Source organism: Magnolia sinica, chromosome 4, assembly GCF_029962835.1.
Source record: "Magnolia sinica isolate HGM2019 chromosome 4, MsV1, whole genome shotgun sequence".
Taxonomy (NCBI): Eukaryota; Viridiplantae; Streptophyta; class Magnoliopsida; order Magnoliales; family Magnoliaceae; genus Magnolia; species Magnolia sinica.
In genome coordinates this window covers 111669573-111779383 of record NC_080576.1, presented here as the reverse complement: position 1 = coordinate 111779383, position 109811 = coordinate 111669573, and the positions used below count along the sequence as shown (strand labels likewise).

The window sequence follows — 109811 nt, the reverse complement described above, 5'->3', positions numbered from 1 at the left end:
GTACCTCAATTCCAAAAAGCTGAAATAGTGGGACTGAGATTCACTGTAGATGGACTGCAGGACGCGGATTTCCTGCGAAAGCCTTTCGCAGGAAGTTCCTGCGCTGGGAACGCACGTGGGGCCCACTGGGATGTTTGTGAGAAATCCTCACCGTCCATCCGTTTTGTGAGTTCATTTTAGGACATGAGGCCAAAGATGAATCGTATCCAATGCTCAAGTGCTCCAAAAACGTGATAATTAAACTTCCACAGTTGAAATATTCGTGGGGTCACAGAAGTTTTGAATCATGATAATATTTGTGTTTTCAGTTCATCCCAGTAGGAATGACGTTATTAACGGTGTGGATGGAATGTAAACATCACTGTCGAACCCAGGGAGGTTTCAACGGTAGGAATTTCCCTAAATATATTTTTCTTTTAGTACGGACCACTTGAGTATTGGATCCTGTTCAATTTTGGTCTAATCTCCTAAAATTATCTTGCAAAACGGATGGACGGAGTGGATTCCTGACAAACATTACGGTCGGCCCCACCTGCGTTCCCAACACAGGAACTTCCTGCGAAAGCCTTTCGCAGGAAATCCGCGTCCTGGACTGCAAAACCCAAAAAGTAGTAAACGGTCCAATTTCCACGTAAAAATGTTTATTAGTCAGACGTAAGGATTGTCCAATTAATCTGATTTTGTGCACAAAACCAATCTAAGTCAGTTCTACCAATTGTACGGTTGGATCTAGCTGAAATTTGTGTTTTCGCTTCATCAATGCCCGTGTGACCTTATGAACAGGTTGGATGGCAAATAAACATAATGTGGGCCCTAGGAAGGCTTCAACGATGGATTTCATTATCCGCACTGTTTCCTCTGGTGTGGTCCACTTGAGCTATGGATATGTGTAAATTTTAGGCTCAATACGAAAAATAATCTGGAAAAATAGATAAACGGCGTGGATAAGAGCCATACATCCACAATGGGCCCCACAAAGTTTACTCAGTACGCAATCCCTATACATCCTAGGGTGCCTCTTTCGTAATCGACCGCGTTCTATCAAAACCGAACGCGCCCCATCTCACAATTTCACACGTACTCAATTCTCTAGAGTCTCAAAACTCATGTGGGCCACATTCCAGCTCTCTTCTCTCCCTCCAAAACCCAATACCCGCCGTTTTTCAAACGCATCGCAGCAATCCAAACAACTCTGCCTCCCATCATCTTCTCTCAAACCCCTCTCGAAAAACACGAACCCCCAAATCCAATCTCTGTCCAAACAGGGCCACCTGAAACAAGCTCTCTATCTCCTTTCCCACGAGCCCAACCCCACGCAGCTCACCTACGAGCTTCTCATCCTCGCCTGCTCCCGTTGTGGGTCCCACTCTGATGCCGCAACCCTTCGCCGCCACCTCATTGATGACGGCCTCGATCAGGACCCCTTCCTCGCCACCAAGCTCATCAACATGTACTCTCATTTTGGGTCGCTCGAGGATGCCCGCCGCGTGTTCGATGAAACGCGTGAGAAGACTATCTTCGTTTGGAACGCGCTCGTCCGTGCGCTCGCCTTGGCGGGCCGAGGTGAGGAGGCGATGGCTCTTTATAAGGAGATGAGTCGAGCTGGGGTCGCTTTCGATCGCTTCACTTTCCCTCACGTGCTCAAGGCCTGTGTCGCTCCGTCATCAGGTTCCATTTCCCTTCTGATGGAAGGGATGGGGATTCATGGCCACATTCTGCGACGTGGGTTTGAATCGCAGGTTCATGTTGCAACTACTTTGGTTGATTTGTATGCGAAATTCGGATGTGTTTCGTATGCGCGATGTGTTTTTGATAGAATGCCTCAAAGAAATGTGGTTTCTTGGAGCGCCATGATTGCCTGTTATGCAAAGAATAACAGACCCTATGAAGCATTGGAGCTCTTCCATGAGATGATGACCGGAAACCATGATAGTGATCCAACTTCAGTCACGATGGTTAGTGTGCTTCAAGCCTGTTCGGCCTTGGCTGCTTTGGGGCAAGGGAAAGTGATACATGCTTATATCCTTAGAAGGGGACTCGATTCTATCATTTCGGTGACCAATGCGCTAATAACAATGTATGTGAAATGTGGTAGTTTGGAACTTGGGCGTTGTATTTTTTATCAAATGAGTGAAAGGGATGTTGTGTCTTGGAATTCCATGATATCTGGTTATGGAATTCATGGGTTTGGCAGGGAAGCGATTCACGTTTTCGAAAAGATGATAGACGCAAACATTTCACCGAGCCCAGTAACATTTGTTAGTGTTTTGGGGGCTTGTAGTCATGTGGGGCTTGTTGAAGAAGGGAAGAAATTGTTTGAATCTATGCTTCCTAAATACAGCACTGTTCCTCATGCTGAGCACTATTCTTGTATGGTTGACCTTCTAGGCCGTGCTGGCCAACTTGATGAAGCAGCCAAGATTGTAGAAATGATGCGGATTGAGCCGGGTCCAACTGTCTGGGGCTCACTTCTCGGTGCATGTAGGATTCATGGCAATATCAAGCTTGCAGAGAGAGCATGTCAACGTCTTTTCGAGCTCGAGCCCATGAATGCTGGGAACTACGTGCTGTTAGCGGATATCTATGCAGGGGCTAAGATGTGGGATGATGTGAGTAGAGTGAGGAAGCTATTGGAAGCTCAGGGACTTCGGAAGGTACCTGGTTGCAGTTGGATAGAAGTAAAGAAGAAGGTCCATTCATTTGTTTCTGTTGATGAACCAAATCCACAGATGGAACAGCTCCATGCTTTGTTGGTTCAGCTGTCTACGGAGATGAAAGATAAGGGTTATGTCCCTGAAACCAAAGTTGTGCTCTATGATCTCGATATGAATGAGAAGGAGCAGATTCTGCTGGGCCACAGTGAGAAATTGGCAGTCGCCTTTGGTCTCATCAATACCAATCATGGGGAGACCATCCGGATCATGAAAAACCTAAGACTATGCGAAGATTGCCATTCCGTTACAAAGTTCATTTCAAAGTTTGCGAATAGAGAGATTCTTGTCCGGGATGTGAATCGATTCCACCATTTTAGAGATGGGATGTGTTCGTGTGCAGATTATTGGTGAAGTCGTTAGTTGGGAGCATAAAGGAATCAGATTTGATTGTTGTGATCGAGAAGTTCATCGCAGTTTCTTTGTTGAAGCATGGGGAGATACTTTGATGATGTATTGTTCTCCAAACCACCATCAAATAGAACTCGACAGTTCAAAATCAAAGATCATGGAGTGGCAGTTCTGATGTATATCCATCTGTTTTTTATGATTTCAACTGTAAGTCAGCATTTCTTTTGAAAAAAAAAATTGTACAAATACAATTTATTCAGTTGAGCATACACATATATTTCAATTTAACTCTAGCACAAGTGACTTTGCAGTTAGTACTTGTATAGACCATAGTTCGAAAACCCGGAAAATCGATTCAACTAGATGTACAGCCGGGTTGGGTTGACTCAAAGACTTTACCGACTCGACTTGATATTTAGTTATTATAAATTGAAAATATTAGGTTTGTTACTGGATATTTAACATAGTTAAATCTTATATAAGCAATATATGACGCAACTCAAGGCAACAACAATAATGTTACCTCACTGTTTAAGGTCATCGACAACCTTAGGTAACGTTTGTGGTTCAATTCTTGCTCCCAGCGCACACACACGCACACAATAATAATAATAATAATAATAATATCCTGCCATTTGAGGTGAGTGACTCGATTCAAATCATGCCAAGTCGTGTTGACTGAGCCATCAGGTTGACTCAACGAGTCTCTCTGAGTCCAAGCCAAGTCTCAAGCCCAGTACCGTTCCCAGTGACTCGGCTTGAAATCTCACAGGGGTTGAAACAGATTATCGAATCACAAATCATAATATTTTTTACACTTTTCTTAAAACATTGAAAAAAATATGAAACTAAAAAAAAAAAAATCAGATTTTTTTTAAAACTCATCAATCTTCCTTTTGCCATCAATGTGCACAAGGTAATACCAGCCCAGGTCATGATAGTGTTAAAGGAATCTTATTCCTTTATTTTTTATTTGTCTTTCAAGAAATTTCCCTTAAAAAAGATATACAAGGGTCCTTTAATAATTTATGTTCTTGTTACCTTTCTTGAATGTAGAATCACAGTGGAAAAACAGGCTTTGATACTATGGACCAACGAAAAAAGAAATTTTGATGTCAAAACATCATTCATAATATTTATAAGTCGGCCTGATTGTAACCCTCCATTGAAAAACATTATAAGCAAGTCATACATCAACTTGGTGTTTTGACTAGTTAAGAAGTAAGAAATCACAAAAAAAGCTACATGATTTAACGTTGAAGAGAATACATATCATTTAATCTCTTACAAAGAACAAATAAAATAATTTACCTTTTCTAAACAATGCTTAAAGCCCCCTCCATTAAAAACATAAAATGAAAGTCAAGTGAAGCTTAAAATGAAAGACAACAAGTATAATTTGAATTGTAAATCGTAGGATTCAAATCATGGAATTGTAGGATTCATATAAAAAAGGGATTCAAGGTTGGGATTCAAATCATTATCCTTACGATTTGACAAAAATCTTATATTGTAAATCATAAATCATAGGATTTTAATAACATTGGTAGTGCCCATGGTTTGGAAGGAAAAGGTACACGGCAAGCGAAAATTTAGATTGGACATTTAGTTTCAAATAGTTTGCTCTAATACCATATTTTCACAATTCAAGAAAATAGAGAAAGATACCAAACTAGGGAAAAACAAGCGATTGGTTTACATTACAGGTTATCTAGTCAAAGATGTACATATACTGCCCTACACCTATTCAATTGATTACAAGATAACACCCATGCTTCCCAACAAGTTTCGAAATATGATTGTTTATGAATGGCTTACATCTTTGGTTCTTCATGGCATTCTATGAGAGTTTGGACAATCATATCCATGGTGGGCCTTCTGCACCTATCCTCCTCCACGCAGGATATGCCAATCTCGACCATCGTTGTCACCTTCTTCCTGTTGAATTCCCCATTCAATCTAAAATCGACAAATTCCTCAATCGATGATTTGTTTCCGCTCTCCAACCTCTCTTTCACTGCACTAACAAAGCTTCTTAGGCCCACCTTCTCTTCACCATCCACCACCCAATTTGAGAACCGACTCCCCTTCACAATCTCTAGAAGTACAACCCCATAGCTATAAACATCAACCTTAGCAGTGATAGGAAGATTCAAAGTCCATGCTGGAGCAATGTACCCCTTCGTCCCTCGAATCGTAGAGAAATTTGAACCGGGCCTCCCTCTCTGGGACAACTTCACGAGTCCAAAATCCGCGATCTTGGGCTCGAAATTACTATCCAACAGTATGTTTTCAGGCTTTACATCACAATGGATGACCCACTCAAGACACTCATTGTGAAGATAGGCCAGACCCTTAGCTGTCCCCCCCACCGTGATTTTAAACCGTTCCTTCCACCCCAGTAAACGGCCTGGATTGGTCCCACTGCTCTGGTTGGTGAATAGATGCTTGTCAAGTGACCCATTTTCCACGTGCTCAGTGACAAGGAGCCGATGTGCACCTTCCAAACAGTATCCCCAGATTCTCACTAAATTCATGTGGTTAATCCGGCCCACCGTGCTTAGTTCTGCCCGAAACTCGTGCTCTCCTTGAATCACATCTTCCAATTTCTTCACCCCCACCACTCTCTTGTCATCCAAAACTCCTTTATAAACTGCCCCGGAGCCTCCCCTCCCTATCTCCTCCTTGAACTTCTTTGTTGCTTTCTCTAGCTCCGTGTATGTAAACCTCCTGAACTGATTCGTTATCGATCGGAGCCCTTCTCCCACCGACATCAGCATCCCATCTTTTCTTGAAAGATACCACCAGCCCGTTGCAATAAACAGAACATCGATCACTCCCACGACCCCAACAAACCAATAGAACTGAACATATTTCATACTCCTGCTCTTCTTATACATACCAGGGGATGTAACGATGGTTTCTTCTTTGGTTGATTCACAGATGAGATTGGATTCTTTGAAAACAGAGGGTTTGGAAATTGCTACGCTTTTGGGCTGTTTTACATACATGATGCCATGGAAGTGTGGAGAGCTGTACCCATTGAAAAGCTTGCCTTTCGGGTAACACTCCCCTGAGCTGGTTAATCGATACTGGAAAGCCTCGCAAGAGCAATCTTCTAAACAGATTTTCTTGCATTTGTCCAGCGACAATCCACGGCTGTGATTGAGATCGAATCCATAGTACTCCGTATGGTAAAGCTCTAGAAATGTTATGTTCTGGGTGTCACAGCTCAATTCAAACTTGGCCTTGCAACCTCGGCTCCAATCTCTTGGGTCCTGCATTTCGAATCCTGGAGGACATGAACATTTCGGAGTTGGTGTATAAACACAAATCCCGTATCTACCACAGCCCATGAACAGTGCAGTCCTGTCTGAGAGCTGCCCAAGAAATTGCCCACAAACCTGTTGACTCATTCAAGCTGTAGAGCCTCAGATTACCGTCGTAATCCAGTGTCAATCTCCGTCTGATCCCAAAACCCATATCGGAAGCATTGAACTGCAGCTTGTCGCTTGAAAAGAACCTGCCCATTTCATCAAGAACTGCATATCGGGTGGTGTTGAAGTTTGATCTGCCGTTGGTGCGCAGACTATAATCACGACTGGGCCAGTATTCGCTAGATATGTCTGGTCCATCATGCATCAATCTCAGAACATTATCGTTATCGAAATAGAAAGTGAAGTAGCCCAACGAATCATCTCCTTTGCTTCTTGCAGATATCAGCTTCTTGCCTCTGGTCATGGGCTGCAATGGGAGAAATGTATCAGTGGGAGAATCGAAGCTCTGCCACAAGATATTGCCACTTGGGCCCTTGATCACAAGGTTCCCACTGTTCAAAAGCTCGGCTCTATCGACATTGGTGGAACTTGTGTTGGTATTCCAAACATCCAATCCATTCGCATCAGTTAGTGCTAAGCTTCCATCCTGAAGCAATGAAATTCTTGAATGCCTCCCATTCACAGGCTGTTCTCGATTTGCCATCCAAACGACGGTTTTGTTTATTGAATTTGTGAACCAGATCGAAAAGTAGTAGGCATTTGGGCCCACCTTGTAAAACCCAGTTGTGAAGGACTTGTCTGGAGAGATCAGGACATCTGATTCATCCTCTACTGAGAGAGAAGATCCTCTTTTCAAAGAGCTTTGGGTTGCTGAACACAGATGGGAAAAGAGAGAAGAGATGGTAAAGGAGAGAAGAATGCTGGCAAGGATTGGAAAGGAAGGAAATGGGATTCGCATGTTTACAAAAACTTGAATTTTTTGGATTGGTTTTGGTCTCTTTGCTGATTATGATATAAACGAAGAGATCTTTTGCTAATTTTATCCACACGAAGACATTGCCATGTTATATATTTGAAGATCTCAGGCACTTGGGACTTTTTGGATTTAAAACTTGGAGGAATAATACCATACTCTGACAGAGTATGGTTGGCTGTAAATGTGCACCCATCTACATCAATCCATACCATTCAAACCATGGGCCTCATATGGATCATGCATAATACAGAAAATGACATGGATCCAACGTCTCTAATCATTTGATTTCGCCCATTGAACTTGACCCGTTGACCATTTTATTTTCTACTGTCATTTGATGGCCATCAATCATATGACTAGGATCATCAAAACAATGTCATTTTTGGGCGTAGTCGGATAACAAAGTGCAACCATAAAGAAACACTGGGTTGATCTACAGGTTCTCCTCCTGGATGGTGAATAGGGCTGTTGATGGGTACCTGGACCCGGCCCAATTTTAATGGGTCTGGTCCTTTATTTTGGATCCGTTAGGGTCTAGCATTGATGATTCTAGCAACAAAATGAGGTTCCCTAAGCCACACATGCTAGAGAGCCTGTTTACACTCCATGCAAGTGTCGAAGTCACACATAGGTGTGTGATCTAATCCATCCATCAGGTGGGTCCAACCATTTAAGTGCTTTTATTTGTTCCCAACTAAACTCAAAACATAAATCGAAAGACCTAATGGGTGCCCAAAACCAATCAAATTCGTGCCCGATTCTTGAAGAACTAGAACCACACCCAAAAAGACCCATCCAATGCTCTAAGAAAGTATGGTAGATATTCCCCCTTGAGCAAGTTACTGCTTTGTCTTTGAACTAATTTTATAAAGATGGTGCTTGATATTCTTGAAGATTTCTGCACTTATTTTAAACTAGTATTCTTTTATCAAGTCTAACCAACGGTCAATCCACTGACGTGTACTAAAGACTGGCATTTCATAGAAGTTTCACGTTTTGATTACTGAATAATCTAATATGGTTTTGGTCACTTAAGACCAATATTTTAGGGCATTTTCTGTTCCATGACTGTCGATGAATTTCTGGATGGGTGCGGTCAAACCGTGTGGTCCACCGGTTAGGACTTACGGCACCACAAGGAGGTTATGGGTCCATACCTAAGTCCTACCTTACACGCCAAGCAATTGAAATTTGAGGATCATTATCATCACCTTTGAACGAACGGATTGCTATTAGTGATATTTTAGGGATGGCTAATAGGGAAGTTTTTGTACTGTGGGCCATCCATGATAGGTCACATCAGTTTGATGGTGCAGATTCACATGAGAGTATGGCCATTAATTTGAAAACTTGAGTCTGCTCGACCATAAACGTAATTTGGTCCAGCATTGAACAAGATGCGGGTCAACTCGGTCACGACTCGGCTGAGTCTTATCTAGATTTTCTCTTAATCACTTCTATGATGCTTCACCTTAGTATTGAAACTCTTATGAGTCTACCACTAAGCCATGGTTAGGGACCCTCGTAGTAGTTTGGAGGACAAGATGTTAGTAGGAAGGGCTCAGTGATCCCACATGTATATAGAAGCCCATCCAAATGGGCCTGCATGTAAGACCACTATCTAAGCCACCCAGCAGTTGGGACCCACCGTGTAATAGAACTGGCCAGAAATTCAAGCCAGTCGAGTCAGTGAGTGGTAGTGCACATTGAACGTGCGCCACTAAGGACAGTACCTTATCTAAGCTGATATTGGTTTTGGCAAATTGCAATCCACCTGATGGATGGACTGGCCTTCTTTCCAGGACAAGCCATCCATAGGGTGGGAAGCAATGTAGCATGAATAGCTTAGATACCCACTAATACATAATTCTTGTGCAATGAACTCATTTTTAACATACTTCTAAAACCCGCTGCCTTGACTCGAAACTTGGCTGAGTCAACTCGACTGGATGAAATTTAGAGCCAAGTCAATTGGAAAATCCAAACTGACAATGACTCGTCAAGTCAACTCACTAATCAAAACTGACCATGACTCATCAAGTCAACTCGCTATCTCAGCCAACTCGATGTGATCTGAGTCACCTTCTCAGGCTAAAAAGATTGTGGGAAGATCTGAACCCGAAGTTCTTTGAGACATGTCACCTGTGTGAGTTCATACTCATGCCTGGTGGTACACTCCATGAGTTTGAACACTGAGGACATGAGTTCAAGTGCCCTTATGGCGCGCATGTGTGGGTGTGAGTGTGTGAAAAATAAAGAAAAAAAAAACTTCTTTAAGAGGTGCTTAGTACCAAACCATCAAGCCATGGAACCACCCTTATTTTATAATGCAAATGCCAAAGATAACTAATTTAAACGTTTACGACCATTCCAGCCATTTTTAGTCTAGGTCTTTGAGTTAACCCAACCTGACTGAATAACGAGTCAAGCTTTTGGGTTTTTAAACTACCTAACAGGGCCTTAAGATTGCTCAAACATCAATGCGGAAGGTCAGCAAACTCAATACAAAATATATTTACTTTTTGTTCTTTGACCGTTTGCTTTGGCCGTGAAGCAAAGCAAAGTCAAGCCCAGGATTTTCTTCAGATATGGTATGATAGATAAGGGGCAATGGAGGACTTGCATCACCTCTTCTAGAATTGAGAATTCCCAAATGACCATCTCTGTCCAGGACCAAAAATTAAAAAATATTTTTTAAAAATAAAAAATGATAAGCATGCCTCCCATCCCAAGTGTTTGGATGCATCTTGACTATTTGGGCTCCCACATTGCAATCACCTTCTTGTTCCGGCTCGGAAAGGTATTTCACTACAATCCATGATGCTGTGAAACTGAACATTTCCAAATTGATTCGGCTGTGCATCCAAACGAGGCCTAAGTGAGTGGATGGCATGCTCCTGCACAACCCAATAACTACACAACTCTTTCCCACCAAATGACAGGGGCCTTACAAGCTTGCAACACACTAATTGCATAATGCTAACACAACATAGTACATAAAGGGCTATGCAGTGATTTTCACGACCCACAGCTGAAATTCTTCTGCAATCTCTGATTTCTTCTGTATCATTGGACTGTTACAAAGCTGTCCTGCTTCATTTTCATTAGGCTGCTCTCGATGTTACGGAGAATTGGTTTGTAGCTGCAACACATGCATTAAAAAACTTAAGCTCATGAATAGAAAATCTGGCAGAAGGAACAACAATCTTGCCAAACCTGCAGGTACCTCCACATGCTGCAGCAAAACAGGCATATTGACTATGGTTAGAGCTGGGCATCGAGTCGAGTCGGACTGAGTTAGGGCTGACTCGACTCGATCCGGTTTTGAAATAGGCCTGATCCGAACTCGATCTGACTCGATACCGAGTCCAGCATGCCTGACTCGATCCGAGTTCAGTCTGGCCTGGACTGATCCGGACCGAGTCCGATCCGATCAGAAGTACCGAGTCGGGTCGAGTTGGCACTGAGTCGGATTGAGAGATGAGGGAGGGAGGGAGTGGAGAGGAGAGAGGAGGAGGAGGGTGATGGTGGTGGGTGGTTGCCGGGCTTGGAAGAGGAGGATGAGAGAGGGAGGGAGGGAGTGGAGAGGAGAGAGAGGAGGGTGATGGTGGTGGGTGGTTGCCAGGCTTGGAAGAGGAGGATGAGGGAGGGAGAGAGAAATGCCGGGATCGGGTCGGGGTAGGGTTAGAGAGTCGGATCGAGTCGAGTCTAACCGGATCGAGTTTCAGGTCGAGTCTGGTCGAGTTACTGGGTAACTCAAACTCAACTCGTTTTGAGTTTGGATTGGGCGAAGCTTACTCGGTTTGGACCGACTCACCCATTCGGTTCGGGTTGAGTCAGATAGGACCGAATCAAACGAGTAGTTAGCCGGATCGGGTTGTCCCATGCCCACCTCTAACTATGGTGGGATCCACCCAAAAAAATTGCACTTATCAGGTGCCCAGTGTGCACACCGACATTTGGCAATTTTTAAAAGCTGAACATCCATTCCATATTATGGCATGGTGGGGGTCCGTGCATCCAACTGGCATGTACAAAAGCTGTGCATCAGGTGGGACCCAATCTAGATGACATGGCCCAAAAAACTGGCTAGTCCGCTCGTCAGGCAGTCCAAACGTGTATGTTCAAGAGCTGAACTCCTATTATGGTTCACCATTTTGAGTGGTGGTGACTCTCCGGTCTCATGAGGCATGGTTTTACGGCAATCCAGACTGTCCAAATTGTTGAACCGATTGCAGGAGCAACCCGAAAAGATATATTGAGCAGATGATTGGAACCATTTGATTTTGCTCATTGAAATTGGATCACCATCTTACTCTTAAACATCTTACCATCCACTTGACAGCCACCAATTGCGGGGGGGGAGGGGGGGGGGTGGTGGGGGTTTAGGATTTGCTCAATCACTAAGATTTTTTAGCCACGCTCCATCCATAGGCTGACACACTTTGGATGATGAGGACTAGGCAGCACCATGTTGAAAATGGGGGTGAACTACCATCAGTCTTGTCTAAACCTTGATCACAGATGGTTATCAACTGGTAATTTTCTAAAACTGCCCACTGTTTTCCATAGGCATGTAGTTGGAGTGAAGTGTTGAACACCCTGATTTGTTCACCAGATCATCAAAATGTGGAGCCCACCAGATTCACAGCTTGAATTTCCAACATGACCCAAGCTTTGTGGGCATGAAGTGCAGTGGACTTGGCAAAGATAGAGAAACAAAGAGAATTTGGAAAGGAGGGGGATAATACAGGCATGCGAGGTTGTTGTATGCTTGGACTGCATGTTTGAGTTCAGCGGAAAGCTGCATGACCTGTGCAGAAAGAGCCTCTGCTCTGCTCTGTTCTTTGGCTAGTTGGCCCTGCATAGATCCCGACACAGAGAAGAGTAAGGAAGAGTTAGAACAGAATCCGCATGATTGTATCAAGTAGGTTTTCGTTACATGTTATGAAGTCGGAACAGCTGTAATAAAATCCAAAGGATAGAAGTTAATGGTGTGTTCATTTATTTTTGAAAGGTAACACTACCAGGGATTAACGGTGTGTTTATTTACACAATATCATGAAATTTCATGATATCCCAGGATATCAGTCTAATTTAGCACAAAATATCGTGAAATTTCATGATGTCTCAGGATATCAGTCTAATTTAGCACAAAATATCATGAAATTTCACGATATTTGGTACAATCAAAAACGCCCTAAACAATATCATGATTACAAATTTTCTGATTATTTAGGAAATTAATTTGTGCTTCTCTAAGTTTTCATTCCCTTCCCAATCCTTGTTGATGTCAGTGCAGCGCTATGGTAAAAGATTCCCTCAACACATGGAAGAATGTTCTCAAGAATGCTGGGCTGCAGGAAACTGCACTTTTCCACATCATGATATCTTGATTTAATAACGAATGAGCAAAACACCACCATTTTCTGGAAAACAAACAGGCTGCACTTCGATGTGTAGAGAATGTGAAGAAAACATCCACCTTTTGTTTATGCACTTACAAATTCAGGCTACCTGGAGGATATGGCTATCTTTGTTATCATTAGAGAGAGAAAAGAAGAAGAAGAAGAAGAAGAAGAAGAAGCCCATCTTCGTTTTCTATTTTACCACAAAATATCACAGTAGGTGGTTCCTCCAAGCAGATAGTGAGCTTGCCAACAGGGGCAGTGCAGAAATGGAACTCATACTATGGATACTCTGGTTTTCTAACTTCCTCCAAAGCAAATCACATCTGTGATGAGAACAGGAAGATCCCATCCTGTTCTTGCCTCACTTGTGATTTGAGAGCGGGTACTCAAAATTACATCACAAGTGTTGGATGGGACCTTATTGCTTCATATTCTTACCTCACTAGTGATTTGGGGTGTGGGAAAAGCATGAAAACCGAGAATGCATAATGTGATTTGAGAACGGGAAGATCCCATCCTGTTCTTGCCTCACTTGTGATTAGAGAGCAGGTACTCAAAATTACATGACCTTCTTGCTTCATATTCTTACCTCACTAGTGATTTGGGGTGTGGGAAAAGCATGAAAACCGAGAATGCATAATGTGGAATTCCATCCCCATACAGGCCCAAATGCCAAGAGTACTCCGTCCACTATGGACACCCCGCGTAAGTGTGATTTCATGGTACATCCAAACACATTCTAAGAGCAAATTCAAAAAAATGGTCTCATTTTATTTTTCAAAATTATGGGAAGCTTGAATTTATAGATGTCAAAGCAAAAAAGAAGTGGAGTTTTTGCTGTTTCTGTGCCAAGATGAAAGGATGGAATATAAATATCCCATCTGACTCGGGAAGCTGGAACACCCTAACAAACTCTAAAGATCTTACCTTGAGCGATAGATTTTCAGATGAATATGCTTGAGCACCAGATGCATTTTTGCCATCATTTTCAGGTTCCACTCCTAAACGAACCTCCCTGTCTCTTACATGCAACATATTAGCTTGGTCTGCTCGCAGTTTATCCAGCAGGCTGCGGAGCTCTTCATTCTGCTTCAGGCAGTCTTTCACCTGCAAGTTCCATTGGTGGTCAATAATACATAAAAGGGACAGAAGAATCTATGCAGATACACCAAGTTGACATCAGACATGAGGTCCCTTTGTCATTGGAGTACAAGCAGCTGTGCTCATTCCGAGTAACAACGAAAATCGAGTTTAGAGATCTAAACAAAGAACTTCGCACGGCCACTCACACTTTGAGCCTAGGAGATCTGATATGGCATCACAACAGCACATGGCCAATCCACTTAATACTGGAGTGCTGGAAACAGATACGGTATGAATATGTTCTAAAAAACATTTTTATGACCCTCAACCTGAGGATATGCACAGTATCCTCAGTTTTCAATATGTATTGGCACCCAATGACTTAGTGATCCAGACTGTTGGTTTGATGGGGCACAAAGTGGGTAGACCACACCCCCAAAATCTCCAAGATAATACCATTTTAACTTTCAATATGTGGCCTAAAGTAGATAAGATAAGAGCAGAAATACAGCAAGTGTCCACTCTCAACTGGAAAACACCAAAGATTGGATGGTACGTTTTGGAAAATGTACACTGCGTGGTCTATCTACAACAGGGCCAATCAGACAGACAGTTTGGCTCACTGAACCACCAGTCTCCACAAGAACAAATTGAAAGACTGAGGTGGTGAGAACACTGCAAATCCTCGGGTTGATGATCACACAAATCTTTATAAATTAGAGAGGTAGTCAACTAGTTGTGATGATTTTGAACTTGGTTCTACATGTAGACTACTTCCCTACGGTTGAAATCTTTGCTTTTACCCCTTCGAAATGTTTCTGTTGATATTGGATTCTGGGAGGTTCTTCACCTTCATGTGAAGATTCAAGGCATGACATCTAAAATTCAATTTATGCATTTCAAGGCATGACATCAAAAATTCTATTTATGCATTTAATTACACTGTTGGTTTTCAATTTTCGGTCACTCGAGTTTTTGCAGGTTACCATACAAAAATATGATAAAGTCAGGGTTTAGAATGGTAGATTTAACGATGTGCAATATGGACAGATGGCTTGATGCCTGGCTCGGTTCATAATGATTCCCCATGCCTGAGAAGTAAGTGATTACATTATATTCTGTTGTTTTGCCCTCAGCTCTTCACTTATATCTAATAAATTCCTAAGGTTGTCTGACATTGATCTGATGCAGACACACGTCATTCTAATGGTAAAGAGATGTTAAATCACTTTCAAACACCTTCCACTTCCGAAGTTCGAAATGATGGGGTTAGGGTGTAAAGCTGTAGGCTAATGAACAATGCTTGGTAATATCTCCCATTTTCTCAAGCCTGCTTTAATCGATATGATTGAAATGATATTTTCAGTTAATGGAATGCAGGTTTGAAAGAATAAATCTGTTCCGGACCTGACACGGACTCCTTCAAGATAACCCAGATGCGCATGTTCCATTTTACTCATATTTGTTCTTTTCAAGAACAACTCACCTGTATTTTCTTCATCTCACGTCCTTACTAACAGACCTCGACATTGCCCCAATACCCAAATGTGCATGCACACAGACCACATAATCAGACAGTATATGAGTGGAACCAACTAAAAGCACATCATAGGCATGCATCTGCTCGAAAATTGTCAGAAACGAATCAAGGCAACAAATGATAAAATGTATATCCATGAATAACAGAACAAACAGATATGATATGCAAGCAAACACTGTCTGTCTTGAAATCTCTAGCCTTTACGCATACCTGGTTCTCCCACTGTACCACCACCCCTTTGGCATCTTCATAGGAGGCAGACAGATTAGAGTTTTCCTCGAAGAGCCTCTCTATCTCAGACGATTGTGAGTCAATCTGTCAGCAAGTTATGTAATAACTTGACCATCAGAATTAATGGGGACCTCCAAAATCCTGCCTTGGTAATTGAGGGGGAAAAAATGATTACCTCCATAAGAAGTTTTTGTCTACTACTTTCCAATTTCTCAACCATCATTGCCATATCATGCAATTGCTTCTCAAGTTTCTCCCTGTCTTGCTGCTCAAAATAATGAAAAGACCACAGTTAAGAAAACAAACAAAACGGTAATGTACACATTACAAGAATACTATTGATGACAGAACTTCTTTTTCCTTTTCTTTCTTCCTTTCTTTCTTTTTTCTCCTTTTCATTTTTGAAAAGTAATATACCAATTAACAATAGGGGGCCTTGTCGAGCAATGCTGCCCGGACCAGGCGGGTGATCGCCATGTAGGGCCAGGGTCTGGGACCCCAAACTTCACCCTAAGGGCTGGGTCCAGGCTGCAAGGTTGGGCCTGAGAAAATGATGAATGGCCCAGTCCACTAAACAAGAGGGACACCATCGTGGAAAAAGAGTAAGACGATTTAAAGACACTTGTGAGCAGTTCCATTCACCATTCATGGGTAGTTTGAAGACACTTGTTGGATACGGGTCATGTTTCAATCGTCCAAACAATTTATATGACGAGGATCGTTGAAGATGGGAATACCCAAAATATATAAATAAATAAACTTAAAGTGGACTATTTCAAACCTTTGATCATTTAACTATTTTCTAGTGCTAAGGGAACTAGGACCAGACAAGGGCCAACCTCGGCTCGGCCCTAGTCAGATCCATTGCTGCCCCTAATTAATAAGTTACGAGAAGGTCACAGATTGCCTGATTCAAACAGTAATTTAAAAACTCCTACTTTACTAGGAAGAAAATAGCCCCAAGTAAGATGAAAGTGATGGAGAATTGTGGAAGAAAATCTTAGGCATATGGTCCCATGTGAGTCAGAGAATTGTAGGACTAGCTACATATATTTAACCTGAGAAGACAATAAAGTGCTTATAGGCATGTCATCACCTGAAAAGGACTATAGCAGCGCACCGAACTGAATATTAAAACCTACTGATGTAATGTACAGACTCTTAAAGTGGAATGAGTGCAACCAATGTGAAAGGTAAATACAGAACTTGACATCCAATGGGGTAACCAACTAATATAGATGGGAACCTTACCAATATGATAGACATTATATGAAATGATGGTATCACCAAAGACTGAGTTAAGCACATGAAAAAGCAGGTCTCCAAAAAGTAGTGACGGTGAGCATTGTGATGTGACATATCTTCTATTGCAGCATACATATCAAGTGATGATGATGATGACAAATAATAATAATAATCTAAGCCTTTCCCAATTAATTAGCGTCGGTTCCATGAATCCTATTCCGCCATTCCATTATCAAGGGCCAGGCCTTCAGTTAGACCTAGGCCATCAAGTCATTTTTTTAAGAGGTAAAGAGCCTTCAACTTGTACCAACTCACTCCTAACCGGCATGGTTCTTAGTCTCTGTTGCACATGATCAAACCATCTAATTCTACTTCCCCTCATCTTATTACCTATTGGTACGCCTTGCAAGTTCCCTTGAATGCACTTATTCCAAATTCTATCCTTCCTCGTATCTTTTTTTTTGTTTGAAACGGTGATAATTTACTGAATACGGGCCGAAGCCGAAAAATATTATAAGAAAAAGTAAAAGGAAAAAACAAAAACCATTTACAATGGAGACCATAATCAGAGAAATGGATGATATCTTTGGAAGATGCTCTTGCCCACTCCAAAACATACGATTTTGCGATATTAATCTTTGATACTTGCAATTCCTGAAATATCGATTGTTCCTCTCTAACCAAATGGACCATATCCCAACTAATAAGCAAAGATGCCAAGCTCTCTTCCCACTTTTCCCAATGCTCCCACCACGCCAAGGATAGAAAAATTGATCAACCGACCTTGGGGAGACCCACTCTATTACAAACAAGATGAAGAAACTCTCTCATTTTTTCCTGGCAAAAGAACAGTGAATGAAAAGATGGTCCACAGATTTGTCATCCTCATAGCACATCAAGCACGTATTCGGAAGAGCCATGTTTTTCTTAGACAAATTACCTTAAGAACCTTGTTCCTACCAACTAACCAAGCTAACGCTGCCACCTGGGGAGGAGCATTGTAACTTCACAAGTGAGTTGTATAGCAAACTTCATGCACTGAAGATTCTCCATTGAGCATCATGTTGAAGGATTTACCTGACTTTTCTTTTAACCATACCAACAAATTTGTCGCTTGACTTGATGGATGCACCTTGCTCAACATATCTAATAGCCGAATCAATTCTTCAATCTCTTCATCATTCAAATTCCTTCTACAAGGAGGAGCCCAAATAGTTTCACCTCCACAAGAAGAAAAACATCGAGCAACTAATATATTTGCCTCTGCCGAGATTCCTGCTAATGAGGGAAACATTTTACTCAACTTTTGATAATCCAAATATACATCCTCTCAAAACCTAATATTCGTTCCATCTCCTAACGAGAGTCCCACCCTTTCCCAAAGCTTGCTTTTTAGCAAGGCCATAGATTTCCAAAGAGAGGAAGCCCTATACATTGATGAAGATTTTGTCCATCCCCCTTTCCTCTACACCATATTCCTATTCATCACTCCCCTCCACAAACTACCCTCTTCCACTCCAAACCTCCATATCCACTTTCCTAACTAAGCCGAGTTCAAAATCTCCAAACTTCTCAAACCAGCATCCCCTTGATCCTTGGGTTTACATACATCCTCCCATTTCATCAGGTGAAAAAAAAAATATCTTCTGCTCACTTCCACAAAAAATCCAGCCTAATCTGCTCCAATCTCACCAATTCTAACTTTGGGCACTTAAATATAGACAGAAAATAGATGGGGAGATTGGACATTGCGGCCTTAAAGATATCCTTCCCCATCTTGCCACTCATATATCTCAACATCCTCATTTCAACTACACTCATCCTATGTACATGTTCTTTAATTGCCGAACATTGCAGCCTTAAAGACACCCTTCCCCATCTTGCGGTGCAAATCTGCGAGTGATAAGAAATGGAAAAGTCTCCATGAGTCAGGGTATGAAACGCATTAAATTATTCACAATGGAGGTGACAAGGTTAGGGGAGGTGACGTCTGGTGATAGGCCAAAAGACTACGTGGCATTGTTCGATGTTGTGGAAGAAAATGGAAGGCAAATAACTCAACAGGAGGTACAAGATCAGATTGCAGTTCAAGATACACAAGAACAGAACAGCGGCAGTAACAGAGGGGTGCACCGACTGGTAGCTGGAAATGAAAATAAGAAGCAGGTAGAAACAGGTCATACAGATGGAGGGGGAAAGGGATTAGAATATGTCCAATGAAGATTATAAGCTGGAACGTCAGGGGTCTAGGATGCTCTCAAAAAAGAGCACATGTGAAGGATATGTGTAAAAGGTACAAGGTTCATATGGCAGCGTTTCAAGAAACCAAATTGCAGGTAATCAATCAGGGTATTGTAAATTCATTATGGTGGGGCAGACATAAAGAATGGAAAGCTTTAGACGCAGTTGGATTGGCGAGGGGAATTGTGGTAATATGGAACTCAAATATTTGGCACGAAGAGGAATGTTGGAAGGGCAAATTTTCCGTCTCTTTATTGCTGAAAGAAGTTTCCCTTTTAAAAAAAGAGAGGGGGATTGCCCTCAATAAAATCAGTTGCCTTTCAAAAAAAAAAAAAAGAGGATTGGGGCCCCCACGATTTTCTCTTCGAATTGGCTTGGTTAGAGATAGAGGGTTTCTCTGACAAAGTGGTAAACTGGTGGTCTTCATTCTCTATTCAGGGGGGAGCAGGTTTCGCATTATTTCAGAAATTAAAAATGCTAAAAAAAACTGCACTCCGTGTCCTCTGTTTTAGTCCAGCTAATTTTAAATCCTCTAGATTCTAAAGCATCTTTCCATAAATCTAGCTTTGTGTTTATGCCCTCCCTTGTCTTGTCAATCAAAACATTTTTTTAAGAGAGAGAGATTGTCAATCAAAACTATGTTATTGGGAAATAACATCCGCCATGAGATCTCTTCTTGCAAATGCCTTGTTAACTAATCTATAACCAATGTGAAAAAGTACAAACTCAATGTTGACCCTTGGTGTAAGACAAGGGTAATTGGGAACTCACTTATCTCTCCACTAGTGATCCTCACATTTTTTTACCACTCCCTCATGCATACCCTTGATCATGTCAACATATCCTCTTGAGATTCTTTCTTCCCAACATCCACCAGATTAACTCTCTAGGGACCCTATTATATGCTTTCCCTAAGTCAATAAAGACCAGATGGAGATCCTTCCTCTTCTCTCTATATTTCTCCATCAATTGTCCAAGTAGGAAAATAGCTTCAGTGGTAATCCTCCCAGGCATTAAACAAAACTAATTTTCTGATACATTTGTTTCATGCCTTAGTCTCTGCTCGATCATTCACACCCAAAGCCTTATACTATGGCTCATAAGTTTAATCCCATGATAGTTGGTGCAACTAATAATAATAATAATTATTATTATTATTATTATTGTTAACAACAAGAATAACAACAACTGAATAGTAGAAGCATTCATAACTGAATAATAAAAGGATTCATATCACATAATGTTATTAACTGTTTATCATCACACAAAAACATCGGTATTATATGTAGAGATGATTAGAAATACTTGGGCCAAAAAGGTTGTACAGTACCATGTATGTTTTAAGTTTTGTATGCATTGGGTCCATGTTCCGATTACCAAACCATTGATATAAACTATAAAGTGCCTTGTAATGGACAGTCATGCACGAAAAGTCCCCTAGATTATAAGATCCTAGCTGTACAATATTTGGCCTCTTCTTGGTTGAATGGGAACCTTTGCTGTATTTCGTGACTTTCATCTCTTCAAGCTTCTATTTGTTGAAAACCCATTGAAAGGTTAGAATTCTTCCAGTCTAGGTGACTTTTGGTGCATAGACCATCCACAGTGGGGCTCGTAAATCATAATATCGATGGTTTGGATCACTGAACCATGGATCCACTTGTCCAAACTAAAAAACCAAACATTGTTGCACAATTTTTTGGCCCGAGCGTTGTATGACGATATTATCCAAGCACAAGAAAAAATGAGCCATTAAAAATACAACTATATATCTAAATCTAAAATCAACATAGAGATACTCTCCAGAAATTAAATATCATCCAGACATATATAGACAAAGAACGAGACATTAAATATCACTATCCAGAGTTTATGTCGTTGCATACAGTGAAAACCAGACAAGGGATAAAAGATAAATTATTTACATAGAACTTTGATTATTACCATTGAAAGTGCATTGCGAGCAGCTTCTTCTGCTTCTTCTGCCAATAAATAAATAAAATAAAATAAAAAAGCAGCTCATGAAAACCAGTCATTTAAACAAAAGGAAAAGATTCCTCTGAACTATCTGTGAGATAATTTCTTTCTTTTGTTTTATAAAATATCTATAGGAACTATCTATAAACAAAAGAAAAGGATTTCTCAGAACTACCTATGGGGTTTGTTTGAATAGTGAGAATACCTTGGAATCCTGTGGAAATGAAAACAGGGTTCCTTTTGATGGGAAGTTTTCTTCTGCTTGCAGAATGAGGGTAAGGAAAAAAGTTTTATATTCCACACAATTCTTCAAAAACTGCGACATTCAATTTCTTTTGCAAAAGTGGACCTTCGAGTTTTCTTCTTTCTAAGGGAAATCTTGCGACCATTGAGCTAGCATCATAAAGTTTACCTACTTGGAAAGTGACGTAATAACCCACGCCCATATACACCCTCTATCATAGAAACCACAATGGTCTTCCACATGAAGCTCAACCCTCTTCCCCAACAAGCCCTCTCAATGGAGGCCTGAAATCTGACTGCCGGATAGTTGGTTCGAACGCTGTGCCTGCAACCCTCATCCTTATCATCTTAGGTAAGAAGTCTTCCAGTTTAAAATAAAATTGGCAGGTACCATAAAATTGGCAGGTACCATGACAGATTGTACATTTTTTTTTATAGAGAGATGATAGATTGTACAAATGAGTGTGAAACCAAACCCTCTAAAATGAGTCTGTGTTTCTTGCATTTCGTTGCAATCACAAGATTTCACAGGGAATCCCTTTTTTCACCTATTTTATGAATGAGTCTTGTGGCTGTCGATACGTATGAAGGTTGCTTCGGCTTTTGCCAATGGTCATTTGAATAGAGCTGTGAAGACCACATTAAATTGACGAGTTCATCTCCACAATTCGTTGGCATTCTGTCATACTGGCCCTGAACAGTAATGGTAATGAATAACCTTATCAGACCTTCCACCTCCACTAGTGCAAGGTGCACACGATTTCATTACATCTCACGTGACAGCTTGCTTGATTTTGGGGCGATTTTCTGAACATGAAAATGATGAGTAGCGATGAATGGGGAGGGAATGTTCACATGCATCCCACATGTAAGAAATCTGACATGCATTTCTGTATAATAAACCATTTTCACATGCGTTGAACATCCGAGTGGTCCAAAAAAGTGGTCCCAAGTATGAGGCCCATTGGGCTCAATAATTCACCGGACCACTTATTAGAGTCCATGTCAATCTGATTACCAATATGTGTGTGGCCTACATGTAGAGTTGCATCAGCCTGATTTTCATAATCCAATCATCTTCATAGTAGGGCACTTCTACAAATGCCAAGCATGATAACTTTGCTTCATTCACAATTGTGTTGTTCATCATTTATTGCGAAATCAAATCGCAAACAAGCAATGGACAGCCGAAATAGATCACTATCTCCCAGAGTTTATCAGCCAACAAAGAGAGAATGGCTACAAAATGGAGAAAACGGTGATCATCATCATTGGTTGGAAATGAGGGACTTCATGATTCAACGCTTTGACAATCAACTTAACAAAAACCAACTAAAAAACCGTGTGAGGTCAATAAGACGACAATGGATGCCTATTAAGGAGATTTTTGTTGAACCTGGTTTCCAGTGAGTTCCAAAGATGTGGATGATAATTGCGAAGGAGTGTTTGGACTTCTCATATTCAGGCAAACCCAACAGGAACAACTTATAGAGCATATATGTTCAACCAAAATGGGACGCTTGCCACACCATTTTTTCGTATCGTGAGTAAGAATGTGCAACTAATTTGCTGGTTGATTGTAATAACTAAAGTGATTTCAGGATTTTTTATTTATTTATTTATTTATTTTTATTTATTTATTTTTATTTTTTATTTTGGGGGTTATAAATTGAATTTTTATGTAGCTTATATGAATATTTCATATTTTTAGAGAAAAAAATCCCATATGACCCTACAAATCAAATTCCACTAATTTTAGCATCTAAACATGTCATTATATCAAATTCACCGTAGGTTTAGTCAATCAAACCTAGATCTAGCTTATGGACAGCGCACTTTTCAAATCAGATTGCCCGATCATGATCGTTTAAACTGAAATCCCCTCATCTGGCCACCTATCCGACGAACTAACCCGACCATTTCTTTCTACACCAAAAATTAACCACACATCAATTTTCGAGCCAATCTAACATTGCCTCATTAAGATATACAGCGCCCAAGTTATGAATGGCAGGTTAGGCCGTGAAATCCCAACATGCCCGGATAACCCCTAAATATCAATCATTTTGGAATTTCGACCATACGTTAGACTTGGCAACCACTTAGAGATGCCTAGAGACTTTGTCTCCACCCCCATATCATCATAATCCAACTGTTAAACCTCACGTCCCATCCCCATATCCATCAATTAGGCCACCCCGAAACCAAACCGTCAAAGAGACCTCAAGTAACCTTGATTTTTTTAATGGTTTACCTCATGAGGAATGTTGACCGTTATAGCACTTTGAGAGTGGCACCCTGGTGAGGGGGGTTTAGACTTTTTAAAGCATCCAGGGAACTGTCCCACATGTAAAAGAGAGGGGAAATGAGGAGCCCATTAGCTTATTTAAAGGGGAGAGGGGCTTAGGAAAATGGGGTGCTACTAGCTTGAGTTCTAGTGGTGTTGGGTTAGCCACATTTGTGGACTGATCTAACGATTTTAGCCAGCCTAACTTGTGTCAGGTTAGCCACGTATATGGCCGGACTTGATAAGTCTAGCTAGTCCAGTCATGATAAGTTAGCCATGCAAGCATGCAGACTGGACCTTGTAGCCGTGATATAGAGAGAGAGAGTGAGAGAACTAGAGAGAGGAGGACTGTGCTTCGCAAGCCATTAGATCATGGCCGTCAGATCTCAGTTGTCGGCTTCTTAGATCGAAGTGAGTGGTTCCCGATTTGTGTTTTACATATTATTTATGCTTTGTAGCAAAGTAAGATCATACTTTTATGTACGTCAGATTGCTATTGATTGTTAATATGTGATGATTATGTGTTGATTTCTTAAGATCTCTCTTAATCAATGTAAGTCTAGTTGTGTTTCAATAGATCTAAGGCATTGGCACCTGGATCTAGAATCTTTAATACACGACCACACCGCTAGATCCAAATATGACTCGTTTGAACCAAAGTTATCTAGACCATTATTATGTTAAATCCCGGACCTGCACTGCACCACTTTGGTAAATCGGCCATATCTCCTTCATTAAGGGTTGGATGGGGACAATTTAATACCCGTTGTAAAGGTAATTCAATGACCGGCAATCAAAACTTGGAATCACGTCAATCAAAGGTCATTTGGTCCACCGAATGTTGCCCACACAGTTAATCACAATCCTGCCAATCAATACTTCAAGTGGCACAAAAGTAATAGAATAAGCACAACTTAATCACAATTGTCATGAATGCACCGTATCATGCTCATGCGTGTTTTACAAAGCTTCTTTTGAGGCAAGGGTTCAATGTTTGTAGCATCAACCAAACTAGCAGGCCCATAAAAAGGCATTAATGGACCCCTCTTGCACTGCATCTACCCTAATTTCCACAACAAGCGCCAACAATGTGTGATGCAGAAATTTGATTTTACAAACTCCAGTGTCATTTGAATCAACAAAGAATCAAATGGGATCAATAATGAGGTGTATTGGTGTAATGTTTGATTTCTTAGGTTATATGGTTGATAACTACAAAGCTCATGTCATTGCAACTCAAGGTGAAGTTCTTTAGCTTCTCAAAAACTTTTTTCTTTATTTCAAAAGTCAAAACTTATATCAAGCATCCCAACTGAATGACTGAAATTTGAGACTAACATAATGTGGATTCTTCAATAGCATTATATATTTTCTCCTTTCTAAGTTTTCATATTATCCTCAATGGCTAAAGAAACCTAACATATCTTGCAAATTGCAATGCAATTTTACAATACAATTTCATACAGCCTATCACAATTTCATAAGCTGATTCTGTATTTATAACCACAATTCAAGTTGCCCATTATTAATAATCATCCAACTCTGCACCTCGGGAACAGCTCAAGTAATTCTGTGAAGCATACAGTTTAGGCAGACAACTTAAAACGTAAAAGGTGACTAAAATATGATAGAAAAGTGAGTTGAGAGAATCAATAATTTGTCATCAAGATTTGGACCTTTGGGGATTTTAACTTCACAAGAGAACCTTCTTGACGTTGTCTAATTGATGTCATCAATAAAATGACCTTCTTTATGGAATAGTACCTGAAGCCTTTTTGGACAATGCCTCTAATCTTTCTTCCAGCACATTCTTTTCAGCCATGAGGGTGGAAGTGCGGATTTGCTCCTCTGCTAGTCTTTGTTGGTCCTGTTGTCTTAACAAGGACTCTTGCTATGGATTGGTAGACATTCACCATGGAAAATCCATCAACAAAGCATTCATAAAGACCCATTAACATTGGAAAAGGACAATAAACAAATTATACCTGTAACTCGGTCTTTAAATCAGATATTTCCTTCTCCATGGCTTGGAAGTTATCTAGTGAATTACCAATAGAGGGAATGCCAACAAATGGATTTTCCATTCCTTGTTGCTGCAGAGAGTTCATTTCTGCTCTCAAAGCCGCTGCATCTTCTTCGGCCTAAAGCAATATTATCCATCAGCACAAAAACTTATTTTGAAGTCATTTTAGAAACTCAAGGCCAAAATATAAGATACATACTCTGTATTGTTCCTCTTCAGCCTCCTTTAAACGCTTCTTAACTGTTCTAAGTTGAGCCAAAAGATCCTCCTATACTAAAGATCAAAGTGACTTAATGAACTAAAGCAAAAGAATGTGCCAATCTTAGGTAATTCTAATAATGAAAAAGAAATAAATAAAAAGGATAGAAAGAAAAAATAACATGTACCCGTGCAACGACTGCTGCATCCTTTTCCATTGAAACATCCCTGAGAGCTTTCCTCAGAGAAGGTATACTGTTCTCCTCCTTCAATTTATCATAGAAAATAAAAAATAAAGGAAACAAAAGCATATTTCCATTAGCAAGTATTTGAAAATTTTGCATTCAAATGTTGTAACGCAAATCCATGCCCACCCATTTACCAGATCAGCTAAGCGCTTTTGTAATGCATCATTCTCTACTTTCCTTACCTCCAACTGAAAGAGTGAGACAGAATTTTTAGAACCAAACAATCAGCACTTACAACTCCCTTCTGCATAATTATTGATAAAATTACTTCAAGTCCGATTGCATACCTTTGAAGATAATATTTTGTTCTCATTTTCCAATTCAGCATTCTTTTTCTCAAGGTCTTTGAGTTGAGATAATAAATCATGAATCTCCTTCTGCCATTCAAAACATAAAGAATATCATTAATGGCTTATACATCCCTGAATTACAAGAAATATATTCTCTGGAAATTCGAATGATATTGAATTTTCTATTCCTGAATGCTGTATCCCCTCACAAGGGCTAAACACTTTTCTGGCATTCTGTATATTCTGGTGCTGCGTAAAGGTTGGGTGTAGGGCTGGCAATGGATATCTGTTTAGCCAATTATCTGACCCTAGAAAACCAGATCCCACATGGGATTTTTACCCGATTTACCCAATTATACAATTACCAGACTACTGAGCAGATCGCATACTGATATAACCATATCCATATCTGCTTACTCGATTACTTGAGGGCATTCATAATTTACTCCACTAATAATATTTTTGAATAAAATATTAAATACTAATATATGATATTTAAATTCCTCAGTGTTGCCTAACGTTGACACAGATGATGAGGTTGATATGGTGATTGTTGCTATTATTGGCTTATCTTTTTCATAGTAAGTTTTTCGTTTAGATGCTTTAGGATTTGGAGCTTGATATGATTGTTGCTATTATTGACTAATCATTTTCAAAGTAAGTTTTTGTTTAGATGCATTAGGATTTGGAGCTTGATATTAGCTAATTACATTATGGAATTGTTTTCCTAATTTTTAGGTATTTTGTTATTTTTATTAAGTGTTTAACTTGTTTTTTAATTAAAGATTAATCGGATATTGGATTGCCCAACTATCCAACTTCTTTGGATAATATCCGTATCCGACTCATACCTGACTTCTTTGGACAATATCCAAATATGTTTCCGTATCCAATGTCCAAGTCGGATATCAGATGTAGATATTGCAATGTCCGACCCATTTACAGCCCTAGTTGAGTGCAAGGTTTTAGGTAGGTTATCTGTTGACCTGATCATTACATAGTTCCCTGTTCCCACCTTTTATTTTAAACTAGGATAAAAAGGTTGGAAACATATGAGTGTGGATCCCCTCAAAGTGGTTTGCAACTTTTATGAATCACACACGCACACGCACACATCCACCCCATCAATCAGATGCACCCTTCCGTGGTGGGCCACATGCCTAAATCAGGTCAATCCATGACTTAGGTGGGCCACACCATAGAAACAGTTGAGAGTGGATATCCACCCATTGAAATCTTCATGATCACTTATAGGGCCCACTGAGATGTAGTTTAGTAATCTAGCCCATCCATTGTGCGTCTGAGGGGAAACACCAAGTTTCAGCTACATCCAAAACTCAGGTGGGACCTAACAAGTGCTTTTAGATGTTTTAGGCATGATTTCACACTATTTAAGATGGTGTGGTCCGCTTGAGTTCTGGATACAACTGATTTTTGGGATAACCCATAACCCAGAGGAGACCTACCAAATGCACAGTGTGGATGTCCGATGCACATCACAGTGGGGCACAGACAGCTCGATTCCCATGAGGTCGACCTCATAGTACCATTTGTGAAAGATACTGAATTTATTGAAGCCAAAGGCCAAAAAAAGCAACAGAAGAACAAAAGCAAAATAAAGATAAAATAGCCAAAAGGCAACCCATGCCCGAGAGGGAACGTCAACACAACCAATCCCTCATATGAGAGACCACACCTTACTAGAGACCCCAGACATAGAGTTGCTTTTATTTCTAAAACAGCAATCATTTCTTTCCACCCAAATGCTCCAAAGGAGGTCTATATGCAACAGGTCCCATTTGGAATTCTTCTTGCCCTTGTGACCATTCGACCACCACTATCTGAATAAATCTTTGATCTCATCCAGCATAACCCAAAGAACGTTGAACGATTGCAAAACATTGGATAATAATTTATTCTAATCGTTTATCTTCTTTTTTTTTTCAAAGAACAAAGTGCAGAATGGCTCACACCCTCTTTAGCCAGCTCATTGATGATGAAAGGCTCTCTACCAACATGAGTACACGAACTGCTTATCCTAGAGGTGATCTACCTAATTTTGTTGAAAATATAACTAAAATCCCTTGGTTCAGATCCTGCTTCTTTTGCCCACTAAATTACATTGGACAAGTCTCCTTTGAAAAAAATTTGAAAAAGCTAGTGGTATGATAATAGACTGGTGGAAAGCAGACAAAAGGCCCAACGGTCTGACCAAGCAAACAATTAGTTTGAAATTGATAAAGGTAGCAAACTGCAAGTGGAGAGAATTGAAGCCTAATATAGTTCGGAATCTCCCTCTAGAAGGTGTATAAACCAAACTTCGATGGAAGTTCGTTCGGTAGCCCCAGCCAGCTGGTATTGAGGTAATCTTCAAGATCATAGGGTGGTGCCGATCTTAGAATTCTCTCGACCTACAGGCATTTGTAGTTCTGATGTTGCTGAAGCTTCAGCTATGCTCCAAGTGATCAAGCTGGTGTAAATAACCAACTTTCCCCTGTAATCATTGAAGGTGATTCAACTATTACTCTCAATTGGGTAGATCTGGTCACAGCGCTTGAGGATGCGAACTGGATGGACAAAGTATATGATCACAGTGCAAATGTCAATATCCTTCCAAAAAAAAACAGTGCAAATGTCTATGTCTAACTCTCCCACATCCCGAGGGAGGCTAACTTTGAAGCAGACGATTTGGCTAAATAGGCACTTTATTAAGATCTTACAATTTTGGTGCATTTGTATGATCATGCAAAAGTGTGTAGCTAGTAGATTGTGTTGGGTGGGAGATACAATTCTGTTTGGTGTTTAGGAGCGTATTGTGCTTCTCTTATCGTTGTTTTCTTGTTTTTATCTTTTATGTGAAAAAAGAAGAAGAAGAAGAAGAAGAAGACAAAATTGAACTCACCAAAAAAATGCAGAGAGCATCTCTAAGCAACAAGGCTTCAGCCACATGAGTGATTCCATGGGGAATGGAACCTGAGTAAGCCATGAGACTACTGCGATACTTAGTTGCACGAACCTTCTAATCAGGTGCTGCTCCTGCTTTGAAACGCGGTTCAGAATCACACACCCGCTCCCACGTCCTAGCTGTTTATACTTGCTAGCATTATGAAACCAACACTTCCCCACCCTCACACCCGAATCTGTTGCCATTTTACTTTATGCTTCATTCAACTATAATGCAATCTTCTCATCCCTGGGTAGAAGAGAATGACTTCGAGAAAGAAGTGGGGAACTAATGAGAGTATTATTTAGCACGAGTGCACGACTTCAAAAGACAACTCTTCAGAGAAATTGCTCAACAAGTTCCGCTTCCATACTCTGGAGTCCTCTTCAGTTTCTGATAGGTAGACAGGTTGCAACTTGACCTCTATTCAGCTGTGAGGTCCCTTCTAAAAAGGGCATTGTGGAGTCTTACTCCATACGCTATCTGTTGGGAATTTAGGAAAGAGAGGATCAATAGAATATTCAAGGTCAATCAGATTTCCACAGCTATGCTCATTGACAAAGGCGCCATTTTGAAATGGGCAATTCTGTCATCAGCTTTCAGCAGAGCAAGCCAGGGCACATTCTTTGGAAGAAGAGGTGTGGGTAGGGTTAGGATTATTTTTATTATTATTTGGAGCAAGCAAGTGATCTATTTTTTTTATTTTTTATTTTAAAAAAAAGCAAAGAGAAGGGAAGTAGACCTCAATAAAAAAGGAAGAGCGCAATGCGCCCTTGCTTGCTAAATTACAAGCTGGACTCCTTGCTAATAAGAGAAAATGGGATGTTTAAGCCCTCCATGTCACTAAAGGTTCAGATTTAGAGGCCAACCATTGCTGAATGAATGGCATCTGACCTTCAATGATAAACAGGCCAAACTGTGCTGCTCCCAAGGTGCAAAGTGCCTACCTAATTACTAAGGCAGGCCTCCGCTTGGTGCTTGCAGTGAAGGGCATGGGATAGCTGGTCCTGAGAATGAGAGAATTGACCTCCCCTCAGAATCCTCAACAACCCCCAAATACCAGCTTTCACCATACTCGCATTGGAGACTCCGCATGCATTGAATTTCCAAGCCGCCATAAGCAGCGCAACCCATCCAGATGAAAGATTGAAATCACCCAGCGATAAAGAGCAGCCTAATAGCACATCTATTCGCCTCTTGGAAGAGAAAGCTTTGGAGATAGAAGTCCAATCAAACAAAGAACTTTTTAACATTGCTGATGAGATCTTCAACTAACAATTGAGAATAGTTAAAAATGCAATCATTCCTTATTAGGGAGGGTTAGGATCCAGAAGTGCTTTTGTGTTTCGGTTAAACAATTCATTTTCCCAATGACTTCTCATCTAACCATTTATCCTCCCATAAGCACAGGCTGTCACCTTTATTTCCGTTGAATCTTGACCCTCTTTCAAAGTTCTTCCACAAATATTAGAGGCATCTCATATATAATTTCCCTTTTATGCTTTGGAGCCATAAGCACAATTCGCTACACCTGGATCCTATACCTCATTGGGTGTTCTATGCATTTCACTTTTTTTTTTGAAAGACGATGCATATTATTAGGGCCAAAGGCTACAAAAAATAAAAACTATACAACGAACAGCAAAATGCCGAGGCCAAAAGGAAAATCTAAATTACAAGGGGAAAGACAACAGCTACAGAAAAGTTAAAAATACAAAGCACCAAATCCAAACACAAGTGAATCAATAAGTCCACTCATTCAAAGACTCCAAAACCTTATTGATGAACCCACCTAGAGAGCTGCGAAGATTCCGACAAATGTGGTTGTTCCTCTCCAACCACATAGACGAAAGAAATGCCAACAGGGCCAGCCTCCATTTCCGAGAAGTGAAGCTACCAACCGAATCACGGTGCCAAGAAAAGAAAAAAAAAAAAAAAGGGGAGTCGATCGAAGCAGGCATAACCCAGGAGATTCCTATAGATCGAAGAATGTCTAACCAAACAATCTTAGAGAATGAATAGTGAATAAAAAGATGATTTATTGATTCCTCCATGTCAAGGCAAAGAATACAAAGCATTAAGAAGCACCATGCCCCTCTTTTGAAGATCATCAACCATAAAAATCATCTTTCTGCCTATTAACCAAATGAAGGCAGCAACTTTTGACGAAGCACCAAGGGCCCAAACAAGAGGAGCAATAACTTTCACCAAGGGACCAAAAACTTCCAAATTGTCCAAACCAGTGAATCCTTAGCACCCAATAGGATAGATAAACCCTCCAGGCAAGAAAGAAGGATTGGCAAGCTATCAAATTCAAAGTCGGGGAGATTCCTATGACAAGGAGGAGCCTAGAGTCTAGAGCTATTCTCTAAAAAGAAGCAATCCGCAACGAAGATATTTATCGAGGGCGAGAGGGTTGCCCGGTTAGGGAAAACAGAACGGAGCGGCAAATCCTCCCAGAACCTGACCTTAAAACCATCCCTATTTGAAAACCTAACCTCATTAAAGACATTAGGGGCAATCTGAGAAATTGCTTTCCAAACAAAAGAAGCACGGTCGAGAGAGGAATCTTTAATCCATCATCCCATTGGGGACAACCCATATTTAGCAGCAATAATGATACTCCATAGACTAGACTTTGCAATGCCAAATCTCCACACCCATTTACCCAAAAGGGAAAAATTAACAAGGTCAAGCCTTTTGATCCTAGCATCCCCTTCCTTAAACAGACGGCGGACATCTCTTCTATGCATTTCACTTTTACCACTCTTTTCCATGAAGCTTGAATTTCCTTTCCAAGCCTCCACCACCATTTGCTTAAGAGACTTCAGTTTCTCTCTCTAATCCACTCCAAACCAAGGCCCCCTTCCCTTTTTGTTTTTAGAACCCTGTCCTGCCTATTTAAGTGGAATGTTCACTTTTCACTTTTATCTTGCCATAGAAAATCCCCTTTGAATCTTCTCAAACTTTATAGTCACCAACATTGGAATCTCGAAGAGGGACAAGTAATACACCAGCAAGTTTGATAAGGCCACTTTTATAGGGGTTATGCAGTCTCCAAGAGATGGGAAGCTTTTTCATCATGCAATTCTGTTGTGAAACTTCACTACTAGATCCCATATTATAATAGAAGTAACCAATGAAGGCCCTCTCAAGCTGGTCCTATATATGTACGTACACATACGTACATACCTACATACAAAATTGTGTATTGGGTTCTTTACATATCTGCATTCGATGTTAAAAAGATAAAAGAAATATATACTGATATCTAAACCTTGCATGCATATAGAGTAGGGCAGACTGCGCTCAACCCCCATCTCCCGAATGCCCCATACGAATGGTGTGCATGTACAGAACTAAAGCTTGTCATCATGGGCCCTGTTTCCAATGGAGGATATCCCAAAAATCACCCTGATCGAGTGGTTTTAAACATCTGATTTCAATTGTTGAATTTTAAGCTCCAACCAATTTATTTTACCATCCATTTGATGGTCACAAATTGGATGGTTAGGATTGTTCAATCCGTGTGATTTTCAGGATGCACCAACTATAGTGGGGCCTGCCAGGATCGACATGTACACATAGCATGTACAGCGGAGAGTAAATGGTGGCTGTGTTAGTAAACTGTAGCCATAACCTTCAAGTATCAGAGTATTTATGCAAAAGATATAACTACTCATCAATTTATGGTCAATGCAAAAGAAAATCAATGTTTGCAGCCGTCCATTCACAGGCCACAGATCAGATGGTTAGGATTGTCTTATCAACTGATGTTTGGGACCCAAGCCAATCAGTGGTGGAGCCCACCAGGCCAATGGTGCAGATCATGCTAAATAAGTAACGACAGATTGCCAAGGACAGATTTAACAACAATTCAAAATGGGCGATGGTTCAGATCATGCTAGACGAGTAACAAAAGATAGCTAAAGACTGATTTAACAACAATTCAAAATGATCGAAAAGAAAATTTACGGAAATCAACAATGTCCATCAATACTGTACCTCGGAAATTCGATTCCCACTATCCGATTTATGCATCCCTGCAATTATTTAAAAAAGAAAAGGAAAAAACAAAAGAGGAAATAAAATTCAAATTTACAAGAGAATTCAAAATTATATATATATATATAGAGAGAGAGAGAGAGAGAGAGAGAGAGAGAAAGCATACCGTGCGGACTCGGCGTTGGAAGATCCGAGCCGGCAGAAGGTTTGCCTATCCTTTCTGCCGCTCTCTTTTGACGGATTTCTTCCAGCTGAGGATGTATTCATGTATGTGGGGGAAATAAGGAAAAATAGGATAATGGAAAAGCAAGCCCTAGATCGTACGGATTGGTGAGAGAGAGAGAGAGAAAGAGGGAATATATGAGGAGAGATCTGTACCGTTCGACGACCTAGAGATGCGTGATGCGCCTCCATGACTAGAAAAAGATGCAGGGGAGATTTTCGCCTCCGAGAGAAGGAGAAGAGGCGTTTCCCCTGCGAGAGAGCGAGAGGAGAGAGACGACGGATCTGAAATTAACGGTGCCTTCGTTCGGTTAGGAATATGCTACGGGCCGACCCCGCACGAGGAACGCGGATTGCGTCCTATCCCCGCCCGTCTCCAGCTGAGAACGGGCAGGGGCTCCGAGTGGCCACCGTGATGTATGCGTTTTATCCACACCGTTCATCCATTTCTACATGGAACTTTACAGAATACAATTAAATTTTAGGAAGATCCAAATCTCAAGTGAACCACACCACAGGAATCATCGGTTACAAGGATTTTTACCGTTGAAACTCTTCTAGGGCCCACTGTGATGCTTATTTGCCATCCAAACTATTCATAATGTTTCATAGACCTAAATGAAGGAAAAACAAAAATATCAGCTCGATCCATAACTTCTGTGGCCCACAAGAAGTTTTCAACGGTAAAATTTTAATTCTCATTGTGTGATCCACCAGGATCTTGAATCTACCTCCGTTTTGAATCAAATTCCTGAAATGATACGGAAAAATGGATGAACAGTGTGGATAAAATCTATACATCACGGTGGCCACTCGGAGCCACTGCCCGTTTCCCAGCCGGATACGGGCGGGGATAAGACGCAATCCTCGTCCCCGCATGAGACAACATTGCACACGTGTGAGGTCCCACGCCTGCCAGCATTGCACACATGTGGGGTACCGATCCTTCATCAGGATGGAGCTCTCTTTCCAGGCAATGTGTCATGTGTGCACCACAAGATCACGTGGCATCAAAATCAGGTCCATCGGCTCATTTGGTGGGCCACACCTGTCTGTTTTTCTAGCATCGGCTGTCCTCCGTTGATTTTTGACGTTCTGCACCGCTTGATACGCGAGTTATGAGGATCAGCGTTTTAATAAATCCCTTGTATGTAAGGGCACTAGGCCTGAATCCACTTGAGCTATTTGATTTTATTTATTTGGATGCTTTTTATTTGCTTCCTAATTAATGCCGTATTTTCTATTATCAATTCTATAGGCGTCAATTGGGGCATGCATTTGGTGGTAATTGATGATGGTAGATTTACATTTTGGGGACCCCATTGCCAAAGTTCCTGGGTTGGGAAATGTGGGGCTACGGTCATGTTTTTGTGAAATCCATTCCATTCATTCATTTTGCGAGCTCATTTTAGGACATTCGACCAAAAATGAGCCAAATCCAAGACTCATGTGGGCCACATGAGAAGAAACAGTGAGGATTGAACAATCACCATCAAAACATTTGTATAGACAAAAAAGTTTTATATCACATTCAAGTGGAAATTACCATTTATAAATGATTTGGATGACATGTGAACATCAAGGTGGAGCTTGAGGATATTTTAATGGTAGGAATTTATTTCCCCAGCTTTTCCTCTGGCGTGGCTCAAGTGAGTTGGGGATCAATTTCTTTTACCATCGCATGTCTTAAAATGCACTCTAAAAACATATGGACCATGGGATTTCGCACAAACATCACATTGAGCCCCACCTAACTTCCCAGTGCAGAAAGTTCCTGCAATATCCATGTCACATTTTCCGTAACTTTTCTTATCCTGTAATTAGGAAAGTCTTTTTTCTTTTCTTTTTTTCTTTTTTTTTAATGTGTTTTTGCAGTCCCTTTATTTTGTTATTAACCTATTTGATTTTCATGAACTACTTTCAAAATAATGTAGTATCACAAGTAACAAAGGTATTACAAAGCCGTTAAACTTGAAAATAATTCAATTATTGACTACATTAATAAAATCATGCCAATAAAATGATTCCAAATGTTGGATAGTTAAAAAGTGTTTGTGAATCATATTGTTTTGGATATTTACATTTGTGGCCCAGTTGAGGCTTGAAATGTCCTCATTTTTCACTTAAGTAATATTTCAAAGGGCTTATTATATCATTATGTTAAATGTCACACATATACATTAATTTAAGATATTAAAGCTGATTTAGTTGATCAAAATCAGATTTCTAATGTATTTTAATTAGGATATGCTAAACACAAATGTTGAATTATAATGGATTCCTTTTACAACTGTCAAATACTAATTGTGATTTACTTCGATTATGATAATTGTGATTTAGATTTTAATTCATATCAAATACAAGCCATGAGATGAGCCTGTAACTTAATGCATTGGAGGTAAAAGATGTTTTTTACCTGATATCTCTATCAAGTGCTTGCATAGGATAGAGGCCATGGTGGATTGTACCTATTTTTAGATAATTGATCTGCTAGGCTCTCTGTGATTATACCAAGGCAGTGTGGCCCACTTTATGGATTAAGTAGTACCCCGCTGGTCACGAGCTCAGCACATGTAGGGGCTCCCAAAGACCACCCTGATGTATGGATTTATCTACACTGTCCATCAATTTTGCCCTATCATTTTAGGGTATAAGCCCACTACAGGAGGCAGCCATGAAAATGGTGCCCACCGTTGAAACCTTACTGGGGCCCACTGTGACGTCTTAAAGGTCACAAAGACCTGGATGAAGGGGAAACACAAATATCAGCTTGATCCAAAACTTCTTAGGCCACCAAGAAGTTTTCAATGATAGACATTTAATCCCCCTGTGTGGTCCACTTGAGCCTTTGTTCTACCTCAATTTCGGGCTTATATGCTAAAATGATAGGGCGAAATGGATGAATGGTGTGGATAAAACCCATACATCATGACAGGTCTAAACATTGCAGCCCACCTCATGAGCGACTGGCCTGATCATTGGGCCAGGGTCAGTGTTCCCCACCTGATGGACGGCATAGATCTTGCACCTGTATCCCATGTTGGCATGCATGGTGGCATGTGGAAGGCTGCCCTATATATGCATTGGATTAGTACACTCTCAACCCAAATTCATATCTTGAATCAATTGCCTGAAAAAATATAATGCTACATAGGCCACATGGGAGTAAGCTTGGCGACAGTAGATCTTGCTCTTCCCTGGTTCTGGGCCCACCAGAACCGACCACTGATAGCTTTTGAATCTGAAAAGCTCAAGAGGCTCAGATCTCTGACCTAATCACAACCTTCACTTCCTGATTAATCTCAACAAGTCCCCGATGAGGTGCAACGAACCAGTCACAAGAACCTGGTAAAGCATCAGATACAGATTGAATGTAAGTTATCATGCCATGGAAATTAAAATTCAAGATTGCCAGATAGAAGCAAAGAGTTTAGCCATGATCGAGTAAGATGACCAAGACAGAACAAACAGAATGAGTTTTGCAGTTGCAACAACTAAACATTGCATTGATGGGATCCTTTCAGCTAGACCTGTCATGTCAACCGCCTTCATCGGTTTTTATTTCTATCCGCAATCAAAGGCCAAAATGTGGTTATTATTGGGCAATGTCAAATGCTTTCCTTCCAGGAATTGCTTCAACCTGTCTGGTGCAATAATCAATAGCAATGAGAATCCAAACATTTCCTTTTGATGACAGTGAATTAATTGCGCCAACTGAAAGTCCAGTCTGAGCGAGCAAGTTATGGAACTGATCTGACCAATCACAGATGGAAGGGCCAGTGGTGAATCAATGCAATAGCAAAGGCACCTTTTACCTGAGCACGTCATGGGCCTCACTATTCAGATGACCAGACAAAAAAAAGAGGCTGGTCCACTCAGCTAGCGATGTACATTGAACACAGTGTTGGCAAGTTCTTTTTAACCATCCATTGTTTTCATACATGTGACGTACTGTATGAGCTGACCGGCCTAACTTTGGGGACAGGTCATCCATGCTATGGGCACATTTGGATGCACAAACGAATTGAGCTGCAATATTATTCTAACAAAATGGAAATAAACCAAATGCACATTTGAACTTCAAATTATTTTTTTTTTATATTCAACTTCCAGTTTGGACTTGAAAAGAATGTAACTGCAATATGAGTGCGAATACTACGGAACTTTGTAAACTTTGGCAATTTCCTTGAGACTAAATTAAATTTTCCCGATTCAATTCATTCATGCATCCAAACACAGCCCACGGCTCCCACCTGATATACATGGGTCTAATGTCCTACACACATGCCAGGTTAGCGCATGTCCTGGTTTCAGGTTTGTTTCGAGAGGGCACCTGCGGGGCTAGCAAACTTTCTAGGAAAGAGATGAGAGAAAGAACACAAACAACAAGGCAGTTACTACAGCTGTCAATGAGTACGTGGACCAGCTACCTGACCCGATTTTAACAGGTCCGGATCCCTTTTTTTGGACCCATAAAGAAATTGGGTCTCACCTTTTGGACCCATTTAAAACCTGGCCTAATCAGGTCAGGTCCACGTGATGGGCCCAATTAAAGTCGGGTAGGGTCCAGTTAGTTTAAATAGGACAATGTGTGTGTGTGTGTGTGTGTTCAATATATAGTGATGATTTTAGCAACAAAATGAGGTTTCCTAAGCCACATCACATACATGAGCCTGCTTATGCACCATGCACATGTCAAAGTAGCACATGTGTGCGATCTATCATCTAATCCATCCATCCAGTGGGCCCAATAATTTAAATTCTCTTATTTGTCCTTATGCAAGTTGAAACCTAGATCCAAGGACCCGATGGGTACCTGAACCTGATCGGATCCGGGTCTGAGTCTTCAAGAACTAGACCCATACTCGGCAAGACCCGAACCTGGTTAGCCTGGATATAGATACTAATGGACCCAACCAACCTGACCCGGACCTGTCGACAGCCCTAGCAGTTACTTTGGAAATGACAGGCAGCTTTTGGACACTCAAATGGTAGAGCATTTTAGGCCATTAAGAGCTTTCAGGTGGTACTAGGGTTATATCTAGATCATTTTGATTAGCAGCTGAAAAAATAAAATCACCTCATCAAATTAACCTTATTCAATGTGAGAAATTTTCTGGTTTTAATGCTTCAATTTGAAAGCTAGAATATACCTGAAAACGAATTGATCGGTTCTCTTGAACACTGTCCCTGAGCCATTTAATAGCTAGTGGAAGTGAAGGAAAAACAGTACTGCTATCACAGCCCTTGATATTAGAAGGCTCTGTATCTTTTCCACCTACTGATGCAGAAACCTCAGTCTTCACATCACTGCCTCCTATAAAGAGAATGAATGCAAGGAGTAACAAAAATGCATCAATAACAAGACCTAGTAAGGCTACTCATGAGAATCCTACACTTGCTGATGAATGTGAGATCCTGGAAGTTCATCAAGCTGGGTCCACTGTGTATGTGCCATGGCCAGACAGATAAGGCTCTTCCTGTCATAGGGTGGGTGATATGGCCGCACATGAATGTCAAATGTGGACCACTTGTCAATCTTCTATAGCCATATTGTCATACAAGAGCAGCACATCTGTAGATTGGATTGGCCTGATTTTCATGCCATGGTAAACAAATGGTGGTGCACACCTGATGAAAGTCTAGGATATAGCACACGTGCCACATCGCATGCAAGTAGCTTGAGCATTTCTACAAAAAAAGAACTCCATCTGATTCTCAGAATAGGCATTCAAAATATTGTACCCAATGATAAACCTTTGTCGCCATGGACAATGTTTTCCCAAACTCTTTGAAGCATCTGCTGCCACGAAATATCAACTTCCAGATCGCTTGATGGTAAAGCATGGGTGCCAACCTTGTTAAACACTGACTGGTTAGGAACGAAAAGGGCCTTGTGGAAATGGACTCCTGAAATATCACCAAATGAACCTTCCATAAAGCCCATGACGTGACCACCTTACAAAAGCAATTCATATAGGAACAAACACTAAACATAAACTCATGGACTGCATTTTCGTACACCACTTGTCAAATGGTTATGATCGGCTGAAGATTGTGCTACAATTTATTTTTATTTTTTTTAATCTATGACCCATTCATGGTTGTCTCCAATGAATGAACAGTTTGGATTATCATACATGTCCAAGTGCCAGATTCATCCCATCTGACAAACTGGTGGTGAATGATGAATGGCATCTGCCAGCATAACATGACTGAAATGGAAATTTTTAAAGAACCAAATTGATATTCCCATAAAAACATCAGCGACATGTCCTTGACAGAAATTACCATGGTGAGCACAAGCATTTACTAGGCAAGGAAGAAGACGCTGAGGATCCCGCACTGGCATGCAATTGAACAGCAATATCTGAAGCATATTATCAAACAATGTTACTATTGTAGCTCATAGTGTAATAAGGAATAGAAAAAAATGAACTAATCGAAAATCAACATAAGTAAATTAGCGCATCTCCAAAGTGGAAAACATAATGATCTTACCTGCCTTGAGTTTCTCCCCGAGGACTTTGTGTTATTTCCATCATTTGGCCAGTTTTGTATCAACCCATCTGCATCGCTTTGACTATCATGTGGTGGCTTCTCTAAGGAATCCTGTTGCTGAATATCTTCTTTGATAGCATGACAAAACCATCTCGCACACACTTCCATGCTTTCAGGACTATGTGCTCCATCCAAAAAGAAAACAAGGCCTGAAAGGTTCGGATCATCCTTGTTTTGAGTATTAGTATGTGGATCGGAGACAATCTGTGCTCGCCCTTGCATACTGGTAGTCGTAAGCCCTTTGACAAACTGCTCTGGCAGAGATCCCTATTTGTTTTTAATGCAGAACAAGACACAACTATTTAGAAATGTTGCATACTAAGTAATGGAAATTACATCACCTCAAAACATAAAACTTACAGTCTGATCCCAATACATGCCTTCCATATGCCCAGTCTTTTGGAGCCAAGTATAACACAAGGCAACTGCAAGGCCGGCATTCAGATATTGGTGCTCACCATCAAGCCCAAGTTTTTTACCATCTAATGAGCGGGGGTCCAAAGGGGGTACCACTTGTAGAGGTATCTGTTACCGGCATGAAGAATGTATGTGTTAGAGCTCTAAGATACAACTCTTTGGTTTTGTTACTTCAACATGGCAGGCACTGCAACACTTTTATTGGCCAGAACTGCATGTGCACTGTAAAATTGCTCATTGATAAACTACTTACACCCAATTGAGAAGCCCTGCTCTCTAGTGCAGACATTGCTTCTGGCAGTTGAGGAACAGTGAAAGCTGGAACTCCATGCTAAATCAATTAAAAAGAGAATGTGTAAATGATACAACTAGAAGAAGAATGTGTAGAATAGATTGTTGAAGCATTTTCTGTTTGCATATGATACAAAACTTTACAGATGCATAGTTTTACAGGAAGAACACCTTGAAGATACCAGCCTTCTCCCCAGCGATTTCTCCGAGGGTATTTCCTGTTTAGAGGTGTTCTTATTAGATATCCTGGCTCTACCGAGAATATCATTTTTCATGATAAGAATTCTAAAGCATCAACCTTAGAAAGTGGATGTGTAAAGCAATGCAGGTTTGAACTTGCACGTCAACTTCAGGTGAAATGAAGAAGGCCTCTTAGTTTTGTTTTTTTTTTTTTTTGAAGACATAGGTTGTCCCCACCTCTTTTTTGAAGTGAAACTAATCCCAGCGGATACATGCAATCACCCACAACCTTGAGTTTTATATTTTAACAATCTTACAATACCAGTGAGTTATATTTCAATGTTAACTTATGCTTTTTAAGCCAGAGGCCAGAGTGCGTGTACTGACATGGGTGTGTACTAACAAGCTAACCCAAAAAAAAAAAAATCATAATGAGGTTGAATTTAGTAATGGTATATCTTGTAATGCTGTATACATATATCTGATCAAATATTGGACTTCCGTGTTATATAATTTACAGTTGCAGAAAATAAGAGTGTCACTGTATCTCATATGTTAAATTGTAAATGCATTATATATAGAGAAATGCTCACATCGAACCATTTGATTGATAAGTTGCTGTCCACCAAGTGGGTGACTTCCAAAATGTCACATGCCACACCCAACCTGTCCAATAGGCTTGTCCCACCATGAGAATCACCATTTTATAAAAATCAGCTCCATCCAGTCACCGGGCAGACCAAACTTTTTGATGTCTAGCAGCATCTATACATTATTTATTATTGCGTGCCCACCTGATGAGTGGATGGTTATGGTTTTTGAATACAATGATCATCACTGTGGGGCCATCCTATTAGATGGCGTGGATGATGGATGCACATAATAGGCTTGAAGTTATCTGACAGGTGGATGGTGATGTATGGTCAATCAAACCAGTTGGATGTAAGCATCTCTCATATGCATATGTACATGCATACAAACCAGTTAGGCCACAAGTTATGGTCCACCAAGTGAATAACTTCCAACCTATTGAGTGAATATGGCATTCAACCCTTCCAATTTTTTTGCCCCACAATAAGGATCCTAGTGAAAAAATCAGCTCCATCAAATCATCATGCAGGCCACACCATAGAAAACAATAACTAGCCATTGATAAATAGAAAAATACAAGTCTCGTCTAGTCAATGGGTAGATGTGATTATTTTTGCATAAGGCAATCCCCGTGGAGGGGCCAACCTATTGAACCAATTGGATGTCTCATGCAAATGAAAAGTTGGAAGCTATATTTTAATATGTGCACAAGCATAAAGTGCAGTCAATTTAAACGAAAAGCATATTTTTATGCAACTTAAATAGTCATATTTTAATATGTGCACAAGCATATTAAAATATGCTATTCAAGTTGCATATAAAATTTATAATAATAATAAAAATAAAATAAAATAAAAGGTTTCCATTTTATTGTCAGGAAAAAGACAGCATCATATATTCATGCCTAATGACAATAAAATGTGGCATGTCCTATGATACCCAGCTACTTCATGAGTGTCATGTCACTGTTGTACGCTCAACATGCTTGGTACTTCAATGTTAAGGTAAAGGAGCCACAGCCAAGAAATGTAAGGATACTGTGGGTTTAATGCTATCTGACAATAACAATTTAGTAGTTGCAAACATATGTAATATGCTAGTCTAAATACTTCCTTAACATATCCTTACCAAGGCTACTTGACTGTCCAGAGTAAAAACAGAGGATTTTTTATTTTTTTTTTATAACATTGGATGAATTTTATTAACAAATGCCAAAGCCAATATATATATATATATATATATATATAAAACCAGAATGTTGATGATAGAAAAAACAAATCAGATGCTTAAATAACAGCTTGAGCCCCAAACGGCATCAAGTGGAATAGCATTCTAGCCTGAAGAAGCATGGTGGTACATTGGCATTTGATGTGACTTTATTTATTTAGGGCCTCTTTGGATTCGTGGAAATAAAAAAGTAGCTGGGAAAAGGAAAATGTCACATCTGAGGACAACTGTGGAAAAGGAAAAGGTTTCCTTTTGTTTAGGTCTGAGTGAGGAAAAGGAAATGGCCCTTTCCTGAGGAAATCTGAGGAAGAGGAAATCAACTTCCTCAGTCCTCATGTCTTTCCCAAGGGAGGGAAACCATTACTTTGAGGAAATCGATTTTTTTTTCCATCAGTTCAGAACTTGCACTAGCTAAAGATTTAGAAGTTAGAATAGAATCGAGCCATGCAGTTAGATGTCAGTTCATGTCAGTGCGCATGTAACATAAAAAGATCCTAGGGCAGATCACTAACCAAGAATTTCCATATGGTCATACCCTAGGGAAGATACTCCACAAACGATAGGTGTCTGCACCTGAAAAGTAGTGGCAAATTTCGCAAGTCATGCTCAATTTATTCTGATTGAATTAATTCACTTAGCTTGATAGTTAACGAGAATACTTATACTAAGGGCAGAAAATATTTTCATTTTGCATTCAGGATCAACTAGGGAATTTCCAAAAGCTTCTTCCAAATAAACTTGGTTTCAAAACATACCACATTTGTTGCATCAAATTTCCCACCCAAACCAACCTCCAAAATAGTGACATCAACCTGCTCCAGAGAAATAATATCATCAGCACAAAGATGATGGTCCTAGTTTCCTCTGTACGCACTGAAAGTACATGTATGAGATAGCAGAATGCAATAGTATTGTAAACAGAGTTTATTTCAATATCAGCACAGTCAAGAAATCTTGAAGACAGTTCACCAAAAAACATTATAAGGAAATCTTCCTGACTTTATTGGAAAACAGTCAAACAACTTCAGAGATCAACGCTTGCACAACAATCATTTGAGACAGCATGCATGGACCACTACCTCTTTGATATGGTCTTAAATTCCATCAATTTTTTAGCTTTCCGTTCACATTATTGTATAAAGAGGTGCGCTCCAGTGGCAACAGTACCACCGTAAGCTTATGGTGGTACAGAGCAGGATGTGGGGCCCACGTGGTCTATGTATCACATCCAACCCATGCATCAGATGTGCCATCCCTGGGGCCTAAAAATCAGCTCAATCCAAAACTCTGCTGGGCCACATCACAGGAAACAAAGTGGGAGGAGGGGACTCCCACATTTGATTTTCACCAGGGCTGACCTGAATTGCAGAACTGCCTATTTTTGTATGACCCTTCATCCATGGCAGTTTAAGGGTATGGACCACCTGGATTCCGTATACATAACATGGTGAAACGACCATGCAGCATTGCCTCTCAACTTGTCCCCCCACGCTGTGGCCCACCTGAGTTTCCATTTGGGCTGATTTTTGGACCCTTGGGGTAGTGAGAGGGAATACATCTTATGGACGGGTCTGATTTCGTGAATACATCACATGGACTCCACGCCTGCTAGACAACACCATAGCTTACAGTGGTACCACTGGTGCACATCCGTTGTATAAATTGCATGAGGAACCGTTCACTATTACTGGTGCCCCCACCACAAAAACCTAGGGTGGGCATTGCCTCTCAATTTGTCCCCCTATGTTGTGGCCCACCTGAGCTTCAATTTGGGCTGATTTTTTAACCCTAGGGGTAATTTAAGGTGAAGCATCTTATGGACGGATCTGATTTAATGAATAAATCACATGGGCTCCACATCTGCCACATACCACCATAGCTTACGGTGGTACTGGTACCACTGGAGCACATCCGTTGTATAGATTGCATACAGAACAATACACTATTCCAAAGTTGATCTGATAATGCACTATAAAATCAATTGAAACTGAGATGGCACATGAAGAATCTGCAAGATGATGATGAGTCAATCATATATCCTGAAAAGAGACAACTGGGAAAAAGATTCAATTTTAGTTGACGCCATATATGTTTTAGTGAATGAAATGACAGATCATAATATAATATCATTGGAGTTGGACCCCAAGCTTGCCCACCAGAAAAAAAAAATTCAAAAAAATTCATTCAGGAAGCAATGGAATGGCTCCATTCCAGAAAGAATTAAATCAGACACAGACATAAGATACTCACATGACACAAGTCACACAACTAGCACTTGATGCATGTGATCATGTTAATTGCAGCTACACACTATAAACTGTCCTTTTATCCAGCACGACACAGTAAAATGCCATAAGTGTTGTACATTGTATATGGGAAAAAATGCATCCATATAGATATTACCTGTTCTTCTGTGAATATCTTGAAGCCAAGCAAAGCAAGGAAGCGGAAATAGATCGGCATTGGCACATCCTCACTACATTTCTCCTGCAAACCAACAGAACAGGAATATCACCAGAGCCAAAGAAAGTTACATGCACCAATTATTCCCCAATAATAGGTCAGAGTTCAAAGGGCAATGGGTCACAGTGCGAACAGGACGCAACAGAAAAACAAAATACAAAATTTATTTCTTTAGAGAAGAATGCATATGCAGGCATACAAAATGTATTATGATTCAATGTTCCACATCATTTTCTGCAGAGAAGAATCAAGTGTTACAGGTATTATCATCTCAATATTGCAGTATTCCAGTTCCTCAAGAGAAATAATGCCAAAAGAAGATTAGTCAGCAAAAATGATGCCAAAAGAACTGCAATAAACCTTAGATTTGCTGATCAAGAATGCATGTGCTATGTCATAAACGCATATGCGGTATTACTACCTTCAATCTATCCCAACACCACCAGAAATACATCAAAAACTTCTCTTCAGATATTTCTACACTACAAAAACCAAAACATCAAATGTGAGAACAAAATAATAGGCCCTTCTAAAATAAAGATGCAAAAATTCCTTAATTGCAGAATCTTATATAAACAAATAAATGTTGCAAAAATCATATTCAAAAAACAAAGAACTGTTCCCGAGAAAACAAAGAACATAATAAATATAAATTTTGATGTGATGGAAGAAGTTCCATTTATAAGAGGCTGATTAATGTTTTACATGGCAGTAGGGTAGTATTCATGAATCCAAATAATATGACATTCCAAAACCATGATAGAGTGTTCCCTATAAGCAATGGGCTGCATCGGGACCAGGTGTAGTGAGCAATGGGCAAGGGTTGGCTAGGGCGTTCCCCAGAAGTGACACATTGCAACAACACCCAGTTGCCATGAGAAGTATGCAAGAGTTCCTGCGCATTCTAGATAAGTGCAGGTATAGAAACTAGTCCATGATTCTCTTGCCACATGGAATATAGGAACATTGACAGGTAAGAGTGTGGAGTTAGTAGATACGATGAAACGAACAGGAGTAAACATAGCTTACATTCAGGAGACCCAGTGGAAATGAGCCAAAACCTAGAAATTGGTGAATATAAATCTGGTATATAGGAAAGGACAATAATAGAACTGGGGTAGGCATAGTGCTAGATAAAGATTTAAAGGATAAAGTTGTAGATGTTAGGAGAGTAAGCAATAGGATTTTATTAATAAAACTTGTGTTTGGAGAGGAGATAATCAATGTTATTAGTGCGCATGCACTGCAGGTAGGGTCAGAGGATAGAATCAAAGGACATTTTGGGAGGATATGGATGGACTGATATAAGGACTCCAAATGGAGAGAGGATATTTATAGGGAACTTAAATGATCAAGTATGAAAAGAAAGTGGAGGATATGAGAGCATACATGGAGTATATGGTTTTGGGAGAATAAATGAGATGGGGAATGACATCCTTGATTTTGCTATGGCATACAATCTAGCTCTAGCAAACATATACTTCAAAAATCAAGATGAACAGTTAATAACTCTCAAAAGTAGAGCCTATGCATGCTAAATAGACTTCTTACTGCTTAGAAAAAGAACATGATCAATATGTCAAGATCAAGAGCGAGTCTAATCGTACAACCTAGGTTAATAGTTATGAATATTTACATTAATAGATAGAAGAAAGGGAGTGAATTTAATAGGTGCCCAAAAACTAGGTGGTGGAATTTAAAAGGAGAGAAAATAATGTTATTTAGAAATAAATTGATGGAAGAAGGAAAGTGGAATGTTGAGAAAGAAGTAAACATCATGTGGAATGCGATGGCTGAGGCCTAAGTGCATTAGGAAAATGGCAAAAAAATGTTTTAGGAATATCTAACTCTTCAAAAAAAAAAAGTTTTAGGAATATCTAAAAAAGTCAATCATGTAAGGAAACTAGGTGATCAAATGACAATGTATAAAAATCTATTCACGAGAAACGTTCATGTTTCAAGGCTTGGTAAGGGACTAGAAATGATGAAGACTTTAAACAGTAAGTGCCAAAAAGATTGCTAAGAAAGTATTAAGTGAAGCTACATGTAATGCTTATAATGATCTTTACAATAGACTGGGTACAAAAGAAGGTGAGAAAGATATCTTCAAACATGCAAAAATGAGAGAAAGGAAGGCTAGAGACCTAATTCACGTTAAGAGCATTTAAAGTGAAAATCAAGGGATGCTAATAAAAGATAATGAGATCAATGAAAGGTAGAGAAGCTATTTTTAGAATTGGTTAAATGACCACCACTCTGAGAGCATAGAGATGGAAGGAACAAAACTCAAATGATGTCAAATACCATAGATACTTTCACAGGATTAAACTCAAATGATGTCAAATACCATAGATACTTTCACAAGATTAGGATATTTGAAGTGAAAGAAGTTTTGAGAAATCTGCAAATCGGAAAGGCCCTTAGACCAAATGGTATACCAATAGAGGTTTGGCAATGTATGGGAGATACAAAGTTGTCTTGGTTAACAAAGTTGCTCAACCAAATTGTAAGATCAAAAGAAATGCCAAATGAATGGAGGAAAAGTATCATGGTACCTATTTATGAGAACAAAGGAGATATACAAAGCTGCACTAGTTATCATGGGATTAAACTTATGAGTCATACTATAAAACTTTGGAAAAAAATTGATTGAGCAAAGACTAAGGCATGAGACAAAGGCATCAGAAATCAATTTGGTTTCATGGCTGGGAGGTGTATCATTGAACCTATTTTCCTACTTAGACAATTGATGGAGAAATATAGAGAGAGGAGGGAGGATCTCTAGATGGTCTTTATTGACTTAGATAAAGCATACGATAAGGTCTTCATAGAGTTAATATGGTGCGTGTTGGGAAAGAAAGGAGTCTAAAGATATATTGACATGATTAAGGATATATATATATATATATGAGGGAGTGGTAACAAATGTGAGAACCACTAGTGGAGCAACAAGCGAGTTCCTAATTATTGTAGGCTTACGCTAGGGGTCAACATTGAGCCCGTACCTTATGGACAGCTTAATGAGGTATTTGTAGGAAGAGATCCCATGGAGTTTGTTGCTTGTAGATGACATAGTTTTGATTGATGAGACAAGGGGGGCATAAACACAAAGCAAGATGGACGAATGCTTTGGAATCTAAAGGACTTCAAATTAGTTGAACTAAAAAAAGGCAAACGGAGTGTAATTTTAGTAACAATAGGAGTGAAAATGAGGAATTAGTTAAGATGGATGACCAAGTAGTTCCCCAAAGTGACCACTTTCAATACCTTAGGTCAATAATTCATAAGAGGGGAGAATATAAGAAGGATTTTGCCCACAGAACTCAAGCTGGGTGGAATAAATGGAGATAAACCTATGGACTTTTATGTAATTGCCGTGCACCACTGAAACTGAAAGGGACATTTTATAGGATAGCTATAAGAGACCATCCATGCTTTATAAGACAGAGATGGATGAGTGTAGCTAAAATAAGGATGTTGAGATGGATGAGTGGCAAGACGAGGAAGGACTAAAATAGAAATGAATGCATTCAAGGGAACCTAGGAGTATTACCAATAGGTAATAGGATGAGGGAAAGTAAACTTAGATGGTTTGCTCATGTGCAACAGGGACCAAGAACATGGTGTGCCATAATGGCCGTTACGTAACGGTAACGGTGCCAACCGTCATGCATTACAGGGTCGTAACAGGCTTAACAACCATTACGAAAAAAATTAAAAATTTGCCCATTACGGCCTCATAATGGCCATTACGGTCCCCGTACCGGACCGATACGAGGCAAATACAGTTTTCTTAGAGAGAGAGAGAGAGACCATAATGGCCGTTACAGCCCGTGTTGTAACAGTAACAGTTGTGGCCGTTACGACACACTAAGAACCTTGCCAATTAGGAGTAAGTTGGTACAAGTTGAAGGCTCTAAAAGGAGGAGGGGAAGAGGCCTAAAAGGACGTGGATTGAGGTAGTAAGAAAAGACTTGAAGACCCATGGAGTAACAAAAGGTTCAGCCCTTGATAGAGCGGAATGACAAAACATGGTTCATGTAGCCAGCCCCAATTAATTGGGATAAAGCTTAGATGACAACGACGACAACAATGAAGACGCAATAGGGCAGTATTGCATAGAGTGAAGTTGTGTTCCACACTCAAAAAGTCATGGCACATCGATACACGCTTCCATATTTATTTCCTAATATAGCAAATCAACTTCAGGGAGCACCACTAAAAAATAAATTGAAAGATTCCTACAACAGCGTTTTCCTTGGCCATCGTGGAACAATGTGTTTGGATGAACCAATTGTTGAGGGATAGCACATATTTGGACGTTGAGCCAATGAAAAAAAATATCGAAGAATTAAAAGAGGGAGCACACACTAGAGTATGCTTTGCCTTTTCTTTTCTTCTCCTCTGTTTTCTATTTTCTTTTAGCTTTTGCCTAATAAAATTGCACCTTTCAAAAAAAAAAAAAAAAAGAGGGAGCAAAAGGCTAATAAAGATTTTATAATGGAAATGAGGGAAAACAAACATTCAAAAATAACTTCAAAACGCATTCAATTGTGAATGATTTCAGCACATGGCTTCTTATTGATCACAAAGAATGGCTGGTACGACAAAACTAGGAAGAGAAAGCAATAAAAAATTGAATGCCTCGACATCATAGTCATGATCCTGAATTGTATATTTTATTTTTTTTGGCAACAATAATTTTTTTAGAGAGCAAAAAAGGGCAAGATTCTATCTATTAAGAAAGTGGATAAAAGTCATCATCACGCAAAGCGAGCCCTGCCACACCATATTTAGCTAGATCATCCGCCATAAAATTACCATGAACAAGGCTCAAATAAGGAGAATTGCGAACAATAAGATTTACAATTTTGACAACACAAGAATGCCACTTACAAGAAGACCCACTGGAACCGGCAACCCAAGAAATGGCACTTTTGAAGTCCAATTCGACAATAAGATTGTCAAGGGAATCGAGGGTTGATGTGAACTGTACAATTATGCTCAGACCAACCCATGCAATTTCAAAATCAATCATCCTTTCATTGATTACTACCAGTATCTGGGTGGAAGTTCTAGTTTAGTTTTAATTGTCACCAACCAATTGCAACAATGTATAAAAATCTTGTGTCGGAACGATTGCCGGACGATTCCTAAAACAGTATCTGCAAGTACATGTTGGATGATACCCTTAACACATTGTTTGTGCCAGTGTGAATTTGAAACCACTTACCCGCAATACAAAAATATATCATATCATAACTTCAGGGACGAAATCCAAAACACATCATGATATGTATTGTGTCGACGTATCTGTCAGGACATGAATGCAAGATAAGCCATTCCTTTGAATTTCAAGTATAGAACTTGAAGAAGAGAAACCAAAAAGATGGGTCCAATTGAAAGACAATATAAACTAACACTAACGCCAACCTCAGCAACAGTCCTGAAACCTCACCCATCCAATCGAAATCTTTCCCGCACGTCAATGAGGTGAGGAGATGTGAAAAGTCCAGTGCGGAAGCCACAATTACGTAAAATAGATTCCGCATATGTGCATGTTGACCCCTGTAACACAAGGGTAAGATCAGATTAAACATATCAAAGTTTAGTATTTTCCCACATTTTCTAGAGAACAGGAAATGTGATGGCTACGTGCAAGAGTTGTGGATCAAATCCTACTACTCCAATCAATGTATGCAAGATGTTCAGCTAGTGGGCCCCAGAACATATGTCCTTTGTTCCAAAAATCAGGTCGTTTGGTTCAACAGGTGAGCCATATGTCTTGAAAGAAAAGAATAGTTAAAAAGAATTGACCAACAATCCACATTCAATGTACACGAATGACCCACCTGATGCCCAGGACAGTGCACCTATACAGTGGGGCCCTGCTAATGAACATCCTGGATCTTACACATGCCAGCCACACTGCCAGGTCTGGTGACAGCAGTATTCAAAATCCCACTCTCTCGAGAAACCATAGCAGGGCAGACAGAGAACTCCATCAATGTTAGCAGGGCAGACAGAACTCCATAAATGTCAGAGAGTCTACACTCTATGTGTGTGCGAGAGAGAGAGAGAGAGGGAAGAGAACTCCATCAATGTCAGAGAGACTATTTTGTACGTGCGTGCGTGCATGTGTGTGGATTTTGCTCACGTCCCCACCTTCGTGGGGACATGAGCAACATCCCCAAACCTTTTAAATGGCACATGGGGCAACCTATTTTCGATCGGAACCATTCATTCATTCATACCACCAGGAGCAAGTCAGGGTGAAAAAATCATGCCAATCGGGTGATCCTAAGCTTCTGATCAATAGCATGAAAATGGACAGTCAAGATTGACCAAAGAAACAAAACAGGTCAAATCATCATGTTGAAACATCTACTAGATAAATCCCACTTTGTTTCTTATCATTCTAAATTAACACTTTCATTTGATGATTCTAACGATGTGATTTACAGATCATAAACAACAGACAGTTGCAACAAATTGGCCCCATTCAAAGGGTTATGATCATCCAATCAGCTTGCTCCTAGTTGAATGAATGAATGAAAGAATGGATGAGATCGTCACCCCATGTGCCAGTTAAAATGTTTGGGGATGTTGCCAGATGAGAACGTCACCCCATGTGCCAGTTAAAATGTTTGGGGATGTTGCCAACATCCCCATCAGTGTGGGGATGTTAGCAATAAATATCCTACCTTTCCTTTAGTGCCGGCGACATGGATAACCTTCAACTTCGAAACGGGATCTTCCAAATCCAGCATCTACATGGAAAAATCATCAAAAACTTATAGGGAAAATAAAAAATAAAAAATCCAACAACATACTTAGAAAAGGGATTCCAATTGAGAAGAACGGAAAATAATAGTTAGATTCTAACAAATCCTATACCTTTAAATAATCAACCATGATATCCAACCGAACGCCCTTATTTGACGCATCGGCCCGAGTGCGCCCAAGAATCAAAGACGATAACGCATTCAACGCCTCCTCGTATGGAGATACCGACGATTGTTGATCTGATGGTCCCATCTCACCTAAAAAATGCCATAGACCTTATAAATCCAAACGGAACGAATCCATTTCGAGAATTCAATAAGGCGTATAGGGTTTCTGTGTGTGAGAGAGATAGACCTCAGACGAATCGAATCTATTTCGAGAACTCAATAAGCTATCTAGGATTTTTGTGTGAGACAGAGAGTTCAAATGGATCGAATCCGTTTCGAGAATTCAATAAGCTATCTACGATTTTTGAGAGAGAGTACCTCCAGACATGTTGCTGAGAATGCGGGAAGAATCAAACAACAGAAAGAAGGAAATGAAATAGAAGCAGCAAATGGTATATGAAAAGGGTGAGAGGTTAGAGCGCACCGTGCGTTAGAGAAGATAGGGGCCGTTTGGATGCCTGTAACTTGTGTAAAATGTAAGAAAGTTACAGGTGACTTTCTTACAGTTTGTGTTTGGGGGAGAAATGTTACAGGTAACAAAGTCTCAACCTGTAACTTTCTATCAGGTAAGATTGCAAGAAATGTAACAGAGGAATTAGGTGTTTTTCAAGTCACAGGTTACTTTGTTACAGGCAACGGCTATCCATTTCGAATTTGGGAGAGGGTGGTGGAAACGCAGCTGCATTGAAAGTGCACCTACCTGCTCTGACCCAACGTCTCCTTCTCCCTCTCTCAGCGTCTCCTTCCCTCTCTCTGCACTGGCAAGGGAAGCCCTAACCCTTATTGGTTTTTCTTTTGTATTTTTACTCTCCTTTATTTTTTTTTTTCTTTTGCGCGTGTGCGGAACGGGCCGGTTTGGCAGGGCGGTTTTGGATGGGTAACTGTGGGGCCCACAGTGACGTACTTTCCTTACATCCACACCGTCCATCCGTATTGAAAGCTCATTTTAAGATATAATCCAAAAAATGAAGCTGATCGAAATCTCAAGTGAGCCACACCACAAGAAACAATCTTAACTAAATTCCTACTATTGAAAACATCTTGGATCCACTAAAATATTTGTTTTCCATCCAACGGAAGCGATTTGCCTAGTGTGTAACTCACCATGCCAGTAAACTCTACGATGGTCAACATAATTCATGTATTTAATCAGCTCTGTCCATCCATTTTCCCACATAATTTTAGGGCTTAAGCCCAAAAATGAAGTATGTATAACTTTCAAATGGACCACACCACAGGAAACAGTTGACTTGAATTTCTACCACTGAAATTTTCTTAGGTCCACATAAGTTTTGGATCAAGTTTATATTTTTCTTTTCCGTTCATCCACGTCTATATAATCTTATAAGCAGGTTGGATGACAAATAAACATTACTATGGGGCCTAGAAAGATTATAAACAAGTTGTATGACAAACAAACATTACTAACGGCCTATAAAGGTTTCACATGTGGAAATCATTATCCTAATTATCCTGTGATATGATTCATTTCATCTTTATCTATGCTTCATTTTTGGGCTTAAACCCTTAAATCAGATAGAAAAATGGATGGACGACATGGATAGACCACGTACGTTCAAGGTGGGCCTAACTGAGTTTACTCATACGATAAGAGTGTACTGAGTAATTTAGTACGCAATCTGATTTACCAACGAACCTATTAACAATGAAATCAGATCTTTTATCATACTGAGTAAACTCAGTAGGGCCCACGATGAATGTATATGATTTATCCATACCGTTCATCCATTTTTCTAGCTTATTTATGGGGTTGAGATCAAAATTGAAGCAAATCCATAGCTCAAGTAGATCATACCACGTGAAACAATGGGAATAATGATTTCCACCATTGAAACCTTACTAGGCCCCACAGTAATGTTTATTTGTCATCCAACATGTTCATAAGATCATACAAACATGGATAGAAGGAAAAATCAAATATAAGCTTGATCCAAAACTTTTATGGCCCCCAAGAAATTTTCAACGGTAGAAGTTCAAATCATATTATTTCCTGTTGTGCGGTTCATTTGATATTTGGATATTTTTCAATTTTGAGATCAAGATTTAAATTTATATGGTAAAATGGATAGATGGATTGGATATAATACATAAATTATAATGAGCCATAAAAAGTTACTCAGCACGCAATCCGCTTCCATTGATAAGGGTCATGACTACTATAAGATAAACTAACATACATGGTTTTATATATATGTGTGTGTGTGTAGGGAAAAGGTACTATACGCTTGAACATATTGTACCTTCCATAAGGTCGAGTGGTGGCGGCACATTATTCGTGCGAATGGTAGAAAATTTTATAAGAAACTAAATAAACAAAATCGCAAGAAATTTATCTGCGAGCCTTTCGTTGTTGGAAGATCATGTGCTAGAATTCTGTGTGGGGCCCACTATGATGATTGTGATAAATCTGACCCGTCCATCTGTTTTTTAAAATCATCTTACGACATGTGACCAAAAATGAGCAGGATCCAGAAATAAAATGGGACACATGAAAGGAAACAATGGGGATTTAGTTACCACTGTTAAAACATTCATATGGCTACAAAAGTTTTGTATTAGTTTATGTTCATGGTGTTTTCATTTCATATCAGTGAAAATGACCTTAAAAACGGTTTGGATGGAATATAAACACCAAGGTGAAGCCTAGGAAGGTTTCAACGGTAAACATTCTTTTCTGCCGTGTTTCATCTCGTATGGCTTACTTGAATTTTGGATCCTCCTCATTTTCAGTATAATGTCCTAAAATGATATCTAAAAACGATTGGACGGGTTGGATTTCACACAAAGATCACAGTGGGCTCCACATAGAATCCTCTTGCAAATATTCGCAGGAAAGGCTTTAGTAGGAAAACTGCTTCTGTTGGAGTATTGGCTACTCCCCTGCCACTGGCAAATGGCAGGTGGTTGGTGCTATATGGGCCCCACCATGCTGTATGTGTTTCATCTATGCCGTCTATATGTTTTTCTATATCATTTTGTGGTAATGAGACAAAAAATGGGGTATATCCCAATCTCAAGGGAACCACATTATAGGAAACAGTGTTGAATAGGTGTCTACCGTTAAATTTTTTGGGGGGCCATAAAAGTTTTGGATCAAGTTGATCTTTGTTTTTTTCATTCACATGGGTCCGCATGACCTAATCAATAGTTTGGATGTCAAATAAACAGTGCAATGGGCCTTAGGATGATTTTAAGCGTGAGCATCACTCTCCACACTTTTTCTGTGGTGGGTTCCACTAAAGCTTTTGATTTGCCTCATTCTTTGGATAATGTCATAATATGATCTCTTAAAGTGGATGAACAGTGTGGATATAATACAAATATCATGCTGGGACCCACAGAACTTGGTGACGTGACTTCAGCTACTCGAAGAATCTAGGAGTGAAGTGCGCACGTATTACAGCAAGTTTCCTGACGAGACGCGAATTAGCTGGTGACAAGTTAAGTAGCCAAACTCGCCACAGAAGTCACGTCACCAAATTTTGTGGGCCCACCATAATATATGTGTTGTATCCACACCGTCCATCCATTTGGAGAGATCATTTTAGGGCATGATCCAAAGAATGAGGAAGATCCAAAGCTCGAGTGGACCCACCATAGAAAACAACAGGCATAGTGACGACCACCGTTGAAACCTTCCTAAGGTCCATCATGATGTTTATTTGAGATCCAACCTGTACATGTGTTAACGCAGACATGAAATACAGAAAGTTCAAATATTAGCTTGATCTAAAACTTTTGTAACGCTTAGAAGTTTTTAATGGTGGGCGTCACTCTCTCCACTATTATCTGTGGTGGTCCACTTAAGCTTTAGATCTGACTCATTCTTTGGATCATGCCGTAATATGATCCCTCCAAATGGATGGATGGAGTGGATACATAATATACATCATGATGAGGCCCACAAAACTTGGTTACGTAACTTCAGTAGCAAGTCCCGCTACCCGACCTGTCAGTAGCTAATCTGTGTCCGTTTCCTACCAAATTTCTCACGGTTTTGTTTATTTAATTTCCTTATAAAATTTCCTCACCATTCGATGAATAACGTGACGCCACCACTCGACCTTATGAAAGGTCCAATACGGTCGAGCGTATAGTACATTTTCCCGTGTATATATATGTATATGTGTATATATATATATATATATATATATATATATATATATATATATATGCGCACACGCACACACAAACACACATATATGTATGTATATGTATATGTTTGCATATATATGTGTGTGTGTGTGTGTGTGTGTGTGTGTGTGTGTGCATATGTAGGGGTGTACATCGGGCCGAACTGAGTCGAACTGGGCTCAACCCGGCCCAGCCCTGTCACCAACAAACCCAACTCGAACTCGGCCCGGCCCAGTCACCGAGCCAACATGTCCAGCCCGAACTCGGCTCAGTCAGCAATCGGGTGAGTTCGGGCCGAGTTCAGGCCAGTTTCGTACCTTACAACAAGTTCATGGGAATGGCTTTAGTAGATAATTTGTGTCCCAGTTTCGGGCCGATTTAGGATTTTTTTTTAAACATATTATATATATATATATATATATATATGTATACACACACACACACACACACACACACACACACACCATAAAGGTTGAGTCGGGCCGAGTTGAGTTAGGTTTCGGACCGAGTCAGGCTAAACTGAGACTTGTCTGAACTCGGCCCGAACTCAGTTTCGAGCTGAAGAAAATGGTCTGTCCCGGACCGAACTCAGTTCCAGGTCGTGTCGAGTCGAGCGAGTTAACCAGGCTAGCCCCGTTTATGTACAGCCCTATGCATATGTATATGTGTGTACATGTATGAGTGTATATGTATACATACATATATACGCACATACACACACATATACATGTATACATATATATATACATGTATAAGTTTATATATATACATATACACACGTATACAGACATACACATACACATATATATACATATACATGCATACATATATACGTATATACATGTATACATACATAGATATACAGATACACGAATACATATACATACACATATATACACACATAAACATATATACATAGGTATACATATACATATACATATACGTATATGCATATACATATATATACATATATGTGTATATACAAACACATATACATATATATACATACACACATATACATATAAACATATATACATACATATACATATACATATATAAATATACATATACATATAAATACATACACACACATATACATATACATACATATACACATTCATGTACATATATACGTATACATACACATATATACATATACAAATATACCTATATACATATACATACATATACACATATATACATATACATATTTATACACACACATATACGTATATATATATATACATATACACACACATATACCCGCTTGCAGGAAAACTAAAATCCTCTAGGTATAGTATAAAATACCTAAGTATATAAGACCTAGCATGTGTGGAAGATTTTATTCAGACTTATATTATATAATAAAAATAATGTTTCTCACATAATCATTAGTTTAGCTTTAGAATCAGTCCAACTAGTCATTTAAATGGGCTCAATAAAATTACACTCTTATCCAAACTTTTCTATGTGACAATTTAATTTTTTAACAATTTCTTAATCTAAACTCCGATTTGTGTGAATATAAAACATCTTGCCTGTAACTAACTTACATATTATCCAAACAAAAAAACTAAGTTACATATAAGTTAGTTACAACTTATATCCAAAATGGATTACCTGTAACTTTCTTTCACGTGTAAACTTACAACTTAAAAAACTTACAGGCATCCAAACGTAGCTATGGACGGTCGATCCAAATCATTGAAATTTTTAAAGAGCACTTATGATGAGCTCACAGTCAAGAGTTATGGACAGTCGATCCAAACCGTCAATTTTTTTAAAGTCAGACTCGATTACTTCGGGTGGTTGATTATGTGATGGGTCGTGATTGGGGGTAAAGTCTAATCTCGTTAAGGGTTTCTCTATAATTAGAATGAGAGAAACAGATGATTACCTGAATGGAGGAGACAAAGGTCACTTGAGAAAGTGGAATTTTGGAGGGCAGTCTGACGATTTTCGGCAAAAATCTGACAATTCTAATGAAACGACACGATGGGCACTGTATAAAGATGGTGACCATGGCCGGAGTGGAGGATAGATAGGTTTCATGGCTGCGATGGTTGAGTTTCGACATTAAGATAGGTTTTGAAGGAAAGCGGATTGCATTGTGCCCCCGCCTGGACGATAATTCGTTTAGGCAAGCTCTGTGGGGCCCATCGTGATGTGTGAGTTTTCTCTACACCGTCCATCCATTTTTTTCAGATCATTTTTTAATATAAGCCAGGAATGAGGTGAACCCAAGGCTCAAGTGGACTATACAGTAGGGATTGAACTCCGACCTTAAAAAAAACTTTTTTTGAGCGACTGAAGTTTTGGATCAATATAATATTCGTGTTTTACCTCGTCCAACTCCATGTGAACTTATTAACGGGTTGGATGGCAAATAAACATCACCACGGCTTTTGAAAGGTTTGAGGTAAGGGTGAGTTTCATTATCCCCTTCAGGCTGCTTGACCTGCATTATTATTACATTTGTTTACCACGTGGGTATGCTAACATACATGGTTATATATATGAATATATATATTATATGTATGTATATGTGTATATATATGTGTGTGTGTGTACACACATACACATATATACATATTGACATATACATGTATATGTTTATGTATATACATATACACATACATATACATATGTGTGTATGTGTATACATATACACATACACATGTATATATACATACACATACACATACATACACATATGCATATACACACACATATACAGATACATATGTATGTGTATATGTATACATACATATACATACACATACACTCACATATACATATACACACACATATACATTTGCATACACATACATATATACACACATACATATACATATACATGTATACATACATATATATACAGATACACAAATACATACACACACACATATATGTATGTATATATGTATATATACATATACAAATATACCTATACACATATACATATACATACTTATACACACACATATACATATATATATATATATACATATACATATACATACACACACACATATATACTCGCTTGCAAGGAAACTAAAATCCTCCGGGTATGGCATAAAACACCCGAGTATATAAGACCCAGCATGTATGAAAGATTTTATTCAGACTTATATTATATAATAAAAATACTGTTTCTCATATAATGATTAGTTTAGCTTTAAAATCAGTCTAACTAGTCATCTAAATGGGCTCAATGAAATTACATACTTTTATCCAAAAAATTTTATGTGACAATTTAATTTTTTAATAATTTCATACTCTAAATTCCGGTGTGCGTGAATATAAAATATCTTACCTGTAACTAACTTACATGTTATCCAAATACAAAAACTAAGTTACCTGTAGGTTAGTTACAACTTACATCCAAACAGGATTACCTGTAACTTTCTTTCACATGCTTGTAACTTACTTACAACTTAAAAAAATTATAAGCATCCAAACGCAGCTTGTTCCTAGTTGAATGAATGAATGAATGAATGGATGAGATCATCACCCCATGTGCCAGTTAAAATGTTTGGGGACATTGCCAACATCCCCATCAGTGCGGAGATGTTAACAATAAATATCCTACCTTTCTTTTAATGTCGGCGATATGGATAACCTTCAACTTCGAAACGGGATCTTCCAAATCTAGCATCTACCCGAAAAAATCATCAAAAACTCATAGGAAAAAAAATAATCCAACAACATACTTGGAAAAGGGATTCCAATTGAGAAGAACGGAAAATAATAGTTAGATTCTAAAAAATCCTATACATTTAAATAGTTAACTATGATATCCAACCGATCGCCCTTATTTGAAGCATCGGCCTGAGTGCGCCCAACGTCTCCTTGTATGGAGATACCGACGATTGTTGATCTGATGGTCCCATCTCACCTAAAAAAGGCCGGTTTCAATAATCTTAGACCTTATAAATCCAAACGGAACGAATCCATTTCGAGAATTCAATAAGACGTATTGGGTTTCTGTGTGTGAGAGAGATAGACTTTAGATGAATTAAATCTATTTTGAGAACTTAATAAGCTATCTAGGATTTTTGTGTAAGACAGAGAGTTCAAACGGATCAAATCCGTTCCGAGAATTCAATAAGCTATTTAGGATTTTTGAGAGAAAGTACCTCCAAACATGTTGCTAAGAATGGGAGAAGAATCAAACAACAGAAATAAGGAAATGAAATAGCAGCAACAAATGGTATATGAAAAGGGCGAGATATTAGAGCGCACTGTGCGTTAGAGAATATATACAATGGATGTTTGGATGCCTATAAATTCCTAAGGATATAGGGGGGCTGTTTGGATGTATGTATTTGCCTGTAAATGCTTTATAAGTCAGTAAACAAATTAGAGCTTTTAGCTCTAATTTAAAACACGTAAAAAGTCGTGTCCTAGACTATGGATAAAGCTTTTACACATGAAGTTTTTAGCTCTAATACATATTAATACAATGGTTAATATACACTCATAATATATGGGCCCACCGTAACGTGGATAGTACATAAGATCTATCTATCACATACTTCCCTTGATACTTTCCGATGGCCTTAAAAAACTAGCTTGTTCATTATCAAATCGACCATAGGAGGGAAGGATGGGACATCCACCATTAAAACCTTATAGGTTACATCTGGGGCCACTATGATTAGTGGAAGACATTCAATTCATTCAATGTGTGCATGATTTTAGAAAGTTCACTGTCAAATGCTATGGTCGAATATTTTATTCATTGTAAACACCTTGCAGGCTAGCTAAATATACAATTTATCTACTTGTAAATAAATTATCACTTAAAAGCTAAATGAAATAACATGTAAATTGATTAAACTTGAAAGTTTTTTAAATTGCATTGTGTTTACAAGTAAAAAAAATTTACAAGCATGAAAAGTCCTCAATTTGTAAAGGGATTACATATAAATTGATTACTGGATTGTTTGGATGCATGTATTTGCCCATATAGACTTTACATGTTGTAAATAGCTATAATACGAAATTTGGCAAAAAATTATGTTTCATATTATAGGTAAAAGTATTTATAGTTATAAAGGCATTTTATATGTTAGAACACAATGGTTAATATAAACTCATGAAGGGAAGGACGAGATGTCCACTATTAAAATCTTTTAGATTGTATTTGGGGCCCACTGTAATAAGTGAAAGATATTCAATTTGTTTAGCGTGTGCATGCTTGAATGCTCACTTAAAGCCCTAAAAAATCAAGTCCTCGTGTGATTTGTAGATTTTGAAAGGCCATTGCCCAAGCTCTATGACATGAATACCTACTTTATTTATTGTAAACACTTAATCAGCTAGCCAAACATACAATCTATCTAACTGTAAATAGATTACAACTTAAAAAGCCAAGTGGAATAGCATGTAAACTAATTACATTTGGAACTCTTTTAGGATGTAACGTGTCTACATCAAAAAAATTACAGCCATTTAAACAACCCCTTTGTAGATTCAGACAGTAAAGGAGCGTCGGGCTGTGAAACAAAGATAGGAAGATGGGATGGATGTCACACCCTGAACTCGGAAATCGGGCTCACAAAATTTTCAATCGTCGAATCCAGCGCCAACAGCCTCCATAGTACCCCATTCTCGATTCCTAGCACCCATATACCAGGTTCCGATCCTGGGATCCTATAAGGAGGATTTTAAACATGATTTAATTCGTAACGAGGATAACCATAAGCATAACTCATGAACAACAACCACAAGAACACCATCACAAAATCCACTATGATAAAAAACTTTGAGTATAATGCGTATAAAAGGGAAATACAAGATAATGAAAATAACAGAAACTCCAGAAGCTCGACTGCACACTCCAATTGCGGCGAGGTTATGGCTGCATCCTAGCGTCACTTGCACGCATTAATCGTGCATAAGCCTATAGAAAGCTTAGAGGGTGGTGTAAGTGTGTGCGTAGTATGAACGTGCTCAGAATGCAATGCCAGAGTAATGCGGAATCATGCTGATGGGTACATGAATGCAATCAGCCATACCAAGAATATGCGGTGCAAGATATGAATGCTATCGGTCATATCAAGACCATGCGATACGAGATACAACTCAAGCATGTCAATCCTCATTCAAATCCTTATACAGCCCATCAAATATCAATACAGTTCTCATTTTGGATAATTATCGGGGTCTAATACATTCTATGCTAGCTTGCCGCCTCTATCCGAACGCACAACTAAGTGAGTGGAAGAGACCTCACTATCCGCCTGCCAATATCAGGCCCGACTCGTCGATAGCGGATCTATTCCTCAAGCTGGTCAAACTCAACCTAGAAATTACCCCCTCACTCAGTTGTGTAAGGTCACACTCCTTTCCAACCGACCACAACACAGTGGGAGTCGCAGCCTATTAGTATACGGCCCTCGCACGCTCATGTATCCACTCGGTCTCGAAGTTGGAGTCATTCTTGGGTACTATCGAGTTTAGGGATTTTCACCTAGGGACATGTATGATGCCCCGATGCTAGAAACAGTATTTTCGATATCTAATCCGGCCATCCACGATGTGCCTGTGGAGGCTACGACCTTGATGTCGCTAGGGCATACAGTAATCACAATCACACAAATGTAAAGTGCATGTATCACACAGCCCAATCATGCATCAATCCTGCGCATATAGTGCGCTCATGTGGGATAGCTCCGCCTATCAAGGAGTCCCTCAAACCACCTGCACTATGGCATATGAAATGGCTAACCACACCTCATAACAAACATATAAATGATGCTTATGGGCATGTATCATAATGTTATACTGTCGCAAACTCATAATCGGCAACGGTAGCCGGTATCGGCAATCGGCACCGATAATCAACCTCGACACAAGGCGGGGTCCATAGATGGATGGCCGATGATGGTCCAATTAAAATCAATGGGGCCCAGACATTTGAGTTAACCCGTGAGAGAATGATAAGGAAGGGTCTAACCACGCCTAAGGGAAGGTCACAATGTGGATGTCCAACCATCATTGCCCATCAATGTGGACCTTTAACCAACATTGCTTCCAAGGAATGACGCTCATCGGGCCAATCGGATAGGGGCCCACAACCTAGCACAAGGGCCTAATATACATCATCATGGGCCTCAATTACATCAAACGGGCCGAATCAAGTGGGCCGATCAAATGAACCGATATAAATGGGTCGAATCAAATAGACCGAATCAGATGAGCCGAATCAATGGGCCGAATCGAACGAGCCAAATCAAATGGGCCGAATCAATGGGCCGAGTTAAACGGGCCGGTTCAGATGGGCCAAATCGATGGGCTGAGTTGAATAGGTCGAATTCAATAAGTCGAGTCGAATGGACTGAGTCGAATGGGCCGAATCAAATATGCCGAGTCGAATGGGCCGAGTTGAATAGGCCGGGTCGAATGAGCTAAGTCGAATGGGCCGAATCAAATATGCCGAGTCGAATGGGCTGAGTTGAATAGGCCGGGTCGAATGGGCCGAATCAAATGGGCCGAACCAGTTGGGCCTATAAAATGGGCCGAACTAAGTGGGCCTCACCACTACACCAATCATATGTTATTAGGGATCATTTTAGAATTTTACACACACACATATATATAAAATGATTCATGTCAAAAGATCAACTGGACCGTACCACAAATGGCAGTGGAGGTAATGTTTTCCACTGTTTAAACCAGACAGGGCCACCACAACATTTATTTTTCACCTAATCTGTTCATAAGGTCACAAGACCTGGTTAAAGAGGAAAAATAAATATCATTTGATCCAGACCCACTGCTGCTATGGTGTGGTCCACCTGATAACTCGATCTGTCTTATTTTTAGTCTCAAGTCTTGAGACGAGTTCGTCAAATGGATGGACGGCTGGATGCAGCAAATCCATCAGTGGTGGCTCATGTTGCCACCGTCCAGATGGACGGATGGATAAAACGCATACATCTATTGTGGGTCCCACCCGTCCAGCGTACTGGACGGTGTGGTAAAACCCACACATTACGGTGGCCCTACGTCCATGCACCGATGGATGGTAGGGATGCAACACAGTATCATGGTGGGGCCGTACTTGGCATCCCAGACCACCATGATATTTATAATATAAAATATTATATTATATTATAATAATATAAAATGTTATATTATATAATAATATATATCATCATATATAATATACATATATACATACGTGTGCATGTGTGAAGGGGAGTGAGGACTGCCAACGTCCAGCGATCTAGTGTCCAGATGGACGGCTAGATTAGAATACATCTAGCAGGGTGGGCCCACTCCACATGTGCAGGGGGGGTCCCTCAAATACCATAAAACGATCTCTTCAAGTGGCTAGATGGTATGGATTCAACGCATGCCTCGTGTACGCCCACAGGACCGTTTATACGTCCTAAGCAGTCCTTAATCCAGCAGCTAAATAGCTGCTGGATGGCGTGGATTTTATGGGGTTGGTCTTACACGTGTGGGACCCACCATGGCATCAAGCTGATATTTGAATTTTCCCTTCATCTAGACCTGGCCAGGTGGTCAGGTCAGCGAGCCTACCGCTGGACAGTCCAGCAGGTGGTTCTAACATATGGACGACATGGATATAATACATACCTCATGATAGGGTCCATCCAGGTGGGCCACACGACCACTACATCATCATAAAAGGAGGGAGAGAGAGAGTGGGCCTGCATCTTCTAGCCTGGGTATCGGAGGTGCGCGAGTCGTAGCGTTGGAACCGCGGTGACGGCGCGGTCGCTAAGATGCAAGTTTCGGGTCGAGCCGACTTTGGTATGTAGGTCTCGGCTTAGGATCGCGCGCAAACACCAGATATAGGTTGAGGGTTGCCTAAATTCGACTGGAAGGACCGCGGAAGCCCACAGAACGATACGGTCTAGGATACGGGCGTTACAATGGAGGGATGCGAATTACATGTCCCCTCAAGCGCGGATTAGGTGAGTTTGGAATGTTAGCTAAATGGGTGAGCCCCTGATCATGGGGCCCCACTTCGATGTATGTGTTGTATATCCACACCGTCCATCCATTTTCCTAGCTCATTTTAGCTTATGGTCCCAAGATTGAAGCAGAAATAAATTCCAGGTAGACCACACCACAAGAAATAATGGTCATCGAACTCTCATCATTAAAAACTTCCTAGGGTCCTGATGTGTTTATTTCCATCCAACCTGTTGATGAAGTCACACCAACCTAGATGAAGGTAAAACACAAATATCAACTTGATCCAAAACTTTTGTGGCCCACAAAAAACATTTAATAGTCAATCACACTGATTCTCTTGGTGTGGTCTACTTAAGATTTGTATCTATGTCATATTTTGGACCACGCCTAAAAATGAGCCAGAAAAACATATGGACGGCGTGGATATACAATGCATATATTGAGATGGGCCTCACGTCAAGGACTCACTCACTTAATCTGCGTTACTTTGTTAAGAAGTTATGCGTTGCCTGCATAGATGACCTTAAGAAAACTGCTCCATCAGTCTACCAATCTTACAATAAGACAGTCCAAAAATCAGGCAATTTTAAGACTAAGTGGACCACACTACGGGAAAAGGTCTGGATTGAACACCCATCATTGAAAACTTTGTGGACTGAAGAAATTTTGGGTCTTAATGATATTTGTACCTACCTTATGAACAATTTGAATGACCTTTAAACATCATCTTTAGATCTAGGAAGGTTTCGATAGTGAATGCGTTTGTTGGATCTACCTTAATTTTTGAACCTTGCTCTCATGGGGTTGAGAGATTGATGGACAGAATAAATTTCTCAAGGGTGCCCCACAACTAGCATCTTTGTGTGCCCCACAACCATGATAAGAGCTTCCCAATGGAGGCAGAGATACGGGTACGAACACAGATGATCTAATGTGGACTACACCACAAAAATTGTAATGATTGAATATCAATCTTTAAAACTTCTTTAGGGTTATCGGAATGTTTACTTGCCATCCAACCTGTAGGTAAGGTCACAAAGACCTGGATGAAGGGACAACACGAATATCAGCTTGATCGAAAAATTTTGCTGCCCATAATAAGTTTGTAATGGTCAATCACATCTATTTGCTGTGGTGTGGTCCACCTAAGATTGGATTTGCTGCATTTTTTTTTTTTTTTGGATCATGCCCTAAAATGAGTTGTCTAAATGGATGGATATTGTAGATGTAAGTTACATGTATCATGATCGGCCCCACAATTAGGGATCCACCCACCTCGATACCCAAGTTGTGCCTGTTGTCAGACAGAATGTCTTAAATCTGTTGGGCGTTGCTCGACCAGTCGAGTGGCTGGCTTGACTGGTCGAGGGTCCACTCGACCGCTTGAGGCTCGCTCGACTCGAAGTCTAACGATTGTATTTTTTGCTATTCCGCGCTGCTCGACCAGTTGAGGGATTTGCTCGACCGGTCGAGGCCCCCTCCTTCGACTAGTCAAGGGTTACGCAGATTGTGCGCGGATTTTGTGCGGACTATGTAAATTTGAGACGGTTTCGCAGAGGTGCGGAAAGGGGAGTTTCCTAAACTATAAATATGGGTCCTTAGGGCTATTCTAGAGCATTATAAGGCTTTCTAAAGGAGTTCCAAAGGTTTTTAAAAGGGTTTTAGGGTTTATAGAGGGTGTAGCAAGGATGAGATTCGAGGTTGTTCGAATCGGGTAAATAATTTCTCTTTGTAATTTTTATTTTTCATAGTGGAATTCTGTCGCTTTGTGCCGTGGTTTTTTCCCACAAGGGTTTTCTACGTTAAATCAATGTGTTCTCTTGTGTCTGCTTGGTGCCATTAGATTGCTATCCTAGATCTAGATTTGTGTGATCTATAGCACAAATCCCCAACAGTGCCCAGATGCAAAATAGGCAGTGAGGCCCTCAACTGCCCTGGTGGTGCCATGACATGGTGAGATTTAATTGGTGGGTCATACACTATCAGAGATGGGTAAAATACATGCTCAACAGAAAATTTGGACTCACAGATGTGAGTAGGTTGTGTTACTGGAAAACCTTTGTGAATCCCACCATGGTGCATGTGTTTTATCCATGTTGTCCATCTATTTTGTCAATTCATTCGAGGGCTTGATCATAAGAGTGATGTATATTCAAATCTCAAGTGGACCACACTCAAGAAATAATGTTGATTGAACACCCACCGATAAAAACTTCATAGAGCTAGTGAGCCTTGATGAAGATGATGAGGGGTGTACATGGACAAAGGTGAAGAGGGGAAAACAAATGTATTAGTTTGATCTAAAAGTTCAATCATCACTATTTTCCCATAGTGTAGTCTACTTGAGGTTTGGATCTACCTTATTTTTGAGCTCATACCTAAAATGAGCTGGCAAAATTAGAGCTGTACACGAGTCGAGTCGAGTTTGTGCTAAGCTCGACTCGGCTCAGCCACTAGTTGACCCTAACTCGAACTCGGCTCAGCTCCATCCTCAAGCCTGACTAGTTAGCTCAACTCGATTCAGTCAGCAGCTCAGGGCAGTTTGAGCCGAGTTCAAGCTGAGTTCGTCTATGCAGCATTTTCACAAACACATGGACTACACATTCAAAATCTCATTGTATGTAAAACAATAGTAGCAATTTTACAAGTATTTCATCAAACGCCTTGTAGGCAAGGTCAAAATCAAGAAAAAAATGGTATTTCTTTCATATACATACCTTCCTTGCACCAGCCGACACTTCGTTGAGTCATTTCATCAAACACTCGGTGAGCAACATCAATATCAAAGTAACTGAGTCACCGAATTGGTTCGATCTGAGTTCGATTCAAGTTGGGGTTCGATCCGAGTCGAGTCAAGCTCGGCCAAGCTCCAACTAGGTTCGAAATTTTTTGAGCTCAAAAAACCAACTTGATTCGGCTCGAACTTAGTTTCGAATCGAGCTTTTTCAAGTCGAGTCGAGCGAGCTAACCGAGCTAACTCGGTTCGTGTACGGCTCTAGGCAAAATGGATGGATAAAATGGATGAAACACATACATCATGGCGAGGCTCACAAAGCTTTTAGAGGCAATTAATATCACTTTGATACTTGATATATTAAGTGATTCGTGTCCTAAAATACAGATGTTTGTTAAGGGTGTCAATGGGATACGCTCAGGCCTACCAAAAGCGGAATTTTGAATAGACCCGACTAATACCCTAACCAAAAATAGTTCAAAATCCAGACTGGGAACAACCTAAGCCTGGTCCATTGACAGCCTTAATGTTTGTTTTTCTGCTTTACCATGATAAGGTACAGTACCATTGTAATGATTAGAGATTAGACGTAGTTACTTAAAGGTATGGGTTGCTTAACCAACTGAAATGGGTGTTTGGAATTGTTGGTAAGTTTTACAAAATACAAATGAAATGATGGAGCTCATGTTTGGACATCGGCGGTAAACAGTAACAAACTCATTGTCCTACGTTCGAGAACATGGCCCACCTTTTCATTGCTACTGACATTACGAAAAAATTGAATTGCATGTAAACAGCATGTTGGGCTCCATGAAAATTTCAATAGTTAATTGTTTGATGCTATATGGCCCATGTGGGTTTGGGATTTGCATGTGCTATTGGGAGGTCCATAAAGTAATGGACGCAGTGGATTTATCATAGGCATGCAAAGTGTGGCCCACATAAAATTAAGTGAATGTGTAGATACCAAATCTAATGGGTCCTACATCAGAGTGCATGGCATGCGGATGCAGTTTGGCTATTGACGCTGCCGCCAGCCAGGGGGCTAGTGGTCGGTGCTATGTGGACCCCACCATGATGTATTTGTTTTATTCACGCAGTCCATCTATTTTGAAAGATCCCAAAAATGAGGTAGATCTAAATCTAAGGTGGACCACGCCATCGGAAAATAGTAGTGATTGAATGTCCACCATTAAAAATCTCCTAAGGCCTAATGTAATGGTTATTTGACATCTAACATGTTGATTAGGTCATGCAGAGTTGGATGGATATATATATATATATATATATATATATATATATATATATATATATATATATATATATATATATAGCTTGTTTCAGCTTGATTCAAAACTTTTGTGCCCCCAAGAGGTTTTTAATAGTGGGCATTCAATCAACATTGTGCAGTCCACTTGAGATTTAGATCACTTCATTTTTGCGCCCAAACCATAAAATGATATGGAAGAATGGGTGGGCGGATGAAACACATACATCATGGTGGGTCCCATAGAGCATCGATTGCTAGACATTCGCTCGTGGCATGCTCACAACCAATCGGTTTCCATAGCAACACCATCATTAGAGTTGTACATGAGTTGAACCGAATCGAGTTTGGCACAACTTGAACTCGGCTTCGCTACTAGTTGACCCCAGCTCAAACTCGGCTAGGCTCGGTCCTCAGGTTTGACTGGTTAGCTTGGCTCGGTTCAGTCAACAACTTGGGCCAATTCAAGCCAAGTTCGAGTCTTTGGGGCATTTTCTCAAACACATAGAATGCTCCTATAATTTAGCACAATATGCAAAACCCCAGCAACAAGTTACAGGTATTACAACAAGCACTTAGTAAACACTGAAATCAAGATACAATTATGGTTTTATCATATAATGTTTGTTTTTTATTATAATGATTTGTTTCATATTCATACCTTCTTTGCCACTAGCCAATTATGTGGATAATGTATGTACTCGAAACAATATTTTGTTGGGTCATTTTCGAACACTTAGTGAGCAACATTAATATCAAATTAACCAGGTCATCAAACTGGTTCAATTTGAGTTTAGGTTTGATCTGAGTTTGGACAAGCTCGAACTTAAATTGAAATATTTTTGAGCTCCAAAAATCAGCTTGACTCGGCTCAATCTCAGTTACTGACCAAGTTGACTTAAGCTTTTTCAAGTTGACTTGGAGCTTTTTCAAGTGGCATGGAGCAAGTTAACCGAGCTAACTGGGTTCATGTACAACTCTAGCGGGAAGAGCGTGAATTCCTCACAAAAGTGCACCCGACATGAATTTAAGCGAATGTGGAGAGACCCAATCTAATCGGTCCTGCATCCAAGGTCAGGGAAAGTACATGTCCGATCATTTATAGCCCACCAATCTAATCTGGGCGCATCGCCGCACCACTGTAGATGGTGGTCAACTCCCCGCCCCCTAATTCAACCCCATGAATACAACCAACCACCAACGGAAACGGATTGGCTAGCGTACCTCACGGTAACTATATAGCTGCTGTATTTACATCAGCAAGTTCTGTGGTTCTGATAACGAGGTATGTGTTATATCCAAACCGTCCATACATTTGGGGAGCTCTGCCTTAAGGCTTCAGATGAGAACTAAGACAGATCTAACTATCAAGTGGACCACACTGCAAAAAGCGGTACGGGATTGAACGTCTACCATTGAAACCCTTTTTGGGGTTATAGAAGTTTTGGATCGGCATGTAATTTGTTTGTCCTCTTCATTCAGGTCTTTGTGACCTTATGAGCAGATTGGATGGAAAATAAACCTTATGGTGGGCTTAAGAATTTTTTTAATGGTGAAAATCTTTATCTCTGCCGCTATTTGTGGTGTGGTCCAGATGATCTTTGAGTATGATTCGTTTTTTTGGATAATGCTCTAAAATGATTTCTAAAAATAGGTGAATGGTGTAGATATAAAATAAATACATCACCATGAGGCCTATGTAACTTTGATCTCCTTCGTTCGTACAACTCGAGCTCAAGGAGCGTAAGTGCTCGTCTTCGCACTACAGGTACCTACAGCAGCTAGCTGGCGTGTGGTACACTAGCCAATCCGCTTCCCCACCGACCGCGCATGGAGGGACGGGTATTGGATACTGACAATGTCAGTAGCCAAATTGCTACTGACGTAACGTCACCAACCGCTGGGACCCCACCATGATGTATGTGTTGCATTCATAACATCCATCCATTTAGTGAGATCGTCTTATGGCATGAACAAAATAATGACGTAGATCTAAATTTCAAGTGTGCCCCACCACAGCAAACAGTAGGACAGTGGCACTCACCGTTGAGAATTTTCAAAGGCCCAACATGATGTATTTTTTAGATCCAAGCTATTAATAAGTTAACATAGAGGGAGATTAAGTGAAAAAACAAAAATCAGCTTGATCAAAAACTTCCGTGGCCCCTAAGAAGTTTTGAATGGTGGATGTTACTGTCCCCACTGTTTTCTATGGTGAGATCCACTTGAGCTTCGGATCTGTCTCGTTCTTTGGCTCCTTCCCTAAAATGATCTCTGATCTCTTCAAATAGATGGACGGTGTAGATATCATGCATACATTATGGTAGGCCCACAGGGCTTGGCGACGTGACTTCATGAGTCATTTGGCTACTGACATTGTCATCTAATCCGCGTCTCATGTAGAGACGAGTAGTTCCACCGGATGCGGGATGCAATGCATACCGTATACTTTTATTAGATGTGCCCGACGGGAGCCCACCATGATGTATCTTCTTATCAATGTGATTCATCCATCTTCTCATATCATTTTAAGATATTAACCGAGAAACAAGACAAATTCAACTTTCAAGTGGACCATGATAAATAGTAAGCTTGGTTGTATTAAATGCACTGAGCATTAAAATGTAAGAGCCATTAATGGTGTGGACCTCTTGCGTTAAAATGATCCAATAAAATGGATGAACATATACATCACGGTGGGCCCTATAGGAGCTTTGGTCCTATGTAGGACTATACAAAAATCGGGCTAGCCCGGTTAACTTGCTCGACTCAGCTCGAAAAAGCTCGACTTGCCCAACTCGGAATTGACTTTGGGCTGGGACGGGTCATTTTCTTTAGCCTGAAACTGAGTTAGGGCCGAGTTCAATTCGGCCCCACTCGATCCGAAACCCGACTCAACCTGGCTCGACTTGGCGGTGTGTGTGTGTCTATAATATATATATATATATATATATATATATATATATATATATATATATATATATATATATATATATATATATATATATATATATATATATATATATGTATATGTTGATGCGAATATCTGGTTCGCCCTCTTAGACCTTCGTGTACCTGCACAAAAAGAGGACAAAGGAGACCCTGGCTTAAGCAGGGGACCCTCCGATGCCAAAGTCAGGCCTGGATTCTGGGTCTAAGCGTATTGAGGGGTTTTGAGATAGAATTTTTTGCCTTACCCTACAAGACGAGGGAGGTCTTTCTTTTATAGCTGCTGGAGCATTTATTTGTATGAGGATTCTTCTCCTGATATCGTGTGCGGGATCCTCTCCTGGTATCACGGAGAAAGGATCGTGCCTATCTCCAGTCTTCGTCCGATCCCGTGAGCTTTGGGGTCGGGGATCTTGTCCCAAGATATTCGGGATGAGGCTTTATCTTGCGCTGGCCGATCCGATAAGAAGATCGGCCCGATGCATGCCCGGATTGCTGATGTGTAGTCCGAGCCGACTCAACTTCTGTCTCGGTTCAGTAAACCATGCCTCGGATCTGACACATCCTTTGGCGACCCGAGGTATAGAGTCCGAGTCTCCGAACTCCGTATCTTTTGTGCCCAACAGTAAGCCCCCTTACTCCGTGTGTTTCATATGACACTTAGGAGTAGCGAGTTTTGAGTCGGTTCATAGCTCAGTTCGAGACAATAAGTAGTCATTTAATGCATTCTATGTCGCCTTTGACGGGAGACGGTTCAGTTTCTGACATCGCATGTGTCGTCAGCCGTCAAATCGCTCACCCCGCCAATGAGGGTTGGACACGTAGCAAGGGCATTATTGTCGTCAGTAGACGTGCGCCAAGTGTCGAGTGGGGGAGTCGATGCAGGCGTCGAATCATTTCTCCATTAATTACTTCCGCTACATGGCAATCTTATAAAATGGTGGGGGTCCCGCATTTCGAACTTCTACTGTCATTCCTGCTTTGCTTTTCCTTTGGAGCTTTTTTGGTCTTGCGTCTTCTTCCTTTCCTCTCTTTTAACTGCCAGCGCCTCCTTTCGCCATTTCCGTTTTCCTTTCTTCCTCCGGTGAGTCTCTCCTTCCTCTTTATTTAGTGATAATAGCGGCTAGAGGTCCTCGAAGTCCCTAGGAGGGAGTTTCCGGAGATGAAGGCGAAGCGCAACGTTTTTGGAATGTTGCGGAATCACCTTCCTTACTGACAGAGATAGCAGTTGATGCGAACGCTGCTTTTCTTTCTGAGAGGGTTACTGAAGCTCCGGCGGAGCGCCCTGCTTCCGTTGATCCTTCTCATGGTGGGTCGTCTTTATTAACCCGCCCGGGAAGGCCTAATTTTCCAAGGGGCATGGAGGAAGAAGAGAAGGAAGAAGAGGAAATGTTGATTGCCGAGGGAACCTCTGGGTCGGTTCCTGTTGATGAGTCGGTACACGCCGAGTCTGAAGGAGAAGGATCGGAGGATGATCTAAGCGGCCCGGTTCCTTCAGTTTTGACTGAGGCGGATTTAGACAGAATCCGAATCGGGTATCACATCCCCGAATCGGTTATCACTTATCTCCCCCGTCCGAATGACTTGCCGGATCATCCTCCTGCTGGGGCGGTCGCGATCTACCAAGTCTCAATGCAATACGGCTTGCGTCTGCCCCTTCAGGCCATTGTCCGGGGAGTTTTATCTCGTATTCAGATTGCCCCGGGGCAAATAGTTCCGAATGGGTGGAGGGACTTATTCGGGTGTGCGGTGTTGTGGGCTGAGATGGAACAGCCACTGCTAACAGTCGACGAGTTTCTCCACTTGTACCAAGTGCGTATGAACCCGAACTACCCCGGCTTTTATATCTTCGCTGCTTGGCGGGGCGGAGGTGACTCCCTAATAACTGACCCTCCCACTTCCAACAAACATTAGAGAGAACGTTGGTTTTGGGCCTGTGGTCTCTGGGAGACGGCTGAGTCCGGGTCCTGCGAGGCTCGTGTTCCTCGGGCGTTCCAGAGAGCAGGTGACTTGGGTCTTCTCTCTTGCCCTTTTTTATTTTCGTAATATTCTGAGTCTGACGGGCTTGTGTCTGGCAGATATTCCGAAGAAGCGGCCAAAGCTCGGCTCCAGTGCTTCAGCTCGGATCAAAGAGTTGAGGGCGTTGGATCCAGCTGATAGGTCCTGGAAGGTGCTTTTACAGCCGGGCCGTCACAGGTAATTGAAAATGTATCTTCATGCATCTTCTGAATTTTTCCTGACTTACTTCGTTTTTTATTATTATTATTTTTAGATTTGCCCGAAGCTCGACCCAATCTCAGGATTGCTCCCGAACCGGCTCCCTCGGAAATGACTGGAGCTCGTCCTCCTCTTAGGGCGGTTACGAAGTTAAAGGCTCCTCCGCGATCAGTTCTTCTGTCGGAGCCTCGGCCGCCGAAGAGGCAAAGAGTGGTGCGGAAGGAGAAGGAGCCTGCGAGTTCTTCCGCCCATTCTGTCGTCGTAATTTCTGACCCGTAAGAAAGGGTGGAAGCGACGGTGGCCGCAGCCTCGGAACCTCAGACGGCACCCGACTCGGGACACGTTGCGACGGATGTTCCGAGACAGGAGGAAGAGGCTAGGGCTGCGTCTTCCAGAGGGGAAGAAGAGACGAGGACTGCATCCTCCAGGGGGGAGGAAACGAACCAAGAAGGGCCGTCCGTCCTGCAGAAGGTGGTGTAGGGGATGGTTCCCTGGGCCTTAGCCCATGGGGGCGAAAAAGAGTTCATCAGCCTCTATAACGCTCCTTCATCGCAAACCGTCGGCCATGCAGCAAGGGTGCTTTTTGAACTCGCTCCCTACTTTATTAAGGCCAGCAAAGAGTTATTTTCGACTCATCGGCTGCAGGCTCTTCTGTCGGAGGCCGAAGGGCGACGCGAGGAAGCCGAAACTCGGGTCGGCGTTCTGATAGGCGAGGCGGCCCTTGCCCGAAAAGCTGCCGAAGACGCGAAAGCAGAGGCGGCTTTCTCCAAGAGAGCCCTTGATGAAGCGCAGGCCGAGGTCGCTCGGGTGTCGGCTCTCCTTTCCAGAGCTGAAGAAGAGAACCGACGAGTTCTCGCAGCCCATGCTTCTTGTGCAGATGACTTGGCTCGGGCTAAGCTTGAGGCGGCGGGGCATATTCAGCAGGCCAACGAGAAGATTCGGGAGGCCGAGAAGGCTAGGGACCAAGCCGTCCAAGCTTTCCTTGAGTCAGCGGAGTTCGAGGATGAGAGGGATCGCTTGTTCCAAAGCGGATTTCTGGAATGTGTCAAAGACATAAAGAAATCTTTTCCTGACCTTGATCTCTCGGAAATCGAGGGTGGAGGAGCCTCGGAATCCGAGAGTCCGGACGCCGCTGCTGAAGTCACTGCTGGGGATGAGGCCGGTATAGGCGGGAATGCTTCGGGTACCGTTCCTACCGGAGGGCAGTAACCAGGGCCCTTTGTGTTTTTTTTTTTTGACATGTTGTACTCGCACGTGGTTCGATGAATGAAAGAAAACGTTTAGTTTTATTCATTTGATTTGGCTTTAATCTTTCTTAGTTCAGAGTCTTTAAACGTTGGGTACCGAGCTAAGGATAGTAAATCTTGAGGTGCTCAGCGTTCCAAGGATGAGGCAATGGTTGTCCGTTTAGATCTTCTAGCCGATACGTTCCTGGTCGGATGGTGCTCGAGACGATATAGGGTCCTTCCCAATTGGGTCCCAACGTACCCGACCCAAATTCCTTGGTATTGGAAAATACTTTTCGGAGAACCATATCTCCCATTCGAAACCTCCTGTTCTTAACTCGGGTATTGCAGAACCGAGCCACTTGTCGTTGCCGTGCCTCCGTGCGCAGCCGCGCCACTTCCCTTTGTTCGTCCAGAAGGTCGAGCCCAAGTGCAAGGAGTTCTTCATTTTCTTCCGTATTGAACGAAGTGACTCGAGCCGAAGGTAATCCGATTTCAACGGGAGTGACGACTTCCGAGCCATACGCGAGTGAAAATGGAGTTTCTCCTGTGGCGGTTCGAGCTGTAGTTCGGTAAGCCCAGAGAATTTTTGGGAGCTCTTCGACCCATGCTCCTTTGGCCCGGTCAAGCTTGGTCCGTAAATGTTGCTTGATAATCTTGTTAACCGCTTCTACTTGTCCGTTAGTTTGAGGATGATGAGGCGAAGAATAGACGTTTCTGATTCCGAGATTGTCGCACATCTCGCGAAAGCTTCTATTATCGAATTGCCTTCCATTGTCTGTAATAATGGTACGGGGTACTCCGAATCGGTAGATAATGTTTTTCCACACAAACTCGGTGATCTTCTGCTCGATTATTTTAGCTAATGGCTCTGCCTCGGCCCATTTCGTAAAATAATCCACTGCTACCACAGCAAACTTGGTCTGACCTTTTCCCATAGGGAGTGGACCTATGATGTCGACACCCCACTGTGCGAAGGGCCAGGGACCAGTCATCGGCGTCAGTACCTCGGGGGCTTGCCTCGAAATTGCCGCGAACCGTTGACATTTGTCACATTTTTGGACGAGCTTGCGAGCGTCGTGTTGGATAGTGGGCCAGTAATATCCCTGTCGTAGGACCTTGTGGGCGAGAGATCGCCCTCCAGAGTGGTTTCCGCAGATTCCTTCATGGATTTCACGTAATACATAGTTCGCCTCACTGGGTTTGAGGCACCGCAGCAACGGGACGTAGTACCCTTTCTTATAAAGGGTTCCGTTGAGTATGGTGTAACGGGAGGCCCGGATCTTAACTCGTCGAGCCTCGGCACGATCTTCAGGCAGCTTTCCCTTGTCAAGGTATTGACGGATTGGATCGGTCCAGGATGGTTCCGAGTCGATTGTATTGATAGCCTCGCTAATTGGTTCATTTATACTCGGATTATCGATGTATTCGACAGGGACGGACCTGGGTATATCATCTTCATCGGCGGAGGCGAGCTTTGCTAATAAATCGGCTTTGCCGTTTTCTGTTCGAGGGATCCGAGTGACACGACAGAGTTGAAATCCATTGATAAGTTCTTTCGCTTTCTTCATGTATGCTCTTAACTGTTCTTTCCGTGTCTGGTATACACCGGTAACTTGATTAACAACCAACTGAGAATCGCTGAAAACACTTAGGTGCGTGACTTCCATGCTAGCGGCGAGTCGAAGGCCGAGTAACAATGCTTCATATTCTGCTGTATTGTTCGACGTTGGAATCCAAGTCGTAAGGCATACTGTATATAGGTATGATCGGGGGTCTCCAGCACAACCCCGGCCCCACTTGCCTTCGAGTTGGAAGAACCGTCGACAAACAGTTTCCAGGGAATAGGGCAGGTAAGGGTCGGGGGAGTGGTCGTTGCTGGAACTGCAACATCCTTTGGCATATCGTTGACCGGGAGTTCGGTTGGTGGTGTTCCTTCGGCAATGAAATCAGCTACGGCTTGCCCTTTGACTGCTACCTTCGGTCTGTATTGAATGTCAAACTCACTCAGTTCGATAGCCCACTTCGTGAGTCGGCCGGAAGCTTCTGGTTTTTGCAATACCTGGCGAAGCGGAAGATCGGTCATTACGATGATGGTATGGGCATGGAAATACGGCCTGAGTCGGTGAGAGGAAGTTATTAAAGCTAAGGCCATTTTTTCCAAGCTTGGGTATCTCGTTTCTGCTGGTAATAACGCTTTGCTGACGTAATAGACCGGCAGTTGCTTTCCTTCGGATTCTCTTATCAAAGCCGAACTAACCGCTGCCTCGGATACTGCCAGGTAAAGGAGCAGGGACTCCCCTGATTCGGGTTTTGATAAGAGAGGTGGAGAACCGAGACATGACTTTAATTGTTGGAATGCCGCTTCACATTCTTCCGTCCAACCCATTGTTTGTCTTCCTTTCAACTGTTTGAAGAAAGGGAGACATTTATCCGTGGCTCTGGACAGGAACCGATTAAGTGCTGCGACTCGTCCAGTCAACCTTTGGATGTCCTTAATGGTTTTAGGGGATTCCATATCAATCAAAGCTTTTATCTTCTCAGGGTTTGCCTCTATTCCTCGCTGACTAACCAAGAAACCGAGGAATTTTCCAGAGCTCACCCAAAAAGCACATTTACTCGGATTCAGCTTCATCCGAAACTTCCGTAGGATGAGAAACATTTCTTCCAAATCATTCACACGATCTGCCACGTGTATACTTTTAACTAGCATGTCGTCAATGTATACTTCCATGGTTCGGCCAATAAGCCGAGCAAAGATTTTGTTAACTAATCTTTGATAAGTTGCGCCGGCATTCTTCAGACCAAATGGCATCACTCGGTAACAATAAAGGCCTTTGTCGGTGACAAAGGTAGTTTTTGATTTATCTGTTTTATGCATTGCAATTTGATTATACCCTGAATAAGCATCCATGAAGCTAAGGAGCTCATGTCCGGCGGTACTATCTACCAGCTGGTCTATCCTCGGAAGCGGAAAGCTATCCTTCGGGCAGGCTTTATTTAAGTCAGTATAGTCAATACAGACTCGCCACTTCCCGTTGGATTTCTTTACAAGCACGACATTCGCGACCCATTCTGGATAGTGTATTTCTTCTATGAAATTAGCCTGGAGGAGTTTATTGACTTCTTCTTCAATGATGGCGTATCGTTCAGGGCCGAGCGGTCGTCGCTTCTGTCAGATCGGTCGATACGACGGATCGATGTTGAGTCGCTGAGTCATCACAGAGGGGTCGATCCCGGGCATATCTTCATGACACCAGGCAAATACGTCGGCGTACCTACGGAGCAGGGCTATCAGTTTTTCTTTCAAAGGGGACTGTAAGGACGAGCCAATTCGTACCGTCTTGGATCCATTTGTTTCGACCAATGGGACCGAGATAAGATCTTCGGCCGGTTGCCCTCGTTCATGATTCTCGCCCCGGGGGTCCAATGATTCGATCGTTGATATGTTGATCGGACTTTTGTCGGCGGTTCCCTTTACAGCTATCATGTAACAACGCCTCGCATCTTGCTAGTCTCCTTTGACAATTCCTACTCCCGACTCAGTCGGAAATTTCAGTGAAAGATGGTATGTGGATACCACGGCCTGGAGGAGACTCAATGAAGGTCGGCCGAGTATTGCGTTGTATACTGAGGGTTGATCGACGACCAAGAACTCAACCATCATTGTCGTCTGATGTGGGGCACTACCAGTAGTGAGTGGTAACGAGACAATCCCTTCGGGCAGTACTTGTCCTCCGGAAAAACCGATTAACGGGGTCCGAACCGGGCGTAGCATGGATCGTTCGATCCCCATTTTGTCGAACACCTGAGTAAACAACACGTCTGCAGATGACCCCGTATCGACGAGTATCCGGAACACTTTTCGGTTAGCGATAGTCAGGGTGACAATCAATGCGTCATCGTGGGGGTGATAGATACCTCGGGCATCTTCCTCTGTAAACGAGATGCAATATCTTTCCCTTTTCTTCTCCTTTGGTGGCCGATCTATAATCATAAGCTCGGACTTAGACTGACTGAGCTTCCTCGCGTGATTCCTTCGAGCATTGTTTGAGTCGCCTCCACCTCGCGGGCCGCCGATAATTGTCCGGATTTCTTCCATAGGCTGACTCTCGGTCGGATGTCCCTCAGCTACCCCAGCTTTAACCACATGCTCTTTGAGTCGGTCGTCCCTTATGAGTCGTTCGATCTCTTCCTTTAGGTGTCGGCAATCACTTGTGTTATGCCCGTGATCACGGTGATAATGGCAGTATTTATCATTGTCCCGCCGATTAGGATTACTCCTGAGCTTACTGGGCCAGTTGACAAAGCCTTCGCTTTTGATTTCCATCAATACCTGTTCCTGAGTCTTGTTCAGGGGAGTATATGTGGAAAATCTTCGATCTGGTCGTTTGCCTGACCTTCGCTCATCATGCGCTTGATCATCCTTGCGTTTCCTTCCTCCGGCCGAGTCGGCTTCCTTTTTGGCCGACTCTTTGACCAAAGTTTTGGTTTCACGCAGAATTCGCGTTTCTTCGGCGTTTGCATACTTATCTGACCGTGCCATAAATTCTGCCAGAGTATCAGGCGGAGTTTTGTCTAGAGATGCCAGGAATGGCTTATCTCTAACTCCTTGCATGAGCGCATTGAGAGCCGTTTCTTCTGAATGTTTTCGAACCTGAAGGGATTCGAAATTGAAACGCTTGATATAATCTTTCAATAGCTCTCCCTGCTTTTGAACTATGTTGTTCAGATGTGCAGGGGGCTTCAATTTCTTTTTTCCGCCGATGAAGTTTGTGAGGAAGGCGTCGCTCAGCTCAACGAATGAGCTGATGGACTTTGGTTTCAACTGTTTGAACCACAGTCGAGCTACATCGGTTAATGTAAGAGAAAAGGCCCGACACATCACTGCATCCGAGGCATCGTGGAGCTCCATATAGGTTCTGAAGCATTCGATGTGCTCCGTCGGGTCGGTCTTGCCGGTGAAAGGAGTGATTTGAGGTAAGCGAAACCTCTCGGGCAACCGAGCCTTCATTACCGAGTCCACAAAGGGGGACGCCTTTGCTTCGGATCTGGCCGAGTACATATTCCGGCCATGCTTTATGTCTGCCATCTCTTTCGCCATTTCTTCCCGCACTTCTCTTTTAAAATTTTGAATATCGGCCTTCCAAGGTTCACTGCTCTCCGCTGTGCCTTCCATGGAAGGGCGGTTGCGCCTTCTTCGCTCTATCTCGTGTCGAAGATCGGTCGGGGGCAGGGAAGCGTTGGCCGACTGCGCTGGAGATGGTTCTGATTCGCCTTGGGGTTGGCTCGGCCGGAAAGATTGCGGCGCGGAAGGTTGAGGATCAACCGCCACAGTCGGTACGTGCGCTGTCTCCCCTTGAGGATGCGGGAGTGGCTGCATTTGCTGCTGATACATTCGTTCCAGCATCTGCTTCATCATATTCATATCAGACCGGATTTCTTGAACCTCCTTGTCCAACCGCCCATCGTCGCGACCCCGCTGATTGTTGCTTGTTCTGGTCGCTCCTCGTTGGCGGTTGTTAGGTGGGTTCTGGGCTGCGGGGACCGCGACTGGACCCGCTGGCCCTGTAATCGCAATCTCATTCAAATCTTCTTCTGGGACCGTCCTTCTAGTCATCACCATGGAATTCAATATAGAAGTATGAGATGACTTTTTTGTACGGATCCCACAGACGGCGCCAAACTGTTGATGCGAATATCTGGTTCGCCCTCTTAGACCTTCGTGTACCTGGACAAAAAGAGGACAAAGGAGACCCTGGCTTAAGCAGGGGACCCTCCGATGCCAAAGTCAGGCCTGGATTCTGGGTCTAAGCGTATTGAGGGGTTTTGAGATAGAATTTTTTGCCTTACCCTACAAGACGAGGGAGGTCCTTCTTTTATAGCTGCTGGAGCATTTATTTGTACGAGGATTCTTCTCCTGATATCGTGTGCGGGATCCTCTCCTGGTATCACGGAGAAATGATCGTGCCTATCTCCAGTCTTCGTCCGATCCCGTGAGCTTCGGGGTCGGGGATCTTGTCCCAAGATATTCGGGATGAGGCTTTATCTTGCGCTGGCCGATCCGATAAGAAGATCGGCCCGATGCATGCCCGGATTGCTGATGTGTAGTCCGAGCCGACTCAACTTCTGTCTCGGTTCAGTAAACCATGCCTCGGATCTGACACATCCTTTGGCGACCCGAGGCATAGAGTCCGAGTCTCCGAACTCCGTATCTTTTGTCCCCAACAATATATATATATATATATATATATATATATATATATATATATATATATATATATATATATCCTAATTTTTAAGTATCTCTAACCTGATACACCGCACCCGACCCGATCCCAAACCCAATTGCTGACTAGGCCAAATTTAGGCTGGACATGTTGGCCCAGTGACTGGGCCGGGGCGGACCGGGTTGAGCCAAGTTCGACTCGGATCGACTCGTGTACACCCCTAGTCCTATGGCTTATTCTTGGTCGGGTCTGTATGCAATCCCCTTGAAAAAGGGACACGGATTGGCTACTCCCCTTGCCGCCAACCAATGACCGGTGGTCATGCTCTATCAGCCCACCATGATTTATGTGTTTCATCCATGTCGTCCATCTTTTTTTTCATATCATTTTGTGGTATGAGACCAAAGCTGAGTTATATATCAACCACGAGTAGACCACATTACTGGAAACAGTATTGAATGAGCATCTAATATTAAAAACCTTCTTTGGGGGGCTTCATCTGGGCCTATATGACCTAATTAACAGATTGGATGTCAAATAAACAGTACAATGGACCTTATGAGGATTTTAATGGTGCATATCCAATCACTATTGTTTTCCTGTGGTGTGGTCCACCTGATATTTATATCCCTCTCAATTTTGGGATCGGGCCTAAAATGATCTTTGAAAATGGATGAATGGAAAGGATGAAACACATACATCATGGTGGGGCCCACAGAGCACCGACCACCAGCCACCGGGCTGGTGGCAGGGGGAATAGCCAATCCTTTCCCAGCCAAAAAGTACGATAACTAAGGTGTGCCATTGCACATGAGTTCAGGGGGGAGTAAATCGTGTACCGAGTAAACTCTGCAAGGTCCACATGTGATGTATGCGTCTCATCCACGCCGTCCATACCCAAAGCTCAAGTGGACCACATCACAGAAACAGTGAGAATAATAACATTCACCAATGGAACCTTTCCATATGTCATACAACCTGGTCATAGGGTAACACACAAATATCAGCTTACGTGGTCCCAAAAAATTTCCATCGGCAGGCATTCAAGTCCCACTCTTTCCTCTAGTGTGGTCCACTTGAGCTTTGAATATACAGCATACTTCAATTTTGTGCTCATGCTTAGGAAAAACGGTGGTCCCTATTGAGTTTACTCAGTACGCCGGTTCTGCAATCGGCTCTCAAATTTAGGATAATTCTACGGGGTGGCCCACCTGAGTATTTTATCAGCCTGATTTGTGGGATCAAGGCCAAACGAGGGTATTGTAGCTGATGGACGGGGTGGATTTCGTGGAGGTAACTAAGCTAGGTACGCAAACGTTTTCCTTTTACGAATACCGAAGAAATGTTACTATGTCAAGAAAAGGCGTACAAAAGATTCCATCCACACCGTACAAAATACCACTCCGACAGGGGTAATTTGTCATTTTGCCTGAAAGCTATGACATTTTGGTAAATTAACCCTCGACGACAGAAAAAGATCCAGCGGCGACCTCGGAGATAAAAGAAGGGCCAATCCCTATCGTGCGCCAGGGGATAGCAAATCCCCCCTATATCCAATCCCTCCGTGCGTATCTCACCGTATGCCGCCTCATCCATAGCTGGTACATTAGCGTATGAAATGCATCATATCTGTCGGATGAATTCCACATGAAATGAACGCTCGCCATCTTCCCCAGCTCCTTCATGGTCTCGTACGTCTCCCCGCACGTGCGCTCCAGCACGTGCTTCACCGCCTTCCCACCTCCTCTCATGCCTACAAACACCGCAATCTCCGTCCATCTCAGCACATCCCCAAACGGCAGATCGAGAATCGGACGGTCAGAAATCACCACCGGCACGCACCCGAACTTCAGCGCTTGCCCGATATGCAAATCCCGTCCAAACCCGTAAAAGAATAGACAAAACCTACTCCTTTCTAACCTCTCCGCCAAACCCCCACTATCCAATGGCTGAGATTCGATCAAGAACTCTGGATCATCTCTTAGCTCATCCACCACTGCTGCAATCTCCCGATCCTCTTTTCCGTAGAAAAAACCTAGAAACTCCCCCATCTTCGACGGTTGAGATTCCGTGGAGAGCTCCCGATCGCTAATCAACGGCAGGGAAATGTCCTTATGAGGGATAAACCGGCCTTCGATCGTCGGAAAGCACGAGATTTGGATCGAGTTTTTCTTCAATTCAACGAGATTGCGGTCGGATTCGATGCCGATGCCGCCGCAAGAGAGGTAGAAGTGGTCGGCGCCGAGAGTACGGTTCCAGAAAGGGGAACTGAAGCGGAGATCGCGAATCGATTGGGCGATGGAGCGAGAGGAGGGATTGGACGGTAGGGGGAGGTAGAAGAGGTGGGCCAGGTGGGGGTGTGGGGTCAGGAAGGGGGATTTGAGGAGGGAGGAGTGGAAGAGGGAGAGAGGAGAGGGAGTGGGAGGGGCAATTTGGGAAGAGGGGTAGATGAAGATTTTGAGATTTTGGAGCATTTGGGGGTAGTTCGGGAAGAAGGTGGAGGGAGAGAGATAGGGAGAGGAGAGGGGTTTTGATTGGGAGCGTGGAGAGAAAGAGAGGACGAAGAGGAAGAACAGGAAGAAGAAGAAGGGAGAGAGGCCGGAGGTGGAAGACATGGGAAAATACTAGGGGTAGAATGGGTAAAAGAGAAAAGGAGTCAAAGAAATCCGGTTGCAGAGAGAGAGACTGGGAGAGAGCGGGGACGTAAAGAAAATGGCAGGTATTTGATGCTCTGGTAGAGTATGACGCTTGGTACGCAGGCACTCAGAAGCTGCAGATACAGCATACGTTAACTCAGATCAAACCGATTAAATCGTGGAATACACCGTCTCCACGTCATAATCCAAAATCGGTCCTAAACTCCACTTTCTTGTTGAGATATGACGTATTCGATATTTTAATTTTTAACCGTCCAATAAATGTCCACCCGGCTGATTGTCAAATAATCAAATATTTGTAAAATTTGATTAATGATGCATCTAACATCTGGCCCATAATCTAGACGGTTTAGTTTGAAATGATTGTATGCTATATATGCAATGCCTAAGTCACTGAGATTCATCCATCCCATTCTGCGGGAGTATCAAAGTTTTTCGTGGATCGCTGTGTAACCCGCTCCCAGCCGGCCAGGGACGCGGATCGGGACCATCGGGTACTACCGTCCTCTTACGAGCTCGGCGGGCGAGATTTTCTCTTAAAGCTTCATGCGCGGGGAAGCTAAGTGGGGCCGACCGTGATGTTTTTGATAAATCAATTCTATCCATCTGTTTTTAGATCTTATGATAGGACATGAGTCCAAAATTGAGTTGAATATTAGACTCAAATGAGCCACACAAGAGGAAACAATGGAGATTGAACAACCACTGTTAAAACATTCATATGACCCCAAAAATTTTGTATCAAGCTAACAATTTCTGTATTTTCTGTTAATCTTAATGGAAATAACATTGTAGATGACTTAGATGACATATAAATACAGAGGTGGAGCCCTCCAAGGTTTGAATGGTAGGCATTTCTTTTCCAATTTTAAATGCCATATAAATATCAGATTGATCCAGGCCCTCAAGAGGTTTTAAGTGGGCGCATTCAATCTCTACTTTTTCTTCATGTTGTCTACTCAAGCTTTGAATCTTTAAAATGATACGAGAATACGAATTAATTGCATGGATATAACACATACATCATGGTGGAGCTAGGGAGTTATGGCTGGAAAAGATATCCATTTTGTCGTGAATTTCCACCTGTCCAGACAGGTGTACGCATAATTACAACTAATCAACCAGGAATAGTTTTTTCACTCTTCGCATTAGAAATAAAGCAGCTCTTGGGTTTCACCCATTACCAACCAATGAACACGTGCATGATCACATCTGTTCACCAGATGAAGCCAGTTTTGAAGATGCCATGCCTAACTAGGCCTGATCATTGGGTGGGCCACACTTTCCCAAAATAAATGAAAACAGAAATTAACCAACGATCCAAATTATTTGTACATGTGCGGCCCAGCTGATGACTGCATTTGCCTGATTTTAGATGCATGTAATCCATACGTTGAGGGTCGCTTGATGGGCCAGTCCCATCTTATACACGTGTGGCTTCATTCCGCGCGTGAGGCAAGCTTAGTATCTGTTAGCAAAAAGTGTACAAACTTATTAACCTAATCAAAAGCAAGCAACCTTACATTAAAACAGCCTCAGTGCGCACGGTGTCCACTGAGAAATGGTACACCCCTATTTCAGTGCGCAGGAGAAAGATGTAACTTGTAAGAGCGATTATCACATACAACCCATTCTTTCCTTGTAACGTGTCATATATATAGAATATCCAAACCGTGCAAAAGGTGGGCCATGCCATGATGATTGCCTGGCACGAAAATAAGGCCGATTCACTACTCTGGTGAGACACAACATCAAAATCAGTGGACATCCAAACATTGATACCCAAATAGGCAGAGGTATGGCCCACCCAATGAACTGATCAACCCAACTTTCATGGCCCACCTTTTGAAAATATCAGATTTCCTACATAATGACACATTGGCAGGAAAGAAAGCGTTGCATGTGATCACTTTTATTCAGAAACTACCACATTACATGGCCCCAGCCCTACGAATCTTGGGTGGGGCCCTAGGATTAGTTCCAGTGAGCTCAACGGTGGCATTACTAACACTCTGACCAATGAGATGGACGGTGGACATTACACTATAATTGGTGGCCCACAAAGGATCACTGTAGATAACCACTTTCCCATCTCTACGAAGAAAGAAGCACGTCTTAGATGCTATCATTAAAGTGTTATTTGCCCCTACTCAAGTGAATTGACTATGTTGAAAGGTTACAGGTAAACCGTTTATAGGACACGACGAGCCTAATGTGGGTCTGCGTTCACCAAACACGAAGGCCCACTATTGGAACTCTGTCACACAGTCTGACAGAAATATAGAAAAAGAAAAAAAAATCCCAGAATGAAAAAGAGAGAAGAAAATTTCTAAGTAAGACGACTGCACTGGTCAGTTCTTTAGCTATTGGTTCAGTTGAACCGTTCTAGACCACACCGCTGGTCTGTTCTTCAAACAATGATTCAACCTTGCTGTCTTGTTGGAGTATAGGAGAGTAGTAGTTATGGCTCAGTTCGCATGTGTCTGCTGGAGTGGGTTGAGTGATGGTTTAGAAACCCATTCAAACTCCAGACTCTCTTATATAGGTATTGGTGGCTAGGGGGTTATGGTCTAGGGACATAAATCTCATTAAACTATTTTCTAACTGTTGAAAAACTAGTTATGATCATTTTCTGACTGTTGTGCATGAGACATAACGGTGCTGCATGCTTACTGTTGTGAGACAGAAGTAGCCGTTTTCTAGCTGTTGGGCTAGCCACATGTAGCAGTTTCTGCATGGTCAACAATCAAGAGCATAACAATTATATCTCTCTACAACAACTATATTTTCCAACCTCTATATATTCAGAGAGACTCCCATTCAGTCCTCTAGTTTTTCTTCCAGCCAGTCATCTGCCTTAGCCACTTAGTCGCACACGTCTCGCTCCAATTGGCGTAAGGTCGCGAAGGAGCATGGATGTGCGAAGTACAAAAGTGCGCCACTAACGCCTTTACAGCCACACTGCCTCACATGCCCATGCCCATGCCCACGCCCTCGCACCAAGCCCGTGACCGAGCGCCATTTTCCTTTGGACCATGTGGGTAAGTATTATAATACTCCACACTCCTCATATAAACCACAAAAATTCCTTCTCTTTTTCTAATGTGGGACTATTCCCAAAACCATGAAAAAGGTGTTTTGCAAACACTTTTTGTATATAATATTTAATATATTTAATACACATACACACACATATATATAAAGTCAATATTTTGCAACAATCCCCCACTTATTTTTTAAAAATATATTTCTCAAAAAAATATTTCTGACAGAATAATCAGCTTATATGCATAAAGAAAGATATCTTTCGATTTTAATTTTCCCTTAGTGTAAGTATCTCAAAATTCTATCGAATCCACGTGATGGTTGGATTAGGCTAATGTACAGATTAGATGCCATATGAACAATACTCGGTAAGACTGAGTACCTGATGCACGGAATGGATTACGTGAACACACCTTGGTTTTTTGCACACTTTAAAGAGTTGCCAAGGTGCATGAGACCCAACTGAGTTGTGGATTAGTATGATGCCGATTAAGTAAAATCAAGAAACAACAGTTTCTTAGCTTGATGAGGCCCCAAGCAGCAAGCAGCGAAACCATTTAGAAGTACTGAGACCTATTCCAAGAGTCTGATCAAGATTGGCTAATTGTTCTGGTATTTAGAAAAGGAAATGATACTTCAAAATCTCATGACCATACCATCCATCCAATCTTGATCAGACTCTTGGAATATGAACTTAATAGCAATAATAAATTGCCAAAATAAGTAGAATAGGTAAGGCGCTTGCAAAGTACACAACAGCATAGGGCAGATAAGTAAAATCTGTAATGGAGTTTCGGCTTCTATCTCACTTGCAAAATGGTAATGGCATACCCAAAAAGTTTTAAAAAAAGAAAAAGAAAAAAGGAAATATAATGATTCAAGTACAAACAGACAGATCCTACTCCCAATCTGTCTTTATTTCGGTTTCATTTCTAATGTCACAACATCCTACTGTGTCCAAGTTCCATTGAGATCGGAAGGGTGAGCTCAAAACCATCCTTCCTAAAATTCAAAAAAAAAAAAGGTTGAAAAGGATACTATGTTTAGAAAAAGAATACAATCCCCACTTGGCAATGAAGCAAAGCAGTGTCAGCAATACCTATTGTTTATTACCATGGTTCTGAGTCTTCTTTTTACCCTTCCACAGTTTCAACATACAATGGCCATTTGCTTGAGATCAGGCAAAGCTATTACACTTTCGCAAGTTCTTGAACAGGTGCAGCAGCTGCAGCCGGAGCAGCCCCACCCATGGTTGGCCTGAACACCAGAACAGAAGAAATAGGATGAGCTTCAGACTTCAATTTGTTGTGATTTTTTTTTAGAATAAAAAATAAATTTCAAAAATAAAAATTATTTTTAGAAAGTAAATAAATATATTAATTATTTAAACTTTCCATAAATAGTGTGTATAGCTAGTCGGTAAGAGAAGGGGTTTTGCTTATGCAACCAGGCGCGCGCGCGCGTGGCGTGGGCTGTAGGGCTGCTTGGGCGCTTTTTGGCGCTTTATTAGGCGCACTTAGTATTTCGCACATTCGCATCGTCGTAAGGAGCAATAAGAACCTTAGTTAGAGCCTTAGTTTTTTTGGCACACGGTTCAATTTTTTGGGCAATGGTACCCTGATGTTTTATTACCTTTTTTGCTAATTGAGAGTAATTGTGACATGATTGTACATGTGACACCTATGCCATGTGTCGCTTATGTGGATACAGTTTTTTCTATTGGAATAACTGCTCCTGTTTGAATGGGTACAGAAATAACTGCCATATGACATAGAGCCATATCCTTTTATGGAAAGGCAATAATTTGCTGTGAATGGGTATGGATTTCTTGAAGAGGCTCTTAAGCACCTCTTCAGGAAGAAATTCATGACTTTTCAGTTGATATAAATCCTGGATACTATAATCCAGAAGTACAGATACTCTTAATCCTTGATATTATATCATCTTCTGTACAATTACTCTCGATGTAATCTTTTGCTGAATATTTTCTGAACGTCTTAAGGCATATCAGTGTCAAAACTAGAGATCTGTTCAACACTTAAATGTGCAAATTTTCGTGTTGAAAAACGGATTGAGAGTTCATTGTATCCTGAAGACAATTTGCAGATTTTCTTCGTTTGCACTTGCTAAAATTTTCAGAAAAAGGATAGCAAATCTGTCTTGAGAAATCGATTATTCAAGTCGAGCCTTGAACCTGATAGATCTGATCGTTTTATTCTATCCTCCGTTGTGTATTAAATTTTCTAACGCAATTCTCTTTCTTCATCTCCATTAGATAATTATCGGTCATTCTTTATATAAACATATCCACATCACAACATGATAATTTCCTTCTCTATTGTACTGTGCTCAACTCCAACATGGATATTCATTGGTTAGTTCCACATTGATCAACATGTCAGAATGTCCATTATGACCATGCTTGGCCCATCACCCGATTACCAATCAAGGCCCACTTCAAGACCCAAAGGGCCTAGGAATCCAGCTATCATCTGAGACAGTTCCATAAAAGGACAGACCTGATGGACTGGCCAACCCATTGCCACCCATATTCGAAATGGACGAGAAACAACATTATTGGCAGCAGTCTGCATTGTTTGTTTGTCATCCAACCTGAAGTGTGGGCTTGATTGGTGGTGTGGTCCATTGGAGCTTTGGATATGCTTGAATTTTGGGATTATGCCCTGAAAGGAGCTAGCAAAATGGACAGACGGCGTGAATAAAACACACATCATCATGCGGCCTACAAAGCTTTGACACCAGCTAGCTGGCTTAGGCCCTAAAAGGAGCCAACAATTATATGGATGGACAAGGTGGATAAAACTGTAACCCCTGAGCCAAATGATGCATGATCCTAAGGCATCCACCAGCGGAGACTCCCTAGGACCGTGCCAAGCAGACTACATGGGGCAAGCTTGGCAGTTGCCCCATAAACTAAGGAAAGACAGACAAGGTTGAACGGCAAGTTTCACAAATCATGAGGTGATCGCACCGCAAACATAGCTAAACCTAAGTAAGACTAGAACCCGAAGCAGACCTCAGGGGTTGTCTCTCCCAAAAATCATCCTGACGTACCAAAATGATTTAGACCGCTCATCGTAGTTCCGTTAAGTCCAAAATGATAGAGTATTGTCCACCTCACTAGTCTTGAGGCCCATCGCGTGTGACAAACCAAGAAAGTGAATCACTCAACTTGAGCAAAAAATTAAAGCGAATGAAACGTGCAAATCCCCTATACAAAAATCCAAAACTTAAGTGAAATTGATCTTGCTCTTTCGTGAAGGTACCAAAACACATACAATGTTACAAAAAAACACACATAATGGTTCACCCACAGTGCTTTAACACCAGGTGGTTGGCTGGTGTTGGGGTCATCAGCCAAAATGCATACAACATATCATCATCACAGTCAACCTGAGTATCCAAGTCTTCCTCAACTGTGTAACTGTTTCCCAGATTCCTTGTCCTATGTACAAACTAGTTAGTTTCACAGTGAAATTTGAACACTGACTATAGTTTCTCGGAATGATCATCGATTAACATAGACCTTTAGGCAGCAGTGGTCAACGGTAGAATATTGCACGCGAGCCACATAATAACCATGATAATCATGGCCGTACAATAAAAAGGGCATGAAAATGCTAATATTGGGGTTACATTTAATCCGGTAGACCCATGCTTTCCAATGGTACACGTGATCACATATGAACCTACAAGGCCACTTGGGCGGATCAGGATTGCTTGCGACACTCAATGGCGCCCACCACCATGTTGTTTGTTTGCGAGAAATCCACTAGGTCCATTGGTTTTGCCAGCTTATGTTAGAAAATTAGCCCTAAAAATGCAGCGTATCCAAAACTCAAGTGGGCCACGTGACAGGAAATAGTGGGAATTGAACACTTATGGTTGAAACATTTGTGAGGCCACAAAAGTTTTGGATCGGACTAATACTTTTGCTTTTTAAATTCATTTCAGTGACAATGACCTCACGTACATATAAAAATATCACATTGGCCTGAAGGAAGATTTCAACCGAAGTAATTTTCCTCCCCAACTTTTCTGATCATGTGGCCCACTTGAGTTTTAGATATGTCTTAGTTTTGTGTTGATTTCCTAACATGAGCTGGAAAAATGGATGGAAGGTATGGATTTCTAACAAACATCACAATTGGCCCCACCCATCTTCCAACACTTCTTGCGTCCGTCCATAAGTAAGCGGGGAATTATCATTACCATATGTTGGAGCTTTGCGAGTCTCACCGGGGATTGGCCCGTGCTTTGAGTGGCCACCGTGATATATGGATCTTATCTACACCGTCCATTCATTTTTCCATATTATTTTAGGGTATGAGCCCAAAAATGAGGCCGATCCTAGGCTCAAGTGGACCACACCACAGGAAGCAACGGTGATAATGATTCTCACCGTTGAAACTTTTCCAAGGCCCACCGTGATGTTTATATGCTATCCAACTTATTCATAAAGTTACATAAACCTGGATGAAGAGAAAACACAAATATAGCACCATCTACAACTTTTGCGGCCCTAAGAAGTTATCAACGGTAAAATTTGAATCCCATTTTGTAGTCCACTTGAGCCTTGGATGTGCTTCATTTTTAAGCTTATACCCTAAAATGATACAAAAAAATGTGTGGACCATGTCGATGAGACCTATACATCATGGTGGCCAGTCAAAGCTCCTACACCCTGTTTCCATCCGAAGACCGGAAGGGGTAGGATGCAATCCGCGTCCCTCGTGAGTTCCATACAAACCTTCCATCACATGTGTCCCCCATGTTAGGCCTTGATCCCAAATCCAGCTATATCCTTAGGTCAGTTGGGCTAAACCAAAGATGACAATGAAAGACATTGGGAAATGGACTACCATCATATAAACTTCCAAATGGAATGTAAAGTCCACCAAGTTGTGTATATCCAATCCAATCCAGCCATTAAATGATCTCCACCAGGATCAAGCCCCCACAAAAAATAATCTAATTAGAGAACTCATGTGGGCTACACCACGTTAATATATAAGTTTTGGGCATGATTACACATTGCTCCCTATAGTGTATCCCACCTGAGTTGTAGATCTTGACGATTTTATAGTGAAAATAAGTAGTCTCACAAGATGCATAGTTAAGATTCCAAATAAACATCATGGGTGAGCCAATATATCCCAATTGTACAATAATAACCATGCCATCCGAACCTACGTACGTGATCACCACACTCCTGACATGAATTGCCTATGAATCATATGAGGGGAAGCTAGCTAGGGCCCACCGTGATATTTGTGGAAATCCGTTCCATTCATACATTTTTCCATATCATGTGAGGACATGGGACAAAAAGTAATTTAGATCCAAAACTCAAGTGGCCCGCAAGATAAGAAAAAGTAGGTAGGGAAATGCCTACCATTGAAGCCTTCCTATGGTCCACCGTCATGTTCACATTCCATCCATACCGTTCATAAGGTCATTCCTACTCGGATGAACTGTAAAGACAAAAATGTTAGCCTGATTCAGAGCCTCGGTGGCCCCACAAATGTTTCAACAGTAAAAGTTCAATCCACGCTTTTCCGTATCATGCGGCCCACTTAAGTTTTTGATGTACTTAAATTTAGCCCATGTCCTAATATTATCTAGAAAAATGGATGAACTGTGTGGATTTCTAGCAAACATCATGGTGGGCAGCCATACGCGTCCTACTCATACCATCACGCGGATTTCCTGCTAGAGTAAAGTTCCTCCACAAGGATTCGAATGGGGCCCACAGAGATGTTTATGAGAAATCCAACCCGTCCATCTATTTTGAATGCTCATCTTAGGAAATGAGACGAAAAATGAGGTGATCTCAAACTATGTTTGGTCACACGTGAGGAAAAATTGGGGAAAGAAATTCCTACCGCTCCACCTTGATGTTTATATGCCATCTAAACCGTTTACAAGGTCGTTGCCACTGGGATTAAGTGAAAATATCAAAAATAAAAAAAATAAAAAAATCCTTACACAAAAATTTTATGCCCTAAGAATGTTTCAACGATTCACATAGAATATCCGCTGTTTCTTCTCGTGTGACCCACATAAGTTTTGGATACACATCAGTTTTGGTCGCATGCCCTAAAATGAGCTCAAAAAGCGTATGAACGGGGAAGATTTCTCAAAAGCATCTAGGTGGACCCCACCCAGCATCCTTGTGCTGGAACTTCATGCAAAGTATTTCGCAGGAAATCCGCGTCCTACCATGAGTCGATGACGCCGTAAAAACGGACGCGGATTGCGTCCTACCTCCGCCGGGACGGTAATCCACCCGGCCTGGGTTATGTGGGCCCATCACGATATAAGTAATTTATCCGTGCCGTTCATTATTTTTTTTCAAATCATTTTAATCGTGTGAACTAAAAATTAATGCGGATACTGTTCTTAGGTGGACCACAAAGTGTGGATTGAATTTTCACTTATTGGGAGCTGGAGAAGTTTCATATCAAGCTGATGTTTTTGTTTTCACTTCACCAAAATCTACAATACTTTATGAATAGGTTGAACGGTAGGAAAACATCACGGTGGCCCTTAGAAAGGTTTCGACAGTTAGTGTCATTATCATTGCAGCTTCCTCCAATGCAGCTGTGTAGCTGCTTCATTTTTAACATAATAGATTAAACTGATCTGATAAAAGCAATGAAAGGCGTGGATAAAATAAATTAATTCACGTGGCCCCACATAGCCCTGACGGACGGATTACCGTCCGAGCAGAGGTATGGCGCGTACAAAACTACGAGAACCGATCGGCTACTCCCCTGCCACCAGCCCGTGGCAGATAGTGGGTGATCTGTGGGCCTCACAATGATGTATATGTTTAATCCATCCCGTTCATTCACTTTTACAGATCATTTTAGGTTTCATATCATAAATTAGAGGGATATAAATATCATGTGGACCACACCACAGGTAAACAATAGTGATAGGATATCCACCATTAAAATCCTCCTAAGGCAGGACGTAATTTTTATTTGACATCCAATCTGTTTATTAGGTCATACAGACGCAGTTGAAGGGGAAAAAAAAAGAAGAAGAAGAATATCAGTTTGATCCAAAACTTTTATGGCCCCCAACTTCATTGTTCATTCAAAACAATTTCCTATAATGTAGTACACTTGAGATTGATATATACCTAAATTTTGGTCTAATACCATAAAATGACCTATAAAAATCAATGGACGGCATGGATGAAACACATACATCATGGTGGGCACTCAGAACACCGACCGTCCCGCTGGCAGGGGAGTAGCGAATTCGTTTCCGGAAGCGGATTTCCTGCGAAAGCCTTCCGCAGTGAGTTCCTGCGTAACTCAGGTGAGGCCCACTGTGATGTTTTTGAGAAATCATCCTCATCCATCCGGTTTTTTTTTTTTTTCATTTACTGTGTCCAATGCTCAGGTGGGCCGTAATAAAGGAAAAGATGGTTTGGAAAATTCCTACCATTGAAACCTCCCTAAGTTCAACTGTGATGTTTATATGCCATCTATGCCGTTAATAACGTCATTTCAATTGGGATTAACTGAAAACAAAAATATTAGCATGATTCAAAACTACTGTGGCCCCATGAATATTTCAACTATGTATGTTCAATTATCACGTTTTCGGTCCACTTGAGCATTGGATGGTGTTCATTTTTGGCATCACATCCTAAAATGAATTTAAAAAACGGATGGACGGGGATGATTTCTCGAAACATCACAGTGGGCCCCACCTGGTTCCCAGCGTAGGAACTTCCTGCGAAAGCTGCCTCCTTCGTTTCCTAAAAAGACTCCTGTACCAACCCAAACAACAAGCCCTCTCCCTTCTGTATAAATACAGTACTCTTTCAACGTACTCATAGCTTCTCCTCTTCGTTAGAAACATCTGTTAGCTCCTCTTCTCCTACAATGGATGCACCTGGCAACCAATTCCTCTCATTGATTCTATTTACATTCAGCGTTATTTTTCTTCTAAACCTTTCATGTGCTGCTCAAGCTATAGATTGTAACTTTCAAGCCATATATAATTTCGGCGACTCGATCTCAGATACTGGAAACCTTATTCATGAAGACAATCTCGGCACCTTTTCGCCCATAGCTAAACTTCCGTATGGCGAAACGTACTTCCACAAACCCACCGGCAGATGCTCAAACGGGCTGCTCATGGTCGACTTCTTCGGTATTGAAAATTATCTTCCATTGTTTTATTTTTTTAACGAGTTGGGTTCATGGTTTAGTGGTCCTGATTGTTATTCTGATAGGCGCCGCACATGACAATTAAAATTTTTTTTGATGGGAAGATCATAAACGTCCAATATTTTATTTTTGTTGTTATTGTTGTTGTATTCCTCTCATTAAGGTCAATTGAAGGGTTGGGATTATCCCACTTAGTAGATTTGTAGCCATGGTCCATCCACTTTGGGGCCCATTAAATAAAGAGTCAGAATCATTTAGTAGAATCTTAGGACGAGAATAATATAACTTCTCAAAATTCTCTTTGGCATATGAGCTTTATCCAATAAATTGGATTTTCTATCAGGTTTTAGGAGGAATCATATGATGGAATGTAGTGTAGGCAACCCAACTTGAAAGAGTCAAAAGATTTGATGGCTAAGATCTTCCAATCTGGGAGACTGTCCATCCCTAGTGGGTCTCATCATATGAACTTTCAAGAACACTAAACTGTGAGCCCCACTTGCAGATAGTGTTGGTTTTGACTCTTGGATATATGTTTTTTGGTGGGATTTTCAAACACTAGACCAGGTTTAGGTAGCCAGCCCAACCATTGAAAAAAAGAGGATGTACGGCCAACTAGTGTGGTCCACCGAATCTCTACCATAGATGAGACCGACCTATGAACCGTGTGATCTGGACTCTTCATCTAGTGGACTCATTAGGGGAGATGCAGTGCATTGTTTAGAATAGTTAGGTCTTTGATAAGTGGGGTTTATGTAAGGTGATCAGAACCGTTAACTAATGCCCCCAAGGGTTGCGCGTGGGATCCACCAATGTGTGTAGAATCCAACCTGTGGAATTCATGCCTGGATTAAAAAAGGTGGGCCCACTTGGATCCACCGATGTGCGTAGAAGAATTCATGCCTGGATCAGAGGTGGGCCCACTTGGACCCACCAATGTGTGGCCACAGTTTAATAAACGGCCATGAATGCACGCCATGGACTGGCCCACCAATCACATATTTTTTTCTCATGCTCATTCAAATGGTTTTTTTCCTTTTTAATTTTTTTTTTTTTTTTTTTAAATTTACAGCAAGGTGGTTAGAGCTTCCATTTCTCAACCCATTCCTTCAAAGCCACGCATCATTCGGTAACGGAGTTAATTTTGCAGTAGCAGGAGCCACAGCACTCCGGCCGTCCTTTTGGTTGGACCATGGCGTTCATACGCTTAATACAAACAGTTCCCTTGAAGTCCAGCTCAACTGGTTTAAGGCCTACCTCAACTCTGTCTGTTTCTCACAAATTGGTAAGATCAATGATGATCTGTGATTTCACATTAAATTCATTTTAATTGCTATTATATAACCCTGTTTCAGTTTGTGCAAGTGAGGCCCATGTTCCACTGATCCAGAGTATTTGCTTGTTGGACCCGTCGCATATTAGATTGTATGACCCAAGTATTAAGGACATAAATAGAATAGGCCTGTTATAATCATTGATTTGAGTATTAATAGTATAAAATTTTGTAAAATCCACGCCCGGGCCCTAATTGATTGGGCTTCGAAATCTTACCCAAGATGGACGGCCTCAAAAATATCTTCCATCTTTTAGATCTGTGGCCTATTGAACAACGGTCCATATTCAACGGCAAACATCCTAATATCGGATGGCCGCCACACTTTTCCAATCTAGGAGATTTTGGGTACAAGATCCATTAAAGGTGGGACTCGAAAGACCAATGGTCTTGATTGTCGAATCATGGGCCCCACTTGTCAGAACTGAAAACGCATGTCTATACTATAGAATAATGTGGGGCCATCTATCATATCATACTTGTTAGAATCCGGCCGTTTGGTTGCACCAACTTTCAACACACGTCATGAAATTTTTCACTAAATTAAACTGATTAATGATTAATGATGAAATATTTCATGATATTTGGTGCAACCAAATGCACCCTTAATTTTGCACGAGAAATGATCCGGTACGCGCAGAGCACTATTATAGTGGTGCTCCTAGTTGCATCTGGATCATTGACAGCCAATTGATTGATCCGGACCGTCCATAAGGTTCACTGTACATTTCATGGGCTACTTTACAAAAAATACCGTTTACATGGATCAGAATGATAGGATACATCCATAAACTGGCCTTCATTCTCTAAGCCATCCGTTTCAAACCCGTGGATAGGATGATTACGATTCTCTAATATAGGTTCATCTTCAAAAGAAAAAGACGAGCCCCAACAACTAAATGGCTAAAATTGCAGATTGGGTCAATTTTTCCTTAAACAATTTCAACCGTCCATTTTGTAGATGATTGATTAGATGTAAGAATCAACCAATGGACAGGAATTCCAAGAGCACTAGATTATTTCTCATATTGCAACAATGGACATTGGTATGACTTAGTGTACTGGTGTTGCCCACTCAATGAATAACTTGGTTTTCGTAGCAGGTGATCATGGTGTGGCCCATCTTGTATCTGATCAATTAGTGTTCTAACACTTTTTTTTGGTGGGCCCGCAGTATGTGAAAATGAGCTGCTGGAGAAAGCACTGTTTTTGGTGGGAGAGATTGGTGGAAACGACTACAACTATGCTTTCCTACAAGGAAAATCCATTAAAGAGGTTACAACCTTTGTGCCTAATGTGGTCCACAAGATCAAGGATGTTGCTAGTGTAAGTTTCCTTTTTCTTTGTCTCGGTACCAATGTTCAAACATGTAGAACATCATAGCTATGTATTGCATGGGACCCACCATCTAGATTAATTGGTTGAAAAAAGGTCTACGTCCCCATGCTATCATAGGCCCACCAGATGAACAATCACTATCATGCATTTTTGTGCCAAAAACTTTGAAACCGACCTTTGAAGTATGTATGAGGACAGATTGACCATTAAATTATTTCTGATTATAGTTATGATTTATTTATTTTTTCTTATGGTGATGATGAATCCAGCAACTCATCGACGCCGGTGCTGTTCATCTTGTCATCCCCGGGAATTTCCCGATCGGCTGCATACCGATCTACCTCACAGTATTCCGCAGCGATGACCCAGCATCGTACGATGAAAACAATTGTCTAAGACACTTCAATGACTTCGCAATGTCCCATAACCGTCAACTCCAGCAAGCCATCCAAGAGCTTAAAGAGGAATTCCCTCACATTTTGATAGCATATGCCGATTACTACAATACACTAATGGGGATCATTAAACATGCTTCAGATAAAGGTAAGTGCAAGTCACGTCCCACTAATTCATCTCATGCAGATAACATTAGCAACCTAGCCGCATAGCAGATAGCAGTCTAGCTCTTATGATTTCATTTTGATAACAATCACTAAGGATTTCTTTCTAATGTTCATGACCAGGATTCGAGTCGAATAGTTTGTTGAAAGCGTGTTGTGGAATTGGTGGCACTTACAACTTCAATCTCGTTAGTATGTGTGGTATGCAAGGTGTTCCGGTGTGCCCTAACCCTGAAAAATACATCCATTGGGACGGCGTTCATCTCACCCAAGAGGCTTATGGGCAAATGGCTAGTTCGCTCATTTCCAGCGTCGCTGGACAGTGGAAATGTTTGGTGTAGAAATTTCTTTTTTGTTTTTCTTTTTTGCAGATTTTTTACCTTAATACTTAGAAACACATGCTTTATTATTTTTTCATTTTTTTATATATAAGAGATAATTAATTCTTAATTTGAGATACATGTTCGTTGTCAAGCTATTTAAGATTAATGAGATATTTTTAAAAAAAAGTTCTGGTGGGGCATCGTGGTGCGCATGTGACATCCACTCAATTCATTAGTTGTGTCAGCTCTAAATGTTAGAACATGAACCCAGATGTAAAGCTGATCGAAACACAAACTTTCTTGGAGCCCAACTGATGGCTGGACTAGCTAATTTCTCTGGGACATTCCATAATGATGGTAGGCGGCACCTGATTCATGAGTTAGGTGGCCTACACAAACCACCATTAAGCCCTAATAGATGCCTATATGTAAACCAGTTCAATTGGTGGAATCCAGGTGATGGTCGGATCGGGCTAATTGCGATATACTACTATTATTTTGGTTACGCCTTGTGTATGGATTGGATGTCATAAACAATTCTCAGTAGGATTAAGCACATGATGCATGGATTGGATGAGGTGAACACACCTTGGTGCGCTCCACACTAAATACAGGGCATTTGGCATTTGGATGATTAACTGATTGTGCCCTCCCCAATGTGGACCATGTATCAGCAAGTTGGTAGATTGGTGAAGAGATGTGCGGCTAATTGTTCTGATATTTAGAAAAGGATATGACACTTCAAATCTCATTACCATACCATTTATCCAACCTTGATCAAACTATTTGGAAACTCCTATCTTCTTAGGCAAGATCTAAGCTTACTGAGGAGATTCCAAATCAAATTCAGAAGGTATTTCAATAGTTTGAAGTGTCATTTCCTTTTCTAAATATTAGAATCGACAGTAGTAAGACTACACAGATAACCGACAGTAGTCAGACTACACTGGATGCATGCACCCAGTGTTGGTTGCGCCGGAGTTCGCTTGAGTTAGCCGAACTAGTCTACTAGCTAACCAACCATATGTGTCCACCACGTTTGATCACACCCACCTGAATCTGATGCACCGCACGCCTTAGAGAGGCCCACTCATGACTGTTAGTGATACGATCCCCAAGCATCGGGAACCAGGCATGGTAGTATGGGACACTATGTCCACATTGTCGGCATACGCTAGCGTGATGAGGCTCCCCGTAGTGACCTGAGAAATTTGGTTCACAATCTTGCCAATCGTATGAATTTAGCTATGAGTGACGAACTCAGACAGATCAAGGATCGCAGGTACAGGGATGCTACGGCTGCCCTAGGCCTAGTGATCGGATTATCGTCATTGATTAAGCGGAGGAATTTCAGCATCCCCTTCGTACTGGATGAACAGATTTAATTAAATACTCGACTAACATAATTATTTATCACATCGCATTAATATATGTTGTAATGACTTGGGCGTTGTGGTCGCATGATGAGAAAGTTTAGCATTTGTGAATGTGACGTCGGAGTCGCTATGAGGGAGTGTCGGATTGTGAGGGCATGCATCATCTCATAATAGTACGCATATGCATTAATAAGCGTATCTAGGAACTGAATGTTTCTGTTGCTTTATCATTAATTGTTCTTGTGGAATTGATAATATGTGTAACTTGATGTTAATGGAACCACTAAGTTGATTACTCACTCTCACCCTAAGATGGTATTTTAAAACACCAACTAGACCCCTATCATAAATGCAGGTACCCCAAAGTTTGACGCGCTATGTGAGACATTCGTGGACTAAGCAGGCCACCATAGGTTGCTTTAGGGTCAGCGATGATATTTTGAGCTTTGACATTTCGTATTTTAAAGCTATATGTATTTTTGATAGGATACGATCCCTTATACTAGACACATACATATTCTTGTTAGTCGTGCTTCAAGATAGAATTTGCATTGATTTCAGTGCACATTGCATTATCCACTTTAATTCCTCGAATGCTTACATGCCAAGTAAAACAACCCATAAAACACACGGCCCACAATGCTTTGACACCAAGTGGCTGGCTGGTGTTGGGATCATCAACCAATCCGCGTCCTATGTATCATCCATCACAGTTGACCTAAGTATCCAAGTCTTCCTCAACGGTGTAACTGAACTAGTTAGTTTCACGGTGAATTTTGAACAGTTACTATGGTTTCAGAATGACTATTGATTAACATAGACGGTTGGATAGTAGTACTCATCGACAGATTGCACGCGAGCCACATAATAACCATGATAATCAAGGCCGTACAATAAAAAGGGCATGAAAATGCTAATATTGAGGTTACATTCAATCCACGATGGACCCATACTTTCCGATAGTCCAATGGTCCAGGTGATCACATAGAAACCTACATGACCACTTGGCCGGATGAGGATTGCTTGCAATTCTCGATAGGGCCCACCAGCGTGATGGTTGCAAGAAATCCACCGGGTCCATTGGCTATGGCTCATGTTAGAAAATTAGCCCCAAAAATGTGGCGGATGGGCCGCACGACAGGAAAAAGTGGGAATTGAATGCATACCGTTGAAACATTTATGAGGCGACAAAAGTCTTGGATCATGCTAATATTTTTGCTTTTTAAATTCATTTAAGTGACAATGATGACCTTATGAGCAGTTTGGATGATATATAAACACTACAGTGGGGTGAAGAAAGATTTCAACGGAAGAAATTTCCCTCCCCATCTTTTCCTGTTGTGTGGCCCATTTGAGTTTTAGATCTGTCTCAATTTTGGACTGATTTCCTAACATGAGCTGGAAAAACGTATGGATGGTATGGATTTCTCACAAACATCAAAGTAAGCCCCACCCATCTTCTAACACTTCTTGCGTCTGTGAGTCAGCGGGGAATGATCACATACGTCCGAACGGTGCTGATTAAGTTGGAGCTTTGTGAGTCTCATCGGGGAACGGGCAGGAGCTTTGAGTAGCCACCTTAATGTATGGGTCTTATCCACACCGTCCATCCATTTTTCCGTATCATTTTAGGATAGGAACCCAAAAATGAGGCAGATCCTAGGCTCAACTGGACCGCACCACAGGAAGAAGCAGTTATAATGATTCTCCCCATTGAAGCTTTTCTAGGGGCCACCGTGATGTTTATTTGCCATCAAACCTATTCATAACGCTACATGGACTTGGATGAAGAGAAAACACAAATATCAGCTCCATCTAAAACTTTCGGGGCCTCAGTAAGTTTTCAACGATAAGATTTTAATCCCCATTTTGTAGTACAATTGAGCCTTGGATCTGCCTTATATTTACTCTTCTACCATAAAATGATACCGAAAAATGGATAGATGGTGTGGATAAGACCCATACATCATGGTGGCCACTCAAAGCTTCCGCCTGTTCCCATTGGAGACTAGCGGGGTAGGCCGTAGTCCTCATGCTATCCAAACCATCCATCACATGTGTCCCTCATGTTAGGCCTGATTCGAAATCCTACTTTTTCCTTAAGTCAGTTGGGCTGCACCAAAGATGACAATGGAAGACATTGGGGGAGGGCCTCCATCATAGAAACTTCAAAATGGAATGTGCAGTCCACCAAGTTGTGTATATCCGATTCAATCCAGCCATCAGATGATCCCCACCTCGATCAAGGGCCCCACCAAAAATCATCCAATTAGAGAACTCATGTGGGCCACACCATATCAATATATTTGTTTTTGGGCATGATTAAACATTGCTCCCTGTAGTGTGTCACCTGAGTTGTAGATCTGAATGATTCTACTGTGAAAATGAATAGTCTTGGGTGGGCCCACATATCCAGATTGTACGGTGACAACCATGCGATCCAAACGTGAGGGATCACTCTTGCTAAGAACACTCCTGACACACACGGATTGCCTGCGAATCTTGCGACGGAAACCTAGCTGGGGCCCACCATGATCTTTGTGAGAAATCCACTCCATTCATACGTTTTTCCAGATCATGTGAGGACATGGGACCAAAAATAACGTAGATCCAAAAGTCAAGTGGCCCGCACGACATGAAAAAGCCCTGCCTGCCATTGAAGCCTCCCTGTGGTCCACCCTCATGTTCATATTCCATCCATACCCTTAATAAGGTCATTCCTACTCGGATGAACTGAAAACACAAAAATATCAGCCTAATCCAACCATCCGGTGGTCGATACACGGTGTAGTGGAAGTTGCTCACGCGCATGTATAATCTGCCAACGCCAGAAATTTGCCTTGTAAGTAAGCCGTTTTATAATTTCCAGTGCATGGCACACCAACCAACAAAACCTCACAAAAAAACAAGCACTTCCCAACTTGTGGCCGAATCCAACACATTTCAAAATGAACTTTTAAAAATCCATTTCAGGAACATGTTGGGATTCACGCCACACACGAAATAAATGCATATAAGAAAATAGTGTGTACGTACTCACACAAACTCCATGTTATGGTCCAATCAATCTCCTTAAATGGCCTGAGCCCTATGAACCATTCGTCGGGACATGGCATTAGCACCACCCTGGCCAATGCCACCGGTGCTGCTGGACTGAACCGTGGCATTATCACCACCTTGGCTGATAATATTGAAGGGGGACCTTCCAGTCGTCCAATTCCCAACGGCTAAACTGTCTGTCGTGTTTGTGGACCATAAGATACTCCCATAAATGACCACATTCCTGTCCCTCCGAAGAATGAGAGCATAGTCACCGTCCTTTGTGTTACTGATGCTCGCGCTCGACCATATTGCCTTCCCGTCCCTCTCATAAATTACAAGATTCCCATCATTTTCCATGCACATTACACAACCAATAGTGAATCTGCCACTGTTTGAGCTCCATATCAGAGAGCCAACGCCGTAGAGTACAAGATTGCAGTTTTTTTTCAATTTGAAAATGTAATTCTGGTATTCGATATAGCCCATCATACATTCACTGTTGTAGAGTATATTACCTGCCTTACAAAACAAATTGACGATGATAAACCTAATACTTATAATGAATACTAATAGATGATGGATGGAAGAAGGAAGTCTAGCCATGTTTCTCTCTTTATCTCCATTTTATATATGAAAAGCTGTAGCTTTTTTTTCTATTATCTTTTATTGAGAGTGACCAACACCATAATTAAGTAAGATAACAAATGATTTAATCTTACCAACTAAGCGTGGGATATTTTTTTGGGTGGATGAAATGATTAATTGATGATAGAGACCATGCCTAATCAAGCATTCTTTTTGAAGTGGATAAAGATAAAATGGGATGTTTTTGTGGGTGGATGAAATGATTGATGATAGGTATCATGCCTGATCAAGCATTCTTCTTCCTTGAAGTGGATAAAGATAAAGAGGATGGATTGGAGCTGTAATTTGCAGATGCTTTGGCACGTGTGCAAGATCTGTGCCATGCATTTTGTGGGAACCAAAAGCCATGGATTAGAAGTATAAACAGACTCGACAGCACATTGTTTAGTCAGTTTCATCTTGAATTAGAATCATAATAGGCCAATGTTACTTGGATCTTGTTTCTAGCTATTAGCTTGGGACTGGTATGTTGGAGCCTGTCAGTTTTCATGGTGAGCATTGGCCTAGGTCATTTTAGTCCACCCTAGCCCAACTTCACATGCACACGTGTTTTACCCTCCATATATGCTGCTCCAATCATCATCGGTTAGGCAACAAATGTATCTTGCATGTAGACCTTGGTTTTCATTTTTCTGAATGTCTATTTATTAGTGTCTGTGTGGCCCACTTGGTGAATGGATGGATTAGGAAAATTTGCTGAGGAAAATAGGTTGTTCAATTTTCAGCTGGGCTGGGTTGGGCGTGGTTGGACCTGGGTTCGGCAGATTTTTACAGGCTTGGGCCTACTGTGCCAGGCCAACGTTGGGCTTGGACCTGTCTTATAGTACTGTGCCAGGCAAGGCTAGGCCTAGCCCGACCATATCCACCATTGCATCTAAGCCATATTTAATGTATGGGCATTTTCACACCAGGCTCGAGTGAAGTTGCATATGGGATGCAGTGCACACTTGGAATGGGCAGCCCGTGTGAGGCAAGCCCCATCTGTGTGAAGTGGAACCAATGTGAAGTAGGGCCACGAGGGGTTTAGCCGCCGTCCTAACCAGTAGGAGATAAAAGGATTAATTCACCATGCTCTACCATTTAGAGCTTTTAGACCAAGTGTTTAATTATCTTGCATCAATATTCCAACTAGTTGGGGTGGGCTTGCTGCTTTGTTTTATTTATTTATGGGTTTTGCTAACTCACGGCCATCATGGGATGTTGGCAATGTCTCAAAACCTTTTAAATGGCACATGTTGTATACTATTGTTGATCCAAACCGTCCATCAATTCATACAAGTAGTAGTGTCAACTATTGTCAATCCAAACCGGCCATCAATTCATACAAGTAGTAGTGTGTACTATTGTCAATCCAAACCGTCCATCAATTCATACAAGTAGTAACAAGCCATGGTTCAAGAAACACACCAACAGTTGATCATAGCTCTTTGAGGCCAATTCATTACATTTGTCCGTAGTTTATGAGCCATAAATCACATGGTTAGAATCTTCAAATCAAAGGGTTACTTCATAACATAAGAAACTCAAAGTGAGATTTATGAAAAGCATGTTTCGAGATGATGATTGGACCTATTTTGTTTCTGGTCAATATTGACTTGTCCATTTTCATGCTATTGATGGAAGTTTTGAATCACCTGATTGGCATGATTTTTTCACTGTGGCTTGCTCTACTTGTATGAGTGAATGAACAGTTTGGATCGACAATAGGTCCCCCCATGTAGTGTAAAAATGTTTGGGGCCGCATGGAGACATTATTAAAAACCCTTTGTTTATGTATTGAAGTCCTGAGAATACTTTGGATGGAAATTCATCTTTTTGTTCATTTCCTGATCTTTTAATTGCTCCAGTGTCATTGATCTTAGGTGAGAATTCTCATTAATTAATATAAGTTGCTTGGGAGGATGTATTTGTATTTTCATCATCATTCCTGGACTTGTAATGTAGTTCACATGTTGAAGTAGCAGAGGATGAGGAAGATGGCCACGAGAATGCACGTACTGCATCAGAGAAAACTGCAGCTGCACCCCCACATAAGCCAGAGGCTCCGTAGGAGGCAGGAATGAATGGCGGTGAGGTTGATAGAAGCGACTCTGATGACTCTGATTATTCAATATAGGCAGAAAGACCAGAGTCTTCGGTGGCAAGTTGGGTATATGAAGATGGCATATCATCTTCTGGTGGGCAGGCTGTGAGATTTAACCCATGAATTTTTGGTTACTACTAATGGCTGGCCGTGAGGCTCAGTCCATGTGGGAGGGGTATACTGAAATCCCATTCAGTCTTCACCTCTTGGGATGAGTCTTTTGTTGCCGTTCAACCTCGAAATTGGGCTGTACATGGCTCTAATTGGCTGATCTTAATCATCTGATATTGGGTGATGAGTTTGGATCGCTGACCAGTTTTCCTTTTTAACTGTCCATTCAATAGCCTGCCAATTGTACAGTTAGGGTTGTCCAATTAATGCGATTCCATGCTATCGCCCATTACTAATGGGGGATTTGAAGGGTCTAGATTAGCTTGCATGTTCCATTTGAACCATGGCTTGGGTTGAGGTGCCACAATTTACAATTTGATTGGTGATACTGGTTGAATTTATTTCTTACCATTATGCCAGAATGTCTAGTTTACAAAACTCCGTATTTTTTAAAAAGAAACTCATTTTTCAAAAGATATGCATTTTAAAAAATAATAATAATAATTAAAAATAGAGAAGAAAGATGAAAATTCGTTTTAATTTAAATTTCACATTTTAGCATTAGGGATCTATTGATGTCAAAATTTGGATCACCCTTCGCTAAGCCTTGAGTGCTCGGAGCGAACCCTGGTTTTGCACAAAACAACAAGCAAAGGAGACCCTTGTTTTCAGAAAATCTTCAAGATTGTCCGCTGCTCGACCGGTCGAGTGGACCCCTCGACTGGTCGAGGGTCCACTCAACCGGTCAAGGCCGCTCGACTCAAAGTCCAGCAAGCTCACCTTTTGGTGTCCGGGCCGCTCGACCGGTCGTAAGGGTACGGTTAAGCAGCCCCTCGACTAGTCGAGGCCTCGGCTCAACTAGTCATGGTTACGCAAATTTGAAGCGGTTTTCAGATTTTTCCGGACTAGGTGCGTAAATGGAGTTTCCTAAACCATAAATAGGGGTCCCTAGGGTTATTCTAATGTATTCTAAAGCTTTCTAAAAGTTTTCCAAGAGTTCCTAAATGGTTCTAGGGTTATCAAAGGGTGTAGCAAGGGTGAGATTCGAGGTTGTTCGAATCAGGTAAGTCCTCTCTCTTATAATTTCTATTTCATAGCGGATTTATGTCGCTTTGTGCTGTGGTTTTTTCCCGTAAGGGTTTTCCACGTTAAAACTTTGTGCTCTTCTGTAATTGCTTGTTACTATTGAATTGCTATCCTAGATCTAGATCTGTGTGATTCCGCAACACAAATCCTCAACAACCCTGGCTCAAGTAGGGGACCTTCCAATACTTAAGTTAGGCTAGAGAACCAGGTTTTAAGTGGTGTAGAGTAGAATGAGGGTGCGAGATTTGCGTACCTGTATCTGTAGAAATAATCCGTATTTATACTTGAGGGTTGCAATGAATATGTCCGATAATTTCGGCACGGTCATCGCCACCACGCGAGGGCTACGCGTGCGTGGTCGTCTGCAGTTACTCGAAAATCGTGCTATGAGCATTATTCCAGTCGTGCGTTACTACTTTCGCTGACCAGGTTCCCATTCGAACTGACCTCATGGTTTGGATCATTTAACAACCCAAGCCCATGGATAAATGGATTATTGATACGTTAAGTAGAGAGGTTTGGCTCGGAGGAACAGTGGATGGATAGGTGATACTCTCCTGCATTCTGAGTTGACATAATCGGGTCGAACGTGCTGCTGTAGCTCCGAAATCCGGCTTGTGGGATGTGCGATGACTCATTCTGAGTCTTAGGTCGGTGTCATAACTCTGCAAGAGCCCTCGGGTCAGACACTCATTTCGAGTCAAAGGCTTATCAATCCGAGACCTTGCTCATTGGTGTCAAAGTTGACCTTGATGCGGCTCGGTTCAGATTTACTCATAACAAGATCTATTGGCATCTCTTGTCTAATTCAATAAGATCTAGAGAAGCACCTTTTGTTCTAGTACTTATTTTATGATAAGCTCATAAGGTAAAATCATTCTTTCTTAATAATAATTAAAAAAAGCTTTTATTTGAATAAATATGTTTAGTAAAATATTCAAATGAGTGTTTTTTTTAAGGGACTGTTGAATATGTGGGGCTCACTTTGATGTGGGTCATCCATTAGGTGAGGCCCACTTGATCTAGCCCATCCATCATGTGGGGCACACTTTGATCGATAGAATGTTGTTGGGCAGCTAAGGAACGACAAGTTCATAAGTTCACGAGGAGAGGGAGATTTATTTTAAAAAGCGGTAGATTGTAATAACTCCATTTCGGTTAGTCCTGTATATTTGTACGTGCAAACGAAAATAATAAATATTTAAAAACACTGTAAAATACACTATCTTCGTTCCCATGAAATCCTCGGTAGAAGTGTTGATTTCATTTAAAATACATTGCCATCTTCTATTCAAGCCCTGGTTTGAGCCTCAATTTGGGACCGTTGATGTCTACCATGCAACCCATCAACAGGTATCCAATGGACCCGAGCCGACCAGAACAATAAATTGGACCCGTTTAGAAATTGGGTTCCGTTCGGTTCTGCTATTTGGACCTGGTTTCAAACCAGAGATACTTGTGTCTGGGTTGGGTCCACCACCTCGGCCCAAGAATCATGTCCACCACCCCTTGATTTCACCAGAGTAGATGTGCTCACCTGAGGTGGGCCCCATCTACGCCCAGGTCTGGGAACTCTAGGATCCGACCTGTAAATAGCCCTGACTGAGTATCCGGACGGTAGGCCCGATCCGGATCAAGAGTCGAGACGTAGTTCCTGGGGCCATGTTTCTCAGTCCTAATATGAGTGTTGGACTGAGTCGCGCTGGATGATGATGATATGTCTCGGCTACAAATATCTGCAAATGGGACCCACGGTTTGTCAATCCAGGTTGCTGGTCTGCTGCAGCCAACCATGCCCCGAAGATGTACCAGATGGGAGGATCCTAGCCATTGAGGTCTTTTCAATTGAGTATGGACAACTGCTGTTGTATTTCTTTTCTCAGCCTTCTATATCCGGACTCCAGATAAAGGGCTATGATTTTTCATGTGGAGTAAATTTTTAGGGCATGGTCCATCCACTACCAAACTCATGAGATGAATGGTTTAGATCATTGGACCATGGACTAATCAAAGCCATTGAAGGCGGTGATTAAAGTGAGAATAGCGGTCCATCAAGTCCAGTCCACTCTTCTTGCA

At 41.4% G+C, this 109811-nt stretch overlaps 6 protein-coding genes, 1 long non-coding RNA gene and 1 pseudogene across 11 annotated transcripts; 2 read left to right on the top strand and 6 right to left on the bottom strand.

The window, feature by feature from the left end:
- The first annotated feature begins 980 nt into the window (after positions 1-980).
- LOC131243838 (pentatricopeptide repeat-containing protein CRR2, chloroplastic) lies at positions 981-6907 on the top strand. Of its 2 annotated transcripts, XR_009170200.1 has the most exons (2): positions 981-3269; positions 6779-6907. XR_009170200.1 is itself a non-coding variant. In XM_058243437.1 (1 exon), the coding sequence occupies exon 1, from the start codon at positions 1107-1109 to the stop codon at positions 3063-3065; it is 1959 nt and encodes a 652-aa protein (XP_058099420.1). In that variant the 5' UTR covers positions 981-1106; the 3' UTR covers positions 3066-3350. The 2 variants fall into 2 exon arrangements, 1 of the variants encoding a protein (XP_058099420.1); XM_058243437.1 differs by lacking the exon at positions 6779-6907 and having other exon boundaries at positions 981-3350.
- Positions 4877-7863, bottom strand: LOC131244291 (putative receptor protein kinase ZmPK1; annotated as a pseudogene).
- Positions 7864-9815: 1952 nt separating this feature from the next.
- Positions 9816-33821, bottom strand: LOC131243837 (uncharacterized). 2 transcript variants are annotated; one of them, XM_058243436.1, is made up of 15 exons: positions 33661-33821; positions 33449-33533; positions 33283-33320; positions 26331-26420; positions 26178-26231; positions 25984-26061; positions 25797-25865; positions 25560-25715; positions 25339-25465; positions 21012-21049; positions 15757-15846; positions 15561-15665; positions 13655-13834; positions 12068-12177; positions 9816-10458 (listed from the first exon to the last, which is right to left on the bottom strand). In XM_058243436.1, the coding sequence occupies exons 1-15, from the start codon at positions 33694-33696 to the stop codon at positions 10383-10385; spliced, it is 1332 nt and encodes a 443-aa protein (XP_058099419.1). In that variant the 5' UTR covers positions 33697-33821; the 3' UTR covers positions 9816-10382. The 2 variants fall into 2 exon arrangements, with proteins under 2 accessions (XP_058099419.1, XP_058099418.1); XM_058243435.1 differs by having other exon boundaries at positions 21012-21053; positions 25340-25465.
- Positions 33822-36605: 2784 nt separating this feature from the next.
- LOC131243835 (folylpolyglutamate synthase) lies at positions 36606-60330 on the bottom strand. Of its 3 annotated transcripts, none has more exons than XM_058243433.1 (16): positions 60241-60330; positions 52132-52277; positions 51939-52004; positions 50668-50802; positions 45656-45716; positions 45175-45258; positions 43527-43583; positions 43284-43344; positions 40945-40991; positions 40736-40813; positions 40426-40590; positions 40006-40332; positions 39796-39874; positions 39262-39414; positions 38658-38821; positions 36606-36849 (listed from the first exon to the last, which is right to left on the bottom strand). In XM_058243433.1, the coding sequence occupies exons 3-16, from the start codon at positions 51959-51961 to the stop codon at positions 36790-36792; spliced, it is 1494 nt and encodes a 497-aa protein (XP_058099416.1). In that variant the 5' UTR covers positions 51962-52004; positions 52132-52277; positions 60241-60330; the 3' UTR covers positions 36606-36789. The 3 variants fall into 3 exon arrangements, with proteins under 3 accessions (XP_058099416.1, XP_058099414.1, XP_058099415.1); XM_058243431.1 differs by lacking the exon at positions 60241-60330 and adding an exon at positions 52506-52989 and having other exon boundaries at positions 50693-50802; XM_058243432.1 differs by lacking the exons at positions 40945-40991; positions 43284-43344; positions 60241-60330 and adding an exon at positions 52506-52988 and having other exon boundaries at positions 50693-50802.
- LOC131243836 (uncharacterized) lies at positions 37060-38651 on the bottom strand. The gene is made up of 2 exons (XR_009170199.1): positions 38327-38651; positions 37060-38295 (listed from the first exon to the last, which is right to left on the bottom strand). It is a non-coding gene; the product is annotated as an uncharacterized LOC131243836 (long non-coding RNA).
- A 22910-nt stretch (positions 60331-83240) lies between the features above and the next one.
- Positions 83241-84615, bottom strand: LOC131243834 (probable glycosyltransferase At5g03795). Its single transcript, XM_058243430.1, has one exon. It carries the CDS (start codon positions 84536-84538, stop codon positions 83471-83473), a length of 1068 nt encoding a protein of 355 aa, XP_058099413.1. The 5' UTR covers positions 84539-84615; the 3' UTR covers positions 83241-83470.
- Positions 84616-95548: 10933 nt separating this feature from the next.
- On the top strand, positions 95549-97146 carry LOC131244290 (acetylajmalan esterase-like). The gene is made up of 2 exons (XM_058243924.1): positions 95549-95821; positions 96911-97146. The coding sequence occupies exons 1-2, from the start codon at positions 95551-95553 to the stop codon at positions 97144-97146; spliced, it is 507 nt and encodes a 168-aa protein (XP_058099907.1). The 5' UTR covers positions 95549-95550.
- A 6694-nt stretch (positions 97147-103840) lies between these two features.
- Positions 103841-104167, bottom strand: LOC131244289 (uncharacterized). The gene has a single exon (XM_058243923.1). It carries the CDS (start codon positions 104165-104167, stop codon positions 103841-103843), a length of 327 nt encoding a protein of 108 aa, XP_058099906.1.
- Between the last annotated feature and the right edge of the window lie 5644 nt (positions 104168-109811).

Coding starts and splice junctions, on each gene's coding strand:
- LOC131244289 (XM_058243923.1), bottom strand. CDS start 104,167: ATGGAAAATGATGGGAATCTTGTAATTTATGAGAGGGACGGGAAGGCA.
- LOC131243837 (XM_058243435.1), bottom strand. CDS start 33,696: ATGGAGGCGCATCACGCATCTCTAGGTCGTCGAACG. Junction 33,534..33,660: donor CATCTCTAGGTCGTCGAACG/GTACAGATCTCT, acceptor ATACATCCTCAG/CTGGAAGAAATCCGTCAAAA. Junction 12,178..13,654: donor CTGAAAATCTATCGCTCAAG/GTAAGATCTTTA, acceptor GGATCTATGCAG/GGCCAACTAGCCAAAGAACA.
- LOC131243835 (XM_058243431.1), bottom strand. Junction 40,814..40,944: donor AGAAGGCTGGTATCTTCAAG/GTGTTCTTCCTG, acceptor TAATTGATTTAG/CATGGAGTTCCAGCTTTCAC. Junction 40,333..40,425: donor GCATGTATTGGGATCAGACT/GTAAGTTTTATG, acceptor AAAAACAAATAG/GGATCTCTGCCAGAGCAGTT.
- LOC131243838 (XM_058243437.1), top strand. CDS start 1,107: ATGTGGGCCACATTCCAGCTCTCTTCTCTCCCTCCAAAACCCAATACC.
- LOC131244290 (XM_058243924.1), top strand. CDS start 95,551: ATGGATGCACCTGGCAACCAATTCCTCTCATTGATTCTATTTACATTC. Junction 95,822..96,910: donor GCTCATGGTCGACTTCTTCG/GTATTGAAAATT, acceptor TTAAATTTACAG/CAAGGTGGTTAGAGCTTCCA.
- LOC131243834 (XM_058243430.1), bottom strand. CDS start 84,538: ATGTCTTCCACCTCCGGCCTCTCTCCCTTCTTCTTCTTCCTGTTCTTC.